At 43.9% G+C, this 140833-nt stretch overlaps 7 protein-coding genes and 1 pseudogene across 7 annotated transcripts in view; 6 read left to right on the forward strand and 2 right to left on the reverse strand.

Moving 5' to 3' along the window:
* Window positions 1–10450: 10450 nt before the first annotated feature.
* On the reverse strand, window positions 10451–14156 carry LOC146758071 (uncharacterized). The gene is made up of 7 exons (XM_085518314.1): window positions 13006–14156; window positions 12705–12824; window positions 12055–12178; window positions 11641–11727; window positions 11453–11557; window positions 11002–11141; window positions 10451–10824 (listed from the first exon to the last, which is right to left on the reverse strand). The coding sequence occupies exons 1-7, from the start codon at window positions 13057–13059 to the stop codon at window positions 10753–10755; spliced, it is 702 nt and encodes a 233-aa protein (XP_085374440.1). The 5' UTR covers window positions 13060–14156; the 3' UTR covers window positions 10451–10752.
* Window positions 14157–16616: 2460 nt separating this feature from the next.
* Window positions 16617–37521, forward strand: LOC146758072 (C-Jun-amino-terminal kinase-interacting protein 3-like). Its single transcript, XM_085518315.1, has 5 exons — window positions 16617–16934; window positions 24174–24294; window positions 24570–24640; window positions 25054–25145; window positions 36676–37521. Exons 1-5 carry the CDS (start codon window positions 16617–16619, stop codon window positions 36962–36964), a joined length of 891 nt encoding a protein of 296 aa, XP_085374441.1. The 3' UTR covers window positions 36965–37521.
* A 3863-nt stretch (window positions 37522–41384) lies between these two features.
* LOC146758073 (myosin-binding protein C, cardiac-type-like) lies at window positions 41385–68464 on the forward strand. Its single transcript, XM_085518661.1, has 8 exons — window positions 41385–41789; window positions 42471–42573; window positions 43185–43303; window positions 44695–44706; window positions 57346–57648; window positions 58806–59072; window positions 67143–67407; window positions 68381–68464. Exons 1-8 carry the CDS (start codon window positions 41558–41560, stop codon window positions 68412–68414), a joined length of 1335 nt encoding a protein of 444 aa, XP_085374787.1. The 5' UTR covers window positions 41385–41557; the 3' UTR covers window positions 68415–68464.
* A 4659-nt stretch (window positions 68465–73123) lies between these two features.
* On the forward strand, window positions 73124–79323 carry LOC146758074 (kinesin-like protein KIF20B). Its single transcript, XM_085518662.1, has 5 exons — window positions 73124–73385; window positions 73880–73941; window positions 74145–74264; window positions 75481–75676; window positions 78116–79323. The coding sequence occupies exons 1-5, from the start codon at window positions 73193–73195 to the stop codon at window positions 79321–79323; spliced, it is 1779 nt and encodes a 592-aa protein (XP_085374788.1). The 5' UTR covers window positions 73124–73192.
* A 27602-nt stretch (window positions 79324–106925) lies between these two features.
* Window positions 106926–108326, reverse strand: LOC146758075 (uncharacterized). The gene is made up of 3 exons (XM_085518317.1): window positions 108045–108326; window positions 107639–107709; window positions 106926–107186 (listed from the first exon to the last, which is right to left on the reverse strand). The coding sequence occupies exons 1-3, from the start codon at window positions 108316–108318 to the stop codon at window positions 107127–107129; spliced, it is 405 nt and encodes a 134-aa protein (XP_085374443.1). The 5' UTR covers window positions 108319–108326; the 3' UTR covers window positions 106926–107126.
* Window positions 108327–109851: 1525 nt separating this feature from the next.
* On the forward strand, window positions 109852–126756 carry LOC146758076 (kinesin-like protein KIF20B; annotated as a pseudogene).
* Window positions 126757–127024: 268 nt separating this feature from the next.
* LOC146758077 (kinesin-like protein KIF20B) lies at window positions 127025–133644 on the forward strand. The gene is made up of 6 exons (XM_085518664.1): window positions 127025–127117; window positions 127664–127931; window positions 128426–128487; window positions 128714–128785; window positions 130002–130197; window positions 132437–133644. Exons 1-6 carry the CDS (start codon window positions 127025–127027, stop codon window positions 133642–133644), a joined length of 1899 nt encoding a protein of 632 aa, XP_085374790.1.
* Window positions 133645–134951: 1307 nt separating this feature from the next.
* Window positions 134952–140833, forward strand: part of LOC146758078 (kinesin-like protein KIF20B) — a 6301-nt gene continuing 419 nt past the window's right edge. The window contains exons 1-6 of the mRNA XM_085518316.1: window positions 134952–135070; window positions 135463–135624; window positions 137374–137493; window positions 139003–139203; window positions 139642–139722; window positions 140451–140577. Of these exons, the coding sequence (XP_085374442.1) occupies window positions 134957–135070; window positions 135463–135624; window positions 137374–137493; window positions 139003–139203; window positions 139642–139722; window positions 140451–140483 (711 nt within the window). The 5' untranslated portion in view covers window positions 134952–134956 and the 3' untranslated portion in view covers window positions 140484–140577. The remainder of the gene's footprint in view (window positions 135071–135462; window positions 135625–137373; window positions 137494–139002; window positions 139204–139641; window positions 139723–140450; window positions 140578–140833) is intronic.

Here is a 140833-nt window from a genome sequence, read left to right on the forward strand (position 1 = left end):
CTTTCTCTGATTCCTTTTGTGATTCTATTTCTCAGCTGCTGGTGTGAGATCTCCAACCTGTCCCCGTTGTCTTTCAGTGGTGCAGATGAAGCTGGTGAAAGGTCTGCAGCCCCTGGAATTCCCTGAGAAGGGAACTGTCACCTTTTCGGTGGAGGTGTCCCATGAGGATGTGGAAGGGACTTGGCAGAAGGACGGCGTGCGGCTGAAGCCTGCACCAAATATCACGATGGGTGTCCAGGGGAAGAAACATTCCTTGACACTTTCTTCTGTGACCCTTGAAGATGCAGGACTCATTTCCTTGAAAGCAGAAGGCATGAATTCATCGGGGAGGCTCACTGTGACAGGTATTGGTTGGTGCAAGGTGTCATTATCTGCTCCTGTCCCAGATTACTTGAACAGCAGAACCAGCTTTCCTTCCAGCTGCAAAGAATGTTATGCACTGGGCCATTGCCACCAGAATATCCCTCCAATATGAAGAGGATTGTTGTAACATGATTGTCCCTAGCACAAGTAATGATAATGGGCTCAAAACAGCAGGTTTTATTGTTGTTAATTTCAAGCTCTAGTAAGCATGGAGAGTAGGCACTGCCTTTCATTATTCTTTATGCCAGATGCTCCTAGAGACCTCATTCCCAACTAAATACACATCCTTCTTTCTACTTCTCAGAATTGCCTGTGAAAATCAGCAAACCATTGGCAGACATTAGCATCACTCAGAAGGACAAGGTCACATTTGAGTGTGAGCTGTCCAGGCCCAAGGTGGACATCGAGTGGTTCAAGGTATGGCATGTAATGGAATTTTCCTTTCTGACTTCTCTGGAAATGAATGAGAGCCTTTAATTTCACTTCCAAGGGATGCGAGTCTGAGCTTTTGCCTGATAGCTTTTGCACTGCTCTCTTTTCTTTGTGCTCTTTTACTTGCCCAGATCAGCACTCTTTGTTATTATGTCCTGAGCTCATTATCAAGTTGAAATTGAAGTTTGTTTTGGGTTTCTTGTGAACTCCTGAGGTCTTGCTGTACAAAATATTGTTGGTTGGAGTAGAGTCTTGAGCTTCAACTCTAACACAGAAATTGTCAGCCAGGACATTGTAGCCTTGTTGTGAACTGGGTTTTAGGGTGAAATTTCAGTTTTCTTTGCACCTGACAGTGTGAGAATTTGCTCTGGCACTTTGTGTACCTCCCCGGTGCTCAGCTGTTCCTTCCCTTACTTGGGGATAACGTCATTTATTCAAGGTGATGTCCAAACGAGTTTGTTAACAGTCCTCCGCAGTGCTTTTAGCTGTCATAGGTCAGCCAGAATTTCTGAATTTTCTATAGCCATTCCTACATGTTGAAAACACTGCACTGTGCTTAAGCTTCAGCATATGTTCCAGTAAGCACAGTTCCATTAATTCTAGGGGAGTGGGTGAATTAAGCATAGATCTGAAGGCTGCCTTTGCTCAGTGCAGAGATGGAAGGACTCATGGAGATCTGACTTGATATTTTCCCTTCTAGGATAGGAAAGAGCTCCATCAAAGTAAAAAAGTGAGCATTACTTCCCAGGGAAATAAGAGAAGTCTCATTATTCACAAGTGGTGAACTCTCATTTTCTCTCTCAGTCTGCAACCAGGTTGAGTTGCTGTTTCAGTACTGGCTGTTTTATGCAGGAACTCTGCTCCTGAGGTTAATCCAAGTTGTATCCGAGCCCTTCAGAATGAAAGGGAAATAGCAGCACAGAAATATGGTCTGATTCTGACATAAATAAGTGCAGACCTAGAGAGTTAAAAGGGATTGTGTGATGTTCAAGGGACTTTGAAGCAAAGATGTCCCCTAGGTAAGATTTGTGGCTGACATTCCCCATACATTGTGGGCACACAAGCTAAGGAGAGACTAATGATGAGCATGCAGAGAAGCCAATGGTTCAGACAGGTTTGTTGTTTGGAAAATAAAGATGAGGTGATTGGTGATAAGCAATATGGCTTCCTCAAGGTCAAGCCATGCCTGACAAACTTGGTGGCCTTTCATGATGGAGTAACAGCATCAGTGGATAATGGGAGAGCAACTGACATCATCTACTTGGACTTGTGCAGAGCATTTGATCCTGTCCTGCATGACATCCTGGTCACCAAACTGGAGAAAAATGGTTTTGATGGATGGACCAGTTGCAGGATAGGGAACTGTCTGGATGGTCACACTCAGAGAGCTGCAGTCAATAGCTCAGTGTCCAGGTGGAGGGTGGTGTTGGGACCAGTGTTATTGAACATTTTTGTAGGCAACATGGCCAGTGGAATCAAATGCAGCCTCAGCAAGTTTGCAGATGACACCAAGCTGAGCGGTGCTGTTGATGTGCTAGAGGGAAGGAATGCTACCCAGAGGGACCTGGACAGGCTGGAGAGGTGGGCCCTTGGCAGCCTCATGAACTTGAGTGTGGCCAAGTACAAGGCCCTGCACCTGGGTCAGGGCAATCCCAAGCACAGGCACAGGCTTAGAGGAGAATGATTTGAGAGAAGCCTTGACCCTGAGGAGAAGAGTTGGTCTGGAGGGAGGTGTCCCTGCCTATAGCAGGGGCATTGGAACTAAATGACCTTAAAGATTCATTCCATCCTATTGTTTTTCTAACCTTAATTTTGCTTGAAGAGTTTTAGAATAAATGAGATTCTGGTTTCCGTGAAAAGTGTTTGCAGGGAGCTCCATTGTAGCTAGTAAGTCTATCTTTAAGTTCAAAGGCAATAATGCATTTACCGTGTTGAAGAGAGAAATGACTCATGAATGGATGATGGTTTAGAATAAAACTTAATCCTACTTATTTTCCAAGCAAATATGTGTAAGGAAAAGATGATGCTCTCAGTTCTGGAAATACCCTGACAAATATGTCTCTACTGTTTCACAGCTGGAGATATCAAGATTGTTAAAGCACTGGAAGATGTGGAAGTGAATGAATATGGGAGTGCATCTTTTGTCTGTGAGATTTCACACGATGAGGTTCAGACCCAGTGATACAAAGATGACAACAAGCTGAAGGCTGATGACAACATCAGAATGCGGCAAGATGGTAGGGTGTAAGAGGGAGATCTTTCTCCTGGGTGGGTTGTGGGTTGGAGATCAAGCAGAAAGGACATCTGAAATGAAGTGAAGAAAGTTCAGAAGGGAGTTCCCCTTTTGTTTTGGGACTGAGGTTATGGTGGAACAAGTGACATGGTGGGAAGCTTAGTGTGGGAAGTGTGATGCTATCCCACCATCCCACACTGCCAGGAGCAGGTAGGAAATGAGTGCAGTTCTTTCCAAAGTGGGGGTGACCAGGGCAGTCAGTTCACCTCTCCAAAGAGGTTTTCTCTGACAGTGAGTGTGATCCTTCTGTATCAGGTACTTTGAAGGTGACGACAGCCACATTCGGTCAGTCCTTGTAGAAGCCATGTTTAGATTCCACTTTGGTGGGGATGTGGATGTGGGGGAATGGGTGGTTTCATTGACATGAGAGAACAGGCAGTGATGCTGTGAAACCAGATGGGTGATGCTCAGCCTGGCCATGTGCCTCAGAACTCTTTGCTCAAGGAAGCCAAGTGTAGTTGTGGGTTTGCTCTCAAGAGCACAGTTTGGTAGGGATGAGTTGGAGGTTGGACTAGATGACCTTAGTGGTCTTTTCCAGCCTTAGTGACTCTGTGGTTCTCTGCTTCAGTAAAGACCTACTTGCTGACTTACACACGTGTCCAAGTCAATGATGCAGCAGAAATCAAATTTGTAGCATAAAGGGCAGAATCTCGTGCCCATCTTACAGTTAAAGGTAACTATGCTTCTGATGATGATTTCGCTTAAATTATGTTATAAACCAGCTAACATCCTTTGCTTTAATGTCAAGGAAGTTAAACACCACCAGGACCTTTGACAGAAATAAAAACTCCTACCTACCAACCTTTGTGCCCACAAAATATCCAGCTTGTCTTTTGGGATTTACTTTTGCTAAGTAAAACAGATTATTTTCTTAGGAGGTTGATTTTCTACCTTTAGTCTTCAGATTTGTGTTTGAATGTTGAGGGATAAAAAACATAGCTTGACTTTTTCTTCATTTTTTCTGTCTGATGTAAAAGAGCACAGGGTTTTTTTTTTAATATATACAATGTTAGGGTATATATATGATGTTAAGTGCGATAAAGAAAAGGGAGACATTTGAGTTAGCACACTACTCAAGAGTTCAGTCCCCAGCTTTGCCACTGTTACAATTATAAGGGCAAGAACTTCCTGGAAAATGAATTTCTCTTAAGTAGAGTCATTACGTTTGAGCTACAGAGATCTTTACTAGGAGAAAACTTGTTGTTCAGAGCTAAGTTGCTGTATTTAACCAAAGTAATTATCAATGTCCGTGTTTCATTGAACCTCTTTTCCATTTTGTAATGCGAGGAGTTTGATATCGGGATGGGAAGGTCATGGTTTGATTTGGATGTTGGAGTAAGAATCAAAAGATCTGGGCTCTCTTCAGGTTGGCAGTCTTATTGTCTGACTTCTTAACAACATTCCTTTCTTTCTATTATTTTTTAATGATGTTTTAAGGCATTTTGAGCTGATAGGTGTAGTGTTCATGTGCAGTAATGCTGACATGAGTAAGTAGGGTGATAATGTAAGGGTTTTTTACATTCCTTCTAAATCTCTGCTTTCTCTTGTTCCATCTTTCTTAAAGAGCAATCCATTAATCTAGTAAAGGAGCTGTGTGATGAGGATGTGACTGAGCCTGAAGAAGCCAAATTTGAATGCGAGGTATCCATTCCTTCTGTGAAACCTCGCAGGTGGTATCTACGTGGGAAGTCTTACAGGCTGGCGGAAACTTGATTATGCAGTAAGAAGGCACCATCCACCGGCTGACCATACTGAAAACCACCACTGATATGACAGGCACCATTCAGTTCTCAATTGGCAGATCCAAATCCACAGCCAATCTGCTTGTTAGAGGTAACATATCCTGGCTTGGTTTACATCATGAAGATGAAGAATTAATTAATGTCCACTCTTCCTTCACTGGGGTCTTTGAAATATTGTGTGTGTGTCTGGAGGTTCTGCTCCATTTCCAGTTCAAAGTCATTGGACACTAAATGAGACCGCTGCGTCTCAGTAAAAGATCTGTATGAATAGTTTTGATGTGCTTACTATTCAGATCTACAGAGCTGAGGTTTTGTCCTTGGCTATACCAAAGAAGTCAAATCAGGTGAAATTAATTGTATTTCTGAAGTAGACAAGTTTAAGTTTGGTAGCACCTAAATTTGATGCAGTTTGTCATTGATTTTATCTGAAAGAAATTTGCAGGCTTTTTATCTCCTGTTGTCCCCAGCGTAAGAGTCTCCATTCACATCCTAAAGTACTTATTATATTTTCAACTCACTCTTATTTGAATAAAAGCCTCAACTGGGAGCAATTTAATAAGCACAAAACAAGAGCTGGAGCTTGCATTTGGTAGATACTATACAGTATTACTTTATAGAAATGTAATCAATGGCCTTCCCTATAGACAATCATTTGTTTTATCTTTAGAGTTGTTCAAAGAACCATTGTGAACATGAAATTAATTGGAATGGAATAGATGCAAGAGACTTTCCTCTTCTTCCAATTGTCCTCATCCTTTCTTCTCTTCCACCTTTGCTTTTCAGATTACCATATACAAATCACCAGGAAGTTGGAGGACAAGACAGCTTTGGAATGTCATTCTGTCATCCTGTCCTGTGACTTCAGGCCTTCTCCAAAGGTTGTGAAATGTTTCAAGGGCCACACACCCATCGTGCCCTCTGAGAAGTACAAGATCAAGAGGGATAAGCATTCAGCAGAGCTCCAGATTCTGAAGCTGAAGCCCAATGATGCTGGTGTGTACAAGTGCAAGGCGGGAATTGCAGAGACTGAGGCCACGCTGACAGCTGAAGGTATGAGCAGGGAGGGTGGCCTCTTCCATGTCCTATTTCACCTCAGATTTCTCTTCTTGAGGTTGATTTCTGCCGTTCTCTCCTGCTAACTTTGCAAATGTATAAACTTCACTGAGAAGATTACACAAAGATTATCTAGTCCAGCCATTCTACCACATCCCAGTATGCTTTATAGTAACAGTGGTAACAGTTCACCTTGTTTCCCTACAGCCCACGATGTAGAAGTAAGGAAGCACCTGCAGGATGTGGAAATTGAAGAAGAGAGCTCTGCTGTCTTCTCCTGCGAGCTGTCCCATGATGACGAGGATGTGGAATGCTTTCTGAATGGCAACCTCCTTTACACCAATAATTACAATGACATCAAGAACGTTGGCAACTGCTGCACACTGACAGTGAAGCAGGTTAAGCCTGAGGATGCTGGCCCAGTGACAGTGAAGTCAGACAAGGTGTCAGAAAGCGCGCGCCTGAAGGTGAGAGGTGGGTCTGATCACAGCCCTCCTGGATGTAAGAGATGCTAAGGAGCTCCAGTTCATTCTATTGTGCAGCAGTCCTGCTTCTAAAGCTCACCTCTCTGGGGTGACAAGTCATCAGGGGCTTTCTTCCAGTGGAAGGTTCCATTGCAGCAGATGTCAACGAAGGAAGATGGTTTTGGTGTCCTGCCAAAGCATTCCATTGCTTTTTATCATCATTTTACTTAACACAAGGAGAGTTACAGGAGCAAATTTTTTTACTGCTTCAGTGCCATGCAGTGTCAATGCTGTTGTCTCCAAGGATTTATGACTGCAGGGAGAGATCATTCAGTGTGTGTTTTGCCTCTGGAATGACTAATGACCAGGCTGTGAGTAACCTGATCTAGCTGTGAATGTCCCTGTTTATTGCAGGGGAGCTGGGCTAGATGGCCTTTAAGGGTCTCTTCCAATTCTAAGGATACTGTGATTCTAATCTGATCTCCCCAGCAATTAAGCTCTTTTACTCTATGCACTCCAGAGTTTGAAGGATTTCATTTTTCTCCTTTCTTTTGCATTTGGTGGGTGTTTTTTCCCCATTATAAACATCTGATGTGTGAAATAGAAGATAGATAAAAGGAGTCAATAAAACAGGAAAATCAAAATTGTTCAGCAGCTTATCCTCTTAATCCTGAGGCCTGCTGTATGAGCTCTGCTGTATGTGAGGGCAATGCCGGCTCTCCAGCTTTAGAAGAGCTGCATCCCAATTACTTCATATGATATCAGTCCCACCCACCGGCAATGCAGGCTGTCCCTCCTGTTCCCTGTATTCTCCTCCTGATTAGTTCAGAATACCATAAAGCGCATTCAGTCAACGGACATGAAACCACTTTAGGTTCTATATTGGTGTCGTCAGTAATGGTAAAGATTTATTGATACCTCTTTAAAAATCTAAACACAACTGGAAATGTCTCAACTTCTGTATCACGTTGTTCTGTTTTGCCTGTTTAATTGCAGAGAAGCCTGCTGTCTTCATGAAGTCCTTGGATGATGCTTTTGTTGAGGAGTGGGGTGTGATTAAATTGGAATGCGAAGTCTCTAAAGAGAAGGTCAAACCAGTGTGGAAAAAGGACGGTGTTGTGCTCACTTCTGGCAACAAGTTTGAGCTGCTACAGTCTGGGAAGACTCTATGTCCCCTTATCCATGACCACGAGAAGTCAGATGCAGGTTTATATACCTGTGATATTGGCACTGATGTTGCCAAGTCAAATGTCGGCGTTCAGGGTAAGTACTGTGGAAAGTGAAGGAGTGCTAAAAGCACATTCAGTGTGGTCACTATGTCTTACACCTATTCCCCCACGAGCCTTAATAGTTTCTACAATAGAACTGTATTTCTGCAATTTAGCGCAGTGATGTCTGGAAAATTCCCATTGCTTTTGAAGTAAATGTATCTCCTTTTGCCATGAAAATCACAAAACACGTCAAGAATGTCCTGGAAATGTTTCCTTTCTAAACATCCCTAAAATGGAGAAATGGTTTGAACACCAGTAGGGGTAGGATGGTAACAAATTAACTGATAGAAACATTTAATGTCTTGTCGTAGGCAAAACCCTTTTTCTCACGCAGCATCCTAGAGTTGTCCTCTCTGTTAGGTTTTTCCCTCTGTAGCTCATTGAATCTTCATTGTGCTCCATGGACTGAGCTGCTCTCCTTGTAGTTCTTCCAGAGCAAAGCCAAGAGATTCATGTCTCTTTTTTTTTATAGCTTTCTGGTAATTCTGAGAGGAGAATGTCTTAGAGAATACATCAGTGAGGAACGCAGCCATGATCTGCAAATCCTGAGTTCAAACACCAGTACTGCTACTCATGTCAGTCACAAATGCCTTTTCTCCATCTAAACCTCATACTAACCTATCTCTTATCTTCCAGAGCTGAATATTGGCATTAGCAAACGGCTGAAAAACAATGAAATCCAGGAGGTAGAAGATTGCACTTTTGAATGCATTCTGTCCCATGAAAGCATTGATGAGTTCAAGTGGACACTGAATGGAAGCAGAGTGGAAAGTGGTGGGCGATTTAAAGCTACTAACGTGGGTTGGTAAGAGACTCTCCTTATCAAAAGTGTGACTCCTACTGACTCTGGGGAAGTCGTTTTTATTGCCCGTGGTCTAACCTCCAAAGCCTCTCTGTCTGTGAAAGGTAATGAGATGGGAGAGATTCTGGGGTCTGATTCCTTCAACTGTCTTCTGATAAGATTGTCATGAGAGCTAACTCATAATATGGTTAAAGTGAATAGCAACCTTCTACTTGAACCTTGAAGCACTGAGAATTTCTCTTAAAAATAAGTAAAAGGAGGAACCATTTGACACAAATGTGAGAGTTTTTTACATTCTTTCTAAATATCTGCTTTCTCTTGTTCCATCCTTCTTAAAGAGCAATCCATTAATCTAGTAAAGGAGCTGTGTGATGAGGATGTGACTGAGCCTGAAGAAGCCAAATTTGAATGCGAGATATCCATTCCTTCTGTGAAACCTCCCAAGTGGTATCTACGTGGGGAAGTCTAACAGGCTGGCAGAAACTTGATTATGCAGCAAGAAGGACAGCCCTCCCGCCCACGTGACCGCTACTATCCAATCACCGTCTCTGCCGCCCCCGCCCCTCGTGGTGCTGTGCTGTCCCGTGGTGCATTGCGCGGTGTCGGTAGATGGCGACCGTGAGTCTGAGGCTCGGAGACCTGGTGTGGTGAGTTCAGTGCGCTGCGCTGCGGGCGGAGCGCGGTCCGATCCGATCCGATGGAGTAGAAGGACGCTAAAGCCAAACATGGGGCAAAGCAATGGCAATGGCACCTGCAGCACGGACACCCCGCAGCCCTGCCCGACCCCGCACCTTCATAGATGATCCCGCATCCTCCCCGCTGGGTGGGCGGGGAGGAACGAAAAGGGACGGGATGGGGATGGGATGGGATGGGGTGGGATGGGATGGGATGGGATGGGATGGGATGGGATGGGGTGGGGTGGGATGGGATGGATGGGGTGGGATGGGATGGGGATGGGGATGGGATGGGATGGGATAGAGATGGGATGGGGATGGGATGGGGAACGGGAGGGAATGGAAAGGAACGTAAGGGCTGTGCCAGCAATGCCGCCTCCAGAGGCCGCCCAGGCCCCGACCACCGGGGTACCACGAAGCCACGGCGGCTGCTGGGGCCGCTCCCTGCACAGCGGCTTTGCCCCCAGCTCCTGAATCCCCCGTCGTTGTGTTCCCCCATGAGCCCCTGCCCTGAGTGCTGTGCTTCAGCCTCAGTTATTGAGCCCACTGTTACTGCCTTCTCAAAGGGTTGCCCAAGGAATCAGAACAGCAGAGCTCCCATTGGGCCCAAGGCAGAGTTTTGCTGAGGGTGAAGGAAGGAGGAAGTTTCAGCCCTGGATGGACGCCGTTCTGTGCCCACAGAGGAGCTTTGTGCCCTCGATGCTGAAGCAGCACCCAGAGCTGGCGGCGGGTGCAGGACCTGAACTCAGAGCCACAAGGAAATCAGAACAGGATGCAGTCAGTGCTGATTGTCACTGCTTTGACTCGGCTTTAAGACTCTGTGCAGAGTCTCAGAAATACCCACAGAGTAACAACAAAAAGGAGCAGGGCTGGAAAGGAACAGGGCTGGTTTTAATTGTTGTTGTTTTAAACTGTCCAATCAGGCGATGGTGTTAAGCCGTCATGTCGGACAGGTCCAGAAGGAGCTCATCCACATCCTCAACGTCACATCAGTTTCTCCTTCCAGTTCTTCTGTGAGCTCCATCAGAAGCTCCTCAAGGTTGTTGTCTTCAGTGATGGCTGCTTCCCCCGCCCCTGTGCAGCTCAGCTGCTAATTTTCTGCCCCTTGTGAGGAACATGATGTAGTGTTGGATTCCTCTGGCTGTGCCATGGGGTCTGCGTGGCTTCCTGGGAGCAGCTCCAGACTTGTGGGAAGGAAAAGAACAATCTACGTGACATTTCTGAGATGTGCTTTCAGCTCTGAGGTCTGTAGTTGACCCTCCCGCCCCTCACACCCACATAGGGATGGTGATTCGATTAACCTGCGGCTGCCTTTGGAGTTAAGGAAACCAGCAGGTGCCTTTTTCATCTGTTCAAGTAGAGCAGTTTGAGTCTGGCAATCAGGGGCTGGGCTTTGTAGCAGAAACACATTGCCACCCTCAATGCTTTGTCTGTAAACATGTCAAGAAATCTTCCTCTGCAAAATCGTGCTTGCTGGCTGAGGTACTTTTCCCCATGAACTCAGCAGAGGTTTTGACAAAGCAGTTTCAATGATCTCAGATGACCTCTTCCTTTGTTGCATTATGCCATGACACATCTCAAACACCCCATTTTCCCCCAGAGAGAAAGAACTTCTGTCTGATGGGAAAAGGGCATTAAGGAAGAACAAGTTGTGGTCATCACCTGCTTGGAAGCTTTATGACTTCGGTGCTGAGCACGGTGTATTCGGGCGGGACTGAAGCAAGAGTCTCCTAGGAAGAAACAAGACAGAGTATGAAGCACAGGTCAGAGTTTCCACAAGTACCTTATGAGACATCTGCTGCCTTCAAGGGAAACAGAAGAGCTGTAGAACACTTGGAATTTCTTCCTTTTCTTCAAGGGCAATGTAAACCTTTCATATCCACTACTGCTTTTGCCACTGCTCTTACCATTGGTAGTTTTTTAGCTGGGGGCTCATCCGCGTCCTCAGCAGCAGATGGATGAATTTCTGCTGCTTTTCGTTTCTGTCTCCGCGTTGGGGGGAAGGTGTTTTTCCAATCAATGGGCCTCACAGAGACCCTGCGCCCACCTAAAGTAAAAGGAAGAGAGAGCTGGTACTGTCTTGCTGCGCCTCAAGAGAGATCAAGTTCTCTTATCAGTCCCACCACCCTTCCACAAAGTTAAATACATTTGGCCAGTGGAATTGCATTGCCCTGTCCGGGATTCTCAGCCATGTTTTGCACACGGTCATCTCTGTGTACCAACAACGCATACAAAGGAACAAAGAAACCCAATAGCTGCACTCAGTAATAATCCAGGGCAAGGAAAAGTCTGACAGAGAGCAATGCAAAATGACAGCACTGCTTTTCTGAGGCACCGTAACGAGCTCCTCGTGCTCACCTTTAACTCTTTTCTTGCAGGGTGATTCCCCTGCTTTTCCCTTCTCCTCCTCCGACCGTTTGCGTTTTAGTCCAGCTGGGCCATGGGAGGAAACTGGGATGTCAACTGCAAAGAGTCCCGGGAAAGAACAGTCAGATCTCAGTAGAAAAACAGTGCATCAAACCCAGGAGCCTGTTGAGTATCTGTACCTCTCTCTGGTGCCTTGTCAACCTCTGTCTGGTTCCCCAGACTTTTTGCAAGGCCGCTCTTTGGAGGAAGGCCACTGGTGTCAACTTCTGGCAGAAAAGAAACAAGGAATGATTGATGAGCGTCTCTTTGGGGGCAGGTTTGAGCACAGTCAACCACAAGCTTCACATTTTCAAGCTCTGTTTGTTACATTTGCCTTCCGCTGCCCAAATGCTGTGCAGTCAGCACAGACCTGCAGTGCATCTTCCTCACTCCAGAAAAAGCCCAGCGCTGCTCTGACAGCCAAAGCACAGACGGATATTTCACTATCACGACTCTCCCCTGCCTCCCCAATGAATGGTGACATGCATCCTGCACCCGCTCAGAACTGACATTCAGAATTGAGCCTTTCATGCTTCACGCCATCGGACACTCACTGTGGCTCAGCAGCGCAGTCGGTCTGTTCCCACCGCGTTCCTTCAGGTGGCGAAAGGCGCAGTGTGGTTTCTGGCAGCCTCCGGGCTGGTTCTCCCAGAAGCAGGGAATCAAACTGCGCTGCTTCTGCAGAGAGAAGGAAAGGAAGGGCCATGGAAACAGGCACATCAGGTCTGCAGGGAGATGCCGCGCTCCAACAGCCATCAGAAACCATTGTGTGGAGCCTTAGCTCTGTACCCTCATTTTCTGCCCCTCCTTTCACTACTCCAAGCAGCCAGAATGAACTGCTCTGGAGAAATCCAGGATGGAGAAGGCCCGATAGGGCACAACCGAGCCCTGCTGGCAGGAGGGCAGTGCCACTCTCTCCTACCACCCAGCTCCAGCAGCTTTAGGAGGCTGAGCAATGCGAGCTTTTTGCATCTGGGGAGAAAATGCTTTTGGCTCCTAATGCAAACATCTCCCGCTGTGATATACCTAAGGCACTGAATTCTCTGCCTTCTTTACCTCCTCCCAGTCCCCTCTAGAAACAGAAACCAGTAAGATTTTCACAGCAAACATATCCAGCCTGCAGAAGTGCATTCAGCCCAACCACAGCCATGAAAAGTGGTGTTGTAGACTAAGCTGGAAAGCACATCTTTAGGCAAACACTCACATCAATCCTCATGTGACGGAACTTGCAGTTACTCCTCGAGCAGCCGCCCTCCATCCACAGTCTGCAGACTCGTTCGCTCCCCAGAGCCGCTTCACAGTGGCGGAAGGGGCAGCTGTCTCCCTGCAAGCACAAGGAAACCACAGGAAAATAAGAGCACAGCCTGAAACGTGTCCATGCCATTAGCCCAGGCTGTTAGCAGCGCTATGAGGGTAACATCACCAGCAGGTCTCCCCTGCTCCACCCCTTTCTCTTCAACATGAGGAAATGGAAGAAAACCCAAGCAGAAGAAAGTCAACCGTACCTTAGTGCAGGTGGAGTAGAAGTAGAAGTAGCAGTCGCCTCTTTGCTGAGACATGGTGAAATTCTCAGAGCCCGTCTGGGTTATCTCCAGAGGAATTCCCTGCTCTTGCAAAGAGACGGTTGTGCTCGAACTGCTTGGATCCCCAAAGAGTCCTCTCGGACCGGAACCCTACAGGAAGTGCCTACAAGGGAAGAATCATGAGGAATAAGCATTTTCCCAGCTTTCTTTTGATGCAGTTTGGGCTCTCGAGGAGGGCAATGCCTTGGAAGCAGCTGGTTGCAAGAACTGTGCCAGCTCTGGAACCAATATGTGTCTAAGTGTCATGACTTCCCCAGCAAGTGCTGTTCTCCATCCCACCAGCAGTTATATACCTTGCAGCATACATTTTGTGTTCCTGCCATGAGAAGGACTCCATCATCTACCCTTGCTGCAGCTGCAGTGGATGCAGTGCTACCACTCACACGTTTGAGAAACCTCCAGTTCTGGCTTAACCGGGCACAGCTGCAGTTCTCCTCCCTTCCAGCTAACACACCAGTGCAATGGCTGGGCAACACCGTCAGTGAGAGCAGGTAGCACCAGCAGCCACCACCACCGTCACTGCCAGCCGGGACAAGGGCTGACACAGCGTGTCCACACTCTGCGCAGCACTCACGGCTCTGGCACTCACTGGTGGCAGCCGCGGCCCCAGGCAGCGCTTGTGAGCTCACTGTGCTTGTGATGTCACTGCACAGCCCACGGCCCAGCTCAGCACCTGGATCTCACCAGGACTTCAGGGGGTTCTGTTAAAAATGTGCTGGATCCGGGGGTCAATAAAGCACAAGTTGCACTCCATGAAGTCTGTGCTCTCCTTCCCTTCTAATGTCTAAAACAAAGGCTGGGGACCAGCAGCAGTTCTGCAGGGCTGTAGCAGCGATGCTCAGTCACGGCTTGAAGCAGAGATTGAGCACCTGGTGGGATGGCAGGGCCAACCCAGGGCAGCTCAGGCACATGCAAACCCCTCCCAGACATCACTGAAAGGTTGGCAGTGCAGGTGAGGGTGTCTGACTGGAGATCACTGCCTGCCTGAGCCCTTCCAATGGTCAGCAGTTTTTTCCTTCCTTTCTGTGCCCACAGCTGCTGCACTCGGGCTTATCCTCACCTGCTGCAGCCCAGGACTTTGATACCCCATTATCACTGCTGTGCTTTCCATTGCACTGCAGCATCACACAGGGCAGTAATGGCAGTTCATCATCCTCACCAAAACGTGTGACAGAATCTCACAAGGAATCAATTTCCCCTGCAAACAGCCACTCGGAAGGGCCTCCATTGAGCTGGGAGCTCCTCCCCAGCCCAGCTGTTCTGCTCAGACTCCTTCCAGCAGCCGCCCAGCACCAAACCCAGCTCACCTTATTGGCCTGGTCAGTCCGGGCTGTGCCCAGCTCACACACACGCCGCAGCGGTGCCTGCAGTGGGCTCCCAAAGGATGATCTCCAACAAGGAACGCTCACAGCTCAGTGTCTGTGTGCAGCACGCTCACCAGAGCACCAGCTCTGCTCGACAGCTGGGGGCCAAACCCTCCCAACCCAGCAATGACTGTGACCTCACACAGACCCACATCACTGCTGCTCTTTCATCATAAACACAGGCAGCCAGCACCTCCTAGATCCAATTGTAAGAGACCAACACAAGGGTCACCCAGTGGGGTTATCTGAAGTAAAGTAACAGAGAACTGAGGTGACTCTTCTCACAACACTGGGAATGGGGACCAAACCTTCAGGCCAGGTTTCTTGCAGTTAAGATTCCTCAGAGGGAGGTTTGCAGTCCCAGAGAAGCCCATGAGCTCCTCTGCACGATGCTCGGAGCAGAGCTGCCTCGTGATTCATCAGTGCTCCATTCCATAACTAAGTACATCTCAGATGAAATAATAATATTTCATGGTCACTTCTTCCTTTCTGTGAGACAAGCCTTAAATGTGTCTTTTTAAAGTCGTCGTGCACCGAATCTACAGCATGCTAGCAATATAGCTAGGTATAATGACATCACATAGAATGGAGTGTTTGCAGGGCTTAAGGCCGTGAATCACGGGTGAGATGTGATATTCCCACTGCAATGATGCTTTTAGGGCAGGTTTAAGTGCCTTCCGCTTTGTGTAACGTGGAGTCTGTAGGATGACAATAATGATTGTGGAATCACACTCATCTTTGAGCTCTAACTCACATCCACGTCAGGAGCCTTCCCAAAGATCAGGCCCTGGTTTGCCTGCCCTGCTGGGCCCAGCTCAGTGCAGGACAGGAGATGGATTTCTGCTGTCCCTGTGCTCAGACTCCACAGCCCAAGATAAGCTGCAGCTGAGATCTCACAGAGCACTCTGAGGTTTCTCTGCAGCTGTTTTCTGCTGCTGTTACACAGCACGGAATAGCTGGGATCCCCCAGGCACTGCCCTCGCACCAATAACTCCATTGTGCTCAGGATGTGCCAATGTGCTGAAGTCAAACTGTGCCATGTGGGTTTCACACAGATCGAACGCAGGCTGCAGATCTGCTGGCAGCCCTCAGGAGCTCCCCTGCCCTAATCCCACTCTTGCACTCCTTCCCTTCGTGCTCTTGTGGCCTTTAATAACACCGTGACACCTGACAGCCTCCTCCTGTCTGTAAGCTGTCATTTTATGCAGCCGTTTCTCTTCCGTTTACCCCCCAAACTGAAGATGTTTCCCTGCAGTGAATAAGCGATGAGGTTCTTTTCACCTCTCCTTGGACAACTTCCTTTATTGTTTTTTCAGAGCATTAGGGACTCTGAGACCCTGGAGTGTGTCCAGAGAGGAGCAATGGAGCTGAGAAGGGCCTGGAGCTCAGTGGGGTCCTATGGGGGTGACCAAGGGGACGGCAGGCAGCCAGTTTTCCCTGTTTTTCTCTCTGGATCCATCCCCGCCTCAATGGGGCCATCAAACCCTTTTGCTGCAGAACCCGCAGGCACTTCACCTTGAAGGATCATTACCTACATTGAAACTACTGTTACATGCAGGCGCACAGGAGTGCCCTGGTTTTCACAGGCTCTGGGCAGAGACGTTCAGGTCTGGAGGCGTTTGGGGCATCACTAATTGAGCTGCAAAATGAGCTTATAGCTCCTGACTCCTCCCATCCAGAAATATCGCTCCTATATCGGCCCGCGCTGCCGGACCTCACGGGACTCGGCTCCCCGCCGCCGGGATCGGGTGGTGCGTGCGGGGCTGGGGGTCGGGCTGTATTGTGCTGTTGTGTTGTGTTGTTGTGTTGTGTTATGTTGTGTGTTCCCGGTGTTCCCCTGCCGCTCTCCAGCTCGGCTCGTTCCGGCCCCGCATCGTTCTGTGACTCCCCCCCCCCCCCGCCCCTTGGCGGCTCCATATATGCACACGGCGGCAGCGCGGCCCGCGCGGCGCACACGGGGATGCCGCAGCTCCGCCCCACCCCACCCGGCTGCAGCTCCGTCTGCTCAGCGCCGCGTCTCGGTGTCGGGGTGGCGCCGCGCGGCTCATTGGGTCCCGTTGGCGGGCGGAGCGCGGTGGGTCTCGGCAGTGGCGGATTGGAACGGAGCGGATCGGAATGGAACGGAGCGGATCGACGCGGGGCGCAGCGCATTGCTGTGGGGCTGGCACGATGCTGGAGATCCAGCTGGATGATGGCGGCGTGGGGGGGTACCCGGGCAACGACTATTGCTCGGGGTCGGTGATGTCGGAGCGGGTGTCGGGCCTGGCCAACAGCATCTACCGTGAGTTCGAGCGGCTCATCCACTGCTACAACGAGGAGGTGGTGAAGGAGCTGATGCCGCTGGTGGTGACGGTGCTGGAGAACCTGGACTCGGTGCTGACCGATAACCAGGAGCACGAGGTGGAGCTGGAGCTGCTGCAGGAGGACAATGAGCAGCTGCTCACACAGTACGAGTGGGAGAAGGTGCTGCGCAAACAGGCCGAGGAGGTGAGTGAGAGCGGCCCAGCGCCAACGGGGCCCGGCATCCATCTTGTGCGCGGCGCCAAGGGTCAGGGATGTGATGCAATGTGATGCGATGATATGATGCGATGCGATGTGATGATGTGATACGATGTGATGTGATGTGCTGCGGCGGTACCCGCATCGCAGGCCGCGCTCCCGGCCCCGCTCCATCCGCTCCGCGCAGCCCGTGCAGAGGGGAAGGGGAATGGCTGGGAATGGCTGGGAATAGCTGGGAATGGCTGGGAATAGCTGGGAATGGCTCCGCGTTGCTGCGCTGCCCCGAGCTCGAACACCAGCTGCACGGGGATGACTGGAGGATTCCTGCCAGTTTCGGGTTTAAACGCGGCCCTCAGATGGTTGATGTCTTCCCTGTACTTCCCCTGCCCTGGAGATGGTTCCCTGTCTGATCTCAGCGGCCTTTCCCCGGGTGCTGCGGGTCCCGGATCCCCGGGGCTGTGGCAGGTGCTGGGAGCGGGCGGCATCGGGGCACAGCGCCTCATGCGGGGACAAAGGAGCCGAGCTGAGCGCGCTGCTCCGCACTGAGCGCTCGAGTCCGCCGACACCACCGGCATCTTTCTGGCCATAGGTGCGGCCGGGCGGCTCCGGCCTCCAGCAGGGCCGGTCTGCGACGTGCCGGACACCTTGGTACCGCTAGAAGTGTAATGCTGCCGTGTCATCAGCATGTCTTTGCAAAGCTGCTGGGAAAGGAATGTATGCGTCTGTATTGGCTGTGTTTTAACACTGGGAGAGTAGAGGGTTTTTTCCGTCCCAGGAGTCTTGCTCAGAGTCGGGTTTTGATTTGCTTAGATGTGGTAAATGAAATCCCTTCATGACTCCAGAGTAAAGCGCCGTGCAGTATTTCAATGGAGGTGCTCTGGGTGCTGGATGGTGAGGACGTGAGCCCAGGACATTTATCGCCCTGTACTAATGCTGGTCAATTTGGGTTGTAGCCTTAAGTTTTAAGTATGTGTTAATAAAACTTACAGCTGATCTTTTCAAATTCATATGAAGGCAGGGAAGGATTGAAAAGCAATTCCAAGTGTGGGACTTCATTCCACAAGCCGGTATTTTGTAGCTTCTGAGAATTAAATACTTGGAAATGTGCTGCTGCTGGGGAGGAGTGGGGCTCGGGGCGTGGGGTGGAACAGCCCCATGGATGGATCCTGCATCTTTGGACTCGTATCTTTCTGCTCTCAGTTTACCGGTACAGGGGGTGCTGCTTCCTGCTGTGCCTGCTCCTGGAAGCAGATGTGGTGACAACATTTACGTCCTGCAGGGACGCTCGGACCCACAGCACGGTGCTGTTGGCAGATGTAAAAGCACTCTGTCATCCTCAGGCGCATCTGAGCTGAATGGGCAAAAAAGTATCTGCATAGGGCCTTGTTAGCAGAAAGGAATAGATAATGTGCTTCTATGAGAACAAATGGGTTTTGCCCCCTGTGTAGCCTCTGCTATCAGCTCACGTGTGTGAGATACAGCTGTCATTCCCTTTGTGTGTGACCAAAGCACACCATTACCTGCAGCAGTTTCCTGTGTGCCTCTTCCTGTGCAGTGGATTACGTGTTATGGAAGTGAAAATCTCTTATGCTACAGAGAATTCTGCTGTTCGTCAGCTCATTGTAAGCAGAGAAATGCACCCCCCACCAGAGCACGCCTTGCACTTCTGTAGCAGGGGAAGCCCATCTCCGTCCCTGAGCAGCACTCGGCGCTGTGTGCTTTGCCTGTCCTGGGTCTGCAGCTTCCAGCCCCACCTTCAGTGGGGGTTCCACCTCCAGGAGCGATGTTCAATCCCTTGCTGTTGAGTTCTTTGCGTGTATCAATGATCATTTCAACAGCTGCAGCAATGCTGGGGAGCTGGGAGTCGGTGATCACAAAGTAATTTGTTCCTGTATTGCAATATCATGTCATGGGCGTCTGATTACATCGTTAGTTTATTGATGTTAAGTGAACTGAAACCAGCAGTGGATGTTATTCTCTGGCATAAAAGTTGTGTCGTATCCTCCTGTTCCCGCTACTGCAGAACCACCAGATCTTGTTTTACATAAGCGTGCACCCAGCCATGTCCTGCTCCATTGGGGCAGCTTGCACAGCCTTCATTTCCCTTCCTCTGAAGCAGAGGTTTCTGTCTCCATGTTCTGCCACTCATTTCCCCAGGATGGTTGCATTCAGTATCTTTCAAAATACTCTCAGCCAAAAGCGAAGCTTTTCTGGACACTTTGACTGCAGAGTGACTCAATATTTTCCACTTGCTCTAAAATAGGGCAGCAGAAGCACCCGGACAAGAGCACTGAAGTCAGAAGTCCCTTGAAATGAAGCAGTGCAGTCAGTCTGTGATTGCAGGGCTCAGAATGTCACATTTCTTTTCCTTGACCTCCAAAACACTGAAGCTGTGGAACAGCGTCAGCTTTTCAGTATTGCCGTGTTCTTCCACCTGCTTTGCATTGTGTGAGCGCAGGGTAATGGCTGCACCTCTCCTAGAGCCCATTTAGGGGCTGACTGCTGCTGGCAAGGGTCTCTTTCTGGAGATCCCCCCTTGGTGCAGCTTTCCCATGTGAATCCGAGATCTTCTGCTCCAGGTGAGCGATCTTCTTCCCTTCCTTTATAGCACCTCTGTTGTGCCGCTCCTGTCATTGCACAGAGCTGGGGCTGCCCTGTCCCAGTGCAGAGTACAGCACTTCCCTTGTTAATCCTCATGTGGAGCCTAATGCACATCCCACTAACTCATCAAGCTCTCACTGCAAGGCCTCCCTACACTCCAGGGAGCCAGCAGCTCCCACTATTTAGTGACATCTGCAGCTTATGCATAGGACCTTGCATAGGAATTTTCTTCCTGCTCTGTAGCGGGTGTTAGGATGGCACCCACTTGTAGGAGCACAGAACTGGGAGGGACCTGCTGACTCAGCAGCCCATTCCTCAGCACTGCAGGCAGTTGCATTACAGAAGCTGCTTCATAAATGTATCAGGCTTTGTCTTAAAGCCATTACTTAAACCTCTTGCGTCTGCTCTTCTAAAAGTGACCTCCTCCTGAATTCCACTTTCTTTTTTTTTTTAACTTGCAGCCTGTTTTTACTGGTTTGTTCTTGTGCCAGCATTGACTTTTACTCCAAGTAACTTCTGCCTCCATGAGATATCTGTGCCTTTGAAGTATTAATAGAAACCAGTCCTGCCTTTGGTCTCCATTGTGTTGGTGGCATGAGCCGAGCTCTGCTCGCTGCCTGCTGGAGGAGGGTCAGGTTGGAGTGCCCCATGGAGGGATCTGTGTGCAGCTGGTTTGGGTGACACTTGGCTGTGCCTGGTTTGATCCCTGGGCGTGTGGGGCTGCAATAGCAGGTGGCTTTCCTGGAAGGCTTCAGCATGAATTGGAGTGTTGCACTGTTCAAAATGACAGTGGTAGGATTTATCTGGTGTGATCACCCTGCGTGTTCACCTGTGTGACATCCTGTTGGCTGGAGATGGCAGCACGTCTGTCTGTCTCCTCACACTGTGTTGCAGCTGACCTGGGGCTCATCTTTGCTTTGTGCTCAGCTCCCTTCTCTCAAGTCTTCTCATTGCAGTCACGATGTTTGCATGCCCTTGCCCAGTCCCAGCTCCTCTCTGACCATCAGCATCGCTTCGTTCCTCCTGTGTGATGTTTTGATTCTCTTCATGAGTGGCATTTCCCAGTCCGGTCTCATCTGCTGCACTTGAGTAGCACCTCCTGCCCTGTCAGCCCCACTTACCACAAGGCTGCCTTGAAGAGCTCTGTTAGCTGCCCGTGCTCCCTTTGTGCTCCTCTACAGTGATCCATGGTGTGCGGGGGCAGAGCTGTGTCAGGGCTGGGAAGAGCCCATCTGCCTGCCCTGGCTCTGCCATAGCACCAGGCCTGCTTCATGGAGAGCATTTAAAGGGCAGAGCATCTCATTCTTCAAAAAAAGGCTCAGATCCCTTGGAATAGGAATCCAGGAGATGGTTTTATTGATATATGCCAAAATAACAGCATTTGATTTCACAGAAGCATTTGAAGACCAATCTACAACTATAAAGTAGCTAACACATAAAAGATGTGCTTGTGAATCCTTGAAATTAGCAAGAGAAGCAAAAGCCCTTAAGGGCTGCAGTTGTCAAGGGGATGTTATTTCACTGAGGCTGTGTGCTCCTGTGCAGGTGGAGGTGTTCCTTCAGAGGAGTGTTTCTCTTTGGGGAGGATAGCAAAGATTTGAGCGTGGGGTGTAGCTCAAAGCATCTGCCCACCAGGCAGCACTGCGTCCTGCCACCAGTGGGTTCTGCCCTATTTCTTTGTCTTGGCCTCCTAAGACAGAATACTGTCAACGTAACTTCCCGAATTGCCAGTTAATTACTGCCCCAAATTGTGAGTTGGAGGCTGCACAGCCTGCATTGGCTCCCTGGCTGACAGCCTTCCTGCAGGTGGGGAGTGGAATGCGGTGTGAGTCCTTCCTGCCCTGCAGACAGCCCCCTCCTCACAGGCAGCTGTGCGTCCAGCTGTGCATCCAGCTGTGCGTCCAGCTGTGCATCCAGCTGTGTGTCCAGCTGTGCGTCCAGCTGTGCGTCCAGCTGTGCATCCAGCTGTGCATCCAGCTGTGCGTCCAGCTGTGCATCCAGCTGTGCATCTAGCTGTGTATCCAGCTGTGCATCCAGCTGTGCATCCTCCCTGTTCTCCCGGGCAGTGCATCCCAGCTCTGCTCTCTGCCCAGCTGCAGGGTAAGGTGACGGCTGAGCTGCTGCTGTTCCCATCAGCATGTAATACGTGCTGCCAGCCAGCCCAGATTAAGACCTTATAATATGATTTCTGCATATATGCACATCTAGCTCACTCTGTCTGATTTATTGTTAATATGATATGATGGTTTCTGACCGCATGCTACTATTTTTAGTCATTTTCTTCCTCTGAAAGCCAGTAATGCAGGAAGCTCAGCCATCTCCAGTGTACCGCTGCTTTGCAGAGGAATACTCGTTCTTTCACTTAAGATGATTTTGTGCTCGTTGTTTTCCATTTAACGATGAGCGTGTGAACCATGGTGCTGGTTGTAACCTTATCCTGAGATGTTAGAGACCAGCGATCCTGCTTGAAATCCAGGGAGAGGCTCCAGCAAGACTAATTTGTATGTGTACAGCAGCGTCATGTTCCATCATTACTAACTGTTTAAAATATATCTGGCTCCTATAACTGCTGGAAAATTATCCTTTGAAAGCAAGTATGAAGGGATTGGAAAAAATAGTAATGCTGTGCTCGGCTTTGCTCTCCCAGGACAAGTGGGAGTGGGCTCTTTGTTCTTCCAGTTCACCCATTGATTTCATTGTAGTGGGGTAGAAAAGAAAGGAAGATTTTCCCTTCAACATCATTTGAATTACCCGTTCCTGAGACCTCACTTCTTGAGCCTGTCCAGGCTCCATGGCATCCCTTCCTTCTGTTCTGGTGCAGTTTGTAAACATATGTGTGGAAAATAGATAGCTGTGTGTTACTGTCAGTTAACATCTGCAATGTTGAAGTCACCCATAAGGACCAGGGCAGCTGGATTTCAGGTCTCTCTCAGTTCCTTAGAGAACAGTGCCTCCATGTCCCCATGCTTGCTGGGTGGCCACTCCCAACGGCACCCACTTTATTTGCTTGTCTTGACTTTCTGATGCAGGGGGAGACACTGGCTGGGAGATTCTGATGGAGGAACAGCCAAGAAGCGTTTTGGAGCCAGACAGAGTGAGGAGCCGTTGGGTCCCTGTGCCCAGAGCTGGTGTTCGATCTCCGTAGGAGATGGAGCAGGATATTGCTGCAGTGCACTCACCTGAGATGCTCTTCTTCCCTGAGAACACTTAGAGTGGCATTAATTTTTAATGCTGCTGTCTCTGTTTCTTCTCCACGTGGTCGGCTCATTGCTAGTTTGCAGTTTGTTTGAGTACTTTGAGGCTGCAAGACAGACAGGACTAAGAAGAGCCTTAGTGTGGAATGTTTAATCTTCCAATCGATTTCACTAAACTAAACCAAAGCAACGGTAGCAAATCCAGGAATCCTATTAAAGTTGACCTACATAGTGGGAATAAAATTGGTCTCCTGCTTTCTTTTGCTTCCTGTTTTACTGTTGAGAGTTCTGTGAATGTTTTCCTTAGAGTCAGTTAAAGTTTATTGCTACTCCAAGCACAATTCCTGCCTGGCTGGGTGGCACACGCCTGGGTGGGGAGCTGGGAAGAGATGGGCACCTTGTGCCAGGAGAGCTGCACAAGAGTGAAAGCCAAGCAAGTGAGAAGGGAGAGGGATTTAGCGCTGGGCTGTAATTGGAAGTTTGTCAACAGAGCATTAGCATGGAGTGCTTCCAGCAAACCCTGAGAGGGGGCAGAGGGAAATACTGCTTTTCTTAGCATAGCTTCAACCAGTCCAAACCAAGTGAAATGGCTTCTTTAGGCCTGTTGCTCAGTGTGGCTGTCTTGGTTAGAACTTTTTCTTTTTTACTGATGCCCAGAGAAGACTGGCCGGGATTTTCTTGCTGTGAGGTCTCATCACTCACTGCTTCCATTCTGCACCAATTGAGGCATAACTCAACTTACAGAACTGAAAAAGTAAGACTCAAGTTTTTCTTAGCAGCTCTGGAGCTGAATGTGCCATCCTTATAGAATCACCTGTCAAAGTTGCTCTGGTTTTTACCATGTAACTCTCTACCCCTTCTCTGATGTGTGCCTGAAAAAACCTCTGGTCTGAGATCTGGGAAGTGGATTGCAAAGGAGACTGTGAGGTGTGACGGTTGTGGGTTGGTTTTCCACAAGGCTTGTATGCTTCCTGCAAAATTTAGATGCAACATCATTAATAGTGGGAACTTTCTGATGTCTGAAGGAGATTTCTGACGTAGGCACTTCTAAATGCGTGACCGTAGACACAGAATTTGGCTTTTCTGACATAAAACTAACAGGAATCCAAATTCAGCCTAGCATGATAAAGGTGTTGTTGAAGATGATGGAACCGTGTTGGTTTACATAACTTGCATTGGCCAGCAGATTATATCTTAATGATACACAAAGTACATCTTTTACTTTATTTTAGAAGATAAGTATTTCTAGCTTGAGTAAATGCTGTTTTAACTTAAAGCACATAGAAATTCTTATCTCTTGCTTTTTTTCTGTGTGTACATATATATATGTATATATACGCACACATAGTATAGGAGGAGAGAAGAGGAAAAGTCAAATACGTTTAGGTCTGTTCCTCATCCTTGCTTCCTTCTCTGGTTTTTCCCTGTACAGAAGTTCATAGAGTTTGAAGATGCACTGGAACAGCAGAAGAAAGAGCTACAAATCCAAGTGGAACACCTTGAATTTCAGACTCGACAGTTGGAGCTGAAGACCAAAAACTATGCAGATCAGAGTAAGCAAAGCTGTGCAACAGATACGATTATGTAGTTTGCTTTCCATGAGCATATACTTGCAGATATTCTTCATGTGCTGTTTTTTCTTGTTTGTTTTAATGTAGTTTGTGGAAAGCCTGAAATCTGTGGCTGTCCCTTTCTTTGGTATAAAAATCAGAGCAATCTACAGGGTGCGACATATCCACACTAGTGTAGTGCAGGTTTCATTGCTTCTCTTGCATGGAGCATGTCTAGATCTGTATGTTAGCTGATGGGTGGAATCTTTTCTTGGCAGTTTCACGGCTGGAGGAGCGTGAATCAGAAATGAAGAAAGAGTATAATGCTTTACATCAGCGTCACACAGAGGTAAGCTGTTGCCTGATTCCTTCCAAATAAACAAACTCTTAGCTTACCCATAAAACCACATCAGAGAATTGGGTTTTTCATCCTGACAGTGACTAGAGCTTCAGAAACTTGAGAGCATCAACATTATCTGAAGGGAGGGTGCAAGGAGGATGAAGCCAGGCTCTTTTCAGTGGTGCCCAGTGCCAGAACAAGAATCAGAGGGTGCAAACCGGAACACGGGAGGTTCTGTCTGAACATCAGATAGCACTTTTTAAAAGAAATTTTAAGTAATTGGAAGTAAATGCTGGAAAACAATATTCAAAAAACAGAAATAACAGAATATCCCAAGTTGGAAGGGACCCATAATGATCATGGAGTCCAATGGAGTCTTTTGTTTTATTCTGTTTGCCTCACGTATTTTTTCCTCTTCTCAGATGATCCAGACCTATGTGGAACACATCGAACGATCCAAGATGCAGCAGGTTGTGGGAAATAATCAAACTGAGGGCAGTGTACCTGGGAGAAGGTAGGGCCATAACCTCTCCATATAATGTTTGCCATCCAGGAACTTATCAAATGAGTGCATATTTGCAAGAGAAAGAAACCAAAGGATCTTTCCCTGTGGGCATGGATTGTACCTGAAGCTTTTTGTAATGGGTTGAGGGTGAGTTGTGGATAAGTTCTCTAAGGTTTGACAGAGAGGAGTTTTTTGTGTTCTGTTACAAAGCTTAGACTTCATTGTGCTGCTGCAGATGGACGTCTTCTGGAAAGCAACGTTTGTGTTCTCAGGTATCATGTATAAGACTGATCCATAAAATGGATGGGGATGGAAGAGAGTGTTCATTTGTGTGTGTCTGTGTGCATGTGTGATAGCCAGCGAAACTGGAGTAGTTAAACGCATTAGCCTTTATGTAACTTCTTCCCCAGTTTCTTAAGGGAAGATTTATCTGAGTCAGTCACTCAATAGATCTACTTATGCCCATGAAAGTGCTTTGTTTTTTTCCCCTCTGTTTTCATAGCACCAAAGTGATCAGAGCCAGCCTCTGTTTAAAGGAATGGCAGTAGCAGGAAATGAAGTGCAGTATATAAAACCACTCTATTAAAACCACATATAAAAAGATAATTTCAAATGAAGAAAAGAAGAAATATTCTTCCTATTTTATAAAAATAAGGTTATTTTAGTACCTTTTGTTTAGATCCGTAACATTTAAATACTAGTGTGTCCATTAGGTTTGGGATAAAGAAAGTGGAAGGAAGTGTCAGGTCTTGAAATAAACAATATAAGCTCTCTGGAAGCTGTGGCTTCCTTTTGCTGGGTTGGAGTGCCTGGGAAGGAATTCAGATCATCAAGGTTTTGGTTGTGTATTGTAAAACAGCAGAGGAGAGAGCAAGAGAGACACAAACTGCTCCCCAATTCCTTGCAGACGTGATGTTCCTTCCCCAGCCAGTGCTTGGCCTCCTGCCCGAGCATCGTGCTGTGAGGGGAAGGTTTGGGGGTCAGCCTCTGGTTCTGTGCTGGTGCCTTACTGGTGTGAACACAGGGCTGCTGGGGGGAACGGGAGTTTTGTTCACAGCTGTTGGTAACGTAACATTGTGTTAGAAGGAAGGGAGGATGCTGAAGGAAAATGGGCTCTGTAACTGCAGAACATCCATGTTTGAGACTTCTGCTGGGCTGTGTGCCTCTGCTGTCAGATGTCTCTGTACAAGCTCTTAGGCACACCCATGGTGAAGGAGAAACAGGGTGGATTAGGTCTTTGTTCAGTCCAACTCACCTCTCCCACCTACCTGAAAGGTATGAATGTTTGTAGGAAGAACAGCTGTGCTGATGTGTGCGTTTCTGTCTTGTTGCCATCTCCATGTCTCAGCTGGGAACAGGGGGAGCTGGGAATTGCTGAGCTGGCAGGGTGCAGCATTGCAGGAAGCCAAGTGTCAGTGTGTGGTCCTGTTTCTTTTGTTCTGCAGAGAGCAGCTCAGCTCTCCTGCCATGGAGAATATCCAGCAGTGTTTCAGGGGCAGCAATATAGCAGTTTGAAGCAGTTATACCCTAAACTCCAGAGGCAGAGAGACTTATTGTCACGGGTTACTTAGATTTACCTATGCCCGTGACAGGGGAAGCCACCCCACGCCCCCCCCCCGGGGCCTGGAAAGGAGGGGGAAAAGGGGAGTGGGATAAAACAGCGACAATCTAAGGAGGAAAAACTTATTTTACTAAATATGATATCGAAATACAAGATAACACAATATAATATAATTAAGGCTAACAAAATCGAACGAAACAGAGAGAGAGAGAGAGTCTCCGAAAACCGAGAGGCCTACTGTGAACTCTAGGCGACACGGCTGGAACGCTTCCCACTCTCCGAGAAGTTCGAGAGAAGAAGGAGGGCACTCCAGCCTGGGAACGAGATTATATAGAGTCCTGGTCCCGTGACTTATTGTTACTCCTGTTGTTCTCTGGGATATGTAGTCTTCTTCTGTGGACTGCACATTCAACAGAAGTATCCATACTTGACATGATGTTATGATGTGGAATACTGATAGCAAAATTACAAAATTACAAAACCATGACATTCCACCCCTTATTCTACATTATTACATCATGGTTAATATATACATATATATACATATATATACACGTATGTAAAATTGTGATAGCTAAATAGTAGAATTGCATGTAACATAACTAAATGTACAACTATAATAACTAAAATACACTACACATGCAAACATATATATATATATATAGATACATAAAATTATTGACTGCACTCCCCCAGCATCAAATTCCCTTGTGGCACACATTGAACATCCCCATCCTTCTGCATTACCCACCAAGTGCACCCAGGTCCCTGGGCAAAGACAGTTCCACGGATAGGTTTGCCCTTTCCAGAAGCTGGAAGGACCCAAACAGCTTTTCCCAACATGTTCTTTACATGTATAACAGGGACCTTATCTCCTTCTACAGTGTGTAGGGGGCTAGATTGACTAGGACCATCACGATTGACAGATCCTCTAGTATTGACCAGCCAAGTGGCTTCTGCCAGATTCTTCTCCCAGTGCTTAAATGTTCCACCACCCATTGCTTTCAACATAGTTTTCAACAACCCATTATATCGTTCAATTTTACCAGAAGCTGGTGCATGGTAGGGAATATGATAAATCCACTCAATGCCATGATCTTTGGCCCAAGTATTTATAAGAGAATTTTTGAAATGTGTCCCATTATCAGATTCAATTCTTTCTGGGGTGCCATGTCGCCACAGGACTTGTTTCTCAAGACCTAATATGGTGTTTCGAGCAGTTGCATGGGATACTGCGTATGTTTCAAGCCACCCAGTGGTTGCCTCTACCATAGTGAGTACATAACACTTACCACTGCGAGATCGTGGCAAGGTGATATAATCAACCTGCCACGCCTCCCCATATTTATACTTTTGCCATCGCCCTTCCTCCCAGAGAGGTTTCATCCTTCTGGCTTGTTTAATTATGGCACATGTTTCACAATCATGAATAACCTGCGCAATAGCGTCCATGGTTAAGTCCACCCCTCGGTCTCTGGCCCACTTATATGTTGCGTCTCTTCCTTGATGGCCTGAGGTCTCATGAGCCCATCGAGCTAGAAATAATTTGCCCTTATTCTGCCAATCCAAGTCGATTTGAGCCACCTCAATTCTAGCAGCTTTATCTACCTGATGGTTGTTTTGTTGTTCTTCAGTAGCCCGACTTTTGGGCACATGTGCATCCACATGACGCACCTTTACAACCATATTCTTTGTTCGGGAAGCAATGTCCTTCCATAGTTCAGCGGCCCAAACAGATTTTCCCCTCCGTTGCCAGTTATTTTGTTCCCACCGCTGTAACCACCCCCATAAGGCATTTGCCACCATCCATGAGTCAGTATAAAGATACAGCATTGGCCACCTCTCCCGTTCAGCAACATCTAAGGCCAGCTGGACAGCTTTTACCTCTGCAAACTGACTTGATTCTCCCTTACCTTCAGTGGCCTCTGCAACCTGTCGTGTGGGGCTCCACACAGCAGCTTTCCATTTGCGATGCTTCCCTACAATGCGACATGATCCGTCTGTGAATAGGGCATATTTCTTTTCATTTTCTGGTAATTCGTTGTATGGTGGGGCCTCTTTAGCACGTGACACCTCTTCTGCTGGTGATGTTCCAAACTTTTTATCTTCAGGCCAGTCCATGATTACCTCTAGGATTCCTGGACGATTGAGGTTTCCCATTCGCGCTCGCTGTGTAATCAGCGTAATCCACTTGCTCCAGGTGACATCAGTAGCATGATGGGTGGAGGGAACCTGTCCTTTGAACATCCAGTTCAGCACTGGCAGTCGAGGTGCCAAAAGGAGCTGTGTTTCAGTCCCGACTACTTCGGAAGCAGCCCGAACCCCCTCATACGCGGCTAAGATCTCCTTCTCAGTTGGAGTGTAGCACTCTTCAGACCCCTTATATGATCGACTCCAGAATCCCAGGGGTCGGCCTCGGGTCTCTCCTGAGGCTCTTTGCCACAAACTCCAAGTAGGGCCTTTCTCTCCAGCAGCAGTGTAGAGGATGTTCTTTACATCCTGTCCAGTCCGTACTGGCCCCAGGGCTACAGCACGGGCTATCTCTTGTTTAATCTGTTCAAAAGCCTGCTGCTGCTCAGGGCCCCATGCAAAATCATTCTTCTTCCGCGTTACCTGATAAAGGGGGCTTACAATGAGGCTGTAGTTTGGAATGTGCATCCTCCAAAAGCCTACTGCACCCAGGAAAGATTGTGTCTCTTTCTTGCTAGTTGGTGGAGACATGGCAGTGATTTTGTCGATCACATCTGCTGGGATGTGACGACGTCCATCCTGCCACTTTATACCTAAGAACTGAATTTCCTGGGCAGGTCCTTTTACTTTGCTTCGCTTAATAGCAAAGCCAGCTTGTAGAAGAATCCGGATTATCTTATCTCCTTTTGTGAAAACTTCTTCTGCTGTATCGCACCACACAACAATATCATCAATGTACTGCAGGTGTTCAGGAGCACCACCCTGTTCCAATACAGTTTGGACCAACCCATGGCAAATGGTTGGGCTGTGTTTCCACCCCTGGGGCAAACGGTTCCAAGTATACTGAATGCCCCTCCAGGTGAAGGCAAACTGTGGCTTGCATTCTGCGGCCAAAGGAATAGAAAAGAAGGCATTGGCAATGTCAATGGTGGCATACCATTTGGCTGCTTTTGACTCCAGCTCGTACTGGAGTTCCAACATGTCCGGCACAGCAGCGCTCAATGGGGGTGTGACCTCATTCAGGCCACGGTAGTCTACTGTCAGCCTCCATTCTCCACTGGCTTTACGCACTGGCCATATGGGACTGTTAAAAGGTGAGTGAGTTTTACTGATCACTCCCTGATTCTCCAACTGGCGAATCAAATCATGAATGGGGAGCAAGGAATCCCTGTTGGTGCGATACTGCCGTCTGTGCACTGTCTTTGTAGCAACCGGTACCTGCTGCTCTTTTACTCGTAGCAGCCCCACAACAGACGGGTCCTCTGACAGGCCAGGCAAAACAGACAGCTGCTTAATGTTGTCCATGTCTACAGCAGCTATCCCAAAGGCCCATCGATACCCCTTAGGATCCTTGAAATGCCCCCTTCTGAGGTAATCAATACCCAGTATACATGGAGCCCCTGGGCCAGTCACAATAGGATGTTTTTGCCAGTCTTTGCCAGTGAGGCTTATTTCAGCCTCCAGCACAGTCAATTCTTGAGAGCCCCCAGTCACTCCAGAAATATGGATTGATTCTGTCCCTTCATGACTGGAGGGCATTAGGGTGCACTGTGCACCGGTATCCACCAGCGCCTTATATTCCTGTGGTTCTGATGTGCCAGGCCATCGAATCCACACAGTCCAATAAACTCTATTATCCCTTTCCCTCCCCTGACTGAGGGCAGGGCCCCTCTATTGGTTACCTGTGATGACTGGAGCAACTCCACTGGTGGTTGGTATGTCTAGCAGTTCTTTCACCCGTGCTCGTAGTGCAGAAGTGGGCTGATCATGCCACTTCCTCATGTCTTCTCCACGGTCACGTAGGTAGCGCCACATGGAAACACGCGGTGCAATCGTACTGTTGTTCTTTGCTCGAGCTGGGAAGCGTGTGCGTTTAACAGCTGAGACTTTTGATGATGCAGGTGGGGAGTAGGACTGGACTAGTTTGATCAGATCCTTCATTAGACCTGGTGGCCCGTACGAGGATTGACCTTCATCAGTTGTTTCTGATACTATTACAGGATCATTACAATTAGTTGATGGAAACAATTTCTTGCACATTTCATCTACTCGGTTTTCTAGCCGTGAGATGGCAGAAACTGCGGCATGCAGTTGGGGGAGCTGCTGATCGGTGGTTTGAAGCATTATAATCAGCTCAACAACTCGGGGCCATCTGTCCACGAACCCTTTAGAACCTGTTACCAATGACTGTGCAATTCTCTCTGGTGCTGTACTTGTGATTTTCTGCCACATGTCAGGATCGGCCCTCACTCTCTCAGGGTCAAGTTCGCTTGGATCAGGGCTGTACAACATTTTCGCCATGGCCAATTCCCTCAGGCGCTGAATACCTTTTTGGACGGTATTCCAACTATCAAATTTAGGCTTCAAAGCATCCTTATAGGGGTACCTTTCTCTCACGGCTTCTAACAGCCGCAACCAGAGAGTGGCAGCTCCATCCGAACATCTGCTAATCCCTCTGTCGATACCTGCATCTTGGGCAATGCTTCCTAGTTGGCGAGCTTCATTACCATCTAGAGACAAGCTGTTGGCCCCGTTGTCCCAGCAGCGAAGCAACCAAGCAAGGATACCTTCATCTTGACGCCGTGTGAACTCCTTTCTTGAGCCTTGGATTTCAGTCAGCTTCAGAGGTCGACAATAGGTGATTTCCTCCTCATCATCAGTCTCTTCTTCATGCCTCTTGGTTTTTGCCTTTGCTTTTTTCGGTACTGCTCCATGCCCGGCACCTGGGTCTTCTGCAGCCCCTCCCTGTGCTTCTCCTTCTTTTCGTTCTAGACGCATGGACACCCGTTTCCATTTCTTGCCTTCCACAGGGGCAACTGATATTGCTACTGATGCCTCCTGTGACTGATCAGAATTAACTTGGGCTTGAATCTCAGATCGGAAACTCTCTCTCTCCAGAATAGTATGATACAAAGCACGGTATGCATAAGCCAAACCCCACATAAGGTTTACCTCCTTAGATCTCTGACCCAAATACTCACTTAATTTCTTAAGGTCCCTTAGGTGTTCAAGAGTGAAATCCCATGACACTGCGGGTCCCCATGCTTCTAAGACTTTTCCTAAACCTTTCCATATTCCCTGCCAGTCATCATTCTCTGGTTCTGGAGGGGACTTCCGCATAGAACGAATGCATAGGAACATATATGCATGCATTGATAGTGATAACATGAGTGCAAGTATGAACCCTATCTCAGTTATTGAAAAGCGTGTGGAAATCTGAGAGTACAACCCAAATAAAAAGGGTTTTTTTAGCCTGTACAATGAATTAAACATGGTGGCGTTTGTAAAATTGCCTGTTCCATCTGGGATGCAAGTATTTGTAAAATTGCCTGTTCCATCTGGGATGCAAGTGTTTGTAAGATTCACAATTCCATCTGAGGTGTAGATGCCAAAATTCTGACCATACCACATCTTGTAAAAATACCAGGCAGGTGTCTCCATCAGTATCCACCTTATTAGGCTATATATCTGCACAATTCCACAACACCAAATTATGGTGTTAATAGTTGACCAATACTTTAAGAAGATCATAATTGCCTTCAATCCCTTAAACAGAGCAACTGGGATGAAGAGTGGATTCATAGCTGGCAGGCTCTGTAAAAGTCAGAGCTAGCTAGCTTTGCTCTAAGGGAGAAAGAAATCCCTTTGTTTTCTACACAAAAGTTAGATAGCAATGCTGAGAATGTGCAGCAGCCCTTAATGTTGACAATTTGTCTGGTATTTCAAGGTCACGTTCTCTGTGAGCAGCTACGGAAAGATAACACTCCCAACACTCCCGTAACGAAGCTCTTTAAGAGCAAAGAGAGAGTCGTTCTAAAAGCTAAAAAGCTCTATGCCCGCATTCTCCACCAAAAAATCTGTCACGGGTTACTTAGATTTACCTATGCCCGTGACAGGGGAAGCCACCCCACGCCCCCCCCCCGGGGCCTGGAAAGGAGGGGGAAAAGGGGAGTGGGATAAAACAGCGACAATCTAAGGAGGAAAAACTTATTTTACTAAATATGATATCGAAATACAAGATAACACAATATAATATAATTAAGGCTAACAAAATCGAACGAAACAGAGAGAGAGAGAGAGTCTCCGAAAACCGAGAGGCCTACTGTGAACTCTAGGCGACACGGCTGGAATGCTTCCCACTCTCCAAGAAGTTCGAGAGAAGAAGGAGGGCACTCCAGCCTGGGAACGAGATTATATAGAGTCCTGGTCCCGTGACTTATTGTTACTCCTGTTGTTCTCTGGGATATGTAGTCTTCTTCTGTGGACTGCACATTCAACAGAAGTATCCATACTTGACATGATGTTATGATGTGGAATACTGATAGCAAAATTACAAAATTACAAAACCATGACACTTATCTAGGCTTTCTCCTGCACAAACTCTGAAGGACAGCACAAATCTGTAGCGGATCTAAAAGGAACTGGAATAGGAACATTCTGATCTGGCTGAGTTCTTTCCATATAGTAAGTTCTCAGTGCTGTGTTTTCTGCAGAGCAGTAAATTGGTGTCATGTCAGAGAGTGGCTTAGAAAAATAAAACTGATCACAGAATACAGTGTAACCCTTTCCCATCTGAAGGTAATGCTTTTCTAGCAGACCAGTGGAAAAATATAGAAATCTATACAAGGAAAGAAGAGCAGAAGCTGGATGGTGGCCTCTGTAGGTGAATGGAGGCAGGCATGATGGGTATGGAAAGAGAAGATATGGGGTGAAAAGAACCAGTAGGTTGTTAGGATTGTGAGAGTGTGTGTTCCTGACAGCTCCCTCAATAGGTTGTTTCTGTTTTCCTCTGCCCCAAACCAATCCTGATCACAGCTGTAATGGTTGGAGTGTGTTAGGCTGGTTGCCCCCCCACACCCTGTTCTCTGGTATGAAGGACAAACCTTGCACTGAGGATTGTCTCTATGTTGGAGGGATGCTATTCCATGTAACGTGTTGCTAGTTCCTGGAAGAATGGGAAGAAAGAGCAGCTCGCTGTGTCTGTCACAGCCCTTGCCAGGCCTCCATCTGAATCTGTAGGAACAGCAGCTGGGAAGTGGGTCGTTTTCCTTCATTTCAAGCTTTGGGCTGTTCATGTGTGCTGTATTTGTGTATGTTTGTGCCTTTGAGGGTTGTGTGGTCCTGTGTCTGCACAGCTGCGTGTGGGTGAACACCAGCACTTGTGAGTTGGTACACTGATGTGTTTTGGGGGGGATATGGGTGTAATCTCTCAATGTCTTCCTACATGTTTGTGAGTGCATTTGGTTACCTTCACCTGTGGATGTGCTTGGGTGTGTTTTATATGGTAGACTGTGTAAATACATATTTGCATAAGGCTGTAAATGCACCAAGGGTGCTTCCTTGTCACTTGAGAGAAGATGGTGCAAGAACTGCTGGGGGGTGTGTGTGTCTGCTGCCATCTGAGGAGGGGAATGGGTACAGTGCACACCTCCAAGTAGTATGAATAAAAGTGCATGCATTCGCTGTCTCTGATAGGGCTGCATGTTTGCATGACCTTCATTCTCTAATAGTTGTTGTTGTGTTTTTTTGTTGTTTTTTTTTTTGTCTTGCTTTTTGTGCAATTGCTGCTCTGTTTTGGCTGTTACGTTTGTCGCTGCAGTCATCGCCAGTCATGGAGGAAAAGGTAAATCCTACTGCTATTTGTTAATCATAGTTCTGGAGGTTGCTGTTGGGTGGTCGTGGTGTGATGCTGAAAGGTTCTGTGCTGGCCTATTTGCCCTCTTTGTGTACTGACATCTGCATTAGATTCACTCACATGGCACACTTCCCTTGGCTGGTGCAGAGGGAGCCAGCAAGCTGCTACATCAGGAAGGAGCTCATGCACCCAAAGCAGAAGGGGCAGAGGCTGGATTCCAAACCGGGATCATCCATGTGTGATTGGACATTTGAACTTCACCTTCCAGATTACTTTAAAAAGTTGTCTTTTCTCCTTTAAATTAGAATCATCAAATCACCAAGGTTGGAAAAGATCCCCAATGATCCAAGTGTCCACCTACCACCAATATTTCCCTTCTAAACCATGCCCTGCCTACCGCATCTACACGTTTCTTGAGCACTTCCTATATGAGCACAAAATACACCTCTTTTCTAAGCAGGGCAGGAAATGCGTGTCACCAGTAACTGTCAGAATGCACATCTGACTTTGGCTGAGGCAGTGAGTTCTGCACCCTCAGCCTACAAAGAGGGCTGTTGCCACCTTGCAATGATGGCAAACCTAGTAGTTCTGTTACATTTTCTAAGCTTTAAGGTCTTACAGGAGGAGCATTCTGATCCAGGTTTTGGCTACTGCAAGCCCTTATAGAGGCTTTTGCTGTTTTCCTCACAACATGAGGTGGAACTAACCAAGTGCTCAGAGTCCCCCTGGACCAGAAGGACGTGGGTGTATGAAAGTCACTCCAAAGGGCTGTAGTCAGCACTGAAAATTTATAGCAACCCTGAGGATATTCTGAACTACTCTGGGGACTGGTAACACCAACATCAGGACTGTGAAACTGAAGTTATCTTTCCTGCAGTTTTTCCTTGATGGGGCACAGTAAGCAGCCATTCCAAGCAGGAGCCATGCTGGCACAGCGGTGCAGTGCGCCGTGTCAGCTGGACAGTGCTCAGAATGGAAAGGCTGAGCATTGGTCTCTTCCGTTAGACATTTTGCTTTCACTTTGTAAATGAACTCTTTTCTGCCCCTGCCATGTCAGTGTGTTTGAGTCAGTCCTGGGGCAGCCTCAGATGCAGCTGCAGTTGTTTTTCACCCGTGGTCACAGATCACAGGATCACAGAACAGGTTGGGTTGAAGGGACTGCTGGAGGCTGCCGGTCCCACTGTGTGATGGTGGTAGCTGAGCTGAGTCTTGGTGAAATGATTGCTGTGTCCAGGAGCAGTGCTGTACTGGGCTGGCATGGAGCCTGATGGAGCAGGGAAGCAGATCGGTGTCTTGCAAGGAGGTGTTGACTGCTGCCCTGTTTCTGGAGTGTTCATGCTGACAAGCTACTTTCTTTTTTGAGTTTCCACCTCCACTGCTTGCTCTACATTTTCTCCCACTGGAACTTGGTCCCCAAATCTGTGCCAGCTTCCATATTGAGAATCAAATCCACAGCTTTCTGGTCACCTGCACTTGCCAGAAAGGAGAGTGATAAAGAAAAAGTAATACAGACATCTGGCTTTATGAGTGATGCATTTATTTATAAGTTTGTATAAATTCTGAATTTTGAGAAGACTGTAGTTGGATATGGAGGAGGAATCACAGAATGCAAGTATTACTTCTCTTGCTTAGTATTACAAGTGATCCAAAACCCACTGATTTCTGCTGTTGGTGCAAACCAGGTTTGGGGTGGAATGTGCAGAAGTGGCGTGTAGGTGACTCACTTCAGCCTCTTTCTTCGTTCAATGATGCCCATTTTGTTGTGGGATTGTCTGCTGTGGCGTTTTCCCACGGTGCACCCATTTCTCAAAGGACACATTGGTTTGAATTTGCTCGGTTTCTTTGCACTTTTGCTTTTCCTTCAAACACTGCATGGGGGTGCTGATGTCAGTTGTGCCTGTCCTGGTCACTTGACCCCCTTTGACTTTCTAGGCAGATGGTTGGCTCTACCTGTAGACACTCTGGGTCTGAACAAACAGCACCATGGAGCTGTGGGTTTGGGAATCCACACAACTGCTAAGCTGGGGCAAGGAGTGCGGTTCAGTTTCTAATGACTAACATTTTGCATGAGCTAGTGTGCTGTTTCTTTTGTGTATGAAGCTCGTAAACAGCTAACAGATTGGTTTTCCCTCTCTCTCTGTTTCTCTGTTTAGCAGGAAGGAACGTCCTAACTCTCTGAATGTCTTCCCCCTCGCGGATGGCATGGTACGTGGGCAGATAGGGGCCAAGATCGTCCCAACACTGGACCACTGGCACCTGAGTGGCCTCGGGCAGCTGCAGTCCAACTCCAGCTACAAGGTTTTACAGACCATCACAGAGCAAGGGTTTCCCACTCTGCCACTGTCAATAGCATCCATGTTTTCATTAAGGTGGAGGTTAACCTGTGTCCATAACCCTTTGCAGCCTCTTTCTGCTGTGAGTTTACTCTTGTGGTGGCTGTGATGAGGTGGGAGGATGTCCCATCGCAGATCTGGTGTACAGTGTGGGATGGATTTATAAGGCTCCTCATGCTTGTTACCCCCTTGTCTCAGTGTTAATCTCTTGGCTGGCCCTAAGTTGAAAAGAGTATATGTGAGGACAGTTAGAAATATAGTGAAGATAAAATCCTTACCTTTTTTAGCTTATTTGTGAGAGGAAATGATGGAACCTGCCTCCTCTCTTTCCCTCTCTAAGAGCAAAGCTTTTGCTCCTCAGATGGGGCTAGAAGTAGAGTTACTCTTGCTCTTCAGCAGTTGTTCTTTTTGTCTTACCACTCTTCTGGCCTTCCTATTTTCAGCTAAAAGGGGTACTAAACATCTGACTGCCCAAGTCCTGCACTGTGCTTTTAAAGCTCTTCACTTCCTCACACATCTGGTCTGCAGCTCTAGTCTTGTGCTGTGTATATCCAGTACGCCTGTCACATTCAGTGCACTGCCTTCTGCACTGGGGCTTGCCAAAAGCCTCACAGCATGGCAGCCACACCAGAGCAGCTGGATCGTTGTGCCTTTTGCTTCAGGTGCTGTGCCATTTGAAGACTGGTCTGAGTTCAAAGACCCAGAGATTGTGCTCTTAGTTGACAGATCTGTGCATTTATTAACAGCTGAGGCCGCTCATGATGAGCCATCTTTCCCACATTCTGTGCCTGCAAACTTCTCAGTCTTTACTCAGAATCCTACCAGATTCTTAAACGATGTTTCCCAGGTGCCTGGTGTCAGCCCTGACAGCCAGTGATGCATCCACCCAGCATGGCTTGCAGTGTGTCCTCCCTGCAGAGCTTCTGGTCTGCTTTAAAGGTGTCTTAAAAGGCACTAATCAGATCCTACACTAATTTCTGGAGAGCTTTACTGCAGTTAGGGAATAGCAAAACCACAGTGCAGTGGGATGTGGATGTGAAGGTGTAGCTTCAGATAGTCTGACGTGTGCCAGCACATTGCTGCACACAATCACACGGCAGCCAAAATGTACAGAGAGCGTATTTGTACTTCTGGAAAAAATTTATTCCTTTGGATCTCTGAACAGCACTGCACACTGTGGTATGGGTGTGCTCTTGAGCTCTCTGTTGGTCAGGCATGTGTGGCAGGTGTAAGCCTTTAGAGGAGCTGGAACAAAGTTGAGGTGAGATCCACCTTCCAGACTACTGAAGGCATCATTCTTTCAGAGATATCATTGCGGGGCTTCTGAGAGGTTTTCAGTGAGAGCTGAGGGGAACTCAGCAGTAATTCAGGATCTGCATTGCAGGAGAATACAGCGGGAATCCACATAGATTGTAAGCTTTGGTTTCCAAGCTCAAGTAATGGAGAGTTACTGACTTGATGACTTTGTCATTTATTATTGGTGATGTCAGGCAAAAAGTCCATTTCTGGTAAAAAGAAAACATGCAGAAATAGTACCGTGCTGCTCTACATGTATTTGATGGGTGGGTCTGGGGCTTGTGTTGATGCTTGCTAGGAAAATTCAGAAGTGGGAAACACAATAAGGAGGTCAGCTGATAGTGTGCAGATAGAGCTCGGGCTATGGAAGACTTGGATAGCTGGGGTGTTAGGGAGGATTTCCTAAGGCTGTTGAAGAAACATATGAATAATTAAAAGGACTGATTATCTGACTCTGGATTTGCAGTTTGGAATGGAAAATTTTCCTCCTGCGAGCTACTTGTGTGCACTCTGACTAAAAATGCTGTTTTTCAGCTCTTCTGCATGGCTGAAATCTCAGCAGTGGTGCTCGTGCACTTCTTGCTTTTTCTTCATCTGCTCTGATATTTCACTGACATCGACTGCAGACACGTAACTGACTTTATTTTCCCAATATGTGTATCTTGACTTTTCTGGCTAGTTTTCCTTCTTACGGGGCCATACATTAGTTATGTTTTAATTGTACTTGTGTACTTATTATGACTATTTTCTGTTTAAGTTGCTGTCCTTTGTTATTTTCTTTTTATATTCAGTTGCACATTTATTTTACATAATGATTTGGAGATGAAAGTCCTTAACGTTTTTGTTTTTATGTACTATGCTTTCAGTGTTATAACCATACAAGTGTGACTACTCATGGTGACATATGACTGCTATGAATGTTGAGCCTTTGCAATGCATTTTGGAGGTCACTACTGCACATTTGATGTTTAGGAGGTTGACAGGTATGGCTGTAGGTAAGTGGTGGCTGTGGAGTTTTCTTTGGGTGAGCAATGCAGTGTGCCTCCTGGACTGCAGAGGAGAGCTATACAGTCGGTAAAATATCTGGAACAGTAATAGTGGAACAATCAGAAGGACAGTAGAAGGAAGATACCAGCGAAGTTTAATAGATGTTCTGGACTGCGAAGAAAAGTGCCTTGGTAGTGTTAACATTTGAGAGGAATTTCTCCAGGGCAGGTTGGTAGTCTTAATAAAGGACACTCTCTAGATGACTACAAACTACAAGTGTATAATCATAGAGTGTAATTACATTTGTAATAACTCCCTGATGTGTTCTGGGTGAGAGAAGGATAATGTCAACAAGCAGGAAGCTTGTATTCTCGATACAAGTATCACTCTATAGATGCTGTAGAACTTCTAAATGACATCTAGATCCCAAGTCCAAGAATTGACATCTGCACATCCCTTTTGCAGGGCTGAAATTCTCACAGACTTCAGTTATGCTTAAAGGTTGTGGGTACAAGAAGGAGCTCTGAATCTGTTCATCCAACAGAAGTGTTTTTTTGGGTGGGGGAAGAGGTTTTATGATTGCACTTTATGCTTGGAACTCTTTGTTGTCCCTCTGTATGACAGAAAGCACAGCAGGTAAATTGCAGCTGAAGTGTTACAAGGTTTATTGGATCACGTTCCCAAAAAATGAACTAAACTATTAGAAAAGTAACTCACAAAACAGGAATCTGGAGTGGAGGTGAGAAGTGTGGTTTCCACATGTAGCCACAGTGAAGTGTTTCCATCTCAGTTTTGCTTGTAAAATCAGCAAATGTGCAGGGAAGCCATTGGAACTTCCATGTGGGAGCGTGGGGGCTGCTTGGACTGAATGTGCAGAAACCAAACAAGACATCAATTTTTCTGAATGGTCAAATATTAAAAATAAACCTTTCTATATAAATGCACAGATGTAATATAGAACCTTTTGACTTGTGCCATGCAATGCACTGCAGGGTGTTTTAAGATAAGCATAGTGGCCGGTCTAATTAAGGGAAGGTGTTAATAAGATTCCAGATTAAAAAAAAAAAAAAAAAAGGCTGCAAAGGGTTAATATATTTCAGTATTTCTCTCATCCCATTTTGAATTGCTTTGTTATGTTGTGCAGTTAATGTTAGAACAGTAGAGCAAGACTTAGAAATTAGTGAACCAGCATCACAGCTCCGAGGATGGGAGGCCTGAAGCAGCTGCTGAGCAGTCTGAGCCTCTGCAGCAGTTGCACAGGAGGGGAGAGGCAAGCAGTAACAATTATAGCTGAGTCTGGGTGTGCGGCTGCTGAGCGTCACTGCACCCAATTGCAAGTCATCAGCACATAGAACTCTCCAAATTCATTTTGCCATCTCCCTGCTGGCAGCAATTAGAGTGGGCTGCCGTGAAGAAAGGAGAGATCTCATTTGGTACTGGGGATGATTACTGCATCGGTCAAGACATTAATTGGCTGACTTTGAAGCAGCGCTGCTTTAATTGACAAACAAGGGCTGCAGTGTAAAATCCTCACAAAGCCTTACAAGTCTCCCATGTTTTTCAAGAGGTGTTAATACAAGAAATGGGGCTGTAATGTCTGTAAAGCTGAGACTCACTCATGCACATTTCACAATGGAAGTCTGTTGCCTTCGTTAATTTGTCAGCTTCTTATTTTTGAGTTTCTGGGTCTTGCCTTATCAATTTGGGGAGACCACACCTGTTTCTTCTGTGCTGTCAAGCCAGACCCATGCTTGGCAAGCTTCTGTGTAACATCATGCGGGGACATAGGGCTTCCCCCACTAGCAAAATCGGACCATCAGTTTGTTATCTGCTTTGCTTCTGCAGCTTGGTGTAAGAAATACGCTGCTGTTCTCTCAACGCAGGGGATTCTCATTCTTGTTATGTCAGTGGCTTACTGTAATGGCAGCTTCTGGATCCTCTAAGAGCTCGCATCTTTCCCAAGCAATGTCCGTGTTACCTTCCAGTCTTGGGAAATGCTGTCCTGGCTTACTGCGAGTGCCAAAGCCCTTCAGCTTCTGCTGTAGTCAGTGGCAATTGGAGGTGCTTTTCACTTATGAAAAGACCTTCTTCCTTGAGGTGCATGATGAAGAGGTCGCATAATGATGTGGCTTGTGAAGATAACTCTTCATAGTAAGAGAAGAAGAATGTCAATCCTTTCACAGGTAGGATTTGCTTACTGAGTTCAGCATGGGAACTCACTGCTGCATTCTGGTTGCAGTGCCATGTGTCTCCAGTGAACGCTGGGCATTTAGTCAGTGCAGTGAGCAAGGCTCATTTTGCTTAATGCTTTAAGGCAGCCATATACCAACAAACCGGAGATTAACTGAAATATATAGCTCTGCTTTTCCCTTTTTATTCTTTCCCTACCCTGGAATTGCCATAATGTCCCCAAGATGAAATGTCTGAATCTGGGCAGTCCTCAGCAGCTACCACACTGAGCACCACTGGAACCAAGTCCAACACTCCCACATCATCTGTGCCCTCTGCTGCTGTCACACCCCTGAATGAGAGCATCCAACCCATCAGCGAATACAATGGCACAACCAAGAGCAACAAGAGGACACGAGAAAAGCGGAACAGCCGGAACATGGAAGTCCAGGTCACGCAGGAGATGAGGAATGTCAGCATAGGTATGGGAGCTGGAGCATGTTTATGAATACAGGTTTCTGAGGTTAGCATCAGAACCAGAACCTTTTCTGTGTAATACAGAGGAAATTCCTGTGCTAACGTTCACCAGCTGTTTCCTAACAGGTTGAGACTATAAAACAACGTGCAACATCCTCTAGTGTAGCATTTGAATAAAAAGACTCACAGCTGAGTCCAGTTCTGTATTTTATTATTGCTTGCCCACAGTGCCAGCCTCAACCAAGCAATGAACGCTCTTGTTCTCATGGGCTTTGTAGATTTTACTTCTGGGGCAGCTTGGAAAGGACAAAAATGTCACCTCTAACACATTAAAGGGGCTAATATAGTACACAGGTGACATCCTTAATCCTTCGGGAATTCTCTATGCAAACAGACATTGTGTTTATGTTGCTTGCCTCAGCTTTCAAATGTTTTGGTTTCTAAGTATGTTGGTTTCTATGTAAGTTGGCAAAAGGGGGAGTCCCTTATCTTCTTCCTCAAATATTGGTCTTAGGCTACAGATTATACAGAAACCAGGTTAGATTTCATGCACTGAACTGTGCAGTTTCAAAGTGAAATTTTAACTATATGCAGCACCATGACATTGTCAAGCTGTGCTATTTGCAGCTGCAGAAATGCCTTTAAGGAGCACTGTTGCTCCTTAAATCATGTGTTGTCTTACGTAGGTATGGGAAGCAGTGACGAGTGGTCCGATGTTCAGGACATCATAGACTCTACTCCTGAGCTGGATATGTGTCAGGATCCCCGCCTGGAGCGCCCTGGTAACAGGTATTGGTTGTGTTTTCTGCTCTTGGCCCTCTGTCTTGTTTTTGTGAAGGGTGGATATTGTGGTCCAGAGCTCAAGATGCAGCTGTTTCAGAAAATGCATAAATTCTGCCTAATGCAAAAATGAGGTGCTGGCAGCCTTTGAGATCTCCAGGGAAGGCACATATCAGTAATATGGAAGGATCTGTGTGAGTGGCCCAGGCTGCTCTGAGACAGGAAAAAAGAAATCCAGGGCTGTTCACAGCATTTGAGTCCTTATCTGATCTTACTGCTGTGAGGGTTGCTGTTGAAGTTGGTGGGAGTGTAGGCATCACTGCACAGCCTTAGGACTGCCAGTGGAAGGTTTTCTATGAATTTTTGAGTAGTTATCAGCTATTTGAAAAGGCATCAGCGAGGCAAGGCTGAGGTCATGCAAGGTAGGTATTGGTACATGGTATGGGGAATAAAACATTCTTTTTCCTTTACTTACTGAATTCCCTCAGTCAACCCGTGGCAGAATCCACTCTCAGAGTTTTGACTGTACTGGTCTGTGATGCTCAGTATTTCAGAGTTATGTTCTGGCTTAAACATCACCAAGTAAGAAGAATCCTTGCCTTTCTTTCTTCCAACCACAGCCCAACCCAGGGGATTGTGAACAAAGCGTTTGGCATCAACACAGACTCCCTCTATCATGAACTTTCCACAGCAGGATCCGAGGTGATCGGAGATGTTGATGAAGGAGCAGATCTGCTAGGTAAAATTTGTTGGGACTGTTCTGTTTTCTCTGAAGCAAAGACAGCTCCGTTAGGCTTCTAGAAGCGTTTAGATTCACTCTTTTTTCCGAACTTGGATGTTTGACCTTTAGAAAATGGCATGGAATTTGGGATACACTGTGACTGAAATATGCACCTACAGCAGTAATTCTTACCCAACAGCTTGAGTTAATGGCTGTGTATTTGGGCTGTCTTTGTGTCTGTAAGTTATTTTCCTTTGTTTGAAGATTGCTTCTTCCCCTCCTCCCACAAATCTTCACGCCAGTAATTCTGCATTCTGGCAGCTTCACTTGGAATAGAGCTTTTCTTGGAAGTTTGCAAGAAAAAAAAACCCTTTTGTTAAGATTTCTTTAAGTTTAAGGGGAACAATTGTCGTTCTCGTATGGAAACATCATAGATTTCACTGCAGTTTTTACCTTCTTAGTCAATCCAAGAGAGTTTTGCATTCTCCTTTTAGGCTGATATTGAAGGAGCTTCTTGTATCTGAAGTCTGATTATGTTCTGTGTTCCCAATGAGGACTTTGAAGCAGTCAGAGAAGCAGCTTTGTGTCAGGTAGCAGTCTGATAAAGCTGTGAAAGTGTAGCAGTCCCAGCTGCTTGTGGGTTGTTCCCCCTTTCTCTCATATCTCCTTTCCTGGTCTTCATTATCCCTTTACTCTGGACATAGGGTAGGACTAACAGTTGGGTAATGGGCCCTGCGAAGTCCTTTTTCTCAGTGTTAGGGTGGCCTCCTGTGTTTGCTTTGGAGATTAAAATCTTACTTCATTTAATGGGTGTTTTATGGTGAAAACAGCAGTTGTTACGTTAGTGGTAAGTTCATGTATATAAATGATGTTTTTCTATACAGAAGTTTAAATAAATTATCAGACTGAGCCCTGGCGCTGCTGTTGGAAAAAAAAAATGTTGTAAAATGCAGCTGTCCTTTGCATGCTGAAATGTGGCTGAAGTGCACGTTTAATTTCAGCAGATCTGTCTGCTAACAGGAGAATGATCACAAAGGGAGGGGAACAAGAAGGCAGTGGAAACTGGCCGTTCTGCGCTTAGTGCTGTGTGACTGAGAAAAGAAAGGTTTATCCAGGCTGAGATGCGACTGTCTGAAACTCGTGTCTGGAAGGCTGGGGGTGGCTGAGGTGTGTGGCTGCAGTTCTAACAGGGGTTCCCTCTCCTTGGTTTTTTTGTCCTGTATGTAGAGTCGTGGCAGTTCCCGTCCTTACTATTTCATGCCTTTTGACACTGAAATGGCTGAATCATTGTTAATTCTTTTTTTTTTGAAACAAAATTTTAGTTTTGTTGGTTTCAGTCACTGATCGATCCTTTTTTTCACTTCCTTTTTTCCCTTGTCTCTCTGTGCTTCGCTGGACATGGCCCATAGGGGAGTTCTCAGGTGTGTATCTCTGCTCTGCTTAGTTTCCTTTCTTGTTTGTTTTTACCTCGTTGAGACTCAATGATATGGTATACACGTGTGATACTCCCCTGCTCTTGTCCAATCACGGTTGGCTTTGCTGACTTTCTCCCACCTTTGCCTTGCTTGGTTCCTTGCACTGGCGGGTTCCTGGGCAGGAGGCTATTCCTGCTTGGTGTTCACGTGTCTGCTGTGTTTTGATCCGCTTTTTGTGTAGCTTTCTGCAGGTTTTGACACTGGCCCGTCTCAAGGTCTTGAGAAAACCACGCTGTGCCTTTCCTTTGCTTCGGGGTGCAAAGTGCCTCGTTTTAGGGCAGGCGCTGTGCTCTGCGCTGAGCTCAGCTGAGCACAGGATTTACATAGTTCACTCCTGTTCTTCAAGTAAACAAGACTGTGAGGAGTCCCTCTGCTTGCATGATGCTCACTATGAGTTTCTTAATGCATCCTGACCCACAGCTGCAGTGAAAAGAAAGACTTTTCTGTAGGGAAGAGAGTGGCAGAACCACAGGCCTTTTTTTGTTTGTTTTGTCTTTTCAGTAGGAGTTCGAAGTGCCGCCTCTGTTGCCTTTTGTCCCATACGAAGGTCAGCAGGCCAAAATTGCAGAATTTTCACCTCTCTGTAAAATGCATTTGGGTACTGATAAAAAAAATAATTAGATGAAATCAAGGAAATCGCTGTTGATTTCAGTGCAAACTGGATGAAGTTTCACCTGTAATAAGGACAGGCAACTTGGGCTGATACGGTACAAAATCTGTGCCATAATTGTGCAGTGCTGAGCTCTGTCACATTCCTCTGCACGGAACCTCCTGATGTTGGGTCTGTAAGGTCACAAAAGGGAGGAAGGAACGGCATCATCTTCTCTCTTAGTTCAGATTGTTTGGGCTGTCACTGTAGGCCATTTTTGGGTGGTCTTTTCTCAGAGACTCCCCCTCTGAAGTGGCACTGAAATTTATCTCAGTAGCAAAGTGGATTTGGATCTGTGCAGGAAGGCCAGATAACAGCTCTGATATCCCTCCCGTTTTGTTTTTTCTCCTGCCCTTCCTTCACCCTGTTCATCATGTCTGTTGACTTGCCATTGTGGTGGGGTTGGAATGCACAGAGATATTTAGTCCAGGGTAAGTGACCTAAACATGATAGCACTGAGTGTAGGGTAAGCCAATCTACCCAGCTGCTTGGTATCTGAAACAGATTGCTTCATGCCCATGCCAGCTGATGAATGTCTGCAGTTCACAGCTATTGGCCAGTGCATTCAGTCAGCAGGTTTACCACTGCATCACCATAGAGCAGTACTTTCAGCTCCAGGTTCAGACAGCCTTTCTGATTGCGCTGGAATAGTTTAGAAGTAGGGGAGCAATCATTCCAATAATATCTTTATCAATCAGCTTTGCATGACAAAATAGAACAAATAAACATTCATTATGGGAGGACTTGTTTGTCATTGGGTGGAAACCTCTGCAGAAGCATGTTTAGAGCATTATTAATCAGTAGAAGGAGATGTTTGGTTGATTTTTACTTAGTAAATCCGGCAAGAAGAGCAAATGAAATATCTTGAATTGCTCAGCAGTGACACAATGATGAGTGCAGGAACAGAAGGTGATACTTTTTCAGAGATGTTGCAGCAAACATTGACCACGTTAGCCTGATATCAATTGAAATAGCGAGGCCTTTGCTCCTGACAGGTGCTGCAGTGAGATTTACCAATAAGAGTAAAGATGTAGAAAAGATCTGCGCTTGGCTGCGTGAGGAAGCCAAACTGCAGGCTGAGCTTTCAGACACAGGCGCTACTGTGGAGTGGATGAAGGATGAGAAGGAGCTCAAGGCCAGTGAAAAATATGAACTGCACATTGTGGGGAAGAAACACACCCTGAAAATTCACAGCGTCTCAATAGATGATGCTGTAAGTTGTCAGTGCATCTGTGAGGGGAATAAAATGCTCTATCAGCTTTCAGTGAAAGGTATGTGACAGTCTGGGCTGTGCTCCTCCTGCCCAGGGCCAGCAGACTGCATTCACCTGACTCCCCGATAGTCCAGCTGTTGTCAGACAGCATCTGGGGTGTTTTCAGTGGCTGTTTTGACTTGAACTGGCCAATCTGCTTTGTAGAGCCATTTGATTTCTGTGTTGTGTCCTGTGATTCGTCCCTAAGATATAGAGGAAATCAAGGGAAAGATAGGAAAAAGAGCATCCCAGCCTTCCTGCTCTTCTCTCAGGGTGGCCACGAGAGATGATGTCAACATCTCTTTTTGTAGCAGTGATCCCAAATGTAGAAGAGACCTGTGAAGAGTCACAGGGATGTTTACTTAGCTGTCATTCCATGGTGGGCTTTTTCTGACACAGATGGAGAGAGAAACTGAACTTTCCCACGCAGGTCTCTGTTTTGCTGCAGGGTGTAGGTCTGATCTCTGAGATCCACACGCTGGGCCTTGATTGCAATAAATGAGAGCCCTTTGTTTGCTCCAGTGGAAGACTTTCCATTTCTGCAGTACCCTCTGCAGATGACACAAATGTAAATGCACCTTCTTCCCAGCAACAATTGCCTTTTTTTTTTTTACACTGAGTTTGCATGAGGCTCTTCATCATATTCTGCTGGCTTGTCACCCTTGTTGGTCCGTGGAGAAACAACAAAGCCCTAGAGTAGTGTATGCACATGAATCTTTTAAGTTAATTATTCCACTGTGTGTTAATAGGGGCCAGTTTTATCATCTAACTTTTGCGCTCCAATTAATTTCCATAAAGGAATTCTGTTTTTCTTTTCAGTCCTAAGTGATATCTCCATCTTTTAGGCTCGATTTGTTTGCCAGGGGGTTAAGTGCAGTAATAGATACCCCCTCCATTGATTTCCTTCTAGTTTGCTTGTTCCAATTCTTTCCTCAGTCTTCCTATTTTAGACATTTTCTTGAAGCCTTGGGCTTCTTCCTTTGGCTCTGTCCCCTGTCCAGTGTATGTCCTTCAACTTCTGGAGATAAGGTAATCTGGTACGTGGTTTATAAAAGCTGCCAATTTGCCAGCATCTGAATTAGAATCCAGGAATTAGAACTAGGACTAAACGTGCACGTTTGATCTTACGATAAATGAATGCCTCATGGTCACAAATGTCCCTGCAGTTCTTTACCATCATACATATTTTGTGTGTCCATATTTTGTTTCAGCACTGGCAAACTTCGTAATCAAAGAGACAACTGGAGGAGTAATCAGGGCCGTTGCTGGAAAGCAAGCGGAATTTGTTTCTGAGACCTCTGAAGCCAATGTCATGGTGAAGTGGTACAAAAATGGCAAAGAAATCACGACCAGTAAGAAATTCACAATGGAAGATAAAGGGAAACTGCATAAGCTTGTGGCTTCAGTTGTAACGAAAGTAGACGAGGGAACATACATCTACACAATTGGAGACGACACTCTGATTTTTGATTGGAAAGTCTCAGGTAAGTTTGTGAGGCAAACATAGGATCACAATCCATGTAAAGCACTTCAGACTTAATTCATTTGATTTGTCCAGCCCTGTGGGTTTCCAGTATTTAGGACAAAGATTGCATAGCTCTGTTGAAGCAATTCTGACCTTACTGTTGTCCCTATGCAAATCCACAGTATGAGCAAATCATGTAACTGTGTTGTGATGAATTCAGGACAGCCTTAGCTCCAGCTCGGGCTGGAGTCACGACTTGAGCCCTGACATCTGGGCTTCATTCTTCTAGTTCATGAATTGCCTCAGCACTTACATCATCTTTAAACCTATGACTGAAATGTTCCTAAGTTCTTAGCATGGGAATCCTGTCTCCTCTTTTGACAAATTAAACTCCACATTTGGAGAGTTGAGTGTCTCCTGCTGTACCCGAAGGACGTTGTGATCTCTGAGGTGTCTCCCTGAGGTGCTGTAAGCACAGCCATTAGCTCATAGTGCAAGTAAAACACTGTCAGGTCAAGCCTGGAGGAGTAATGCTTGTCACTGACATGTTCCTGTTCAGGGTGGAGCTGGAGGGTAAAATAACACAAGAAATTGTCATTGAAATTCAATATCTGTGAAATTCAGCTGGCTGCATTCACAGAACCTGGCGTTCAGGTCTGTTTTTTGGTGTATATCTTGAGCCTATTTTCCATAACCCAGTTTTCATTTATGAACTGAAGCTCTACTGAAAGCCTTTCGCTGTAATCTATCTATGTGATATTGATTGATGCTATTAGTTCTTAACAGCTTGACTCTAGAGGGACTGTTCTTCTTTGGTCACCTAGTTTTAAAAGAATAGATGGCTTCTGTCTATTACAATTTTTAATGCATTATTTGTTCACTGATGCCATAAATGTGCCTGGCATAGCAATTGGCCTTGGTATATTCAGTGACTGAAAGCAACAGTTGTTGCTCTAAGAAATGCAATACTAAGCTCGGTCTGCCTGTAGCTGACAGCCATCAGCTTGCTCCTCAGGCAGGTTCTGTCTGGATGGAATGAAGGGCATGAAATACTGATGTGCTCATCAAACGCTGCTTGTTAGCTTAGAGACAAGGTGTTGAATAGGTTTGTTCATGTATTGCAAACACGTTACGTAGCTGCCTTCATTTTAGCTTCAGAAGAACATGTGCAGAATACAGAATTGATTAAAAGAAATAAGAACTGTCTGCATAGAACTTACTCTTTCCTTACACAGGAGAATCAAGCACATGTTTGTATGTGAGTACCTCCAGAGGTGAAACTCGATCACCCAAATGTAATGAGCAGAGACATTACAATCAGTTCTAACTGTATCTTCATGCTGTGCTGAATAAGCCTGAGTCAGGATGTAAACCACTTTCTCTTTTTTTCTTCAGATGAAGCCATTAATTTTGTCAACAAGCCCAAAACGACTCCAGAAATATCAGTCAGTCCTTCTGAAGACCTGGAGCTGGTGTGTGAGGTGTCAGCTGCAAGCGGAGCTGTCGTATGGAAGAAAGATCAAACAGAGGTGAAGCAGGACCAGAGGACAACCATCATCTCCCAGGGGACGCACCGCAAGCTCATGGTCAAAAATGTGACCCTGAAAGACCAAGGGAGCTACAGCTGTGAAACAAAAGATGACAAAGCAACATTCCAAGTGAAAGTCAGAGGTGAGAAAATGCTTGGAATCCCAGAGATAAAGGAACGCTTCATTTGGTGTGTCTTGCATTTGGAGGATCAACTGACAGCCTCTCTGGTGCAAAACATTTTGGCTATAGGACTTTCTTTGTCATCTAGTGTCATAGCAACACTTTTCTACATGTGCTTTTCCATCCAGGAATGAATTACTGCAACAAACCATAGGCAAGGAGGGTAACTTGTGCAGCTCTTGTAGTCAGCTGGTGTCTGCAGGGTTACAGTGCAAGAGCGCACCAGGCATGCAAGGAGTGAGAAAAGGGGAGGTGTTTGAAGAGATCTGGTTACAAAATTTGAGTGACACAATTAGGTGGAAAATGCCACTAATCAGACTCATAAATGGCCTGGGTTGCAAAGCCCCACAGTGCTCATCCAGTTCCAACCCCCTTCTTCCTATGTGCAGGGTTGCCAAGCAGCAGCCCAGGCTGCCCAGAACCACATCCAGCCTGGCCTTGAATGCCTGCAGGGATGGAGCATCCACAGTCTCCTTGGGCAACCTGTTCTAGAGGGCCATTCCCTTCTGATTTACTGGAAATGTAGAGAGACATGAGAAGAAAAAAAGAGAAGGGAGGAGGTTCAGCAGTGCATGCAGGTGTTCTAAATCTCATGTCCAAATCTGCTATCAGACTGCGAAATGTTTAGCTTTCTGATATGATATGATGTGATATGATATGATATGAAGTGATATGCCTATCATTTTCCAAAGTAAAATAGAGGGGAAAGTATTTTCCTGTCTTAATGAGGCATCACAATGCTCAATGTGAAGGGCAAGTATAGTGAAAACGGGGAACTGGTGTTAGCTCTGCAGCAGACTACAGCAAAACGGTGTGACTGTTGTGATGTACCTGCAGAGAAAGAAGACGTGTTTACAAACAAGGACAAGGTACAAAAGGAGGTGAAGGCTGTACTGACTCAAAATGCCACGCTGAGCTGCGAGGTGGCCCAGGAGAAGACGGAGGTGAAGTGGTACAAGGAGGGGAAACTGATCACCTCGAGCAAGAAGTTCAAGGTGGAGTCAGAGGGCAAACAGCGTCGGCTGGTGGTGAGCCAGGTGGAGAAGAAAGATGCAGGGGAACACAGCTGCGAGGCTGCTGGCCAGAAACTCACCTTCAAGATTCATGTAACTGGTAGGAAACACATTTTGGTTGATATTCTTTGATTAATCCATAGTCTGGCTGTGGAAACGTCTGTGTGAATGTGTCCTCTTTATTCTGACATTAAACTGTTTTGGGGAGGATGAAAAGAAATGCTTACAAACATGCAGCTAAAATGATTATTTGTTTTTAACAGTGTTTCATCCAGCTCTTCCCCTAGGACTACTTTTATCATCAGCTGTCCATAGATGTCCAACTGTGATTTGTACAATGTGCAACACTGCTCTACCAGTTGATATTTCAACAGTAGTAGTTACAGATCTCTACTGTGGCTGCACTGAGAAGGTTTGGTTGTTGGTGTCCTAAGAACTTTTAGTCAGAGGCATTGCACTTGCCTTTGGCTTGTTGAATCCCACGTTGACGACCATTCGTTCCATGTTCTGTAAATGTAATGATCAGTCGTGAATCCATTTATACCTTTCTAATTGTACGTTTCTCATTAGTCTGAGAGTTTAGCACGGAGGCAGATCTCTCACTCCAGCTGCAGTAGAGATTGCTCTGGTGTCAATATATTTTGCACAAGATCCGGTAAATTTTAACTTAGACTCCAGATAGCCATGGGCACATCAGCTGCATTCTGAGTGACCATTAGTGAGCTGGCTGATGACGAGGGTTTGTCTTCTGTTTTATTTGTAGCTGCACTCTGCTGGTTTTTGCTCATAAATCAGCTTGTTCTCTGTTAACTTTACAGTTCTCGTCTTGTATTCTGAGCTGATCAGGACAGGGAATCTGTTTTCTCCTCTTCTTTCTTATGGCAGTGAACACATTGGAGCTTAATCCTGGTCAAGGTTTGGCATTTGGTCAGCTATGTGGAGGAGCAACTGTACTGGGAGTCTACTGCCTTTCTGCTCACACAGACCTGGTGTCCTTGCAGGGCATAGCTTGCGTTCTGTTCCCTTGTAAAGGTTGCAGTCTTTGCTCTCTCCATCTTGGGGCATTCTGCTCCTTCAGTCCCTGGTATGCAATACATCTCTGCTCCTGTAGTAGACAGTTTTGCTGTTTTCTGTGGTGTAGACTCTAAACCATCAGCTCTTACTGTTCCCACACCACGTGGATGTGATTCTGGGGCCTTTGGATCTGTTCCGTGAGTTGTGTAGCTCATGCTTTTGGCTCAGGAAACTGGCAGTTTCAGCAAAGAGTGGATTACAGAAAGGGTAGATTTGGGAGGTATCTGTCAGAGAAAATGAAATATGAACAATGACAGAAAGACTGTGGCAACAGCTGGAATCTACCAAGTTAATCCTCAGCAGCCAAAGCCAGCCCACGTCTTATTGCAGAGGTGTAGGGAGAAAACACAGCAATGTAGTGCTTTTACACTTGAATTTTGCTAGCTGAGGGCTATTATTAGCTGTTTGCCTCAGAAACCAAAGGTTTTCTGTTCTCTTTCAGACCGGATGAGCTCATGGCTGCACAGGGTAATGTAATACCTCCTCCTCTGCCATACGTGGAGAGTGCTTGCCTAGCTACCGTTGCTGTATTTCTCATGTGTACCACTGTAACATGACGTGCAAGTCCAGCACTCACTGCAGAATGATGTGGTGTGAAAGTCAGGAGGGATTATGAGTACTCTTGGAGTGATTGGCTCTTTCACTACAGAAATCCTCATCTTACTAGCTTCTCCCAAAGTGCAATGGCTTTCTGAGTCTTAATTGATCCTCTTACCATTGCACTCAGAGAGCTTTTCAGGGTTCCTCTACCCCAGGGTTCCACTGGTAGCACAGAACAATCCTATTTTAAGGACATCTTGAATGTTAGGTGCTCAGTGTTGAGCGTTACGGGATGCAGATTAGACCTTGCTTAAAAGAAACAAGTGCTGCACACCTTGGAAACCTATAGAAAACTAGAGTAAAAAGGGCTGATTCTGCCATCTCATTATCTCAGTATTTGTGGTGCACGCTGAAATCCTTATTTGAAGTGGGCCAAAGCTCCATTGCATTTGTGACAAGTTTTGTATCACCTGGTTGGTCTAGGCCATGTTTGTTGTCTTGCTAATAAGCAACCCTTCTGATCTTCATCAAATCATTGCGGTTGGAAAAGACCACAAAGATCCCCACATCCAGCCTCACCCCATCCCACCATGCACACTGCCCACGTCCCTCAGTGCCACATCTCCATGGTTATTGAACACTCCCAGGGATGGTGACCCCACCAGCTCCCTGCAAAGCTGTGCCACCACATCACCATTCCTCTTCAGAAGAAGTTTTTCTTAACATCCAACTTGAACCTCCCCTGAAAACCATCAGTCAAAACAGGGGCTGTTGAAGATGGGCGGAGAGAATGATGCTTCTGCAGTCAATACAAGCAGGGAGATCAAATGTAGAGTGTATCAACTGCATTCTTGCATTGGCTTGCTGCCCTGCTCCCTCGCCTTCAGTGGACTGCAGGGCTGGTGGTAGAGCTGTGGTGTGAATCCTGGGATTGCACGTACTGCAACGGTCAGCAGCACAGGAACTTGAGCTGAACTTACCCTCCTGGGCAGCTGCTGCCACTCAGAATTCAGACAGCATGCAGAGGAGAAAGTCATGAAGGAAGGGAAAGGGATGGCAGCAGAAGGCTTCACAGAGTGACAGCGGGGAGGAAGGAGATAGGGGACAGGTCCTGGAAGGGTTTGCCATGACTGCTGGGGAGCAGGAGCCTTCCCGGTCACCTGAGCTGGGTATGCCTGAATATGCTTGCATGAATGATCTGAATGAGTGGTCTTCCATGTCTCCACTGCAAATAAAAGGCAATGTCAATCCCCCTCACAACTGCTAGTCCTGCATTCATGCTTGGAGCCTCTGTCTTGGTATCAACATCAGGACCCTGGGATCTTTCCTGGGACCCAAACAAGCATAGGAAGCTTATTCAAAATTGCTCTGCTGTTAGAAGCTGGCTAGCACTAGAGAAGTCCATGATGTAAGTGCGTCAGAAATATTCTGCACTTCTACAGCCTTTTGTAGGGCAAACCATGGAATAGAAATGGAAGCCCATTTATTTAGGGTTTATCTGTTCTCCCACGCCTCAAATAGGAACTAGCATGAACGCTCTCAGCAACCAGTTGTTGGTAAAAGGAGAACCAGATAAAACAGTCATTAAAGTAATCCATAAAAGATTCAACATATCAATCGATCCCACTTAGCAAGGTGATTAACTGAATCACCTTAACTGATATGTGTATGCCTTAACTGATATGTGTATACCTAACTAATTACACTTGCTATCTTTCTGATGCTAACTCCATTTGTTGACACAAATGGTAAGGTGGGCTTTAAACACTTTCTTCTATATGTGTTAGGTATTAAGAGGAGATGACCTCAGCCAGTTCTCTGAAGAATCAGGGGTTGCTGAGAGTAGAAAACCATGCTTTATGCATAAAACCGAGCTACAAAATCTAATGTAGGCCAAGTATTCACCATATTAAGGGCTATATCATTGCCATAGGGTAGAGTCAAAAGATGGTTTTCTGCTCTTAAATTTCTATGGTTTCCTGATTTTGAGGTCTTCACTTAATAATTGAGCTGTATTTGGCTGATCTCCAGTGTAGAGTGGAGCAATATCAAAAAGACAGACAGATGAAGATCTGTCATTGTCTTCATTAGAAGAAATCTGAAAATTAGGAGTCCCAGCTGATAGTAAAGACTACCCAGAGGGATGGGATGACCACAGGGACTGTGCTGAGGATGCATTATAATGTGTGATAAACACTGTGAAGCAGTGTTGCTCCGGGAAATGGCCCAATACAACATAGAAGCAACTTTTAATGTCTTCCAGTCACAAGCTGTTCATATCTAATGTCTATTTTACTCAATGTTTTCCAGTTCCAGAAGCAGAGGATGCCTTTATCAACAAGCAGAAGGTATAAAAGGAGGCGAAGGCTGTACTGACTCAAAATGCCACGCTGAGCTGCGAGGTGGCCCAGAAGAAGACTGAAGTGAAGTGGTACAAGGAGGGGAAACTGATCACCTGGAGCAAGAAGTTCAGGGTGGAGTCAGAGGGCAAACAGCGTCGGCTGGTGGTGAGCCAGGTGGAGAAGAAAGATGCAGGGGAGTACAGCTGCGAGGCTGCTGGCCAGAAACTCACCTTCAAGATTCATGTCACAGGTGAGAGAGATGTTTCTCATCACAGAATGGCCCATGAGTCACACTTGGTTTCCAGTTATACCTGAAGTTCTCTACAGATCCCTGCTGGCGTCCAGCTGCTGTGTTATAAAAGGCTCTCCTGAGAGTGATGTGTAGATTTTCCAGCCTCGTGAAGACATCTTGGATGCACAGAGCATGTGGAATTGCCCAAGATGCCTGACTGTGGGCAACTGGATTATGGTCAGTTGTAGTCAGTATAGTCTGAGGAGTGAGCTGCCACCATCTGCTGTAGGGTGAGGTGAGTCACCCACTGCCTTCCACTGAAGGTCACCACTCAGTACAGCACAGATTCAAATCCCTCAGTCTCATTGGGAAACTGAAGCTTGAATGTTTTACTGTGGGAACCAAGATCAACCCTAACTCTCAGGTGGCTGAAGTTAAGTGCAGTTAACTTGTTTCATGATGTCATATTCTTTACTACTGAGAATTAGCAGTGGCCTCTGAGTTTCAGTATCTCAACCTTATTTACAATATTGAGGATTTGGTAAAAAATGAGATTGGTTTGTAGGTATTCAGTGCAAGAAGTACTCCTGTTGACAAGGACAGAAACGAACACCTTATCAGGAGTCATATCAATACTGCACATTGTTCTGTGTAAATGGCATTTCAGTTTTGAATAAGAAATATGTAAATCAGCACTGCTTTTCTAGAGTGTAATTCCTGACACCTGTATATGACTGAGCACGACATGCTTATATTTGGTGTTTGCTTTGGCTTCCAATTTTTGATGAATGAAATCATATTGCCCCCCTCTAAAAATAGTTTTTTTAGGGACAATTTAATCAAAGCTCTAAGAACCACAGAGAAATTGTTAAAATTGATCTCAAGAGATCCATGTAATGCATCCTTCTCTGCTACATTAGTATATTCCCATCTGCTTATGGGGGGAGATTGCAAGGAGCTATTTTAGAAACCGCCCTGGGATTAAATAAGGAAAATAATTGCTCAGAAACCTTAATTATTTCAAAATATTGAAGGTATGAAAAATATTTGATGATATGAATGTGAAGGATATTTAAAGATATGAAGAATATATATAGCATAGTAATGGGCGATGAAGTGTTGGGTCATTGGTAGACAGAACGTATTTAATCTGATTCATGTTTAGTATGAATGAGACCATTCCAATGGGAAACTGATCACCTGGAGCAAGAAGTTCAGGGTGGAGTCAGAGGGCAAACAGCGTCGGCTGGTGGTGAGCCAGGTGGAGAAGAAAGATGCAGGGGAGTACAGCTGCGAGGCTGCTGGCCAGAAACTCACCTTCAAGATTCATGTCACAGGAAAGACAGGTGTTGTCTGAAATTCAGCAGAGAACAGTAAAGTAAAATCTAGTTTCCATTATACAGTGATCCAGGTGCAGTAGTCTGTGCTGAGGTTTTTTCCCTATACTTGATTGCCTGGGTTTGTAGCAAGTATTTGGTTTTAGTATGGCACAAAGACCTGTTTCAGTCTGTCTGTAGAATAATAATTACTGATATATGTACAATGGAAGCAATATTCAAGATATTATTCAAATCTCTCCTGTGCCTGAGATCCCAAACTGTAATTCTTGTTCACCTAAACATTTGACTAAGATAAGTATGTGCAGTGAGGCTGGAGTGCATGTTGTACGTGCAGCCTTTCATGGCAGGAGAAGCAGGAACTTCTCCTAGTAGTACACTGCCTTTTTACTATGCCTTTATGTTGGAGGCTGCATCTGGATAGGTGAGTCTGCTACTCACAGTAAGAGACCTGGTAGAGCTGACTATTGCCAGAGCTCAAAGTAAGATAGATATCTGCAAATCACACACAAAGAACAAAGGACTGCGTTGGTGAGCATATTTCCTTTGTGCCTTTGACAGTCACAGTTGTGGCAATGGTAGAGGCCATGAGGAGTCTGTTCAGGAAGCCAGGAGTACTGTTCTGGGTCATGAAAAGGCAGCCAGTGGTTTGACTATCACACGTTTATGTGTTTTGATGTTTCACAGTGGGTCTGAAGTAAAAGGAACTCAGGTTTTGGTTGCCTGCAGGACAGATGTTCTTTTGGGTTCAATATGTTTGCATAGTGACTTGCAACCATGGGACTGGTGTTCAAGGACCCTCTTGGTTCCTTCAGTTCCTAGGTTCTTTCTTGCCTAGATTTGACACTTTGTTTCAACAGAAGAGCTGATATTCTCTAGTGAAGGCTATTAGTTTGGGCACAAGTGGTAACCTAAACCTGTTCCAACCTGTACATACAAACCTGCAAGATGGTCTCATTTCAGTCCCTCAGTCAATACTTTTTCTTTTCTTCCCTCAGAGCCAAAACCTGTGTTTATAAACCAGGAGAAGGTGCAGAAAGAGGTGAGTGCTGCCCTGACAGCAAGTGCCTCCCTCAGCTGTGAAGTAGCACAGGATCCAACCGAAGTAAAATGGTACAAGGATGGAAGACTGCTTGCCTCCTCCAGAAAGTTCAGAATGGAATCTGTGGGCAAAACACGGCGTCTGGTTGTGGAGCAGCTGGAGAAGAAAGATGCTGGAGAATACATCTGCGAGGCTGCTGGCCAGAAGATGACCTTCAAATTGGAAACAACTGGTGAGCATTCCCTTTGGGAGCACTAAGCAGCTGTTTATGTGGCTGAGAGGAAGACTGGCTGTCTTCTACTCTGTGGGCATGGAACAGCCACAATTCCCCCTGAGGGAATATTTGAATATATTAATTCCTTTGGCTATGTTAGAGCTCATCATGAGGTCAGCTGATGTTCTTTAAATGCTCGGAGTCTAGCAATGTGGGGAAGTGGACTGCTATTTGCTGTTGAGCTTTAGGCTAAGAAGCCTGATTTTAGAGGACCGTGGACTTCCCCTTTCCCTTCCCCTCTCCTCCCCTTCTCTCTGGATCGATCTCGCATGGTTTGAGAATGATTTCAGATCAAGGTAAATGAGGAATCGCCGTGTGAAAACCTGTTGTTTTACTGCACTATAAGAGACACTTAGTCAAAAGACAAGTGTGTGTTCCAAGCTTGAGATTGCAGGAGATCCTAGAAACAACTCAGCTGCTCAAACCTGTAGTCTGGCTGAATATTTTATTGTCAGTTATGGTCAGGAGGAGATGCTTGAGTAAGACAAATAAAAGGTCATGGGTAAGTTGGTCCTTCTTGTGATATACTTCTAGGCTTTCATCAGGGAAAAGCTTAATTAGTCCAAATAATCATAGCAGAAACACCACACCAAGAGCATGAGAGTGAAATTTATACTTTCTTGACGTGAAGGAAAATTTTACCTGGTTCTGCCATTCCCCAAATGTTTGTTTCCTTATGACAAGAAGAACTTTGCAAAAGTAATTTTTTTTTTTCAGTCTTGCATGCAACACAAAAAGGGGTAGAATCTAGGAGGCCACCTGAAATGTTTTTTCCATCTGGAAGGATCCATTTAAGAGCACACATGGACCTGGTTATGAACAAGTTTTCTTCTTTGCAAAGGCTGTTGCTTAATTAGCAGATACTGTACCTGGGAGAGGAAGAGGGAAGTAACTTGTTTTGGAAGTCCTGATGCTATTCAAGCATTCAAGGCCAGGCTGGATGGGGCTTTGTGCAATCTGGTGTAGAGGGAAGCATCCCTGCCTACAGCAGAGGGGGGTTGGATCTGGATGATCTCAAAGGTCCCTTCCAACCTAAACCTTTCTCTGATTCCTTTGATGATTCTATTTCTCAGCTGCTGGTGTGAGATCTCCAACCTGTCCCCGTTGTCTTTCAGTGCGGCAGATGAAGCTGGTGAAAGGTCTGCAGCCCCTGGAATTCCCTGAGAAGGGAACTGTCACCTTTTCGGTGGAGGTGTCCCATGAGGATGTGGAAGGGACTTGGCAGAAGGACGGCGTGCGGCTGAAGCCTGCACCAAATATCACGATGGGTGTCCAGGGGAAGAAACATTCCTTGACACTTTCTTCTGTGACCCTTGAAGATGCAGGACTCATTTCCTTGAAAGCAGAAGGCATGAATTCATCGGGGAGGCTCACTGTGACAGGTATTGGTTGGTGCAAGGTGTCATTATCTGCTCCTGTCCCAGATTACTTGAACAGCAGAACCAGCTTCCCTTCCAGCTGCAAAGAATGTTTTGCACTGGGCCATTACCACTAGAGTATCCCTCAAATATCAAGAGGATTGTTGGAACGTTATTGTCCCTAGCACAAGTAATGATAATGTGCTCAAAACAATAGGTTTTTTTGTTGCTAATTACAAGTTCTAGTAAGCATGGAGAGCAGGCCCTGCCTTTCATTATTCCTTATGCCAGATGCTCCTAGAGACCTCATTCCCAACTAAATACACATCCTTCTTTCTCCTTCTCAGAATTGCTTGTGAAAATCAGCAAACCATTGGCAGACATTAGCGTCACTCAGAAGGACAAGGTCACATTTGAGTGTGAGCTGTCCAGGCCCAAGGTGGACGTCAAGTAATTCAAGGTATGGCATGTAATGGTATTTTCCTTTCTGACTTCTCTGGAAATGAATGAGAGCCTTTAATTTCACTTCCAAGTGATGCGAGTCTGAGCTTTTGCTTGATAGCTTTTTCACTGCTCTCTTTTCTTTGTGCTCTTTTACTTGCCCAGATCAGCACTCTTTGTTATTATGTCCTGAGTTCATTTATCAAGTTGAAATTGAAGTTTGTTTTGGTTTTATTGTGAACTTTTTAGGTCATGCTGCACAAAATATTGTTGGTTGGAGCACAGTCTTGAGCTTCAAGTCTAACACAGAAATTCTCAGCCGGGATTTTGTAGCCTTGTTGTGAACTGGGTTTTTGGGGTGAAATCTGAGTTTTCTTTGCACCTGACAGTGTGAGAATTTGCTCTGGCACTTTGTGTACCTCCCCGGTGCTCAGCTGTTCCTTCCCTTACTTGGGGATAACATCATTTATTCAAGGTGATGTCCAAACAGGCTTGTTAACAGTCCTCCGCAGTGCATTAAGCTGTCATAGGTCAGCCAGAATTTATGCATGTTCTATAGCCATTCCTACATGTTGAAAACACTGCACTGTGCTTAAGCTTCAGCATATGTTCCAGTAAGTACAGTTCCATTAATTCTAGGGGAGTGGGTGAATTAAGCATAGATCTGAAGGCTCCCTTTGCTCAGTGCAGAGATGGAAGGACTCATGGAGATCTGACTTGATATTTTCCCTTCTAGGATGGGAAGGAGCTCTGTCAAAGTAAAAAAGTGGGCATTACTTCCCAGGGAAATAAGAGAAGTCTCATTATTCACAAGTGTGAATATGAAGATCAGGGAACATCCACATGCTGAGCAGCCTAAGACAAGACATCAGCTACCCTCAAGGTTCATTTTATGTTTAACTGAAAGAGCAAATAAATCCTATTGTGGTATTTTGCACCACAGGAAGAAATGCTTCATGGGCAGTTTGGGCATTTCTTGGTTAGTCATTTTGGATACCTTTCTCTTTCTTCTTTATGCTCAAGACAGATTTTCCCTCCATGTGTTGCTTTGGTTAAACCCCAGTTTGTAGCTCATCACCAGGCTCTGAAGCATCAGACTGGTTACTGAACACACAGGTCTGCTGTGCCCTGGTAGATGCCACCTGCCAAAGGGACTTCTGAAAGGATGCTTTTTTCTGATTTCCTACTAGCTGCTGTCCTCATGTGGCCACTTGGGTTCAGTGTTAGCATGAACATGAACATGTGTCCTGTCCCATGACTTTGGTGAACTCTCATTTTCTCTCTCATTCTGCAACCAGGTTGGGTTGCTGTTTCAGTACTGGCTGTTTTATGCAGCCATTCCATTTGTTCTGGTTTAGGTTCTTTTTTTTTTTTTTTTTTCTTTTTTTCAGGCATCATTTCTATACAGTAGACAAAGCCAGCCTATTACATTTGATTTACAGTTTTTAGCTTTTGCTGGTAAGCATTTCAGCTCTCAGGCAGTTTTACCAACAGCTTTGAAGAGCTGAAATGAACCAGCCTGGACACGATGGTCTGTTTTTGTTGGTGTAATGAATTTATGAAGTTAAACTGATTGACCCCATAAGGTTTTACAGTGTATGACTCACGTCTGGCAGAGCTATCACTGCAAGGAGTGTTTATATATTTAGCATTTGGGGAGGCAAATGGTTGGGGATACTCTTTCATTTGCTTGCGTCTCAGAGTGAATCACTAGTATGTGAACCATCCTTCATCTCCTTTGTATTGCTTTTGTGTGTGTCTGTGTGTGGTTTCCCCTGTGAATTTCATTCTTTCCAGTTATATGTAAGTTCTCTTTTGAGCAGTGAAATTAGATGTTCCATCATCAGTCATAATGGTAAAGCTGAGTTGCCACGTTATCTGTGTCCTTTCTGTCTGGCATCTCAATAACTGCTGCCCCACCACAATATCTGCCTAATACTTCAGCTCCATGGATGCCTCCTTGTGCAAACTGAGAGCCTGTATTTGGTGTGCATAGATCTGGGCTTACATCTGTGCTGGCAAATGCACTAGTGCATGGGCTAAGCAGTCCTGCCTCCTGTGCTGTGGGCATTGAGATGGGGCTCCTACAAGCTGCCCATTGCAAGATATTTAGAAACTAATTGCTGCGGAGGTTTCCATCCTCTTTTCAGACTAACTAAAATTTGGTTAGTGGGATCAAAACAGAAGGGGCAGGGAGGGAGAGCTGACCAAGGACTACTGATGGAACAACTATGAATCCTTGGTTCCTCAGGATTCCCTGCATCAGCAGTTGGCAACAGGAGTAAGGGGGCTCAGGAGGACACTGTAGAGTAGTGTGAAAAATGAGCGAAGAGAGTTACTAATTGATGCCTCTTGGAAAGTAGTCCAAGAGTAGTCCTCTTCATAAACTCTCCTCTTGTGTGTGGTTTTATCTTTATGAGGTGTTCATAACAAGTGATGTGTAGATCTCCCTTATCTCATAATGTCTTTGCCTGCCTGCAGTGAATATGCAGGATACTGGATCATATACCAGCTTCTTTGAATTACTGCTCATGTCAGGAGATAAAATCTGCCTATTCTTTGAACTAACACTGGCGAGGGTTAGTTATTCTGGCTACCGAGAGAATGACACAGCAGATTAAACTCTTTCATTTCCTTCTTTGTCAAATGCCTTTTCATCTAACTGTGTGTCCCATAGAAATTCAGAGCAGTGTTGGCTGAGGGAAGTGGAAATATTTATCTCCTGTGTGTATCTGCCACCCTATTTAGACATGCTGGCAGAGCGCAGAGATTGGAGGAGTTGGATTAGGCAGTAGTTTCCCTATTGCTCACAGAACCACTTTTTCTGTGGCCTCCCAGCTACCCTGTGCCCAGTGGCCTATGCAAGATGGAGCGGAAAAGGCTCATTTTATGAACAAACAGGAACCTTTCTGGTCAGATTAATACCTGTGCTCTTTTAGAGAGATTTAGGTACTAGAGATTTTAGGTACTGGAATAGGCTCCCCAGAAAGGTGGTTGAATCGCCATCCCTGGTTGTGTTTAAGAGCCTTTTGGATGTGGTACTCAGGGATATGATTTAGTGTAGGGTTTTTAGAGTTAGGGTACTGGTTAGGCTGCGGTTGGACTTGATGATCTTCAATGTCTTTTCCAACCTGGGTAAATCTATGATTCTATACAGGAACTCTTCCCCTGAGGTTAATCCAAGTTGTATCCAGGCCCTTCAGAAGAAAAGGGAAATAGCAGCACAGAAATATGGCCTGATTCTGACATAAATAAATGCAGACCTGGAGAGTTAAAAGGGATTGTGTGATGTTCAAAGGATTTTGAAGCAAAGATGTCCCTTAGGTAAGATTTGTGGCTGACATTCCCCATACATTGTTTGTGGGCACACAAGCTAAGGAGAGACTAGTGATGAGCATGCAGAGAAGCCAATGGTTCAGACAGGTTTGTAGTGACACGACATTGTAGAGTTCTGTCTAGTTCTCCTTGGCATAGTTTGGAAAATAAAGATGTGAGGTAATTGGTGGTAACCAATATGGCTTCCTCAAATTCAAGCCATGCCTGACAAACTTGGTGGCCTTTCATGATGGAGTAACAGCATCAGTGGATAATGGGAGAGCAACTGACATCATCTACATGGACCTGTGCAGAGCATTTGATCCCGTCCTGCATGACATCCTGGTCACTGAACTGGAGAAAAATGGTTTTGATGGATGGACCAGTTGCAGGATAGGGAACTGTCTGGATGGTCACACTCAGAGAGCAGCAGTCAATAGCTCAGTGTCCAGGTGGAGGGTGGTGTTGGGACCAGTGTTATTTAACATTTTTGTAGGCAACATGGCCAGTGGAATCAAATGCAGCCTCAGCAAGTTTGCAGATGACACCAAGCTGAGCGGTGCTGTTGATGTGCTAGAGGGAAGGGATGCTACCCAGAGGGACCTGGACAGGCTGGAGAGGTGGGCCCTTGGCAGCCTCATGAACTTGAGTGTGGCCAAGTACAAGGCCCTGCACCTGGGTCAGGGCAATCCCAAGCACAGGCACAGGCTTAGAGGAGAATGATTTGAGAGAAGCCTTGACCCTGAGGAGAAGAGTTGGTCTGGAGGGAGGTGTCCCTGCCTATAGCAGAGGGACTGGAACTAAATGACCTTAAAGATTCAGTCAGTTCTATTGTTTTTCTACCCTTAATTTTGCTTGAAAGGTTTTAGAATAAATGAGATTCTGGTTTCCATGAAAACTGTTTGCAGGGAGCTCCATTGTAGCTAGTAAGTCTATCTTTAAGTTCAAGGGCAATAATGCATTGACTGTGTTGAAGAGAGAAATGACTCAGGAATGGATGATGGTTTAGAATAAAACATAATCCTACTTATTTTCTATGCAAATATGTGTAAAGAAAAGATGCTGCACTCAGTTAAAGAAATACCCTGACAAATATGTCTCTACTGTTTCACAGCTGGAGATATCAAGATTGTTAAAGCACTGGAAGATGTGGAAGTGAATGAATATGGGAGTGCATCTTTTGTCTGAGATTTCACACGATGAGGTTCAGACCCAGTGGTACAAAGATGACAACAAGCTGAAGGCTGATGACAACATCTGATTGCGGCAAGATGGTAGGGTGTAAGAGGGGGATCTTTCTCCTGAGTGGGGGGTGGGTTGGAGATCAAGCATATAAGACATCTGAAATGAAGAAGGTTCAGAAGCGAGTTCCCCTTTTGTTTTGGGACTGAGGTTAGGGTGGAACAAGTGACATGGTGGGATGCTTAGTGTGGGAAGTGTGATGCTATCCCACCATCCCACACTGCCGGGAGCAGGTAGGAAATGAGTGCAGTTATTTCCAAAGTGGGGGTGAACAGGGCAGTCAGTTCACCTCTCCAAAGAGGTTTTGTCTGACAGTGAGTGTGATCCTTCTGTATCAGGTACTTTGAAGGTGACGGCGGCCACATTTGGTCAGTCCTTGTAGAAGCCATGTTTAGATTCCGCTTTGGTGGGGATGTGGACATGGGGGAATGGGTGGTTTCATTGACATGAGAGAACAGGCAGTGATGCTGTGAAACCAGATGGATGATGCTCAGCCTGGCCATGTGCCTCAGAGCTCTTTGCTCAAGGAAGCCAAGTGTAGTTGTGGGTTTGCTCTCAAGAGCACAGTTTGGTAGGGATGAGCTGGCGGTTGGACTAGATGACCTTAGTGGTCTTTTCCAGCCTTAGTGACTCTGTGGTTCTCTGCTTCAGGAAAGAGCTACTCGCTGACTTACACACGTGTCCAAGTCAAGGATGCAGCAGAAATAAAATCTGTAGCAGAAAAGGCAGAATCTCGTGCCCATCTTACAGTTAAAGGTAATTATGCTTCTCATGACGATTTTGATTAAATTATCTTATGTTATAAATGAGCTAACATCCTTTGCTTTAATGTCAAGGAAGTTAAAGACCACCAAGACCTTTCACAGAAATAAAAACTCCTACCTACCTACCTTTCTGCCCACAAAATATCCAGCTTCTCTTTTGGAATTTACTTTTGCTAAGTAAAACAGATTATTTTCTTAGGAGGTTGATTTTCTACGTTTAGACTTCAGATTTGTGTTTGAACGTTGAGGGATAAAAAACATAGCTTGACTTTTTCTTCATTTTCTCTTGCTGTTTGAAAAGAACACAGGGTTTTGTTTTTTTTTTTTAATATATACAATGTTAGGGTATATATATGATGTTAAGTGTGATAAAGAAAAGGGAGACATTTGAGTTAGCACACTACTGAAGAGTTCAGTCCCCAGCTTTGCCACTGTTACAATTATAAGGGCAAGAACTTCCTGGAAAATGAATTTCTCCTAAGTAGAGTCATTACATTTGAGCTACAGAGACCTTTACTAGGTGAAAACTTGTTGTTAAGAGCTAAGTTGCTGTATTTAACCAAAGTAATTATCAATGTCTGTGTTTCATTGAACCTCTTTTCCATTTCGTAATGCGAGGAGTTTGATATTGGGATGGGAAGGTCATGGTTTGATTTAGATGTTGTACTGGGAATCAGAAGATCTGGGCACTTTTCAGACTGTCAATCTTATTGTCTGACTTCCTAACAACATTCTTTTCTTTCTATTATTTTTAATGATGTTTCAAGGCATTCTGAGCTGATAGGTGTAGTGTTCATGTGCAGTAATGCTGGTGTGAGTAAGTGGGGTGATAATGTAAGGGTTTTTTACATTCCTTCTAAATCTCTGCTTTCTCTTGTTCCATCCTTCTTAAAGAGCAATCCATTAATCTAGTAAAGGAGCTGTGTGATGACTATGTGACTGAGCCTGAAGAAGCCAAATTTGAATGCGAGATATCCATTCCTTCTGTGAAACCTCCCAAGTGGTATCTACGTGGGGAAGTCTTACAGGCTGGCAGAAACTTGATTATGCAGCAAGAAGGCACCATCCACCAGCTGACCATACTGAAAACCACCACTGATATGACAAGCACCATTCAGTTCTCAATTGGCAAATCAAAATCCACAGCCAATCTGCTTGTCAGAGGTAACATATCCTGGCTTGGTTTACATCATTAAGATGAAGAATTAATTAACGTACAGCCTTCCTTCACTGGGGTCTTTGAAATATTTTGTGTGTGTCTGGAGGGTCTGCTCCATTTCCAGTTCAAAGTCGTTGGACACTAAATGAGACAGCTGCATCTCAGTAAAAGATCTGTTTGAATAGCTGTGATGTGCTTACTATTCAGATCTACAGAGCTGAGGTTTTGTCCTTGGCTATACCAAAGAAGTCAAATCAGGTGAAATTAATTGTATTTCTGAACTAGACAAGTTTGTTTGGTAGCACCTAAATTTGATGCAGTTTGTCATTGATTTCATCTGAAAGAAACTTGCAGGCTTTTTATCTGCTGTTGTCCCCAGCATAAGAGTCTCCATTCACATCCTGAAGTATTTGTTATATTTTCAACTCACTCTTATTTGAATAAAAGCCTCAACATTTGGGAGCAATTTAATAAGCACAGAACAAGAGCTGGACCTTGCATTTGGTAGATAATATACAGTATTACTTTATAGAAATGTAGTCAATGGCATTCCCTATAGACAACCGTTTGTTTTATCTTTAGAGTCGTTCAAAGAACCACTGTGAACTTGACATTAATTGGAATGGAATACACGGAAGAGACTTTCCTCTTCTTCCAATTGTCCTCATCCTTTCTTCTCTTCCACCCCTGCTTTGCAGATTACCATATACAAATCACCAGGAAGTTGGAGGACAAGACAGCTTTGGAACGTCATTCTGTCATCCTGTCCTGTGACTTCAGGCCTTTTCCAAAGGTTGTGAAATGGTTCAAAGTCCACACACTCATCAAGCCCTCTGAGAAGTACAAGATCAAGAGGGATAAGCATTCAGCAGAGCTCCAGATTCTGAAGCTGAAGCCCGATGATGCTGGTGTGTACAAGTGCAAGGCAGGAATTGCAGACTGAGGCCACGCTGACAGCTGAAGGTATGAGCAGGGAGGGTGGCCTCTTCCATGTCCTATTTCACCTCAGATTTCTCTTCTTGAGGTTGATTTCTGCCGTTCTCTCCTGCTAACTTTATAAATGTATTATCTTCACATAGATGATTACACAAAGATCATCTAGTCCAACCATTCTACCACATCCCAGTATGATTTATAGTAACAGTGGTAACAGTTCAACTTGTTTCCCCACAGCCCGCAATGTAGAAGTAACGAAGCACCTGCAGGATGTAGAAATTGAAGAAGAAAGCTCTGCTGTCTTCTCCTGCGAGCTGTCCCATAATGACGAGGACGTGGAATGGTTCCTGAATGGCAACCTCCTTTACACCAACAATTACAATGACATCAAGAACGTTGGCAATTGCTGCACACTGACAATGAAGCAGGTTAAGCCTGAGGATGCTGGCCCAGTGACAGTGAAGTCAGACAAGGTGTCAGAAAGCGCACCTGAAGGTGATAGGTGGGTCTGATCACAGCCCTCCTGGATGTAAGAGATGCTAAGGAGCTCCAGTTCATTCTATTGTGCAGCAATCCTGCTTCTAAAGCTGACCTCTCTGGGGTGACAAGTCATCAGAGGCTTTCTTCCAGTGGAAGGTTCCATTGCAGCAGATATCAACGAAGGAGGATGGTTTTGGTGTCCTGCCAAAGCATTCCATTGCTTTTTATCATCATTTTATTTAGCACAAGGAGAGTTACAAGAACAATTTCTTTTACTGCTTCAGTAACATGCAGTGTCAATGCTGTTGTCTCCAAGGATTTATGACTGCAGGTAGAGATCATTCAGTGTGTGTTTTGCCTCTGGGATGACTAATGACCAGGCTGTGAGCAACCTGATCTAGCTGTGAATGTCCCTTTTTATTGCAGGGGAGCTGGGCTAGATGGCCTTTAAGGGTCTCTTCCAATTCTAAGGGTACTGTGATTCTAATCTGCTCTCCTCAGCAATTAAGCTCTTTTACTCTATGCGCTCAGAGTTTGAAGGATTTCCTCTTTCTCCTTTCTTTTGCATTTGGTGGAAGTTTTTTCCCCAGTATAAACATCTGATGTGTGAAATAGAAGACAGATAAGAGGAGTCAATAATACAGGAAAATCAAAAGTGTTCCTCTTAATCCTGTGGCCTGCTGTATGAGCTCTGCTCCATGTGAGGGCAATGCCAGCTCTCCAGCTTTAGAAGAGCTGCATCCCAATTACTTCATATGATATCAGTCCCACCCAAGGCAATGCAGGCTGTCCCTCCTGTTCCCTGTATTCTCCTACTGATTAGTTCAGAATTCCATAAAGTGCATTCAGTCAACAGACATGAAACCGCTTTAGGTTCTATCTTGGTGTCGTCAGTAGTGGTGAAGATTTATTTATCCCTCTTTAAAAATCTGAAAGCAACTGAAAATGTCTGATCTTCTGTATCATGTTGTTCTGTTTTGCCTGTTTAATTGCAGAGAAGCCTGCTGTCTTCATGAAGTCCTTGGATGATGATTTTGGTGAGGAGCGGGGTGTGATTAAATTGGAATGCGAAGTCTCTATAAAGAGAAGGTCAAACCAGTGTGGAAAAAGGACTGTGTTGTGCTCCCTTCTGGCAACAAGTATGAGCTGGTACAGTCTGGGAAGACCCTATGTCCCCTTATCCATGAACTCGAGATGTCAGATGCAGGTTTCTATACCTGTGATATTGGCACTGATGTTGCCAAGTCAAAGGTCGGCATTCAGGGTAAGTACTGTGGAAAGTAAAGGAGTGCTGAAAGCACATTCAGTGTGGTCACTATGTCTTACACCTATTCCCCCATGAGCCTTAATAGTTTCTACAATAGAAGTGTATTACTGCAATTTAGCGCAGTGATGTCTGGAAAATTCCCATTGCTTTTGATGTAAATGTATCTCCTTTTGCCATGAAAATCACCAAACACATCAAGAATGTCCTGGAAATGTTTCCTTTCAAACCATCCCTAAAATGGAGAAATGGTTTGAACACCAGTAGGGGTAGGATGGTAACAAATTAGCTAATAGAAACAGTTAATTTCTTGTCATAGGCAAAACCCTTTTTCTCACGCAGCATCCTAGAGTTGTCCTCTCTGTTAGGTTGTTCCCTCTGTTGCTCACTGAATCTTCATTCTGCTCCATGGACTGAGCTGCTCGCCTTGTAGTTCTTCCAGAGCAAAGACAAGAGATTCACGTCTCTTTTTTTTTATAGCTTTCTGGTAATTCTGAGTGGAGAATGTCTTAGAGAATACATCAGTAAGGAATGCAGCCATGTTCTGCAAATCCTGAGTTAAAACACCAGTACTGCTACTCATGTCAGTCACAAATGCCTTTTCTCCATATAAACCTCATACTAACCTATCTCTTATCTTCCAGAGCTGAATAGTGGCATTACCAAACGGCTGAAAACCACAGAAATCCAGGAGGGAGAAGATTGTACTTTTGAATGCATTCCGTCCCATGAAAGCATTGATGAGTTCAAGTGGACACTGACTGGAAGCAGAGTGGAAAGTGGTGGGCGATTTAAAGCTTCTAACGTGAGTCGGAAATATACTCTCCTTATCAAAAGTGTGACTCCTACTGACGCTGGGGAAGTCATTTTTACTGCCCGTGGTCTAACCTCCAAAGCCTCTCTGTCTGTGAAAGGTAATGAGATGGGAGAGATTCTGGGGTCTGATTCCTTCAACTGTCTTCTGATAAGATTGTCATGAGAGCTAACTCATAATATGGTTAAAGTGAATAGCAACCTTCTACTTGAACCTCGAAGCACTGAGAATTTCTCTTAAAAATAAGTAAAAGGAGGAAACATTTTACACAAATGTGAGAACTACCCAAAGCACTGGGGTAGTGTTGGAAATGGGCATCTCACTACAGCTTGTTCCATTAACAGTAAATCAGGAATGCTCTGTTGAGGGAACTGTGGGAGCAAATATCCTCTAAGTATAAGCTGAAGGGATGGCCTTCACATCATCTAGCTGTACAACAAATTCCTATCTAGAACATGTGCATCTGAGAGCATCATCCGAGGCTCCCAGTGTGATGAGTGGAGAGAAGAAAGAGGCAGTTTTCAGACATGGTTCATCATCCTCAATGGGGTAGATTTAAGAGAGAATAAATGCTGCCTGGAATTCTATTGTCTGTACTTTGCAGATTACTGCTGGCTGTAGGATGGCGTCTGTTGCAAGTGCCTCTCTAACTTATCTCCAGCATGTAGATGCATGTATTTTGAGAGAGGCATCCTACCCTAAGTGTATGTTACTCAAAAAGCAATGTTTTCTTCCAGGAAAACCTACTGAGGTTTCAAAACAGCTGGAGGATAAGACAGCAGCAGCAGGGCAGGACATCAGCCTGAGCTGTGAGCTGTCAAAACCGGATTTGAACATCAGGTGGTACAAGGATGGCAAAGCAATCAGAAAAAGCCAGAAGTACGACTTGCAGCAGGAGGGAACTGGGGCCATTCTGATCATCCATGACTCTACTGCCAAGGACAGTGGGGAGTACCCCTGTGAGACAGAGGACTCCATAACAAAAGCCAGGGTCACTGTGCAAGGTGAGTTGAAAAGCACACTGGGGATGGCATGTAGAGAAGTCGAGGTAAATATCTGCAGCCTGTGGGTGATGTTTTTCTCTTCTGTTTCCTTGAGCAGGATCAATTCTTAGTTTTCAGAAAATATGATGGATTAAAATCTTTTCCTTAAAATAATCTGGAAACTGAATGATTCTCCAGTGTGATGTGGATCTGGGCAGCCTGGTCTGGTGGTTGGTGACCCCTTGGAGGGGGTTTGAAACTAGATGATCTTTGAGGTCCTTTTCTACTCAGGCCACTCTATGATTCTGTGATCATTCTATGATTCTATGATCTTGGGTGTTAGTGAGCCAAGAAAAGATGGCAATCTGAATTAGTCTATATTGAATATGTGTAATCAAAACTATATGCAGTTGATCAGATGAGATCCTACCAGCGCATGTATAATGGTATTGAACTTTCCAGATATCTACTGGAATTATCAAACCGATGTAAATGGGTGGACTCTGTGGTCTTCTTAGACTCTTTGCATCTCTATGTGATATTCTGAAATGAGGGCAAAGGAGATTCAGGACACCTCTGTATGCTTGGGACTTGTTGGGGTAACAAATCCCTTTGTCCTACACCCTCATCCTTTTTTTTTTCCTTCCAGAAAAACCTAATTACTTTATCAAGGAACTTTCAGATGTGAAAATTGAAGAAAGTGGAAGTGCACTTTTTACATGTCAGAGCGAGAAAGCCGCATCCTTCGTCATATGGAGGAAAGGCATTGCTGAGCTCAGGCCTGGCAGGAAATACAAGAGGGCACAGAAAGGATGAGACCTGAAGCTGTGCATAAAAAATCTGGAGAAAAGTGACAGTGACGTGTACACCTGTGACATTGGTGATGCCCAGTCCAGAGCCAAGCTGGTTGTACAAGGTATGTGTGAGAGCCATATGACTGCGCATCCTGTTTCTCCACTACCAAGACATTATCCTGGTAGAATTTGTACATTTATGGCAGGTCTTTGGGGCTGCAGCTGTCTGGCCTGAATAGCGGTTCACAAGCCATGCACAGAGCAAGCTGCACAGAAAGGGAAAGAACTACCGACTAGAGCAGTGCCATTGAGAACTTTATGTATCATTTAAAAACCAAAAATGCTGATGTACGGTGAGGCTGGTGACCCAGAAATCAGTGTGAACTTTCTATCTCTGACCTTTCTGAGTTAAAAATAGTCCTCCAGAGTTCTAGGCAAAAATTCCCTTATGCTGCATTCTGGGTAGTTGTCACGGTTTAAACAAAAATCTACCTGTGTCCGTGACAGGGGGGCCACAGGCAAGCGAGGTGCTAGAAGGAGCTGAACCTCTGTCCCAACTACTTCACAAGCAGCCCAAACCCCCTCGTACATGGCTAAGATCTCCTTCTCAGTTGGAGTGTAGCACTCCTCAGACCCTTTATATGCTCGACTCCAAAGTCCCGGGGGTTGGCCTTGGGTTTCTCCTAAAGCTCTTTGCCACAAACTCCAAGTGGGACCTTTCTCTCCAGCAGCAGTGTAGAGGATGTTCTTTACATCCTGTCCCGTCCGTACTGGCCCCAAGGCCACGGCACAGGCTATCTCTTGTTTTCTCTGCTCAAAAGCCTGCTGCTGCTCAGGACCCCATGAGAAATTATTCTTCTTCCGTGTTACCTGATAGAGGGGGCTCACTATGTGGCTGTAGTTTGGGACATGCATTCTCCAAAAGCCCACTACTCCCAGAAAAGATTGGGTCTCTGTCTTGTTTGTGGGAGGAGACATAGCAGTGATTTTTTCAATCACATCTGCTGGGATGTGTCGATGCCCATCTTGCCATTTTACACCTAAGAACTGGATTTCCTGGGCAGACCCCTTCACCTTGCTGTGCTTAATGGCAAAACCAGCTTGCAAAAGAATTTGGATTATCTGTTTTCTTTTCTTGAAAATCTCTGCTGCTGTATGGCCCCACACGACAATATCAACAATATACTGCAAGTGTTCGGGAGCAGTAAAATTATTCATGCTTTATATGATGTTATGATGTGGAATACTGATAGCAAAATTACAAAATTATTAAACCATGACACCCTGGTATTTTTCTTTTTTTTTTCTTAAATATTTTCCTTTTTTTTTTCTTAAATATTTTCCTTTTTACTATTTAAATGTTATGGGCACATCTTATAGAAACACAAGGCTGTTTACAAAGAAGTGCATGCTGTGTTTCTGTATGATGAGCAAGATACATCTATTCTTCATCTAGCAGGAATAGTTGCTGAGCCTTAAGAACAGTTTCAGAAAGCTTTGGGAATTTGGGCGTTTTCCTTGTTTCTGCAACACAAAATGAAAATTTACGCTGTATACAAAGAAAAGGGGAGTCCGAACTTGTACGTTAAATTTGAAGGAGATCAATCTGGGGTAATATTTAAAAAAAAAAAAAAAAAAGGGAGCGTGGTCATCAAATACTATAAAATATATTAGCTGTTACTAGAATGCCACTTATCTTCCCCCCATACGAATCACTGTCATGTTGTATGTGAATTTGTGAGGTGGGTTTTGAAGCTGAAATTAAAAACTTCTTGTATGGCTGTCTTCATAGTGGCTATCCAGACTATCTGTAGAAATAACAGCTATTATGTAGTCAGCTATTCACCAGTTTTAACTGATTATAAATTACGTTTCAGGGTGGAGAACATAGCATAGTGCCTGACACCTGTGTTGATCCTGAGGGCATTCTTGATTCTGTGCATTATGATGTCATGGATATTAAAGAGCAAGCTGAGGCAGCACATAGTTCCATTGTATCCGTGGAGGACCCGAAGGAAGATACTGGCTGGTTTGAAAAGCAGCTGGAGAAAACTAACTTTGAACTGATGGAGACCAAAGAAGAGCTAACAGAGAAAAACACCAAACTACTTAAAACTGAAGAAGAGCTGATGCAGAAGAACAAAGGTGAGTTATGCGATGTGAAAGGTAGAAGACAGAAATAGTTCATTAATCTAAAAGAGAAATAACCAGTTTGAGTAGGAATTAGAGGAGATGTTCTACCTTTGGAACCATAGCCTGTAGATAAGTGATAGTTTGTTCCTTGTGTATATTCAGGTTCAGCAATTCCACGGTTTTTGGTTATTTCTTTTCTTTTTTCCCCCTCTCCTTTAAACTGCAACTAGCAGCTTTACGCTTTCGTAAGTATGGGGTTAAATGTCTATATCTTGATTTTTACTTTTATATTGTAATCTCTACTCTTCTTTTTGTCTTGTTGATGCAATGTTTTTGTTCCAAGAAATTTAGAAAACTTTTGAATCACTCCCAATAAGTGAAGACCACATGCAAATTAATTAATCTGTTCAAAAGCTACCTAAACATTAGAATATCTGGAAAAATTGATTACTTAATAAACTATCTATTGGCTACTTATGTAATACAACCTTTTCTGTGTGTTACAGACTTTGAAATGCAGATGATTAAATTGGATGAGTCTGTTGAGCAACTTAAAGAAGCAACTGAGGTAACTTTATCAAGAAGATGTTGTGTAAAATTGTTTTAATACCAACTTGTGGTAGCTTAAAATGCTATTCCAGTAGGCTCCATTAATAGATTTCTTACCGAGCTTAGCTTAACTGAATTTGCCTTTAATGCATTGTGTAATTCAGCTACTTACCACTCCATTAGAAACTGATGACTGAATTTTTTTTATTTTTTATTTCCAAGAAAATGAATGCACAAAATGAAAGGATTCAAGAGCTAATGGACATCGTGGTGTGGAAAGATGACATTATTACAGAGCTACAAGACTTAAAATCTCATTTAGAAGAAAAAATAAAAGATTATGTGAGTTTTACACATCTCCGTATCCTTATACAAAAAAAGAAAAACACTAATTCTATGCTTGTAATCAACACATTTTTGGAAAACTGATCTTCTGTATGTAGCTGGTACTCGCTTGAAATTGTAAAAAATTCAAATTTATCTGAAGGTAGTTGTTGTTAACACAAACAACAAAAATATCAGTGTGTTCCACTAACTCCTGCCTCACACTCCTACATCAGAGGAAGAGCAACAGTAAAAGTATGTTGAGTAGAGTTTGAAGTACGAGTATGACTGGTCAGGATATCTCCACGTTCTATGCAGTCCATAAAACTTTATCCTGACTAATGTACCGCGAGCTACTGAATATGTGAAGACTAGCTTGATTAAGTTTGTGTGCATACCACTTCTGGTGGTTTTTGTTCATTTTTTGATGTTTGGTAGCCTGAAGTAGCTCTGAAAACATTTATAGTTAATTCTGTCACTCAGATCTCTAACCTTGTAAGCTTAGCAACTTGACCCTTCTTAGTCTTTGACTGTCTGCATCACTGCAACTTAGTATTTCCATGGTATTAAAGCTGACTGTGATGAGTAGTCATGTCCTCACCTATTACTTCTTCCAAGAACAAGGCTCCAACTCTATCTGTGAAATTGTGTGGACTGAACACTTCTGAAGCTTTTCTTTTCATAAGTTACTAAAGATGAATAATCAGTCCTTGGCAGTGCCAGCATGGCTTAACAATCGTCATCTTGTAAGTAAGGAAGCTTCGCTTGTGGTCAAGGACACAATCTAAAATATGCGTGACAGAGCTGACTAAGCTTTAAGGTTGGATTATATCTGTCACGATGAAAGTGATTTTAGCAGCTTAGCAGAAGTGTGATGTGATGAACTTGTATGAGAGCTGACCATTTGCTCTTTGACCATGTTTGTAATTTTGACTTCTTGGAAACAGGAAATTCTTTGATAAACTGGTAAACTCTTGATTGTGTGCAAGTCTTTTACTTTGTAACCTGCTAGGCTCTTGCTTTCCCTTGTATACTCTACCGAGTATTACACTTGTCATTATCTGAAGGTGTACTTGTTCTGTCTGCTATTGAGATTTGTAACTGATGTCTATAGAGTCACCGGGTAAATATTTTAGCTGTATGGTTTTGTGTAAATATTTGCCTACAGAAGATTACTGAGACTTAAGTGCTCCTTTTGTTAAGCTTCAATGTAACTGATCTTATATCAATACAGGAAAAGACTACCTACCATTTAACTACCATTAAAGCAGAACCGGCAGAAGAGAACACTAATAAAGGAACTGAAAGCAGCCAATTTTCAGTGCTTTCAGTTAAAGCACTGAAACAAGAGAAAACTGAGTTGGAAGTGGGAAGAAAGCGCAGTACTGATGAAGATAAGCCTACTGTGAAAGAGCCACCTCCAAAGAAAGGTACAGTTTCTTCCATCCTTGAACAGGGTGTCTTCCAAAACAATAAATTGCTTCCTATTCCGGATAGGAAGCAAAAGGCTGTGAAGCGCGTACCTTATGGTATAAGGAGAAAAGCCACTGTGTTAAACTGTAAATAGAAGTTACTGTTATGTAAATATCCCTTTTTCAGAAGGTCCTATGCTGTTCATTTTTGAATGCTTAAGAATAAAAGTTTTTTGCACTATTTTTTTCCTTTTTGCTGCTTTTTCCTCATCTGTTGATGCACTTTCAGATTTGGTAATAGTTTTAAAGCAGTTTCTTTAGGATTGTTTCAACTGCTGTTGCTGATCTTCTGAGTAGCATCAGCTGTTCAAGTGCTTTTTTTTGTTTACTTGTTTTGTTTTTCCTGAAGCAACTATCAAAATTGTTGACGACCTGCTAATTGCTCGCTCATGGGCAATATTTGAGCAAACTGGTTTGGATAAGCTCTGATGCATTTAACTTCACTTCTGGGCACAGCTGAGCATCAGTGTTTTAGAATTACGGAAGGCATATACAATGTAGAAGGGAAAATCTAAAACTTAGCTGTAGTCCCTTCCTTTCTTGTATTCCTCTTGCAAAATATGTGCAAGGGAGAAAGTCAAGGCCTTCTTTGGATGAGATGCTGTTCTCGGATGATTTGTCCCTGCTGCCTTTATTTGGCATAAATATTGAATCCTAATGTGACCACTGAATGGCATCACATATAAGCATCTTACCAGAGACTGAGGAGGGATGTGGACTCCTCCATACTCCAAATAGTAGTGGGTTTGTTCTAATCATATGACCAAAGCTCTCATTTAAAAATTGACAGCAATGCTCCACATAGGAATTAAAATGGGTAGCTGATAGTCACAATGTCAGCGTGAAGTTTTCTGTTAAGAAGTACTGAGTATTCAATCATGTTAAAATTTTCTTCTATTTGTGAGTATTAATAGCATCCAATTTCAAAAACCGCTTAATATATATTCTTTAGCTATGTTAAATATACACAGTATAACAATGAGCACAGGTATGTTGTGCTGGTTCTTTTGTAGAATTAGTTATATAAGTAGCACGAGCAAAAGTGTTTTAGGAGATTCTAGGTTATCTCAGCTTCAAGTTCAGGGTATTTACACCATTCTCTGAGCTTTTAGGTCTTGTTTCCTATGCTCTGTAATAATGCTTTTTCCCTACTTCCTGTGTAAGGAGCTTCTAGACTGAACATTACACATCTTCTCCCTAGTCTTATTTATCTTGCTTTAGTGCTTGCTTGTTGTTTTCAGCATAAAGTGTTTAGATTACTTATAAATCATATTCCCCTCACTAGTGTTGCTGGGAGCAGCAGTCAAAACCCAAAACCTGGTTTGGGGTGGAATACGCCACTGCTGTTTCTTCAGTATGACTTTTAAATCAGTTGAGGGCTGTATATAAAACTCCTTAGATGAGTTAAGAGGCTGTTTCCATGCAGTACATGTGAATCTGTATGTAATGCAGGCTGCACGTGGGCGCTATAAAATTCTGCATTTCTGTAGTTGTAGTAATAAAAGGACTGTACAAGAATCACCATGGAATATATTGTTGTGGTGACACAATCCCTAGTAAGTCTTGACTTATATTTATTTTTTCTAATACTTAAAGTATGCAAATTATGGAATGGACGTAACTGGATTCTAAAGCAATGATGAAATACAGCAGAAGTTGCTTTTGATAGAAAGAAAATGCATGTGATTTTAACTAATTGCTCACCAGTTAAAGAAAAGAACAGCCCCAAGCTAATGGAATATTTATGGAAACTTGAATCTGCAAATTTGTACAACTTTATGCGTGAACTTTATATGCAAAAGAGTAAGTGTGGACAGAAGTAGGAATCCTCATATTTTGTTTAGAGATCAACTGAATAAGAGAGACAGATATCAACACTTAAGTGATCAAATTGTCCAGGGTTTTATCTTTCTTTTGAAAGTAAGAGGACTGTGAGTTGGAATGAAATTTCTTAGAGAACTATTTATCTACCATTCAGATGTAGATGGAGTGATTCCTGGCTGCCTTATAGGGATTGCTGAAGCACGGAAGATAGAAAGAATATAGCTGTGAATTATCTATCTCGTTCCCATGTTTCTTAAATCTAATTAGATTTTCTACTGGTGTGTAGTGGAAGGTTTGAGTAGTGCCATGGTAAAAGTGTTCTTCCAGACTGAAAACCTTTTGCTGTGAATTCTGTATAGAAATCTGAGGCACCTGATTACGTGTTCAGAGGACTTTAATTCCTTCACTAGTATCAAATACTATGTGATGTGCGGGTGTGGCTTGCATATTTGTGACAGTTTTTCACTTAGAAGTTGCTACTTGTTGTTGTGAACTGCTATGTAATAATGATTTTAATCAATCTGAGCTACATTCCTTTTCCTTTTTTTTTTGGTTTGTTTGTTTGTTTTACAGTAGTTGTAAATGAGAGAAAGAAAAAGAACACTGTAGAGCAAAAGACAATTGAACACATGAAACAAAAGTGCTCCGCGTACCGAAAGGAAGTACTAGCACTGAGGGAAAGAACTGAAATCTTGGAACATCATTTAACTGTGCTTGAAGAACAATGCAGAGGAGAAAAAAATAAAAAAGAAGATTTCAGTAAGCAGGTAACAAGCCTGCGTATTGAGCTTTCTTTTTCTGAAGAAACAGCTGATGTCCCCCGTGAACAAATTCTGCAGGGTCAAGCTGACTATCGGGAAATTGCTTCTGAACTGGATGAACAGAAATCTATAAATATGACACTTGAAAACAAAAATGCCCAACTAACTAACAACATAGAAGTTGCCAAAGAATATATAATTGATAAAGTGTCACAAGTAAAAAAAATGCGGACCAAATTAGATGAATTATACAAATGTCACTTAGAGTTTCACGCCATCGGTACTGACTTTGTCAGTGTAAAGGATTCCTCAGACTCAGAAAAAGATGAGCCAGGGACATCTCAAATTAGTTCTGCATGCATTCAGTCACAGACTTCTTCCATCTCAGATCTTGTGCAGGACCTCTCCTTTAACTATAGTCTTGAAAGGATTTGGGAAGTATGCAGAAGTATTGTTGATGTTTCCTCACAAAAAAGTCAGCACATCAAAGCACTGCTTCAAGACAATGAAAACCTAAAGGCGGGACTGAATAATGCTGAAAATCATAATCGTCAACTTGTAATGAAGCTATGTGAGATTACAACTCACACTAGTCAGGAAGATGATCTTGTGAATCAGTTACATGAGCAAATAGAAAAGAAAACTCAGGACTTTGAAGAAAAGACTGCAGAAGATCAGAGAGTGATTGCACAATTTCAGGAGGAAGTTGCCAACTGTGAGGTAAAAATAAGAGAGCTTGAATATCTCCTGGAGGTTTCCAAGACAATGGAAGACAATGTGTCAAAACTCAATGAATTACTTAAAGAAAAAGAATCTATTATTGTTAATCTAGAGACAGTTACAGCAACTCTGCAGGAGATGTCTGCTAATGCAGACAAAAAGGTTGAAGAGTTAAGTATCAATGAAGCAAATCTGATTCAAGAAGTTATGCAGCTGAAAAACAGCTTGGAGCAGATGAAACATTCTCTTCGGGAAAAGGAAAAGAGTGAAATGGAGAAAGTGCAACGTATAGAATCGTAAGTAACCACTGAGTTAACTTAGAGCCCTTTGAGAATGAACTAGAGTTAAAAATAGTTAATGGGAACATCCCTTCGACTTAATGCATTTGCATGCTTATCAATGGCCAAACTACTACTTTAGGATGCTTTGGTATGCTACTTGAGTTCCAAGGGAAAACAGGAGTGTGCAAGGAAATAAAGAATAATATGGGGATTTCTGGTGGTTTTGTTGTACATCCCTCAGAATAGCATCTGAATAATCTATTGCTTCAGCATCTGATTATGAGAAGCAAGCTGAAATTCAAAAGTAATTGTTTAAATCTTGTCACTGGTCTAGATAGATTTAAGAGTCTATTTACAAATAGAAACCAACAGGCAGGGCATGGATTAAGCTGTAATTGCTGTTTCCATGAGATGTGTAACAGTAATGTTCTTTGTCTCTTTATTTTTAACATAAGGCTAGAAAATATTCTTTCTGAGAGTTCTGCCCTTGTACTGAATTTGAAAAAAGATTTGCAGAGGAAAGAAGAAGAGTATGCAGATCTAAAAGACAAACATTCTGATGCCGAGAAACAAATTCAGCAAGTACAAAGCGAGGTTTGTAGTCAACTGAGCTATTTTTTTCTGTAAGATTATGCTTGGTTTTCTGCTGTTAAAACTTCTCAAACTTTAACTATGAAGCTGGAAATTTCACACTAGTGTGACTAGCAGCAAATCTTAGGTAAAGTTGCCATTGAAGCTCTAGAGGGGACCACAAGTTAAAACATGGTTTCGCATAGATAATGAACAGAGGAAAGTAAAGTTGGTTAGTAGTCTGGAATAAGGTTTGTGAAGAGAATAGCTAATCTGCCTCTGGAGGGGACTTGTTATTATCTCTAAGTTACTGGTGACTTGCCATTGGTATCCGTGGTAACTCCAAAGCCTAAAACCTAAGTCTTGTGAAAAAACGCTGATAACTGGGAAGAAGAATGCTATTTACTTGAAGAGAAATAGACTAATTTCCAGAGGCTCTTTAATATAAGCATGTATATTTTTTTCTTCAATTTCAGCTTCAGTGATGCTAATAGTTAAAATTTAATTATTAAACAAGAAGATATCTTAAAACCCATTTTGCAGGATCTTAGTCTGAAAGTTTATTGGGTGTGCTTGGGGTGGAAAATTGAAGCTTAAAAATGAATTCATGTCTTCCTTGGTAACCTTGCACTTGCTGTCGTTTTCCTACTCAGCACTTGTTTGTGAATTCCTCTTTATTTAACAAAGAAGTATTTGGCCAGGTTGGATTACAGAAGTCTTTTAATGAACCGTGAGCTGTGCTTACATTACAGGTGTCCACGATGCGTTCTGTGGAGGAATCCCTCAGGAACAGGATGGATGAACTTGAAAGGATTAATAACCAGTTTAAGGATGAGCTGGATTATAAAGACTATACTATCCAACAACTTAAACAGGTATTTTTCTTGCTCTTATTTTTTATTAAATGAATGATGCAGGTTTTCCAAGCAACAGGAAAAAGGTGAAAAAAAAAATTGGAGCAAAATGAAAGTGGCCAACTGAAATTAGTGGTAGACCATGAAAGATATTCAAATAATTAGTCACTACAGAGCACTGGCAGATTGCTTTAAATACAATAATCTGCATAGTAAATACATATGTAATACATGCATGTAACCTGATCTTGTTGAGTGACATCACGATATGTTAATTGAAATGTCTTACCATAAACTCTTTTTATCAGCTTGAGTCCTTATTTATGCTATATGAAAAACTTATTAATTCTAGGCTGTCTTAAAAATTCTGCTTGTTTCTACTGTGTATGCTTTTCTATCATCATGAAATATAGGAGCTGGAGGAAAAGGACCATAATCTTCAAAAGTGGCGTGAGGAGAGAGATCAGTTTGTTGAAGCTTTGGAAGAACAGCTCAAAACTTTGGCTTCTAATGTCATACAAAAAGAGACAGAAATAGCAGAACTGAGACAATCTGCCTTAAAGGATTCAAGCAAGGTCAGCTCTCCTTTCCTCCTACCTGATTAGCTACCCATAAATTCTGTAAAACTCCTGTACCTGCTCTTTGTATTCTGGGTGTGCTTCTGTTCTTGAACACTGTCGTATTGACATCATGTGCAACTAACCAAAAAAAGCACCAGCTTTTATTTTTGTTCTTCAGAAACAGAATTTCTGTTAATTACTAAAATTTCAATTTTTTCAGTAGTTCAGATAAGCAGATGTCAGTTTGATGCTTATGATCCTACAGTCAGACTGGACATCTGTAGCTTTTTCTGATAATTCACAGCATTTCCGGATCCCAAGCTAGGCTCAATACTCAGACAGTAGTTCTGTCTCAGGTTTCTTACTTTCTTTGCTTTCTCTGAGGTAGTATCTACAATGGCATGAAAAGACAGAAGGGGACGTGGAGAGAGATTAAGGGAAGCATCAAAAAGCAGAGGGGGGATGATCTCTGGAAGTTGCATTTCTTATTTCAACATCCAGCTTTTAATCAGGATAGCCAATCTAAGCCGTAGCATAGAATTTCAGAAGCTAAACAGAAGACTAAATGAGTTGTGCTCTTTTGAGAATGTTTGGATTCACTTTCTCTGAGAAGAAAGATGTTCTCATAGCAAAACTTCCCCTACAACTGCCGACTTTCTCACAGTACCGAGGATTTGGGAACAAATAAAAGCTCGGGTTATTATATCTTAAGGGAGATGAAGGCTGAAGCACATAAGTAAAATAGAAGAATCAAAATATATTGTATTACAACTTCCCAGGCAATTCTGTGACTACTGCACTTGTAACAGTGACCGTACAAATCCGTGAAATGTTACTGTTCTTGAATAGTTAAGTGTTGTAGCCTGCAATTCTAAAACTGATGCTACTAAGTAATTGCAATACTGCTTGTGTGTGTTAATTCCTTTTGCCAGTCCCACAACTCAGCAGTTTTTACTGTTTATTAGGATAATGCAACTGTGATAGAAGAGTTAAGAAAAGAACTGGCTGACAAAGATGACTTTATAAAGGAATTAAAACAACGCATTAACCACAGTAGCCCTCAGTGTTTGCCAGAAATACCTTTACTTGAAGAAAGACAAAGTAGAAGGAATGACTCTGTAAATGAAAAGGTATGATTATATTTATAGAAAGTCAGTACTTAACATCTTGTTAACCCCTTTTTGTTCTTCTGTTTTCCTAGGAGATACTGGAGCTGGAATCATTTTTCTTAGCATATAGTCCTTTAACTACATATTCAGTGATGAGTACTTGTTGGTTCTTTTTGTCTTCCACTCAAACATGAGCTCTCATCTTCTCAAAAATATTTTATTTACTAGAACACCATCTCTGTGTGTACATTATGGAACTTTTCCATGCAGTTTTCCATGTATTCGTATGTGGATGCTGAAGATTAGGCAGAGGTTTAGCCTTTGGTGTTCTAACATAGCAGCTGTGAGCGTGCAGAGTATGGGGGGAATGGATGACAAAACGACCAGCGTTACAGATTTTGTCCCTAAATAATGTCTCGCTTTCTCTCTTTTGGAGGCAGAATACTGCCTGAGACTGTTAGTGAGACCCAGTAGGGTGTATCTGAAGATCACACAATGAATAGATGTTACTACCTTCCCACACTTGTGCTGTGTTTCAGCTTACGTGTTCATGTGGCGTCTGAGCTTGAGGTTTTACACTGTAACTTTAGAAAACTCGAGATATTTTGGAGGTCTAATGCATAGCCTAACCTTTACTCCTTTTAAATATTTACAGCCTAGGAAACAACAAAGCAAAACTAAAACTGGAGAAAGTATTCCATTAAGATGCAAAGCTGAAGACAATTATTTGTCACGTCGATGTACTAGGAGCCTCACTTCATTAAATGAATCTGAGGTTAGTATGAAACTTCAGATCTGAAAATGTTGTGATTGTATTGCTTTTGATAAGGAATGAGTAGGAAAAGATCTCATGTTCTCTAAACAATTCCCAAGTTTTAATTTATTTATCCCTTTCAAGCTGATCAGATCACCTGTTTTTATAGCCTTTGATAGGAATAAAAGCTGTTGAAACAATTGTGTGATGAATTTTTGTCAGGTGCTGTTGAAAACTCTCCTCATGTTAATGCTTATGAAGTGGCTCATGATTAGATAAGTTACTTGGAAAAAATCCATGGAGCCACTGAAACGGGCACAGCAAACTGAACTTATTTTCTTCCTCTGCGGGATTTCTGGATATTGTTTTGTTAGCAGATGATATTAATCATTCCTATATAAGTTTTTAATTGCTAACTTTCAAAAAATAGCAGTTACATATATTTTAAAAACAAAGTATTTATTAACCAGCTTAATTCTTGGAAATACAGTGGGTGGTGATACTCCATTCAGATTCTTAGCAGAGCCTGATAAAGTGGCTCTGACTACTTTTTGTCTTTCTACAATTAAAAAAAGCATTAGAAACAAGCATTAAAAATGCTATTTCTACCTCAGTAAAGTAGTTGAAGAATTTAATTAATGAACTGCTTTAATGAACAAAACTAATAGCCAAGCTCAGTGATAATGGTTTAAGAGAAGGGAATTTCTCTTAACTTCATTGTGTATTTTCTTTGAAACCTGTAGACATAAATCAGCTTTTTAGACATCATGAGATGTCTAATACTGATATCTTAATGTCCTGTTTTTATAATTGAATGCTTCTTTATTATTTGATTTACAGTGGAATAGTTACCACTAGCAAATACTTCCCTACTATTAGCAAAAGTGTTTAAAGTGTTCACTTTTGTGACATCAATTGTTCTTTCCAAAAGAATCATGGCTGAAACTTGTCTTATTTTCCCAGGATTCTGTGAAAAGTGAGAACACGAAAAATACAAAATCTGTCATGGCTTTTAATTCACCCTCTGCAAGTGACGAGAAAATGGTTGTTTTTTGTTCAAGTTTTGAAGCTAGCTTGGGACTTCCTGTAATTGTGTGGTCACACGAAAGAAGCAGTGTCTTATACTTATGTGTATACCTGAATGGGAATCTTACATGCTTATGAGCTCTTCCTATTAAATTCCATAAGCTAACCAAAGGGCAAGTCAGTCTGTCCCCAGAGCGTGTAATGGCTGTACTGTGTAATGATTTGGAGGGAAGGATATTGCACACTGAATAGTTGGGAAGAGAAGCTTTAGTGTATTATCGTGTGCTTTTGTAAGTGAAGCCCTTGTATTAAACTAAGGTTCATATCATTAATATGCATGGCAGTTATTAAAAACAGACGTTCACATGTGATAGCAGTATCCTTGGCATGGTCAGAGTATGAGTAGTAGATTTTTCCCATCTGTTGTCTTCTGTTTTGTATGTTTGTTTGTTTTATGTAATTAGAACAGCTTATGTAAGAAACAACTCCACAGCTTGGGAGCTACTTTTAAAGAAACTACTGCCTTATTAAGAAACTTTAAGAAACGTATGCCTTGAAATAGCTGAGATTTTGACAACTCCCTAAAGGGTATAAAATTGTCTACATTACTTGCCGTTGTGGTATCATCAGCATAATGAACAGAGGTGTCAGTAGTAAAGCTCAAAATGTCAACTTAAAATAACGTTGAACTAAAATGAAGTTTAAACAATGCTCTTGTTTTACATGTTCACATCTCTGTTGAACAGAAATCCGGAAAAGACTACTTCCTGAGAAAGCGAGTACATGCTTCAAGACTGACTAAAAAGAAGGATGAAACACTGCAAAAAGTTGGAGATTTTATTCAAAGCTCTCCTTCTATTATACACTCTAAAGGTTGGTGTAGAATAAGTTTTATTCCATGTTTTCTAGACATTGTAGAATGGCTTGTTTCTGCTGTAGGCTATTAATGTATGTGTTCTTAGACTTGTCTGCCATGTTAAGTTGTCCTTTGATTTATGAAGTAAATGCATTCATTCGTCTCTTCAGAGATTCATTATTACATTTGTGAAAACCTACAAGTATACAGAGAAAGTTGGTTCTGTCTTGTGCTTCTGTCAGCACGAAAGTTAGGCCTGTTGTTTAACTCCTGCTGAAGTTTCTGACTTCCAACGACTTCTGAGCCATGATTGTCTTTCATACTCCATTTTAATGCGTGCTTTAAGCTGCCATACCTGAAGCTTTAAACAGTTTCAGCTATAGAAGCAATAAAGAACCTCGATGAACAAATACAATTTCTGAGTATTTTCACTTAAATTTTATGTGTCATTTATAAACCAAGTTTGTTACGAAGCTTTTTTTGCATTCAGTGATTTAAAGACTCACAAAACCAGTAAGTTGATTGGTTTATGTATCAAAACAAATTTCTTCTAGCCAAGAAGCTGATGTCAGCAGTAAGTTCTCCTAAATCAAACGAACCTGAAAGTCTCGAAGAAGGAGAGACCAAGCCAAAACGATCCAAAAGGAAGCTGTATTCCACTGTCGTTTCTGGCCCTCTAGATATACCTGCTTCTTCGGTAAGCGATTATACTGTAGTCTTGGCTTAAAATAAACTACTAAGGAGTCCAAACAGACTGGAGGTTTCATCTATTTGCAGGAGGAGGTTGAAAGTACTGAGGTATTTCTTTATTCTACCAAGTCATTCTTGTTGGTCTTCCTGCTGTTCTGTTTTAGTTTGTCCTCAAAGATCTCTGTGTTTGGCTGGCTTACAGTTTACTAAGTAGGTGATGTAGCAATCACGGAGATGTCTTCTAATTTGGAATCATAGATAATTTCAGTGTGTCGAAGTGGGATTATTCTACTACACGCTTTTCTAGAGCACAACTTAGACAGCTTTTTAGGTATGCTTAAACTATGATCTCCTGTCTAAGCCAACTTGCAAGGATCTGATGTGCCAGTTTCATGACTCTGTCAGCAGCTATTGTGCTAAGAACATTCTTGCTCTGTTGGAACTGCATCTTTTAATTATATTAGAGTCCTTTTTCTGTTCAGCATAGTGATCATTTGCCCATACTGTAATATCCCTCTGAATTTTTTGATGATTTGACGAATGATAGGGGCAGAAAAAATGTTATTTTTTTTTGTTAGAGGATGAAGAAGATGAGACAATTTCTTCTCTCACTGTAGTTCTGAGAACATGGAACTGAACCGAGAACTGAAATTCTGGGCAAGTCATAGCTACAGGGATTGAGGCTAAAAATGTTTTCTGAACGCTTCATGTTTCACAAAACAAGTATTATAATACTCTTTTGAAAACAAGTATTTCAAAATGAAAGCTGCCTTCAGGCTTTCCTCAGATGTGTGTGCTTTTTTAAGATAAACAGGATTTTGTACATTCTCCATATTTGTTCCTTGTGATTAAGCCGCATTAAAATGATCTCGGTATCCCATAGTTTTCTGAATAAAATATAATAAGCAAATGCCATTCTGAAATCCATTTAGGGGAAGAAATATGTTTGCGTGGGTCAAGAAGAGCTTGTCAGTCTTGTGTGAAAAGATGAGTAACTTTTGAAATGTTTTCTTCAGGAATCTGAGGAACAAAAGAAGGAAAGTGATCATCTGATCATCAAGCGACGGCTGAGATCCAGAACAGCTAAAAAACCTTGAAGAAGCGTGTTTGTTCCCCTTTCTCAGGACATACTTTTATCGTAGTATTAAAACTGGTTGTTAATAAACAGTAACAGTTACTCCGTTGTGTTCTTAAATTTGTATATAGGTGTTTGTTGCAGAACGGCGGGAGAAAAGCAGACGACCACACCTGTCATTGACATATGATCAGCGAATCTCATTTATTCCTTGGCTGCGTGTACCTTTATAATACGGATAATTAGCTCATACATATTGCAACATATCTCTGTTTCGTTCGATTTGTTGGCCTCAATTATATTATATTGTGTTATCTTGTATTTCGATATCATATTTAGTAAAGTAAGTTTTTCCTCCTTAGATTGCCGCTGTTTTATCCCATTCCCCTTTTCCCCCTCCTTTCCGGGCCCCGGGGGGGGGGGGGCCCACGGGGTGGCTTCCCCTGTCACAGGCATAGGTAAATCTAAGTAACCCGTGACACCATCCAAAGCCAATCTTCCCTCTTTCTGCCTGAAACTGTTTCCCCTCCTCCTATCCCAAGTGACCCTGCTAACAGCTTTAGAAAGCCTTCATGCAGCATGAAAACGTGCCTGTGAGCAAACAAGCAGAGAGAGCAGCAAGGATTGCTGTTGCACTGCGTCACGCCGCTCACTGCCCTCTCCTCCCTTACAGGTTTCAAATGGAATTGGTCCCCAAACTGCCGCCCCTGATACACCGCAAGTCCTCCGGGAGCTTCTCTGGGGCACGGAAGCCAAAAAAAGATGAGACTTTGCCACCTCTTTCCAAGGGCAGGAAAGGTAAAGTGGCTTCCAGCTCCTTTCCACGGCACAGGCAACCAACTGGAGGTGGGCAGTCTCTTGCTGACCATCATCCCAGGGCTCTCACTTGTTTCAAACCTTCCTGCCGGCTCAGCATGGCTTCTTCCCCTTAGATAATGGTTGGCCTGTCCAAAAGGGAAGTGCTGGGTGTGACGTACCCCCATCCCTGGCTATGGCAGGAGGATGTGGGGATCTCAGGCCCTGCCCTCCCCCAGTGGAAGGGCAGGGACCCCAAAAGTCATTCTGCTGCCTTCTTGTCACCAGCCAGGTCCTCTTTCCCATAGCCAACGTCCCTCCTGCAGCCCCAAAACAGAGCTGAGCTGCAGAAAGGAGGCCCTCCTGTTCATATGCTCCCTTCAAATACTACAAGGCCGCAGTGAGGTCTCCCTGAAGCCTTCTTTTCTCCAAGCAAAACAAGCCCAGTTCCCTCAACCTGTCCTCGTAGGAAAGGTGCTCCAGCCCTCTGATCATCTTCGTTGCCGCCCTTAGCATTATTTGCATTTCTCTTTTGCCTTCCTAAAAAACACACCTGCTTCCGGGCACATTTCATCCCACTGTTAGGCCTTGTAAGAAGCACTATGGCAAGTCCACATGCAGAAAACACTGTCATTCCATTCAGTAACAGAGAAACCATTCTGCCCTTGCTCATGACTCTCGTCCCTGTTTCCTCCTGAACTGGGCAGTGTTTGTGGGCAATGAAAGAAATCCCCATATTCCAGAAAATAAAGACAAATAAGAAATAGGCAGAAAAGCGGCACTAATACTTTGTCACTGGTGGGAATCTCCACAGAATGTGTTGTGCTGAAGGTGTGAGGTTAAGGGATCATCACTCTCAAGATAAAAGTCATAGCATGGAAGATTTAGGGATGGCGTGCTGACTAGAAGGAATAAACAACACTTACCTTGTATCTTATTCATTTTCTCTCTCTTATCATCGGATATCTTATCCTCATCTACAAAGCTCTGAGGTTGTCCAAAGCCTGTTGCCATGAGCTTTGCTAAACGCAGCAGTGCTGTGGCTCAGAGGTATTACACTGGCACATCGCAAAGGAGAACTCCATAACCCAAGTGTAGAGGGAAGAAGAAAGGGGAACTGTTACAATTAATTACCTCCTCTAAATTGGTAACTGTAGGCTTCTTGTCACACACTCGTGCCTTAAAGCAGAACACCACAGATGTTGACAACCATGACAGGGATTTCTGCATACAAGCAACCACACGAGGCTGGGCACACTCTCCTGTCTCTTTGCCATTCCTAGAAAGACCCAAAAGAGCTCAGTGTTCTCTTGCTGTTAGTTTACATCCTCCAAGCACTTCCAAAGGCACGCTGCTCTGTAGAAAAAGCTGAGCTGTCCAGAAAGTTTGTTCAGGAAGAATGCAGCAGTATCAGTGCCTGTCATCCTGGGGGACCTGAATGCATTTGTGAAGAGAACAGGGAAAGTAGAGCTAAGAGAGCAAAACCAACAGGCACTAGCAGTGCTGCCCACAGGGGGCGGGGCTTGAGGCAGGGCCTGTGCCAGAGGGGGGCCTGGCACAGTTAGGGCCAGCTCAGGGCCCAGAGCAGAGGGGGAGCAGGCAGAGGCAGGGCCTTGGGGCCCAGGATGGAGGAGGACCAGGCACAGCTGGGGCCAGCTCAGGGCCCAGACTGGAGAGGGACCCAGCACAGTTGAGGCCACTGCAGGGCCCAGGTGAGAGGGGAACCCAGCACAGTCGGGGCTGCTTTGGGGCCCAGGCTGGAAAGGGGCCTGGCACAGCCAGGGCCTTGTGGCAGCACTCAGACTCTCCAGTTCAACCGTTAACCATAACCTCAAATGGTAACTGTAGTGGAAGGCAGGAGCTGATACAGCTGCTTTACTCTGTTTTAATTTTCCAAAGAATGGTGAAGGACTCGAGCTAGTATCCAAAAAAAGGAATTTCTGAAAAAAAAACCCAACACAAATCTAAACAAAAAATCCCAAATACACTTTTCTGAAGAACAGGATTCACAAAATGTTGCTATGGAGCAGATCTCCAAATAGAGACTCTTTCTCTTAGACAGCCAGCTCTAACATGAGATTAGGGAGGGCAGCAACCAGGCTCTCCCCCTTTTTTGCACATATGAAGTGCTTCCAGCTGTGCTCCACAGCAGAACATCTTTCAATGAAGATTAAAGCCTGTGAAATGAAAGAATCCATTCCTATTTCTTTCACATTTGTGTTCATTGACTTCAGTTCCAACCAGGTGGACTCGCAGTGTCTTGCAAGTGACACCTGGAAGCAGGTACAGAGTGGAGACCCAGCACCCTCAATCTCCAGGTGAGTAACAGCAGCCAAGGAGGCCTTTGGGCTCTGCAGGGTCCAAGTGTGGAGCATTACACACAGGAACACCTGAGTATAAAGACAGTGGCAGAGCTGTAGAGCTAGCCATAACAGAGAGGCACAGTGGCTCAGTTAATTTCCTGCAGTAACACAGAAAAAAAGAGCCATGAGGGAAATGCAGATGCTTTCTGCCTTCCTCTTTTGTCTCATGCCTTCTGCCCCCATCAGAGGGGAGGAATGAGCTGCACTTCCACAGAGACATTCCCCTCACAGCCACTCACACCTCAGGTGTGGAGGAGCTAGCTGGGGCTGCTGGTGGCAGCTGTGGAACACTGCCATCTGTGGTGCCCCATCCTACCTTTGACACTGTGCAAATGACTGCAAGCAGAGATGTAGCAGAGGGAACACAAAGCATTTAATAGCTTATCAAACAAAGCAATGAGTAATAGAAATGACAGTATTTCCAAAGAAGTGGCAGGGAACTGGGGTTCTGTAGCAGGCTTTAGAGGCTCTGCATGGAACACAGCCCCAGGACACAACCCATCAGCTGCTGGGGCAGCAGCATCCTTGTCAGTGGGGGATGTCGCCAGTGGTGGACAGGGGCAGAGTGAAGCCACACCTTGATGTAGCTCTGCATCTGCTCCTTTCCTGCTCATGTCCAGTCCTTTCATCTATTGCACTTTCGATCTTCTGTCCTTCTTTCTTACCTTTATCCTTTCTTCTTTTCTGCTCTTTTCCTCTTCTTAAGTTGTTTTACCTGTATCTGCTTTTCCCCTCTTCTGTTGTTTTACTGCTCTGGTCTGCATCCGGTGTCTGCACCACAGCTCTAGGTTGGACTTTGTGTTGGGATGGAGAAAGGTTCACAGGGCATAGATTTGTACAAGAAGAGCTCTCGTGCTGTGCCCAACAGGTGATGAAAAGGAGCCCTCAGGACCCAGGACCACAAAGGCAGCTTTTTTTCCCAAAGGCCACAGCGTAAGCTCGTGTAACTGGGAAGGATTCTGTTGTATATCTCCTGGAAGTGCCTTTGAATGAATAATTTTCTGATTTGTTCCCAATTGTTGCTCAGAGGAAATGAGGCTTTTATCCTTGTATCTTTGCAGGAAGACAGAGAGGAGGGAACCTGTCTGGTGAAATGCTCAGGTGCCATTTCCTTCCTTGCACCAACAGCCTGTTTGTGTCCACGCGATGCCAGTTGTCCTCCTGACAGTTTCTACTGATGTTTCCCTGAGACCTTCTGCTAAGCTCTACTGTTTCTGTTTTCTCAAAGCTTTGTTAGGACTAAAAGAGGAGTGGATAACAGATGGAAGGATCTGGCCTTCTGCTGGATGATAGCCACCTGCATGTCATGTTCCTGCTTTCTCTTTTCCACAGGTGGCATTGTGCTTCCCAAGGAGCATATGGACCTTTTAGATGGGAGTGCACAGCAATGATCCAACAGGGTCTCAGCTTCCTTCCTGCTCTGCACCTGAGTGAGGGACACCGTGACCTGCTTAGGAGGCAAGATGTCATGTCAGGGAGGTGCGTTTTCCTTGTTTTTTTTTTGTCATCTGTGCTTTGCTGTGCTGTGATATTTTTTTGCGTTGCAGTGCTATGGTTTTCTTTCCTATTTGGTGTTTTCTATGTCTTATTCATTTATTTATTTTTATAATTTTTTTCTTGTCTTTCCTTCTTTTGACTTGAAGGGGTGGAGCCTGGCTGCACCTCTCTTACAGCTCATTTCAGGGGGCTGACTGCCCTTGGGTGGGATTTTTTTCTGTTGATTTCTCCTCTGTGGAGTTTGTTCTGTGCACTTCCATCCTCAGAGGTGGGTGAGCCATTCTTTCCTTGCCTTTGTAATATTGTGCTAGTCTTTCTGCTGCTACAGATAGTATGTGGTTGTTTTTTCTGGGTTTTTTTTTTTTTTCTGGGTTTTTTTATACTTAGATTCCCTGGTCTTTGGCTTGCTTTTTTCTTTATTTTTCTTTGTATTGCTTTTTTTTTTTTTTTTTTTTTTTCCTTAATTTGCTGTGTCATGTTCTCCTTTATGGTGACATTTGCAAGAGACTGTGAATTCTCCTGGTTCAAACTGCAGTCGGCTTCATCAAATGTGTAAGAAATATATAAGGGCTGCTGAGGCCAGGCTAGATTTCCATTTCTTTATGAACTGGGGTGTTGCTGCGGATGCGTTTATCTCCTGTTTTGTCTCTTGTGCTTGTTCAAGAATTTTAGAACATACTATGTCAGTGTTTGTTTCTATCCTGCTTTCTCTTCTCTCTGGCAGGTCAGCTCATGCTAGAAGTTGATGGCATCACTGTATGAATCGAGGTCAGTTTAGGAGCAGCTGCTGGTGGAAGGAATCAAGTCCAGGCTAATAAATGGAAGCATCTCCTGGTAAGGTGTCAGAGGCGGCAGTAATGATGTCTGTCATCGTAAAAACCAGAGGGCAGGCTCATCCAAGTTCTTGCTGGCTGATGTTTGGGAGTATCTTGTTTTCCAGCTGAAAGATAAGAAAGCTAAACATGCTGAGCCGTTACAGCTTGAGCTGAAGTTGTGAATGTGCTCCCGGATGTTTCCTTTAGTGGTAAATCATGTTCTGGCACTGTGGTAGTCCTATCTCTGTCATGATTTGGAGCACAGTGTCTGGTTGCGAGCCTTGTGTGCCTGTTTCCATGAACCTTGCTTTCTTTCTGTCTTCAGAGTAAGTGCAGGGTGCTTCCTTGCTTTTGGTGGATTCATCCAGGAGGCTTTCAGAAGGCCAATTGCAGTATTCATAACACAGAGGGACACAATGGGAATGGACTGTTGTTACCACCAGGCAAAAGTTTCTTATGTCATGAACAATATAAACAAAATTCTTACTTCTGGCCTGGCCCTGAGCTGCTGCAGCTTAAAGGCTGTTTGCTTTTGGGTGGCCCTTCGTGGAATTACCTGATGAATTTTCCCCCAATTTTTTAATGGCATTTTTAATGGCACTCATAGCTACTAAATTTGGGAGAGGAGTTAGATAAGGTTAGGGTAAGCTGCTTCTTTTTTTTTCTATTCTCCTAGGTGACTGTATTTTCTGCCAGTGCTGTGCTAGCTCTGTAACCGGGGATGGTCCTAATGCTCATGAAAAGGCTCTACTGGCAGCACAGAATTTGACCATTGGGCTGCCTGCTGGATTAATTTCTGTAGATTGAACAAACCATCTCAAAAAGCATACAATCAGTTTATTTTTTGAAAGGCTGTCAGCTTTTGAGGTCGCTGAGAAGTCTTGGTTTATCAGTCACTAGCAGCTTGCTGGAGCTTGAAGTAGTTGAATCGTCCCTTACAGAGCTGTTAAATAAAACCTTCTAATTACTTTGGCATTGTAGCTCTGAGCTAGGCTATACCGCTGGTGTGTGTGCCTGTGCTGCAGATGCCATCCTTCCTCATCCTTCTCCTCCTCCTTGGCAGAAGGTATCACCATCAGCTTTCTACCTCACCCAGCAGTTGTTCTCTGAGCAGAGACTTGGTCGCTTCCCAGTTTCTCTGTGGCACCCCCCTAGGCTGTTAGTTCTCTCTTTTTCTATTGGTGTTCTGTGTAGTCTTCAGTTTGCCCTTAGATGCCAGGCCACTTGAAAAGAGTTTTCAAATCATATCCATCCTGATTTCTTTACGTGTTGTCCTTTTTAAAAACAAACAAACAAACAAAAAATCAGCAACAACAACAACAAAAACCAAGAGGAATACTCTGGAATTTTCTATAGCAATCACCATTTCAGATTTGTCCATTATTCCTTTTGAGGCTGTTCTCTAATTTATTTAGTTCAAGATCAGTCCCCGTCCTTTGTTCTCCCTGCTTTTCTGTCCTGTCTGTATTTATTTGTTTTTCTCTTCAGCCTGCTTTCCTTCCAGTGCTGACAGTCATGGGGAACTCCTAGTTGTGTCAAGGAAAATGAATGCCACAGCACACATTCCTTCTTGATGTATAGCGGGTGCTGGTGATAGCAGAGCCCCTGTTCTCTGTGAGCAACTTGTGCTTAGCCTGCATTCATTGATCTCTGATCTGCTAACCTTGTGAGAAGATGAAACAGAGCATCCAGCTACTTCACTGGGATTGTGGTTTGCACTGCTTTGACTTTAGTCCTGCAGGCCAGTGATGGACAAGGCAGAGGTGTTGGGATACTGAGAGAAGTGTTTGTGTTTGGAACTCTGCATTTTTTTATTTTTATTTTTTTCTTAACCATCACTGGGGACTGCTTCAGTTTAGCAGAGGAGCCTTAGTGGCGTGGTTGCCTCAGGTGTACCTGATCTCATGATGGTATGTGGCCTTTTGGCAGAGTTTGGGAACTGACCCCTCAAAACAGTGTTTAGAACTAGTTGCAGGTGATAGCAAGGCTAATCCAGTAAGGTTTTGATGAATCTGTCACAGAAGAGTTACCTGTCCTTATGAGCATGGCTGGTGTGTGGTGTATGTTGCTGCGACCTTCCTCCTTCTGTGTTTGATGAAGTAGATGCTTTTTGGTAGGGACGTTAAGGCTTTGGATGTGATAAGTTGGAATCCTATTGTGAGCCCAAATTCAGCAAACAGTTACTGCTTAACAGGGGCCTCAGGCATATGTTTTAAGTTTCTCTGTTTCCTGTAGGACTTAAAAACATGTTTATAGCTTTGCGGAGTATATATGGCACAAGGTGTGCTTGAGTATCTTGTGTTCTCTTTGGCAAGGACGTAATAAAAACCAGTCCTGGATGTTTGGTGAGGGAGCAGTGTTGAGAGGGGCGAGCCAAGTGGTGATAGGAGTCCTGAGCCACCTAGTTTCTGTGCCTCTGTGTGGAGCTTTGTGCTTTGGAAATGCCCAGATTAGCTTTGGCTAAGCCTCTGAGCTTCTGGATGCTTCTCATAACCAGCTCAAACCTCTCAAAAGCTTGAGGATTGTCCATCGCTAATTTTCAAATGAATTGCATGGGGAAATGAAGATAAAAACCAAAACCCTCAAGTAGAAGTACTTGTTATTTTAAGAATAGAAAGGATAATGAATATGCCAGTAGTGTTTGATTGTTATGGAGGAGCACAAAGTAGTGGCCAGGAGATAGGAGAAATAAGGAGGAATGTCTCTTGGTTCTTTTCTCTAGGATCTTCAGGAACTGTTGATAAACGTAAAGATGGGTAATACACACATAAAGAATGATAGTGGTTTTAAGGGTTGGAAAAATATTGTGAAGCACCCGTGTTTCGCCCCAGATTAAAAGATTTGGAACTCTCCCAGAGTAGAGAACAGTTTGTCTGATTTCCATTTTGCTGAGCAGTTCAGGCCATCAGAGAGGACTTGCTGGCCTCTGGACAAAGGGAGAGTGTGAAGGAGAGGAGGAAATAAAGATGTTAAGATCTGTGAAGAAGGATGAATGGCAATGGTTGTTTGTCACCTTACTGCCCTTCTTGTCTCCCTAGAGCCCAGCTGACTTCCTGGGATTGCTGAATAGCTGCCTCTTGCTGCCTTTTGCTGCCTCCTACCTATCAGACTAAAAACCAGTGGTGTAAAACTGAGTGTGAATTTAGTGGGGTAAGTCCTTGAGTAATCGTTATTTCCGTAAAAGGCATTGGATGTCTCAGGATGGAAGTCCAGGTACCTGCCCAAGTGTATTACAGCAGTCATGGAATTTCTATTTCAGAGACTTTTTCAAAGCCCTTCAGATGGAAAGGCAAAGGGATGTGCAACTTTGGAGTAGTAAATGGTGCATATCAAAATGTAAAGAGGGCTAATTAATGTAAACAGACTCCAGTCATGTCAGTGTATAGCTTTCTTTAGGAGGGTACTCAGGAATTCTTTTCTGACAATGAGTGATAGTGTCCCAACTCCAGGTGCGTGCTCAGCTTGGAAATGCATGCACATAGCTTTTGCTTGGCCAGCTGCTTTGAATGCATCGCACTACATCATCTTGTCTTGACCTCTTTGCTCCCTCCATCAAAAGTTTTGCTCGGTCTAGACTCGTTGCAGGTGCTCACTGTGTTATCTTGACCCACGTGAGATCAATACAGAGATGAATACAGAAAATTAAGTAGGGTTGTGCAGCACTAATTTGAACGTCTTAGGGGAATGATCGTGCTTAGGATAGGGTATCTTCCACACTGCTGATTGTCATCGTCGCCCACCCTTTGTGGGACTCAGACTTGTAGAACTAGCTCTTTGAAGAGAGGGCTCCCAAGGTATTAACCCATGTAAACTTCAGAGTACCAGGTTGTGTGATGGCATTTATGGGGCAGAGCCCACAGGGAATATGCCTCTGTGTCACTCAGTCTTGTGATGACACAGCGCCCGCTGCAGCCTGGGGTCAGTGGGACTGCAGGCACAGCGGCATGGAAGCTGAGCCAGCCACAGCCTGGTGCGTGCTGTGCAAGTTGCCCTGCCTGGTGCTGGGCTTAGTGCTGCCCTGTGCTGATGAAGGCAGCCTCGGAGTGGTGTGGGGCAGCACTTTTTGCAGCTCCCTGCCAATCAGGACCCCGACCAGCAGCAGGTTACTTGTGTGAGCAGGGGCGTGGGGGGGAGCCCATTTCACTTGCTGTTACAGCCTCAGAGAAATGTGGTTATTTTTAAAATGAAGCTTCTGACTGCCGGAGGACTCGTGTCATTCTCGCATCCCACTTTAGTGGATCCTGTCATGTGACTTGAAAGCACAGGCTGAGAGTGCAGGCTTATTGGATTTCATTTGATCTTTCCTGACGACAGGAACCAATGGGTGGCTTCCAGAATAGTTCAAGATGTCTCTGTTAAGAGCGAGTTTTACTACACGTAACTGGAACACCAAGCTCTTGATATTGTGCTGGTGATTAAAGCATTCTTTCCAATCAGCTGAAGAAATAGGCTTAGGAACACAGAGCATAATTCCTAGCTGCAGTAGATGATAGTGTAGCTTGAAGAAGTGTTCCCGTGGCGGCTCAGGTAGTTTAGATCTTAGTAGCATCTGGTAGTCTAAAGTGTGACTAATTCAGCTGATGTACTTCTCTTTGTATTTTTGGCTCTTCATTGTTGGTGGGTAATTTCAGCAACCAGCCCAGCAAAGACTACTGGTTGGCAGATAGGCTTCTGTACTTAGCCTTGGAAGGCAGAAGGATGCAGAGAGTAACATTTTGCAGAGTGCAGAGTGATTATAGAAACTGCAGAAGGTCAGCTTTGATAGGGATCATAGAGTCATAGAATTGCTCAGGTTGGAAAAGACCTTAAAGATGGTCAAGTCCAACCATAACCTGACCAAACGTACCCTAAACCTGACAACCTGCTGCCAAATCATGTCCCTGAGCACCACATCCAAATGGTTCTTAAACACATGCAGGGGTGGTGACTCAACCACCTGCTTGGTTTTTCCTTTGAGGAGCAAGCTGTCAGAGATGTCACTGCAGGAGCTGGTGCGGAAGCTGGACAGAGGTGTGTACTTGGTTTTCAAGAAGTTGCAGGGCCTAAGAATCTGCCTGGAGAAAGTGATTGTGGGGAAGCCAGAGACACTGCAAGTTCCATCACAGCTGCCACAAGGACTGTGGTGTTAAATCTCATAGAATCATAGAATTGCTCAGGTTGGAAAAGGCATTAAGGATCATCAAGTCCACCCACAACCTAACCGTACTAGCCTAACTCTAACAGCCCTCCACTACACTTTGTCTCTGAGCACCCCATCAAAATGATTTTGATGATACCTTTTGCATACCCCTTTTACCTTTGCCTTTTCTTCTATGTCACTTACCTTTTGCCTTTCCTCTGTTGAATTTGCCCTCAGGTTTTTGCTTTTCGCACTGCCATTTGCTTTTGCCCTTTGCCTTTGAATTTTGCATTTTGCTTTTGGTGTTTTCCTTTTGTCCTATGTCATTTGCTGTTTTCCTTTACCTTTGGCATTAGCTTTTTCACTTTACCTTTTGCATTTCCCTTTTGCCTTTGTCTTTTGTCCTCTGCAATTTTCCTTTTGCCTTTGCCTTTTGCTTTTTCTTTTGCCTTTGTTGTTATGCACTGTCTTTAGCCATAGCCATTTGCATTGACAAGTTGCCTTTGCATTTTCAGTTTTCCTTTTGGCTTTTGCCTTTGCCTTCTCTCCTGTGCCATTTGCCTTTTTCCTTTGCTTTGTCATTTTGCCATTTTCAGTTCCCTTTTGCCTTTGCCTTTTGTACTAACTGTCCCACTTAGCTTTTGCCTTTGCCTTTTGGAATCTGCCACTTACCTTTTGTCTGTGCATTTTTCTTTTGCCTTTCGCCTTTTCCTTTATGCTTTGTCTTTTGCTCTTTCCATTAGCTTTTACCCGTTGTCTTTGCATTTTCAGTTTTTATTTTGTCATTTCCCGTTGCCTTCTGTCGTATGCAATTTGCCTTTTCCTTTACTCTTTCAATTTTCCTTTTTCATTTCCCTATTGCCTTGGCCTTTTGATCTATGCCACGTACCATTTTCCTTTTGTTTATTGCCTTTTACCTATTGCATTTTACATTTGTCTTTGCCTTTTGCATACATATTACATTTTCCCGTTGGCCTTGGTGGGTGCATCTGCCCTTGTGTTTTGTATTTTCCCTTTGCCTTTTGCCTCAGCCCTTGGCTTTTGACCTTCCGTTTGCCCGTTGCCTTTTTCTTTTGCCCTTGCCTTATAGCTTTGCCGTTGCATTTTGTCTTTTCCCTCTGCCATTTGCTTTGGCCTGTTGCATTTGCCTGTTGCCTTTGCCTTTGGCAGTTTGCTTTTGCTTTTGCCTTTGCCTTTGCCTTGTGTCCTATGCCATTTTGTTTTGCCATTGCCTTTACCGTTGCCTTTTGCCCTTTTTATTTTTCATGTCTTGCTTTGCTGCTCCGTCTATGTTGCCATGGATTGCTTTTGAGTTTTGGTTTTTTTTTTTCATATCTGTGGATTCCTTTATTTTTTTTTCCTTTTCCAGTCTTGGCATTCTTTTATCCTTCACTATGCGGTATTCCTTTTTGTTACTCAGTATTTCAAGCCATTTTGCTTTCTTTACCTTGGCTTCTTAGTTCTTCAGCTTTCATTTCTCTTTTTTGTTTTATCTTTGCTCTTTAGTTTTTCTTTTGAATCTTTACCTGCCCTTGTTTTTGAGTGTTCTTTGTTTCTTTCCAGTGCTCAGCACTGGTGAGCTTTTTTATTGTTTCTTTGATACGGACTCTTTGCTTTGACATGATCTTGTGTTCAGGTGATTTGCTTTACTCTTGCATTTCTAGACCTTTTTTTGCTTTGCTCTGTTTTCCTTCCATGTTTCGTTTTCCCCTGTTTGATTTTTTATAGTGCTCCTTTTACTTTACTTTCCATGGTCCTTGTTTCATTATTGTTGCCTCTTTGTCTTTCCTGTTCCTTTATTTTCCTTAGTGATTTTTGATATTGTTTTTCTTTCGTTTCCTCTTTGTGTGTCCTGCCATTCTGTCTCCTGCCAGTATGTGTTTCCTGCTATTGCGTGTTTGTCTCCTGCCAGTGTGTTTTTTCTTTCTGTCTTATAATACTTCTCTGTTTACTCTCATGGCTGCTTAAATCCATCCCTTACCTCCTTCTTGGCATGACTGCAGATGCTTTGCATTCCTACAAAGATATGTTTTGTTCTAAATGTCATCCGGAGACCCAATCTGGGCTTGTCACCCTGATGTAGCATCTCTGGTTGAGGCAGCAGCATGCCCTGTAGCTACCCATTCCTCCTCCCTGGCATGGATGTATTACTTTTTGTGTCCTCGAGACTCTGTTTGCATGTCTGCATTCTGTCTTTGATACTACTTTTCCCTAGTGCTTTCCCTTCGTACATTTCCTCAGAGTTTTTCCTCATTGATTTTTCTTAGTGTTGTTGCTTATTGTTTTTCCGTACTGTTGTGTTTTTTTTATTTTATTTTTTCTTTTTTTTTTTGTTTGTGTTTGTTACCTGCCAGTGTATGCCTCCGGTCAGTTCGTGTCTCCTGCCAGTGCTTGTGTCCTGCTACTTTATGTTTCCTGCCTGTGTTCCTCTCCTTCCAGTCTGTTTTTTTTTTTTTCTTTCTTTCTTTCTCTCTTTTCTTTTTCTTTTCCTCTTGTCACTTCTGAGATTCATTTCCCAGTATCTAGCCTTACCTTCTCTGGTGGAGGTAGCAGCATGCCCTGTAGCTACCTATTCCTCTTCCCTTGTATTGTTGGTGATATCTTAGCCTTTTTCTGGCTCTTTTCTGGCTCCCATCACCATGGGAGTGCATTCTTTTCCTTATCCTTTGTTTGATCTGTATTCCTTTGTTTGTTTCAGTTGTTGTTGAATTGTTATTTTGTTGTTGTTGTTTTTTACTTATGCTGTTTTTTTCATTTCTCTTAATCTCTGAATTTTATCTCGTTATCACTTAGCCTAATTTATAGCCTGCAGTTCTTTTCCCCGTGTCACGTTCAGGTTTGGAACCAGTCAGCCTGGGGTTACACCTCCCCATGTTGCATCTTTGTTGTTGCTAGGGAAAAGGAGTGGTTCCTTTTCTACAAGATACTCTGAAAACATCTGTACTAAATGCACGGGGTTTGATTTTGGTTGGGGAAAACAAACTGCTTCCCGTCTTCCTCCCCCGTCACTTCCTTGGAGCCTTTCCTACTGCTTGCATTTGCAGTTCGTCTTGTAGACATGTAGTTAGATAAGAGCATCTCTGCTTTCCTCGTCCCTTTCCAGCTTGCCCTGATTCTTCTGCTGCTGTCCTGCCTCTTCTGCTTCTTTCTCTGGTTCTCCTTGTTAAATAAATTGCAGCCCAACCTTCAAAAAGGAAAGAAGAATTTAACTGCAGTGACCCATGTCCTTATCCTACTGTGGTCTGTGCTGAAATGGCTATTGACTGAATTGGGAACAAGGCTGCCTTCCCCCTGCTTTCACATAGCCTCTCTATGGCATACAATAAGTGGGGTTTCACAGGTTGCGTGAGGAGCAGCCAGGTCCAAACCTTCCCTCCTTGTCAATGCAGTGGCTGGGGAGGTTTCAAAGCTCCTTGGAGCCAGGGAGCTCTTTGGTGGAGCTGACGGAGGAAGGTCCCACCTCCATCAGGGGAAATAAGAAGGAACTCTGCCATGCAAAATAAGGAATAACATACCAAGTGGGGATTGTACAGTGAAGCAGGAAACTGATGCTCTGTTGGAATATGGAATAAAGGGGGACTAAAAGAGGGAAACTTAAAGCTAGTTTATAGAAACAAGTAAAGGATAGTTAAATTTTACAAGTAAAAGAAACAAGGGGCATAGGAGAGCAAAGAGGATGCAGCTAAGGAGTGAGACCTCACGGACGACATCAGGCAAGGAGGAGAATAACTACTTGTAAACTACCAGAAGAGGAGTTTCATCCCCCTGATAAGAACAAGAGGGGGTCTTTCATGCTAAAGACCTACTGAATATGTTTCAGAATTCCGAGAACTACTGACTATGTATTAGAATTCTGAGAAATCATTGACTATGTATTAGATGTACCTATATCTGTGTCACGATTTTACAAGTTGGTGTGCAAGTTTGGTGGAGCTATCCCCCTTGCACCCGGCACTGGAATAAACATACCTGCTTTATAACCCATCTCTGGATTATAGAGTTTTATTCCGCAAGTCAGGATGAAATGCATTCATTTGGCTATGGCTTTTTGGATGCAGCACTGCTCAGTAGCCCTGGGCTGTGGGAGCACTGACATGATGCAGCGGGATGCCACTGGGATGCAGGGACAATTCCTGCTTTTCCGCAACCCAAACTCAGGTCTTGTGGAGGCCCCGGAAGGAAGAGTGCAGTGCTGTGCAGTGTTACTGGGCTGGGGATGAAGGCTGAGGATGACTCATCCCCACTCAAGGGAAGTGCTGTGTGTGGCTGGTCTCATGCGTGTGCCATGGACTCTTTCCTTACCGGAACACACAGGAGTTTTGAGGCACAGCACTGAATGACTGTGCTGGGTTTTCCAGAGCCCCCAGGGCTTTGGGGACATTACTGCCACCATGTTGCTGTGCCCTGGCTGCTGGTGGGTCTCAGTTCATTGCTGTCCCTTTACCCCCCACCGCTGCCATCCCTAGAATTGATCCCTAGCTTGATGCCTTGTTCCATCCTCTTCCTGGTGACTCTTTAGGACAAATAGGGACAGAGCCACTGGTGTCTCCCCGCCTTGTAGGCCTGGGGATTGTCCTGAGTACCCAGCATCACTCTGCTGATGAGAACCAGTTTCTAGGGTCTGTCCCCTGTCCTCAGCTTGGCTGGGGTCCACCCGTATGGAATCACCTGTAAATAAGGGATAATAGGGACAGCAGCAGGACTGGGGGCTGCTGCAGCACCCATGTGCATCCAACCCCTCAGCATCATATAGGAGACCCCCTCTACTTGCTCAGTGAAGAAATAGCCCCCCCCCCCCCCCCCAAAAAAAAAATCCCCGAGTGACTCATTTGGGGCTAAAAAGGCAGCAAAAAGCAGAAGCTTGGGAAGTGTGGGAGGGGCATGGGAGGCCTTTGCTCCTGTCCCCATTTGGGGTAAGAAAAGGGGCTAAAGGGTTGCAGAGTGGGACTTCTCAGCTGTCTGCCCCCAGAAGCTGGAGGGGGAGGAAAGGAGAGGGAGAAGTGGAAGATGAGGGGGGAAATGAGGACACTTTGAGTTTGACAAAAAGCCTTTCATTCCAGGAAAGAAACGCTTGGCTTTGACTCAGCAGCACTCAGAGCAAAAGCCATCCCCGTGCCCGCTGTGACATCCTGCCAAACTTCTGCCCTGCAGCGCTTGGCTCACCTTGTTGCCTCTGTTTCCCCTCGTGCGACGTGCAGTGGTGCCACCCTCAGCCATCCTCAGGACCCACAGTGAGTCTGTTGGTGGCCAGTGTGTCACTGAGTGACAGCATCAGGTGGGAATGCATCAACATAGAGCCAGGGGAGAGCAGAGCAGCGCTGGGGTGGGGGGAAGTCAGCCCCAAGGGGAAAGTCTCCCCCGTGAAAAAAGTGGGTCATTTAATACCTTGCGTGAGATGCTGGAGAACAGGAAATGAATGAGCTTAATATGTGCCACCTGGGTACTTCCTGAACGTCCTCCAACACCACAAGTGCTGTCCAGAGCTCTCCAGTGTCCGCTCGTGCTCCTTGCAGTTCCCCAGTAAGCTCCCATTGCTTCCCAGTATTGTCTAGACTCTCTTTGTGCAAACTCTGTATCCCCCAGTACTGCCTGGAGCCACCACAGTGCTGTCTGCGTCCTTCAATAGCCTCCCAGTGGCACCAGTACTGCCCAGTGCCCCCAGTTAACACAGCCATTGTACAGTACATGACCATCTCCTTCCACGAGAACAACACAAGGCCACAGAGACGTTGACAGCAACGATGGTGCTGGAGACATTCAGTCTGGAGGAGCTGCAGCTCTTGGTTCACTGCAACCACTCCAGCATCCCCAGAGGTGGGCATGGAGGTCTGGGTGGCCTTTGGTGCTGCAGGAATGACTGCAGGCAGAGATGTACCCAAGTGAGCACCAAACATTTAACACATTAACAGTCTAAACAGTAAAGAAATGACAATATTCCCAACCATTTCCAGGTAAAGGCAGAAATCTTCCTTTTACACTTTGTACCTATTAAACAAAGAAACAAACACGTGCTGAAATCACAAGTGATAACCTTGCTGCCAGTACTGGTTGACCTGAGTGATCTCTCCAGAGGTGCTTTGAAGTGGTTGTTCCCTTGGCAGAGGAGAGAAGTAAGCTTCGTGCTTGGGTACTTAAAATAAAGTTCAGTGTTCTGGGTCTTCCAGTGCGCCTGCCTGGGGAAGCAAGCAATTCTTTGGGAGAAACCATCACATTTCTCTTTCATTTGACAGAACTCGGTGCAGTATCAGCTTAATGTGAACACTGAGGTCCATCTGCAATTATTTTAGAGAGTTTTGTGCCACACAACCCGACTGTTTGTTTCATCTTGCTTCAGATGGAATGGCTGACTTCCTGACTGGCATCCTCACTCGAGCAGAGAGCCACTTGGGCTCCTGTCCCCGTGACCTGGATGCTGAAAAGAAGCTGTGGGACTCAGCCAGGAGGGATCTGTCATTTCATTTGCTGGGAGGAACCAGCAGGCCTACCTTGCCAGTGTCCAGAGTGCCTGCCTCATTTTTGGCCAAAGTCAGCAGTAGATGGACTCAGAGCTCTGTGCATGTGCCTCTTCACTGTCCTGCTTGGCTGGTGGCACTCAGGGGGGATTTTGTGAGGTGAGGTCTCTGCTGGGCGATTCAAGCCCAACACATTTGAAGTTGAGTGGCAGACAGTATGTATTTTGATTTCCAGGCTTGTGACTTGGTCACAGGGACTGGCAAGTAGGATGGAGAGGGCTCTCTGGAGATTTTGCCCTGTTGCTGCACATTGCTGCCAGCACCACAGCAGGAGGCAGATGGCCATACATCAGTGGTGGGATGCACAGAGAATGAACACCTGCCTGCCCATCAATAATTCCCCAGAGACCACAGTCTGCAACTAAGGAGACAGAGTGACAGAAAGCATGCTGTAGGTTTGCAGTCCACTTTATGTCTAGCACTTAGAGGTATGTTTTGTCTGAACTGTCTGATACTTTGGTCAGTTAGTGCTACAGAACAGAAGCAGACAGTGACTTCTGTATGGGCAATTGATTCTAACAAAGAGAAAAGCACTGCAGGAAGCCTTACCTCCACCTGCAGAGAAATCAGTTCCCAGCCCTATGTCAGTTCAGTTAAGCATCACTGCTCCTTCCCCAAGGAGGATCCTCTATGAAATGCAACAGGACAAAATGTGAACCTTTCACAATGTATCAATCCTTTCAAACCAAGGCATCTAGCATCTCAAAATGACTACTGCTCGACTACCAGGTCGTTTCAGATCACATAGGCTTCAACATCTGGGAAGCCTCTGTTATTAAAGGAGAAAAGGGCTCATGCACTTGAATAAGGGCCACAACTTTGGGGACAGCAGCTACTCCCATTCTTTTCCATCTAAAGCTGTAATTTAGCTTTCACTGCATCTACTTCATGCAGCCATTCATTAGTTCTGCAGTGCACTGAATGGTGCAAAGACTGTGGATCAAGGGAACCAATCTAACCAGTCCTTAATTTCCTGATGAGAAATCTCTCTCAGTCTCTTGGAATAGCACTGATCACTTGGAGCACATTAAAGTAAAGCACCCAGGAAAAAGGTGGCAAAAGTTGAATCACAGCGCCGCCTGCTGGAGACCGACATCTCGAGGGAAGCAGGATGGATGTTGCAGCCAAATGTGCTCCTCCACCACTGGTTTTCTGAGACGTACCCGTGAGCACCACACATTTGTACGGTCTGTCTGTCCGTAGAGCTACAAAGGCAGAAGCAGAACATCTATATGGTTTGTTGCAGCTGTGGGTTGTGACTGATATCAGTCCTTGGATCTGTTACACTTCACAATTGCGTTCAGAGTTTTTTCAGGTCATCCTGGCTTTCTGGTGCTCCCTGCACAGTGACACCATCTCTTCTGTCACCCCATTTAGTCAAACTGACTGTGATTTGCATGTAGCTCCTCCACGGTGCTTCCAAATTCCTAACAAAGTGGGAAATGAGCCAAGGGACCCATCTGATATCTGATAGATGCTGACACAAAAGCAATCTGTCATAAAGCCCTTTGCACTGATGCGATTCAGTGTAATACCTAGCATGGGTTTGTTTACCTTTCCTTGAGACTGCAGGTCATTTCTAGCAGTAACAATGCTTACTGCAGGTCACTCAACACCACGTTATGACTATGAGTCTTACTTGAAATCCATTCCTAGCCATGAGAGCTGGGCAGTATTTAAATAGCGCTTCTTTGGAGCTCAGGATTGGTTCATCCCTAAAGGTAGGAAATAGGGAAGGGGGGTGTCCTGGAAATGGGTGATGCTGAGATGGTGGAGATGCTGAACGCCTTCTTTACTTTGGTTTTCACTTCAAAGACTGCCCCTTGGGACTCCTGGACCCTGGAGGGAAGAGAGAAAGCCTGGGAAATGGAGAGCTTTCCTCTGGGTGAGGACGGGGTGATCTGGGAGCATCTGGGTGGGATCAGTGTGCACAAATCCATAGACTCTGATGGGATGCATCCACATGTGCGGAGGGAGCTGGCAGAGGTAATTGCCAAACTCTGTCATCTTTGACAGGTCTTGGAGAAGAGAAGTGCCTGAAAGCTGGAGGAGAGCCTGTGACTCTGCAGCCTTCAGAAAGGAGCAGGAAGAGGATCTGGTAAACTGCACGGCAGTCAGTTTCACCTCTGTCCCTGGAAAGGTGCTGGAACAGTTTGGTCTGGATGCCTTCTGCGAGCAATTGGAAAGGAAGAAGTTTATCAGCAGTATGCAGCTTGGATTCACCGAGGAAAAGTCATGCTCAACCAACCCTGCAGCCTTCTATAATGGCATCACAGCACAGAGTCCATTTGGAGACCTGTGGCCTGCAGTGTTCCCCAGGGCTTGGTGCTGTGTCTGATCTTGTTCAGTATCTTCACTGATGACCTTGAGGAGGGGATAGTGTCCATGCTCTGTAAGTACGCCTATGATACAAAGCTGGGAAGAATGGCTGGCACACCTGAAGTCTGTGCTGCCATTCAGCAAGACCTGGACAGACTGGAGAGCTGGGCACCAATAAACGTGAAGAGGTTTAACAAAAGCAAGTGCAGAATCTTCAGCCTGGGAAGGAGTAGCAGCAAGTATCAGTACAAGGGCATGGAATGTTGTGTGGGCACCTGGGTGTGCAAAGGAGGCATGGTGGCACACATAGATGCCCATGCACATGGGTAGACAGAAGGACAGGGTTGCACATCAATGTGTGTGCACAGTGTTATTCAAATGGCTGGGGTCATACAAGTATGAGCAGGCATGTGGCTGTGTGCAAGAGAGGAGCTGCCCATGTTTGTGTGCAGGGCTGTGCAATGGAGTGGGGTTGTACAGCTGTGTGCGGGGGCCAGGTCCTGTGTGCCATGGAGCTCCATGGGAAACCTCTATGAGTGCTAGCAACAGCAGGAGCACTTGGAGCACTGCCTGGAAGAACGGTGCTGGGATGGGCTGTGGTGGGCGCCGAAGATGCATAGTGGACCGAAGATGCGTAGATGCTACTCTGGACCAAATGTCGGGCAGCTGCTCATGGAATGCCACTGGACAAATCAGGCTGTGCAGTCTTTGTGAATATGTAATTATGATAGTTTATTGATTGAATGCATTAAAGAAAAAAAAAAAGGAAAAAAAAATAAAAAAATAAAAATAAATAAATAAATAAATAAATAAAAGAAATCCCAGAATGTAGTAAAACATGGAATGCTGAGTTGGGCTGCAACTGAAATGCTGTGCACTGCAGCCGCTGCCTTGTGACGCTTTTCCTCTCAGTCCTTCATGTGCACCTTCTGCATCATCTCTGCAAGGCTGTTCATCTCTGCGAAGAACTGGAAAGAAACAAAGCAAGCGTAGAAGTAGGACAGAAACAATCTAGGGAGATCTCATGAAGAAAGCCTGACCAGTAAACATCCAGAATGGCCCCGTGTGGAACAGCATGTTCCTTTCATTCAGGTCACTGACACTACTTCCCATGACACGTTGTCTATGGTAAGATTCATGCTCTGTCATGGGAAGGTCGTTTCAAAGGTTGCAGTGCCCAACATGGCAAGCTTCTTTATCACAGCAAAACCTTCTGGCTGTTACCAACCACATTGTTCTCAAGCCAGAGGAAGGCGTCCAAGCTCCCCATGGCAGCTCTCACTGACAGTGTCATTTCCTCAAACACACAATTTTTCTATTCCATCGCTTCTCTCAGGATTTTGCCATCTCTTTTATGTCTGACAGATGTAGGCACTGAGACCAACAAGAGAATGCGTGTCTGTGTTCACCAAGGACTCACCTCTGCACGTGCAGCTCTCAAAGAAGCCTTTCTCATTTCCCTTTTCCTTTCTTTTTGTTGTTGTCTTCTTGCTGGAAAGCAAGAATACCAATGAATTCATTTTGTCTACAGCAAAGCTGCAGAAATATGGGTGCCGAGAAAACAAATGGCAGTCCAAAGACAAAGCAAATGGGACTAGGAAGCCTCTCAGTGAGTAACATTTCCAGGGGGAAATACGGAAGAGCATAATGATGTTAATGGAAAGAGATGCGTTTAGGTATTCTGGCACCTCGCTGCCTTTGGACTTTGTAGCCTTCAACTCCTTTCCCCTCCACAGAGAAGGAAAAGGTAAAGCAAGCCCTAAGCAAACTCAATGTGTTTGATAAGGACAGCACTTCACCGGGACGGTGCCACAGCACCTTCTTACCTCTTTGCTTGGAGCTCCGTGGTGGGGTTGGGGCCGGCACACTGCCGGTGCTCTGGCCCCTGGCTCTTTTGTTAGCAGGCAACTGCGCTGCTGCCTGTTGCTCTTCGTCCAAGCCCTTGCGTTTCCCTCCAGCCAGGGTCTTGGAGACAGAGCGGGGGCACACAGCCAGGGAAGGTCTTCTCCCTGAGCTGGGACCTGCTGTTACTGGAAGCCCTCCAGCCTGGAGATGATCTCTCCCAGAAAGCACTTCCTGCACTGCTTTCACGTAGATCATTCCATTTGGCTCACGTTGTACATCTGTTATAATCAAGAAAGGAGAAGCAGTTAGACTTCAAGGGAGCCCAAGGCTACTTTCAGTCTGCAGAATGGGCCACAATACTAGGAAATCTCATCTTGAGTGTTCACAGCAGCAGATCTTGGGTGAAGTGTGGGTTTGCATTTCAAATCTGGACAGGGAAGGTACTTGTAAATCCCAGGGACAAAGACCTCAAGCAACATGCAGCAACAACACTCCCAGGAAAGAACAGACAGAAAGCCTGACTAGAACGACATTGAATCAAACCCCGATGCCTGTTGTGCCTCTGTACCTCTCTTGGGTGCCACGTCACAGGCTGCAGTCCTACCCAGACCTGCCGCAAGGCTGCGCTTTGCTGGAAGGCCGCTTGCGTCATCTTCTGGCAGAAAGAAACAAGAAATACTTGAAGAGCATCTCTTGGGAGGAAGATTTGAGCACAGCCAACCACCAACTTCAACTCTCCAAGTGTAGTTCCTACCATTTTCCTTTTTGCTGCTACAGCATGGTGCCATTTCTGCAGTCAGCACAGATCTGCAGTGGGCTTTCTTCACTCTTCCATCACACATGCACCCCTTCATGCAGCCCTATTTAGTGGCAGGTACCCACACCACAGCTCTTACCTGCATGGGCTTTCCGTTTCCCACCTTGCCCAGCACCATTGCATGGACGCACGGGCTCTGTCCCTAAAAGAAGAGATCGTGTGTTGATTTCACAGATGACAGTAGCAGTATTGTCCTGTTAGCCCGTGTCCACCCCCCACTAAAGAAAGACCCTGTTTTACAGACAGAAGAGAAACTCACTTTTGCGTGGCAGTAAAGACAGTCCATCCCCATTGTGTCCCTCTGCGCGCTGAAAGGTGCAGCTGGATGTCTGGCAGCTGCGCCGCCTCTGAAGAGAGAAAGGAAGAAACTCAGGTCGGAACGGGCAGCTGAGAGCTTCCAGATCGTGCCAGAGATGGGATATCAGAGTGCTGAGACATCATTGATCTCTAAGGGAAAATACAGCCTGAGCCCTGCCCGTGCCATTAGCCCAGGCTGTCAGCAGTGAGCTCAGGATCCAACCGCTTACTGAGGTCCCAAAGGACCAGCAGGGCTCCCCCTGCTCCACTCCTTCCCTTTACAAATGGGAACAAAGAAGAAAAGTCAAGCCAAAGGAACCCAGCCATACCTTTCCGCTCACAGAGCAGGCATTGGATCCGCACTTGTCTCCTTGCTGAGACATGATCGCTCAAGTGTCAGAGGAAGCACAAGTTCTCTCACAAGCTCTCTCCACAGGAACTTTCCCTGCTCTTGGAAAGAGCTGGCTTCACTCTTCCTAAGACTGCCTCGATCCTCCAAATCTCCCTGCAAACAGGAACCCTGCAGAAATCATCCACAAGAGAAAAGTCAATGGGAGAAGTATATTCCCAGCTTTGTTCTGCCATGCAATTGAGTCTCTTGTGGAGGAAAAGGTCTGGGAATCAGCTGGCTGCAAGAACGTCCCAACGCTAGCTGCAGCTTGTGTCTGACTGCCATGGCTTGTGTCAGCAAGTGCTCTTCTCCATCTCCTCAGGAGCTCTGCACCCAGCCATCCGTGTGGTAGTGAGGCACAAGTTGCGCTCTGTTTCCTTATGAATGGTGTTTCATCATCCTCACCAAAACACGGGTTGGAATCTCCACAAGAACCTCTTTCCCCTGGGAACAGCCATGTGGAGGGGCACTGCTGGAGCTGGGGACTTCTCCCCGGCCTAGCATTTCATGTCTGTAGAGACACCTCCCAGCAGCCAGCCAGCACCAAACCCAGCTCACCTGTTGGGCCTGTTCAGCCTAAGCTGCGCTCAGCTCACCAACACAGCACAGCAGTCCTTCGGACAGGCTCTGCCAGGGTGATCTGTTCCACGAAATGCACAGAGCTCAGTCTCCGCGTGCAGCACGCTCGCCAGAGCACCAGCTCTGCTCACCACCTGTGGGACACGTGCTCCTCCCACCGTGCCAACCATTGAGACCTCAGCAATGCTCGCATGACTTCTGCGCTTTCATCATAATGGAAGTGGACGCCTCCTAGATCCGAATTTAAGGAAACCAACGCCAGGGTCAGCCCATGGGGTGATCTGAAGTCAAACAACAGGGAAGTGAAGGTGACTCTTGCGCAGCTGTCATGGTTTTGTAATTTTCATTAAAAACCAGTCAAGACTAATGTGGCCTCATAGTGCTCAATGGAGTCCCAGGGGAGATCGTGGGAAGGAATAGGGGTGCACATCTGTATGCCCCGAGGCTGGTGCTCACCTCTCTGATTGTGGCTTTAGGCTCCAGAGCCGATGTTGACTTCCCTTACTGTGGCTTTATGGCCCAGGGCCAGTGCCGGCTTCATGGGCTGGGGTTTGAGGCCCTTGGACCATTGCTGGCCTCACTGAGTGGGGCTTCTGCCAGTTGGATACAGCTGCTGGCTGAACTGGCCAGGATGGAGCCTTCCCTGTGCAGCCTCCCATGTGCATATCCACCCCAAGAATGGAAGTCCTCCTTCTATATGTACTCCTTTCAACCACAATGTGGAAAGCAAACCATTTAGGCACCTGAAATGCTTCTGCTCCTGCAGTCTGGCAGAAAGCAATGCCCTCTGTTTCATGCCACCTCTGCACAAACTGGAAGGGAATGGGGAGACGTATGTCAGAACCAATGGGACAGGACTTCACTGGATGCAGTTTAAAAGCAAATCACCCCAGCTCTTGGTTGGGCTGTTGCCCTCTATTGCTGGGGATCCCTGACCCCTGGCCACTGGCTTTCCACCCATGCATCCTTCCTTGGAGCCAAGTGTGCCTTTCCCAGCAGCAAGCACCAGGCTGGAGTCAGCACCAAAACCAAAACCTCCTTGCACCTTTCCCGTCCTTCTTTCACACATCGTCTTTTAGTTTCAGAAAATAGGGCCAGACCCCAGTGAAACAAGAGCTCTAAGACAAAGCAGCTGCTTTATTTTCCTCTTTCCCTTTCCTCATCTACACCCCACAGAAAGACCATTTGCCAAGTAAGGGATGCAGTGATCAGGTGTATGAGGGGCAAAGTGAATCAAGCTTAATTTCAAAGGCTTGCCTCTTCCATGTGACTTCCCTGAGGTCTGATACAATCATAGACTCATCTGATACAGTCATAGATTCATAGAATAGCCTGGGTTGAAAAGGACCACAGCGTGCAGGGTCATAAACCACCAGACCAGGCTGCTCAGAGTCACATCCTCCCTGGCCTGGTCCTATCACTATCCACCCTCAGGAGTGGGGACAGAGATGGTTTCAGGGCTGGCTCTGGGAACAGGCCTGATTGCTGCTAGTGAGCGAGCCAAAGGCTTGATGGCGAATCTCCTCTTCCTTCCCAACTGCAGTGAGATTTGACATGACTCCAACCTACACCAGAAGCCTGAGCACTGCAAGTGTTGACAGCGGGCAGTTGCGAAGGAGACGGAGCTCTCTGCAGAGGGAGAGCATTGCCTACAGGTGAGGCTGGAGGCTGTGGGCTGGGATGTGCATGGGGGTGACCCAACGAGAGCCCATTCCCTAACGCCAAAGGGTCGCTGCTTGTTTGTGGCTGCCCGAGAGAGGGATGGGGAGGCCAGGAGCCCCCCAGTTCACAGGGCTGGTCCCTCTCCACGTCTCCAGAGAGCCATGGGACAGCCCATCAGCTGTCTGTGGGGAAGGCTGCATTACAGCCCAGGCTCCTGGCTCAGGCTGGCGGGATGCGGCCCCAAAGCCATCAGCCACTCAGGCAGACCCCTCCCGCTCTGTCCTTTCAGTCTTCTGCCACCCATCGGGGCTGTGCTTGAAGCCCCAAAGCAGCCGATGAGCTGCCAGCTGCAAGGCCAGGAGGGAACAGAGAGCCAAGAAGAGCTGGGCCCAACAGGATGGGTGGACGTATCCAATCTGTTCAATCTGTTCAGACGTGTCCAATCTGTTGATGTTGTTGCTGCAGCCCCTTTGCTGTGTCTGCGGCGGTCTGTAGGGAAAAGGGGGATCAGGTCAGATGAAAGCCCCTTTAGGGCTCATGGCGGGGGCAGTCCCGCTTTGGGTTGGGGGTTGTTGTTGATTATGGGATGGGGGTCTGCTCACATCCCCTGTGAGCCCCTCCCCCCCAACCCCATCCCATAACCCCTGTGACCCCCCCAACCCCATCCCATTCCAGCTCCCTGCAGGTCACACAATGGAGCTGCTGCTGCTGGTCCTGTAGGAGGATGGTCCTATGCCCACATCCCCAACATCCTCAGCTTCACCCCGTGAGGTTTTTGGGGTCCACATCCTCAGCTTCACCCCAAGGTTTTGGGGTCCACATCCCCACCGGGTGTCCCCAATGTGTCCACAAGGATTTGGGGTCTCATGTCCCCATAGAACCCCAAGTGTCCCCCCAAGGTTTTGGGGCTCACAACCCTGTTGGATATTGGGGAGGTGGTGCCTGCATGCAGCAGGGCTGGAGTCAGGGAGGTCACAAGTGTCTGACAGGGGTGGTCACCTGTAGCACAATATAGGGTTATACACCCCCCATAACCCCCCACCCTTCTTTTGTGTATATGTTGATGTTATTTAATGGGGGGGTGGGGGTCTTCACTCACCACTCCCCCCCCCCACCCCCCCGAGCAGCACTTCCTCCAGCTCCGCTTTGAATCGCACTTTGGCCGCCCGTTTCCCCACACGCTGCAGCCGTTTCCACACCGAAGCCATCGCAAACCCCCCAAAATAAAGCCCCCCCCCCCCTTCAATATATACTCATTAATAACACACACACACACACCCTTTATATAGAAACTCAGAACGCAGCGTTGGGTGCGGCACAGCCCCGGGGCAGGAAGCGCTGATGATGGGAGGGGGCTGGGCCATATACACTCATATGGGCCCACCCCTAAGCTCTGCCCCCCTGCACGGAAGGACACGAAGTTCCCCTGTCGTGGCTGTGGGTGACCACTAGGGGGAGCCGTAGGCATAAAGATTGCCCCCCACGCCCCTTCCCCTTCAACCCAATTTGGTTCCAAAGAGACCCCCCCGCCCCCCGCATTAAACTGGGGTCTTAGAGTGCCCCCACTGACTCCAAATACCTCCCCCAACCCACCCTATAGATCCCAAACCTACCCCACTGCACCCTAATCCCACCCCACAGCCCCCAAAAACCCCCCCAAGCCCACCTTAAAACCCCCAAAGGCCACCCCATAGCCCCCAGATACCCCCCAAACCCACCCTATGGACCCCAAATCCACCCCTCAGCCCCCAAATACACCCAAAACCCACCCTATGGACCCCAAATCCACCCCTTAGCCCCAAAATACCCCCTTAAACCATGCTGGGGCCTTGGGGGCGGCTGTTGGCGGCCCTCAGCCCACAAACCTCTTCCGCTCCCTCTGCCGTTCCCCCCCCTCCGCCCCACGCAACCAGGTCAGGCCTCTCCGGTCTCCACTCCCCCTTCCCCCCATTATCCCCAATGGGTCCGTGCCGTAACCCGCTCCCCCGGAGGGAACGCGTGCTCTGCGGAAATGAGTCCCCTGGGAAACGCGATCTGCTTCACTGGCGTTCCGCCCTCGCTTTGGTTCCTACGGTCTACAGAGCCGGAGGAAGGCGATCCCGGGGAGGGGGGGGGGGTGTCCTCAGAGGGGTGGGGACGTGTCAGCTGTGTCTCCACGGAGGGCTGTGTGTCCCCCCCCTACAGGTGGAGCTGCTGCTGCTGCTGCTCGTGTACCCCCGTGGGCGCCCCCACCACCACCACCCAAAACGAAGGGGGGCTGCGGGGATACCTGAGAGTATTGTCTCAGGCGCCCGGCCCCCCCCGGCCCAAAGCGTGCAGCCGCTACCTGCGGCGTTTGGCCGCCCGGAGCCTGGGGGGGTTACGGGAGGGCTTTGGCACGATGGGGAGCCCCGGAGGGGGGTTACGGCTTTGCCTCCGTTTGGAGCCCGACGACGCGACCCCCCCTCATCGCCTCCACATCCTGGCGCTGCTGCTGCAGGTGGGGGGGGGGGGCTCAGGGCTGATCGGTGCGGTTGGAGTCGGGGGGAGCAGAATTAAGGCTCACCCTGCGCCCCTCCCGCTTCCCCCCCCCCCCCCCCCCCCCCCCACTCACCATGTGGGAAACGCTGGGGGTGGGACCTGAAAGCCGGTTGGTGTGGGAAGGGGCTCGGCCCCCCACCGCCATCACCCCCTTCGTGTTGGATGAAGGGGAAGGAGATGGGGGGTGGGTGGCGGCCGCCTCGTTGCCCCCCCGCGGTCTGGCCATAGGAAATAATTCATCTCAATTGTTTTCTTATGGATTCATTTGCTTCCTCGAGGTTGTCCTGACATTCGGCAATTTCCTTCAGTAGCGTTTCGAGCCTTTTCACTTCTGCATCCTTCTGCTGTAGAAATATCACATTCAAAACAGGACGAACCAGATCATTTTAGAAACAATTACAAGCCAAGTTGCATTTTGGTGTTAAAAACAGCCATAGACTCATAGAATAGCCTGGGTTGAAAAGGACCACAGTGTGCAGGGTCTCCAACCAGCAGACCAGGCTGCCCAGAGCCACATCCAGCCTGGCCTGAAATGCCTCCAGGGATGGAGCATCCACAACCTCCCTGGGCAACCTGTTCCAGTGCGTCACCACCCTCTGTGTGAAAAACATCAACCTAATATCCAACCTAAACTTCCCCGTATCACTTTAAAACCATTCCCCTTGTCCTATCACTGTCCACCCTTGTAAACAGCCATTCCCCTGCCTGTTTATATGCTCCTTTCAAATACTAGAAGCCAACAGTGAGGTTTCCCTGGAACCTTCTCTTCTCCAAGCACAAGCCCAGTTCCCTCAACCTGTCCTCATAGGAAAGGTGCTCCAGCCCTCTGATCATCTTACTGGCCCCCCTTAGCAATATTTGCAATTCTCTTTTGCCTTCCTGCAAGCACACCTGCTTCAGGGCACATTTCATCCCACTGTTAGGCCTTGTAAGAAGCACTATGGCAAGTCCATATGCAGAAAACACTGGCATTCCATTCACTAACAGAGAAACTATTCTGCCCTTGCTCCTGACTCTTGTCCCTGCCTCCTCCTGCACTGGGCAGTGTTTGTGGGCAATGAAAGAAATACCCACATTCTGGAAAATACAGACAAAAAAGAAACAGGCAGAAAAGCGGCACTAATACTTTGTCATTGGTGGGAATCTCCACAGAAAGTGCTGCGCTAAAGGTGTGAGGTTAAGGGATCATCACTGTCACGATAAAAGTCACAGCATGGAAGATTTAGCGATGGCGTGCTGACTAGAAGGAAAAAACAACACTTACCTTGGAGCTTGTTCATTTTCTCTCCTATCATCGGATATCTTATCATCATCTACGTAGCTCTGAGGTTGGCCAAAGCCTGTTGCCATGAGCTTTGCTAAACGCAACAGTGCTGTGGCTCAGAGGTATTACACCGGCACATAGCATAGGAGAACTCCATAACCCAAGTGTCGAGGGAAGAAGAAAGGGGAACTGTTACAATTAATTATGTTCACTAAATTGGTAATTGTAGGCTTCTTGTCACACACTACTGCCTACAGCAAAACAGCACAGATGTTGACAACTGTGATTTCTGCATACAAGCAACCACTCAAGGCTGAGCACTCTCTCCTGTCTCTTTGCCATTCCTAGAAAGACCCAGAAGAGCTCAGTGTTCTCTTGCTGTTAGTTTACATCCTCCAAGCACTTCCAAAGGCACGCTGCTCTGTAGAAAAAGCTGAGCTGCCCAGAAAGTTTGTGCAGGAAGAAGGCAGCAGTATCAGTGCACGTCATCCTGGGGGATCTGAAAGCATTTGTGAAGAGAACAGGGAAAGGAGAGGGAAGAGAGCAAAACCAACAGGCACTAGCACTGCTGCCCACAGGGGGCGGGGCTTGAGGCAGGGCCTGTGCCAGAGGGGGGCCTGGCACAGTTAGGGCCAGCTCAGGGCCCAGAGCAGAGGGGGAGCAGGCAGAGGCAGGGCCTTGGGGCCCAGGATGGAGGAGGACCAGGCACAGCTGGGGCCAGCTCAGGGCCCAGAGCAGAGGGGGACCAGGCACAGCTGAGGCCACTGCAGGGCCCAGGTGAGAGGGGAACCCAGCACAGTCGGGGCTGCTTTGGGGCCTGGGCTGGAAGGGGGCCGGGCACAGCCAGGGCCTATCCCCCTTTTTTGCACATATGAAATGCTTCCAGCTGTGCTGCACAGCAGAACATCTTTCAATGGAGATGAAAGCCTGTGAAATGAGAGAATCCTTTCTTATTTCTTTCACATTTGTGTTTGTTGACTGCAGTTCCAACCAGGTGGAATCGCAGTGTCTTGCAAGTGACACCTGGAAGCAGGTACAGACTGGAGACACAGCACCCTCAATGTCCAGGTGAGTAACAGCAGCCAAGGAGGCCTTTGGGCTCTGCAGGGTCCAAGTGTGGAGCTTTACACACAGGAACAGCTGAGTCTAAAGACAGTGGCAGAGCTGCAGAGCTTGCCATAGTAGGGAGGCACAGTGGCTCAGCTCATTTCCCACAGTAACACAGGAAATAAGAGCCATGAGGGAAATGCAGATGCCTTCTGCCCCCATCAGAGGGGAGGAATGAGCTGCACTTCCACAGAGACATTCCTCTCACAGCCACTCACACCTCAGGTGTGGAGGGATGAGCTGGGGCTGCTGGTGGCAGCTGTGGAACACTGCCATCTGTGGTGCTCCATCCTACCTTGGAGGTGGGCATGTAGAGCTGAGGACCTTTGTCACTGCACAAATGACTGCAAGCAGAGATGTAGCAGAGGGAACATAAAGCATTTAATAACTTATACAAAGCAATGAGTAATAGAAATGACAATATTTCCAACCAAATATCCCCCATCCTAGCAGTCATATCTGATCTCTACAATCCCACCCAAACAATTTCCCAGCCCCCTCCAATTCCTCCTCACTATCCCACCCCTGAATTTCCTTCCCCCAATTCCCACACAGTAATTGCCCACACTAATTACCAGCATGCAGGGCATAGAGAACACCTGTTCCTTGTGTGCAGACACCTGAAAAAAAGAAGTGTCAGGGAACTGGAGGTCTGTAGCAGGTTCTGGAGGCTCTGCATAGAACGTAACCCCAGACCACAACCCCATCAGCTGCTGGGGCAGCATCATCCCTGTCATTGGGGGATGTTGCCAGTGGTGGACAGGGACACAGGGAGAAGCCACACCTTGGTGTAGCTCTGATCTGCTCATGTCCAGTCCAATCCTCTATAGCACTTTCCATCTTCTGTCCTTTGTTCTTAACCGTATCCTTCCTTCTCTTCTGCTCTTTTCCTTTCTTTTAGGTGTCTTACCTGTATCTGCTTTTCCCCTCTTCTGTTCTTTTACTGCTCTGGTCAGCATCCAGTGTCTGCACCACAACTCTAGGTTTTGGGATGGAGAAAGGTACACGGGGCATAGATTTGTACAAGAAAAGCTCTCTTGCTATGCCCAACAGGTGACAAAAAGGGGCCCTCAGGACCACAAAGGCAGCTTGTTTCTCCAAAAATAAATAAACTTAATTCTTTTCTTTATAAGAAGCATTAGAATCTTACAGAGGAGATGAAAATCATCTTCACTATGCTTTTAGACTGTACATAGACTAGACCAAGATGTGTGGTGTTGCTTTGATACCTTATGAGGAGCACCGGTATCAGTGGATGAAGCTAACATTGTCTCAGAAGCACAATAATGGAGTACTTTTGTTCATAGTTGGCCTGAATGCAGTACAGGAGTGTGTTGCAGTAGTACTTGTTCTGAAATTCTAGGCTCTGACAAAGAAGTTTAGCAGGGTCCAAAGCACTTGTGAAAACAGTAAAATATTATTACTTCCTGTGTTAACAAATGAGTCTGTTACAATAGGATGATGAAAATAATACTGCTTTAATGTGCTAATCATCAAACAGAGGATCTAGTCAGATTTCTAACTTCCAGCTCTTTAATTTTAGAGGTCTAGTTTGGAGCCTAGGGGACGCATACAAGTTTGCCTGCGTATTAAACCCTTTACGGCACGGGAGAGAGCAAATGGATCGCAGGTAAGGCATTTATTTAATCATAAACAAAAAAACAACCCTTAAAGTATATATGTTTTCTTTCCTGTAAGATGACCTTTTAAAACTTTTTTCATGCCTGCATTACTTGTGCTTCCTTGTAATAGGGATGTGTTTCACTTGAGGACTCAACAAGCATCATACTGAAGTCCCCTAAGAGCTCATTGGGAAGAATGAGCAATAAAACTTTAGGACAGACAACACAGAAGTTCACCTTTTCACGGGTAAATTAATTGTCTTTAAATGATATTAAGTTATTTGTGGAAAAAGTTGCTTGTCTTCTGTTACTTCATATAAAGCAAACAAGTTTTTCTTAACTGTCTTTAGAATTATCAACGTGTATCTGACTCCTTACAAGTACTTAAATATTGCTTAAACAAAATAAAGAGATTAACCAGCTTCTTGGTAACATTCAGGTGTTTGGACCTGAAGCAACTCAAGAAGAATTCTTTGAAGGTACTGTGAAGCAACCAGTGAAAGAGTTCTTAGAAGGATGTAATTGCCTTGTTTTTACGTATGGCGTTACAAATGCTGGGAAAACTTACACATTCCAAGGTATGAGCAGAAATGCTTTTTCCTTGAATTAATTTCTTAAAGTGAGAACTACTTCTAGAAGAGAGAGATGTTATGACTTCTTACCTAGTTACTCAACAGGCCTTGTACGTTGCCTTCTTTTGAATACTAGTAGCCTTGAAAAGTCGTCTTCTTCCATAACAAATATTACTAAATTTACAAGTGTGTAAGACAGCATACACTACAATAACTTTGGTTTTTGTTCCTACTATAAATGCGTGCATCTTAAATGCTGTTCTTTATTTGAAGGCAAAGTATGTCTGAGTTTGTTTGATTTATTGTAGGCAGAAATTAAACATTCTGAAACATTTGATCAAGGTATTTCAATCTTTTTTCAAATTTCTGATTTTAGTAATAACAGCAGCATAGAAGATTGTGTTCCCTGAGCTTTAGTAGTACAGAAATAATACATCAATCTCCTTTCTGGCTGGGAGCAGTTGTTTTTTATGTTTAATATTGTCATAACAAATGAAACGATTGGGTTCACAGGAAACAAATTCCCCTTATTTCTGTTATTTAGTGTTCTGTTACTATGTATTTCCAATAGTTTTATATGCGTGGAGCTGAAGACTTTCCCATAGTAATACCTTTTTAGGACTTAAATATTAAGAATCAACAGGGTAGTATGTTCAAAAATTATCTTTCTATGCACCTTCCATACAGCACTATAGAAATTCTTCTGCGTATTGTCCTCTCTTGTGTTCATGACTGACTTTAAAACACTGAAGCTTGCTTGGTATTTAGTGACAGTGGAAAAACTAAGGCGTGAAGTAGGCAAGATGTGGAGGTAGTTGTGTGCTCCAAGAAAAGGCAATGGGAAAGGAGCTGAGTTACTTTAACAGTTTTTATGAGACTTGTAGATATTTCTAAATAGGGTTTGTGGGACGAACGGGATGTTGTAGCAGAGACATCACTCTGGTTGTTATTTCAGGGTTGTTTCAGAGCGGGAAGGGAGCCTGGTAAACAGTTGAAAATCTGCACGTCTGTTAAATGTGGGAGTTTGCTGTGGGTTATTTTTTCTTCTTAAGGCTAAGCTTATGCAGAATATTCTGGCTGTTTTAAAGTGATGCCCTGTAATGTCTAAGGAATGGGATGTGAGCTGTTGCTTAAAGCCAGTATTTTTCAGGGAACAGTCTAGTAACACTGCAAACATTGCTTCAGACTGTAACTGGCCTCTAAATTCTTTGTGTATACTTTGAGATTAGAATCAGTTATCTTTGTCTTCATTTATGTTTATATGTTGCTTACAATAGTAACCTGGCCCTTCTTTTGTGTATTGCTTACAGGGACAGAAGATGATGTTGGTATTTTGCCAAGGACGATGGATATGTTGTTTAAAACTGTTGGAGGAAGGCTATACACAAAAATGGATCTGAAACCTATTCGGTGGAGAGATTACGTAAAACTGACTAATGACAAAGTGAGAGAAGAAATTGCTCTTAAAAATTTGTTGCTTCATCTGACTAAAGAGGTAGGAAACTACTTTATAAAGAAATGATGAGTACATGCATCTTGTGATAGTTCAGTGTTATCCTTTCCATTCTGTAATGAAAGAGGGTTCTGTATTTACACACAGTTTTCTATTTGTCTTTCTGTTCTTGCTGAAAAAGAATGAAGCATCTTATTAGTGGTGTGCTACACCACACTGGGGTATTTTAGTTGTGGAGTATGTTAACTTGATCTTACTGATGAGGTGGTTAAGTGTGGACTTCACAGTGTGAAAGGCAGGTGGCAGTAAAATTCCTTCTGAATTATTTCAAGAGCACAGCTGAGTATGAAGTCTGGCTCCAATGATCTTTAAGTATTTCGGGGAAAAACAACACCTGTCTTCTACATGAACCAAAGATGTGTAAAACTGTTCTAGGTTTAGTGAGTATGTGGAAAGAAAATGCAGTGAACAGCTATATGCTGATCTCATCCTACTCCATTAGAGAGTTAAGATGTGGTTGTGCGATATAGGTGCCTCCTCTAGTTTCAAGACCCGTGTTCCTAGGTAAAATACTTGACCTTATAAGCTAAGTAGGTACAAGCTTTGCTGACTATACAAAGCCAGATCTGGGTGAGTGTCATGTAGATGAAAACTTCTATGTTAAAAGTTTTACTTCTAAGCATACTGTATCTGGTAGGTGAGATTACTCCTCTTCAGTAGATGAGAATTTCTTTCTACTTTTGTGCTCTATAAAAAAGCAACACAACCTGAAGCCTGGGAACTGAGTATACATCTATGAACATCATGAGATCTACATGTTGGGAGCTATTGTGTATTTTCTATGACCAAACTACTTAAAAATATTATATTTACAAAATTTAGTCATAACTTCATTTGTGTAACACTTTGATAGCCTGAATTAAGAAATAATAAGCTGCTTATCTACATTAAGTGATCAAGTATTCTACCTTAACTTCCTTTTCTGAGAGTTGACCTAATAAGCCATAGGATATGGAAGTCCTGAATTAAGAAAATCCCAATAAGAAAAATATTTCAGGAGTCCAAGATTCATGAAGGGTAAAATGCAGATTATAAATGGGCTATTGAAAATCATCTTATTAAATAACTCCTTTTCCTGTTGCGGATTCTCTCCCTATTTGTTCTTTTTCTTTCTGAATCAGGAAGCTGAAATGCATCAGATCTTATAGTAAAGGAATTGTCAGAAATGAGTAGTAAGGTGAAACCAGTCAAAATGTGTAGCCAGGATTTTTGTGTTGGCACCTTGGAACTATACTGTATTGTTTTCTGGTAGAGCAATACAGCTGCTTTTAAAATAAATAAATAAATAAATAAATAAAAGCAACCAGTGGTGTATTGGTGCTGTACAACAATAATAAATCCTAAAGTCTCTGTTTTCTTTCGTAGGTAGACCATCACAACAGCACTAATGACAAATCCCCATCTGATTCTAAGGGTATGTTTTATATTAAACAGTAGCAATTAGAAAAGCTTCTGTAAGGTCAACGACTGGCTTTTTTGGCTAATGCTGATAATAAAAGGATTATTTAGCTTTTATTTGTAACAGAACGGAATAATGGGCAGGACATCTGGGCAGAAAACAGAAGGAATAAAATGGCTAGGAGACTACTGGGACATCTATCATAACCTGGTTTTATGAGGTGAAAGTAAAACAAAGAAAAAGAGTATGATTTGTGATAAGATCCCTAGTGGTTTTCCGACAGGCCTTTAGGGCACTTAAGAACTCACTAAATACTTTTTTTTCCCTAAAAAGTCAGAACGAAGTGTCCTTACTAGTTCAGTTCTCTATATTGTAAAGACTGAAGAGTTCTGAATATTTCTAACCCAACTATAGATGTTAGATTGGGTTTTGGAAGTGAAAAAGCAAGCTTTATAGCAGGCGTGTCTTTGCAAATGTGTAGGGCACGCGTCTTGACTTCCAGATACTTGGTGTTTGTATGAGAGGTGGGGATTCTCTGTGTTTATGTTCTGGGAAAAGTTTTAAGCTGTAAGCTTAACTATTACTTATTTTTAAATGCAGCTAGTTTTACTGTCTCTACATTGACTTGTAATATTTTCTACTTTGCAGGTGCAGAAAATCTCTCAGAAGGATCAGACCAACTTAGCAGATTATCTATAGATGATTTTGTGAAGTTCTCTGGGTTTCATTTTTTGAGATTTACAATGAATGTTTTTATGATTTACTGGCTCCTTTATCAAATGACAGAAAAAAAAGGACACTTCGCCTTGTTCAAGACATCAAGGGATATTCTTACGTAAAAGGTAACTAGAATACTTTGCAAACTGCCAAGCTTGTCATGGAATAGTGTAACATGTTTCTTCTGAGATAGAAAACTCTTAAATGTGTTCAGTGTAGCTCTAGAAGTGTCTGCTTGAATGTGAAGGCAACAAGCTACATGTACGTATCTGCATCTTCAACAGTATTCTCCTTATTCCTGTACTTTGCCCATAAAGCCTGTGTGAACTCCACTGCCTTCATCATCCTTGAAAATGAGAGCCATACAGTCGTTATAATGCAGACAGAATCCAGATAACCCATCCCCAATAAAAACTACAAGCTAAAACAAAAAACTTCTCAGATTGACTTCTGCACCAATGAATACAAACTTTCGGCTTCTGTAGTTTAAGAACTTAGCTTTTGTACTTTCAGTACTAAGGCTGCTTGCTTAATTTGGATGGAACATACTTTAGTATACTGGTAGGATAAACTGTTGTGCTATACTATACCTTGCCCTTTTCTGTGGGAGGAAGAATCTTAGTCTTATCTGCCATCAGCTTGTCGTATGTTTGAGGCAGAGTTAATGAAGTATTTTATTGTCTTAACTAAATGTTCTTAGTTTGTATACCTTATTTCTTGTTCACTTTCTCTTTTGCTAGCAAAGCTTGCAAAAATCACTTTTCCTTCTTTTGAAAGGTTTGCAGTGGGTTCAGATTTCTGATTCTAAAGAAGCTTTCAGACTTTTTAAACTGGGACAGAAACACCAGAGTTTTGCAAGCACAAAGCTAAATACTTGCTCCAGCTGAAGGTGGGAAACTTTCACTAACATTGGGTGTAACATAGTGTGGGGAAGAGGGATGAATGAAAATATTGTTTATGGCTTTTTTTCGGGGAAGAGGCTTTAAAAAGGCTTGATATCTAGTGTTCCATGTGATATTTTGTGACAGTTTGTGATTCTAGTGCTTTGAACTAGAAGGATTAGTCCTTCAAGCAGATAAGTGCATACAAAAGCTAAGTGTTTTATCAAAAACTCTCAACAAAACAACTAAGCCTTCTTCCATGTAAGTAATGGTGGTTCATGAGGGGGAAGAAAAGCAAAATAAACCAAGACGGAATGTCTCTTTAAAAGGTTTAATGCATCTAGTAGAATTATTGTTAATTGAATCTGGAATAAATCCAGCAGTGTTTTGAACAGATGTTATAGATTTTAGAAAATGTGTGTATTTCTGGCTATTGACCTTGCTTCATTTCTCCTTTTAGCCACAGTATATTTACAATTAAGGTACTAAGAATTGAAGACCTTGAAATGCCACGAGTGACACGAGTCAATGAGTAAGTTCAGAGCAGAGTTCCCTTCTTCTTTTAGGATGAAATTGTCAGTTACTTTCAGTATTGATGTATTGATATTGGGCTACGGACACTAGGTTCCCTGATACAGCCTCCTGTATGAGTGGTGGTTCCCCATTTCCTGTCATTATGCAGTACTAAACCATCAAGTTGTAATGCTGTTCTATATCTTGTGCCCACTGTTCCACACAGTGTTCCTTTATCCTTCTCACTCAACTTCTGAACTAAATCCTCAGAAGGAAGAATATGGCAGAAAAATGGAAGCTGTGTTGGAAAAGAGTTTGGCAGGAAGTAGTGTGCAACTTCACTAGGAAAGCAACATTAAAAAGCATGAAAGGGTTCAAGAAATTGTTCCTCTAGGAGGAGTGGTTGTGTTGGAAATGATAAATAATCAATGTACATTCAAAGGCAAGAAAACTTAATTTTCCTATCTGCCTTCAGATTATCACTGTGTGATCTTGCTAGTTCAGAAAGGAATACCAAGACGTGCAATGAAGGTGACAGACTGAAAGAGAGTGGAAATATCAATGCATCTCTCCTAACTCTAAGCAAGTGTATTAGTGCACTCAAGATCAGTCAGCAGTCAAAGTAAGTCCTTGTACAAACTGTAAACTAGTTGTAGATTTCAGATATCATGTACAATGTTTAAACTATTGTTTAAAATGCAGAGTACGAAACTATGTTATGAGTGAAAACTATCTGTAGGCTTCTGCAGATGTGTGAAGACTTAATGATCTAAGAAAGTGATCTATAAACTTGCCTTCTTTTTGTTGTTGTTTTTTGTTTGTTTGTTTGTTTTTTCAAATAAAACCATTCTAGTTCTAAATTTCTGAATGTGTTATCATAGACTTAAGCAAATTAGCGTTGTGTTTTTTTTGTTTTTTTTTTCTGGCCTTGCCTTCTCAAACAAGTCCTGGGGGAGATTATAAAATTTGTTTTCACTATTTTCACTTTAAATGTGTGAAGTGTTAGACCTTTTCCTCCTTTGTTAGTTAGTTGCATTTATCATTTAGTTCTGCTGTAACAGTTTTCCTCAGGGATATTGCTGTGCTTTGTCCTAGCCAAGAGACATGGTCAGAATATATATATTATATATATATAATTTGGAAAAGAAAAATTATATATAGATATATATAATTACATATATACATATAGATATATATAATTACATATATACATATATATATATTTTTTTCCAAACCTTGATGCAACTTCATCATTCTTTCTGATCTAGCTAACCAAATTCAGAGAGAAGAAAGCCTGCTTGCTACTTCTGTCTGAGGTTGTGCTCTAAATGAGTGCAGACAGAGCTTTCTGTATTTTAAACAATGTAGTATTTATTTACAGTCACAGCTGGATATAATTGCAGAATTCTCTGCTGATTCTCATTTGAAGGTGTCTTTCTGTCCCAAAGATTAGGTGAGCTCTGTGTTCATGAAATGCCACACTGTGCCTGGTAGCCTATTCAAATTCTGTTATGCTTAAAAGTAGATGAAAATAGGCCTTGCTACTGGATTAGTCTCTTATCTGTCTGTCCTTTCTAGGGAAGAAGGATTCCTTAAAATTAGCTGCTGCTTAAAGTGCTTTGATTTATTCAGAACTGTTTTATTTGTTGGTCCTGATCACTTGAAATTTTAACAATATGGGGGAAATGTAGTGATGACTTTGATAGTAATTTTCTTTAAAATAAGAACTCATTTACCACTCCTGCACTAAAGCTACTTATGGGTCACGTGTGTTGTGACAGGAGCGTAGCTATGTGAAGCTTTTAGCTCTGTTGGCAGAATTCAGTAGCTGTAAAGAGTCCAGCAGGTAACCTCACTAGAGAACAGTGTGTTTAGTCACGCTTTAGGAGTTCTCTCCTAATTTTCTGTACATCACCAGCTGTTTGATTCAGTGGCTTAACCTTGGTTTAGGAAACACCAGAGATGTTGTGATAAGTATATGCTTCTTTATTTCCAAAGTATTTACTATTGTCCTTTCCTAGAGACAATATCCTGAGAGAGTGGTTATCTCTGATTTTGTTGGGTACTGTTTTCTTAGAAGTAGATAGGTCAGTTTGCCAGATGTGGTAAGGGAAAGAGAAAGGTGAGAGAGAATTTAAGCTAACGTGAGGCTGTATGACCTATCTTAGGCTGGATGTTGAATGTACTTTTTGTTTTAAATGTTCTCGTGGGTTGTCTAAGAAGATAATGGCTGCATAGTAGCTGGAACAATCATAAAACCTGACTGCAAACTAGCAAAAAGATTAAATTCAAAACAACCCACAACTCAAAATGATTTAAAGACTAGTGCAGTTATTAATGTGTTGTCTTCCACTTGGATAGCTCTCACATTGAAATGAAGCTGTTAACTTCTGCTAATGGGATTTGTTGTGGTTTTTGTCTTCAAAGGGTGCAGCAGCACATACCGTTTAGTGAAAGTAAGTTAACACACTTTCTTCAGGGATTCTTCAGTGGAAAAGGGAAGATACACATGTTAGCAAACATCAGCCAGTGTGCTTCAACCTATGAAGAAACACTCAATGTGCTAAGATTCTCAGCTATTGCACAAAAAGTGAGTATGTTGTAGTCTATTTTGTTGATCAGTACTTATGATTTGCATTTAAAGAAAAAATTCTGTTCTTCTAAGAATATGAATCTATTTGTGTAGTATCTGTAGTGAATCTGGGTGTTTGTCTCCATACAGCAGTCAGGATTTTTAATTTAGTGTTTTAGTTGAGCTTAATTTTCCTACAGAGTTTTCTAAAAATCTCTACTGGGGTCTTTGTGTTTCTTTGGGGTGTGAGGGCATAAGCATCTTCTGAAAATCTCATTCCTAAAAAGTATTCAACCTAACAAGAAGCAACTTGTTACATCTGGAGGAGATTTTATGCTATTTACTTAATTTTTCTCTCTTCTCAAAATATGATCCCATGTAGGAAAGCAAATCCAGCTACCCCATATGTTGCTGCTGTTGTAATTTTGAATATTGTCCAGTTCAAGTGTTGACAAAAGAAGTGGAGCAGTAAAGAGTTTGAAAAGCTGTGTTATGGCCATCAGATGCTTCAGTGGGAAAGTGGGGGTTAAGCGGAATGGGTAGGAGTGAGTACTATGATATAACACTGAAGAAGTTAAGCTGTCAGATCAGTGCTACAGTCTTGATGGAAAACTTTGAAGTGCTGAGAGTTTGTGTTTGAAGCACAATTGATGGATGTGTGCCCTTGGATTGTGGCCTTATCTGAAAGAGGTTAAGTGTGAAAGTAGAGGGAGCAGCCTATGAGGGTGATGTGGCGCTGCAAGACAAAGAACTGAAAAGATGATGATCAGTTGCATTGAATGCAACTGGAAACTCAAAACATAAAAAAAGCAGAAATCTATGGCTGCATGAAGTGGCAGTTCTTGTACATTGTTTGCCTAGTGAAACTCTTGAGGTTAAAAGCAGGATTGGAGTCTGCAATAACTCTTTTGTACTTTCTTGAAAACTGGTTTAAGTAGTGACCAAACATCAAATACTATAAAATATATTAGCTGTTACTAGAATGCCACTTATCTTCCCCCCATATGAATCACTGTCATGTTGTATGTGAATTTGTGAGGTGGGTTTTGAAGCTGAAATTAAAAACTTCTTGTATGGCTGTCTTCATAGTGGCTATCCAGACTATCTGTAGAAATAACAGCTATTATGTAGTCAGCTATTCACCAGTTTTAACTGATTATAAATTACGTTTCAGGGTGGAGAACATAGCATAGTGCCTGACACCTGTGTTGATCCTGAGGGCATTCTTGATTCTGTGCATTATGATGTCATGGATATTAAAGAGCAAGCTGAGGCAGCACATAGTTCCATTGTATCCCTGGGGGACCCAAAGGAAGATATTGGCTGGTTTGAAAAGCAGCTGGAGAAAACTAACTTTGAACTGATGAAGACCAAAGAAGAGCTAACAGAGAAAAACACCAAACTACTTAAAACTGAAGAAGAGCTGATGCAGAAGAACAAAGGTGAGTTATGCGATGTGAAAGGTAGAAGACAGAAATAGTTCATTAATCTAAAATAGAAATAACCAGTTTGAGTAGGAATTAGAGGAGATGTTCTACCTTTGGAACCATAGCCTGTAGATAAATGATAGTTTGTTCCTTGTGTATATTCAGGTTCAGCAATTCCACGGTTTTTGGTTATTTCTTTTCTTTTTTCCCCCTCTCCTTTAAACTGCAACTAGCAGCTTTACGCTTTCGTAAGTATGGGGTTAAATGTCTAAATCTTGATTTTTACTTTTATATTGTAATCTCTACTCTTCTTTATGTCTTGTTGATGCAATGTTTTCATTCCAAGAAATATAGAAAACTTTTGAATCACTCCCAATAAGTGAAGACCACATGCAAATTAATTAATCTGTTCAAAAGCTACCTAAACGTTAGAATATCTGGAAAAATTGATTACTTAATAAACTATCTATTGGCTAATTATGTAATACAACCTTTTCTGTGTGTTACAGACTTTGAAATGCAGATGATTAAATTAGATGAGTCTGTTGAGCAACTTAAAGAAGCAACTGAGGTAACTTTATCAAGATGTTGTGTAAAATTGTTTTAATTAATTAATTAATTAATAGCAACTTGTGGTAGCTTAAAATGCTATTCCAGTAGGCTCAATTAATAGATTTCTTACCGAGCTTAGCTTAACTGAATTTGCCTTTAATGCATTGTGTAATTCAGCTACTTAACACTACATTAGAAACTGATGACTGAATTTTTTTTATTTTTTATTTCCAATCTCAATCAAGGTGCAGAAAGATGACATTATTACAGAGCTACAAGACTTAAAATCTCATTTAGAAGAAAAAGTAAAAGATTATGTGAGTTTTACACATCTCCGTATCCTTATACAAAAAAAGAAAAACACTAATTCTATGCTTGTAATCAACACATTTTTGGAAAACTGATTTTCTGTATGTAGCTGGTACTCGCTTGAAATTGTAAACAATTCAAATTTATCTGAAGGTAGTTGTTGTTAACACAAACAACAAAAATATCAGCGTGTTCCACTAACTCCTGCCTCACACTCCTACATCAGAGGAAGAGCAACAGTAAAAGTATGTTGAGTAGAGTTGGAAGTACAAGTATGAATGGTCAGGATATCTCCACGTTCTATGCAGTCCATAAAACTTTATCCTGACTAATGTACTGCGAGCTACTGAATATGTGAAGACTAGCTTGATTAAGTATGTGTGCATACCACTTCTGGTGGTTTTTGTTCATTTTTTGATGTTTGGTAGCCTGAAGTAGCTCTGAAAACATTTATAGTTAATTCTGTCACTCAGATCTCTAACCTTGTAAGCTTAGCAACTTGACCCTTCTAAATCTTTGACTGTCTGCATCACTGCAACTTAGTATTTCCATGGTATTAAAGCTGACTGTGATGAGTAGTCATGTCCTCACCTATTACTTCTTCCAAGAACAAGGCTCCAACTCTATCTGTGAGATTGTGTGGCCTGAACACTTCTGAGGCTTTTCTTTTCATAAGCTACTAAAGATGAATAATCAGTCCTTGGCAGTGCCAGCATGGCTTAACAATCGTCATCTTGTAAGTAAGGAAGCTTCACTTGTGGTCAAGGACACAATCTAAAATATGCGTGACAGAGCTGACTAAGCTTTAAGGTTGGATTATATCTGTCACGATGAAAGTGATTTTAGCAGCTTAGAAGTGTGATGTGATGAACTTGTATGAGAGCTGACCATTTGCTCTTTGACCATGTTTGTAATTTTGTTGACATCTTGGAAACAGGAAATTCTTTGATAAACTGGTAAACTCTTGATTGTGTGCAAGTCTTTTACTTTGTAACCTGCTAGGCTCTTGCTTTCCCTTGTATACTCTACCGAGTATTGCACTTGTCATTATCTGAAGGTGTACTTGTTCTGTCTGCTATTGAGATTTGTAACTGATGTCTATAGAGTCACCGGGTAAATATTTTAGCTGTATGGTTTTGTGTAAATATTTGCCTACAGAAGATTACTGAGACTTAAGTGCTCCTTTTGTTAAGCTTCAATGTAACTGATCTTATATCAATACAGGAAAAGACTACCTACCATTTAACTACCATTAAAGCAGAACCGGCAGAAGAGGACACTAATAAAGGAACTGAAAGCAGCCAATTTTCAGTGCTTTCAGTTAAAGCACTGAAACAAGAGAAAACTGAGTTGGAAGTGGGAAGAAAGCACAGTACTGATGAGGATAAGCCTACTGTGGAAGAGCCACCTCCAAAGAAAGGTACAGTTTCTTCCATCCTTGAACAGGGTGTCTTCCAAAACAATAAATTGCTTCCTATTCCGGATAGGAAGCAAAAGGCTGTGAAGCGCGTACCTTATGGTATAAGGAGAAAAGCCACTGTGTTAAACTGTAAATAGAAGTAACTGTTATGTAAATATCCCTTTTTCAGAAGGTCCTATGCTGTTCATTTTTGAATGCTTAGGAATAAAAGTTTTTTGCACTATTTTTTTCCTTTTTGCTGCTTTTTCCTCATCTGTTGATGCACTTGCAGATTTCATAGTTTCATAGTTTCGTGCGGGTTGGAAGGGACCTTAGAGATCATCGAGTCCAGCCCCCGGGATTCGAGCCTCTGTGTAGCAGAGCGGCACTTCTACCACTTGCGCCACAGGGGGGATTCGAACCCAGGGCCTCCAGTGTTGCAATGCGGCATTCCTACCACTTGCGCCACCGGGGAACACATTTGTCCCTGCTGCCTTTATTTGGCATAAATATTGAATCCTAATGTGACCACTGAATGGCATCACATATAAGCATCTTACCAGAGACTGAGGGAGGGATGTGGACTCCTCCATACTCCAAATAGTAGTGGGTTTGTTCTAATCATATGACCAAAGCTCTCATTTAAAAATTAATGACAGCAATGCTCCACATAGGAATTAAAATGGGTAGCTGATAGTCACAATGTCAGCATGAAGTTTTCTGTTAAGATGTACTGAGTATTCAATCATGTTAAAATTTTCTTCTATTTGTGAGTATTAATAGCGTCCAATTTCAAAAACCGCTTAATATATATTCTTTAGCTATGTTAAATATACACAGTAGAACAATGAGCACAGGTATGTTGTGCTGGTTCTTTTGTAGAATTAGTTATATAAGTAGCACGAGCAAAAGTGTTTTAGGAGATGCTAGGTTATCTCAGCTTCAAGTTCAGGGTATTTACACCATTCTCTGAGCTTTTAGGTCTTGTTTCCTATGCTCTGTAATAATGCTTTTTCCCTACTTCCTGTGTAAGGAGCTTCTAGACTGAACATTACACATCTTCTCCCTAGTCTTATTTATCTTGCTTTAGTGCTTGCTTGTTGTTTTCAGCATAAAGTGTTTAGACTACTTATAAATCATTTTCCCCTCACTAGTGTTGCTGGGAGCAGCAGTCAAAACCAAAACCTGGTTTGGGGTGGAATACGCCACTGCTGTTTCTTCAGTATGACTTTTAAATCAGTTGAGGGCTGTATATAAAACTCCTTAGATGAGTTAAGAGGCTGTTTCCATGCAGTACATGTGAATCTGTATGTAATGCAGGCTGCACGTGGGTGCTATAAAATTCTGCATTTCTGTAGTTATAGTAATAAAAGCACTGTACAAGAATCACCATGGAATATATTGTTGTGGTGACCCAATCCCTAGTAAGTCTTGACTTATATTTATTTTAATACTTAAAGTATGCATATTATGGAATGGACGTAACTGGATTCTAAAGCAATGATGAAATACAGCAGAAGTCGCTTTTGATAGAAAGAAAATGCATGTGATTTTAGCTAATTGCTCACCAGTTAAAGAAAAAAACAGCCCCAAGCTAATGGAATATTTATGGAAACTTGAATCTGCAAATTTGTACAACTTTATGAGTGAACTTTATATGCAAAAGAGTAAGTGTGGACAGAAGTAGGAATCCTCATATTTTGTTTAGAGATGAACTGAATAAGAGAGACAGATATCAACACTTAAGTGATCAACTTGTCCAGGGTTTTATCTTTCTTTTGAAAGTAAGAGGACTGTGAGTTGGAATGAAATTTCTTAGAGAACTGTTTATCTACCATTTAGATGTAGATGGAGTGATTCCTGGCTGCCTTATAGGGATTGCTGAAGCACGGAAGATAGAAAGAATATAGCTGTGAATTATCTATCTCGTTCCCATGTTTCTTAAATCTAATTAGATTTTCTACTGGTGTGGAGTGGAAGGTTTGACTAGTGCCATGGTAAAAGTGTTCTTCCAGACTGAAAACCTTTTGCTGTTAATTCTGTATAGAAATCTGAGGCACCTGATTACGTGTTCAGAGGACTTTAATTCCTTCACTAGTATCAAATACTATGTGATGTGAGGGCATGGCTTGCATATTACGACAGTTTTTCACTTAGAAGTTGCTACTTGGTGTTGTGAACTGCTATGTAATAATGATTTTAATCAATCTGAGCTACATTCCTTTTCCCTTTTTTGTTTGTTTGTTTGTTTGTTTTACAGTAGTTGTAAATGAGAGAAAGAAAAAGAACACTGTAGAGCAAAAGAAAATTGAACACATGAAACAAAAGTGCTCCACGTACCGAAAGGAACTACTAGCACTGAGGGAAAGAACTGAAATCTTGGAACATCATTTAACTGTGCTTGAAGAACAATGCAGCAGAGAACAAAATAAAAAAGAAGATTTCAGTAAGCAGGTAACAAGCCTGCGTATTGAGCTTTCTTTTTCTGAAGAAACAGCTGATGTCCTCCGTGAACAAATTCTGCAGGGTCAAGCTGACTATCGGGGAATTGCTTCTAAACTGGATGAACAGAAATCTATAAATATGACACTTGAAAACAAAAATGCCCAACTAACTAACAACATAGAAGTTGCCAAAGAATATATAATTGATAAAGTGTCACAAGTAAAAAAAATGCGGACCAAATTAGATGAATTATACAAATGTCACTTAGAGTTTCACGCCATCGGTACTGACTTTGTCAGTGTAAAGGATTCCTCAGACTCTGAAAAAGATGAGCCAGGGACATCTCAAATTAGTTCTGCATGCATTCAGTCACAGACTTCTTCCATCTCAGATCTTGTGCAGGACCTCTCCTTTAACTATAGTCTTGAAAGGATTTGGGAAGTATGCAAAAGTATTGTTGATGTTTCCTCACAAAAAAGTCAGCACATCAAAGCACTGCTTCAAGACAATGAAAACCTAAAGGCGGGACTGAATAATGCTGAAAATCATAATCGTCAACTTGTAATGAAGCTATGTGAGATTACAACTCACACTAGTCAGGAAGATGATCTTGTGAATCAGTTACATGAGCAAATAGAAAAGAAAACTCAGGACTTTGAAGAAAAGACTGCAGAAGATCAGAGAGTGATTGCACAATTTCAGGAGGAAGTTGCCAACTGTGAGGTAAAAATAAGAGAGCTTGAATATCTCCTGGAGGTTTCCAAGACAATGGAAGACAATGTGTCAAAACTCAATGAATTACTTAAAGAAAAAGAATCTATTATTGTTAATCTAGAGACAGTTACAGCAACTCAGCAGGAGAAGTCTGCTAATGCAGACAAAAAGGTTGAAGAGTTAAGTATCAATGAAGCAAATCTGATTCAAGAAGTTATGCAGCTGAAAAACAGCTTGGAGCAGATGAAACACTCTCTTCGGGAAAAGGAAAAGAGTGAAATGGAGAAAGTGCAACGTATAGAATCGTAAGTAACCACTGAGTTAACTTAGAGCCCTTTGAGAATGAACTAGAGTTAAAAATAGTTAATGGGAACATCCCTTCGACTTAATGCATTTGCATGCTTATCAATGGCCAAACTACTACTTTAGGATGCTTTGGTATGCTACTTGAGTTCCAAGGGAAAACAGGAGTGTGCAAGGAAATAAAGAATAATATGGGGATTTCTGGTGGTTTTGTTGTACATCCCTCAGAATAGCATCTGAATAATCTATTGCTTCAGCATCTGATTATGAGAAGCAAGCTGAAATTCAAAAGTAATTGTTTAAATCTTGTCACTGGTCTAGATAGATTTAAGAGTCTATTTACAAATAGAAACCAACAGGCAGGGCATGGATTAAGCTGTAATTGCTGTTTCCATGAGATGTGTAACAGTAATGTTCTTTGTCTCTTTATTTTTAACATAAGGCTAGAAAATATTCTTTCTGAGAGTTCTGCCCTTGTACTGAATTTGAAAAAAGATTTGCAGAGGAAAGAAGAAGAGTATGCAGATCTAAAAGACAAACATTCTGATGCCGAGAAACAAATTCAGCAAGTACAAAGCGAGGTTTGTAGTCAACTGAGCTATTTTTTTCTGTAAGATTATGCTTGGTTTTCTGCTGTTAAAACTTCTCAAACTTTAACTATGAAGCTGGAAATTTCACACTAGTGTGACTAGCAGCAAATCTTAGGTAAAGTTGCCATTGAAGCTCTAGAGGGGACCACAAGTTAAAACATGGTTTCGCATAGATAATGAACAGAGGAAAGTAAAGTTGGTTAGTAGTCTGGAATAAGGTTTGTGAAGAGAATAGCTAATCTGCCTCTGGAGGGGACTTGTTATTATCTCTAAGTTACTGGTGACTTGCCATTGGTATCCGTGGTAACTCCAAAGCCTAAAACCTAAGTCTTGTGAAAAAACGCTGATAACTGGGAAGAAGAATGCTATTTACTTGAAGAGAAATAGACTAATTTCCAGAGGCTCTTTAATATAAGCATGTATATTTTTTTCTTCAATTTCAGCTTCAGTGATGCTAATAGTTAAAATTTAATTATTAAACAAGAAGATATCTTAAAACCCATTTTGCAGGATCTTAGTCTGAAAGTTTATTGGGTGTGCTTGGGGTGGAAAATTGAAGCTTAAAAATGAATTCATGTCTTCCTTGGTAACCTTGCACTTGCTGTCGTTTTCCTACTCAGCACTTGTTTGTGAATTCCTCTTTATTTAACAAAGAAGTATTTGGCCAGGTTGGATTACAGAAGTCTTTTAATGAACCGTGAGCTGTGCTTACATTACAGGTGTCCACGATGCGTTCTGTGGAGGAATCCCTCAGGAACAGGATGGATGAACTTGAAAGGATTAATAACCAGTTTAAGGATGAGCTGGATTATAAAGACTATACTATCCAACAACTTAAACAGGTATTTTTCTTGCTCTTATTTTTTATTAAATGAATGATGCAGGTTTTCCAAGCAACAGGAAAAAGGTGAAAAAAAAAATTGGAGCAAAATGAAAGTGGCCAACTGAAATTAGTGGTAGACCATGAAAGATATTCAAATAATTAGTCACTACAGAGCACTGGCAGATTGCTTTAAATACAATAATCTGCATAGTAAATACATATGTAATACATGCATGTAACCTGATCTTGTTGAGTGACATCACGATATGTTAATTGAAATGTCTTACCATAAACTCTTTTTATCAGCTTGAGTCCTTATTTATGCTATATGAAAAACTTATTAATTCTAGGCTGTCTTAAAAATTCTGCTTGTTTCTACTGTGTATGCTTTTCTATCATCATGAAATATAGGAGCTGGAGGAAAAGGACCATAATCTTCAAAAGTGGCGTGAGGAGAGAGATCAGTTTGTTGAAGCTTTGGAAGAACAGCTCAAAACTTTGGCTTCTAATGTCATACAAAAAGAGACAGAAATAGCAGAACTGAGACAATCTGCCTTAAAGGATTCAAGCAAGGTCAGCTCTCCTTTCCTCCTACCTGATTAGCTACCCACAAATTCTGTAAAACTCCTGTACCTGCTCTTTGTATTCTGGGTGTGCTTCTGTTCTTGAACACTGTCGTATTGACATCATGTGGAACTAACCAAAAAAAGCACCAGCTTTTATTTTTGTTCTTCAGAAACAGAATTTCTGTTAATTACTAAAATTTCAATTTTTTCAGTAGTTCAGATAAGCAGATGTCAGTTTGATGCTTATGATCCTACAGTCAGACTGGACAACTGTAGCTTTTTCCGATAATTCGCAGCATTTCCGGATCCCAAGCTAGGCTCAATACTCAGACAGTAGTTCTGTCTCAGGTTTCTTACTTTCTTTGCTTTCTCTGAGGTAGTATCTACAATGGCATGAAAAGACAGAAGGGGATGTGGAGAGAGATTAAGGGAAGCATCAAAAAGCAGAGGGGGGATGATCTCTGGAAGTTGCATTTCTTATTTCAACATCCAGCTTTTAATCAGGATAGCCAATCTAAGCCGTAGCATAGAATTTCAGAAGCTAAACAGAAGACTAAATGAGTTGTGCTCTTTTGAGAATGTTTGGATTCACTTTCTCTGAGAAGAAAGATGTTCTCATAGCAAAACTTCCCCTACAACTGCCGACTTTCTCACAGTACCGAGGATTTGGGAACAAATAAAAGCTCGGGTTATTATATCTTAAGAGTGATGAAGGCTGAAGCACATAAGTAAAATAGAAGAATCAAAATATATTGTATTACAACTTCCCAGGCAATTCTGTGACTACTGCACTTGTAACAGTGACCGTACAAATCCGTGAAATGTTACTGTTCTTGAATAGTGAAGTGTTCTAGCCTGCAATTCTAAAACTGATGCTACTAAGTAATTGCAATACTGCTTGTGTGTGTTAATTCCTTTTGCCAATCCCACAACTCAGCAGTTTTTACTGTTTATTAGGATAATGCAACTGTGATAGAAGAGTTAAGAAAAGAACTGGCTGACAAAGATGACTTTATAAAGGAATTAAAACAACGCATTAACCACAGTAGCCCTCAGTGTTTGCCAGAAATACCTTTACTTGAAGAAAGACAAAGTAGAAGGAATGACTCTGTAAATGAAAAAGTATGATTATATTTATAGAAAGTAAGTACTTAACATCTTGTTAACCCCTTTTTGTTCTTCTGTTTTCCTAGGAGATACTGGAGCTGGAATCATTTTTCTTAGCATATAGTCCTTTAACTACATATTCAGTGATGAGTACTTGTTGGTTCTTTTTGTCTTCCACTCAAACATGAGCTCTCATCTTCTCAAAAATATTTTATTTACTAGAACACCATCTCTCTGTGTACATTATGGAACTTTTCTATGCAGTTTTCCATGTATTCATATGTGGATGCTGAAGATTAGGCAGAGGTTTAGCCTTTGGTGTTCTAACATAGCAGCTGTGAGCGTGCAGAGTATGGGGGGAATGGATGACAAAACGACCAGCGTTACAGATTTTGTCACTAAATAATGTCTCGCTTTCTCTCTTTTGGAGGCAGAATACTGCCTGAGACTGTTAGTGAGACCCAGTAGGGTGTATCTGAAGATCACACAATGAATAGATGTTACTACCTTCCCACACTTGTGCTGTGTTTCAGCTTACGTGTTCATGTGGCGTCTGAGCTTGAGGTTTTACACTGTAACTTTAGAAACCTCGAGATATTTTGGAGGTCTAATGCATAGCCTAATCTTTACTCCTTTTAAATATTTACAGCCTAGGAAACAACAAAGCAAAACTAAAACTGGAGAAAGTATTCCATTAAGATGCAAAGCTGAAGACAATTATTTGTCACCTCCATGTACTAGGAGCCTCACTTCATTAAATGAATCTGAGGTTAGTATGAAACTTCAGATCTGAAAATGTTGTGATTGTATTGCTTTTGATAAGGAATGAGTAGGAAAAGATCTCATGTTCTCTAAACAATTCCCAAGTTTTAATTTATTTATCCCTTTCAAGCTGATCAGATCACCTGTTTTTATAGCCTTTGATAGGAATAAAAGCTGTTGAAACAATTGTGTGATGAATTTTTGTCAGGTGCTGTTGAAAACTCTCCTCATGTTAATGCTTATGAAGTGGCTCATGATTAGATAAGTTACTTGGAAAAAATTCATGGAGCCACTGAAACGGGCACAGCAAATTGAACTTATTTTCTTCCTCTGCAGGATTTCTGGACATTGTTTTGTTAGCAGATGATGTTAATCATTCCTATATAAGTTTTTAATTGCTAACTTTCATAAAATAGCAGTTACATATATTTTAAAAACAAAGTATTTATTAACCAACTTAATTCTTGGAAATACAGTGGGTGGTGATACTCCATTCAGATTCTTAGCAGAGCCTGATAAAGTGGCTCTGACTACTTTTTGTCTTTCTACAATCTTTGGTAACTTTTTGAGAGGAAGAAGACTCCCCTCAGTGGGTCGGAACAGTGTAAGTAGTAAAAGCTGCTAGTCTGTGTTTGGGACACTGGAGTTTGCTAGTTACTAGCAGCAGTAGAAGCAGCCATCTACCATTTTCTGATGTCCCCAGCAGCCTGTCTTCTATGTGTTCAACCAGCATCTGAACTCATTTTTGATATGCTAGCTGAATTCCTGCCATAGAGAAGGAGGAGTCCAGGTGATCTCAGTTCTGACTTTGTTGTTCCTGTTGAGAAAAACAGGATTGGGTGGATTGTGGACAGTAAGTGCTGCTGGGGAAATGCATACTGACATTTCCCTGTCACTTAGCTGTGCATTTGCTGCCATTTGACCATGAGCAGGTACATGATAGCCTTCAGCTTAAGTACGGTGTCATTGCTTGAATGCCTGTATTCTCTCCAGGGAAAAGATAGCAATGGAGTTCTTTAATGACTTGTACTGGGCTTGCACCTTGCCAGCTGGACCTTACTTATGTAAATAACATCTCTAGTGTAGAAGAGGAAGGGCAAATTCCCTAAGATTAAGCTGGAAGTTAATTGAACACTTGAATCAAATGCTCCTTTTCCTGCCCAGTTCTGACACAGCAGAGTTGAGATGAAGAAAATCGTGTCAGTTCTACCACCATTCTCTATTAAAAAAAAAGTGTAGTTGTCTGTGCCCTTGAGAAAAAATGACTTGTAAAGTATCAGGCTTAGTTTAACATGGAGAACTTTTTTTGTGATCATAGATTGGAAATAATTTTAAATGTAACAAGTTCTAGGAAAGAAGGGTAAAACTCTGCTGTAACTGAAATAGACTCCTTCTGTTACAAGTGTTCTTACAGCAGGAAAATTGAATGCTTACATATCCTTTTCCAGATGCTTTATAGCTTTTTAATCTCATGGCTACCTTAACACTTGCACTTAAAATTCTTCTGTGCTATCAGGAGCATTTGGAAACTGTCCTCGACTCTTCTGGAGTGTCCGCAGAAAATGGCAAAACTAGTCGGTTCCCAAAACCGAAGCTGGAAATCCCACTGACACCTCTGCAACCTGATAAGATGGAGATAAAGCAGCACGGCAGCATGATACCTTTAGGAGTGAAAATGCCTAAGGCAAAAAAGAAAAGAAGTGATGACATGGATGAGGTATGACCTAGACCCAACAGAAAACAAAATATCTGATGCCTTTTTACCATTCTCATTTAAGCATTAAAAAAATGCTATTTCTACCTCAGTAAAGTAGTTGAAGAATTTAATCAATGAACTGCTTTAATGAACAAAACTAATAGCCAAGCTCAGTGATAATGGTTTAAGAGAAGGGAATTTCTCTTAACTCCATTGTGTATTTTCTTTGAAACCTGTAGACATAAATCAGCTTTTTAGACATTGTGAGATGTCTAATACTGATATCTTAATGTCCTGTTTTTATAATTGAATGCTTATTTATTATTTGATTTACAGTGGAATAGTTACCACTAGCAGATACTTCCCTACTATTAGCAAAAGTTTTTAAAGTGTTCACTTTTGTGACATCAATTGTTCTTTCCAAAAGAATCATGGCTGAAACTTGTCTTATTTTCCCAGGATTTTGTGAAAAATGAGAACACGAAAAATACAAAATCTGTCATGGCTTTTAATTCACCCTCTGCAAGTGACGAGAAAATGGTTGTTTTTTGTTCTAGTTTTGAAGCTAGCTTGGGACTTCCTGTAATTGTGTGGTCACACGAAAGAAGCAGTGTCTTATCCTTATGTGTATACCTGAATGGGAATCTTACATGCTTATGAGCTCTTCCTATTAAATTCCATAAGCTAACCAAAGGGCAAGTCAGTCTGTCCCCAGAGCGTGTAATGGCTGTACTGTGTAATGATTTGGAGGGAAGGATATTGCACACTGAATAGTTGGGAAGAGAAGCTTTAGTGTATTATCGTGTGCTTTTGTAAGTGAAGCCCTTGTATTAAACTAAGGTTCATATCATTAATATGCATGGCAGTTATTAAAAACAGATGTTCACATGTGATAGCAGTATCCTTGGCATGGTCAGAGTATGAGTAGTAGATTTTTCCCATCTGTTGTCTTCTGTTTTGTATGTTTGTTTATTTTATGTAATTAGAACAGCTTTTGTAAGAAACAACTCCACCGCTTGGGAGCTACTTTTAAAGAAACTACTGCCTTATTAAGAAACTGTAAGAAACGTATGCCTTGAAATAGCTGAGATTTTGACAACTCCCTAAAGGGTATAAAATTGTCTACATTACTTGCCGTTGTGGTATCATCAGCATAATGAACAGAGGTGTCAGTAGTAAAGCTCAAAATGTCAACTTAAAATAACGTTGAACTAAAATGAAGTTTAAACAATGCTCTTGTTTCACATGTTCACATCTCTGTTGAACAGAAATCCGGAAAAGACTACTTCCTGAGAAAGTGAGTACATGCTTCAAGACTGACTAAAAAGAAGGATGAAACACTGCAAAAAGTTGGAGATTTTATTCAAAGCTCTCCTTCTATTATACACTCTAAAGGTTGGTGTAGAATTAAGTTTTATTCCATGTTTTCTAGACATTGTAGAATGGCTTGTTTCTGCTGTAGGCTATTAATGTATGTGTTCTTAGACTTGTCTGCCATGTTAAGTTGTCCTTTGATTTATGAAGTAAATGCATTCATTCGTCTCTTCAGAGATTCATTATTACATTTGTGAAAACTTCAAGTATACAGAGAAAGTTGGTTCTGTCTTGTGCTTCTGTCAGCACGAAAGTTAGGCCTGTTGTTTAACTCCTG

Source organism: Coturnix japonica, chromosome 17 (assembly GCF_054131305.1).
Source record: "Coturnix japonica strain WE chromosome 17, WE-NBRP24, whole genome shotgun sequence".
NCBI classification, from domain to species: Eukaryota; Metazoa; Chordata; class Aves; order Galliformes; family Phasianidae; genus Coturnix; species Coturnix japonica.

Bases quoted from the DNA above. Each gene is read 5' to 3' on its own strand.
- LOC146758077 (XM_085518664.1), top strand. From the start codon at position 127,025: ATGGGTAGGAGTGAGTACTATGATATAACACTGAAGAAGTTAAGCTGT. The intron at 127,118-127,663 runs GTTTGTGTTTGA...ATTACGTTTCAG, and splicing joins AAAACTTTGAAGTGCTGAGA to GGTGGAGAACATAGCATAGT. The intron at 127,932-128,425 runs GTGAGTTATGCG...TGTGTGTTACAG, and splicing joins GCTGATGCAGAAGAACAAAG to ACTTTGAAATGCAGATGATT.
- LOC146758074 (XM_085518662.1), top strand. From the start codon at position 73,193: ATGGATATTAAAGAGCAAGCTGAGGCAGCACATAGTTCCATTGTATCC. The intron at 73,942-74,144 runs GTAACTTTATCA...TTTATTTCCAAG, and splicing joins AACTTAAAGAAGCAACTGAG to AAAATGAATGCACAAAATGA. The intron at 75,677-78,115 runs GTACAGTTTCTT...TTTGTTTTACAG, and splicing joins AGAGCCACCTCCAAAGAAAG to TAGTTGTAAATGAGAGAAAG.
- LOC146758075 (XM_085518317.1), bottom strand. From the start codon at position 108,318: ATGATCTACGTGAAAGCAGTGCAGGAAGTGCTTTCTGGGAGAGATCAT. The intron at 107,710-108,044 runs GTAAGAAGGTGC...CTTGCTTTCCAG, and splicing joins ACGGAGCTCCAAGCAAAGAG to CAAGAAGACAACAACAAAAA. The intron at 107,187-107,638 runs GTGAGTCCTTGG...GTTTCTTTCCAG, and splicing joins TGAGAGCTGCACGTGCAGAG to TTCTTCGCAGAGATGAACAG.
- LOC146758073 (XM_085518661.1), top strand. From the start codon at position 41,558: ATGTCTGAATCTGGGCAGTCCTCAGCAGCTACCACACTGAGCACCACT. The intron at 41,790-42,470 runs GTATGGGAGCTG...TGTCTTACGTAG, and splicing joins GATGAGGAATGTCAGCATAG to GTATGGGAAGCAGTGACGAG. The intron at 59,073-67,142 runs GTATTGGTTGGT...GTTTCCCCACAG, and splicing joins GGGGAGGCTCACTGTGACAG to CCCGCAATGTAGAAGTAACG.
- LOC146758072 (XM_085518315.1), top strand. From the start codon at position 16,617: ATGCTGGAGATCCAGCTGGATGATGGCGGCGTGGGGGGGTACCCGGGC. The intron at 16,935-24,173 runs GTGAGTGAGAGC...TTCCCTGTACAG, and splicing joins TGCGCAAACAGGCCGAGGAG to AAGTTCATAGAGTTTGAAGA. The intron at 24,641-25,053 runs GTAAGCTGTTGC...TCCTCTTCTCAG, and splicing joins TACATCAGCGTCACACAGAG to ATGATCCAGACCTATGTGGA.
- LOC146758071 (XM_085518314.1), bottom strand. From the start codon at position 13,059: ATGTCTCAGCAAAGAGGCGACTGCTACTTCTACTTCTACTCCACCTGC. The intron at 12,825-13,005 runs GTACGGTTGACT...TTGTGCTTGCAG, and splicing joins TCTACTCCACCTGCACTAAG to GGAGACAGCTGCCCCTTCCG. The intron at 11,142-11,452 runs GTGAGCACGAGG...CTTTTACTTTAG, and splicing joins CTGCAAGAAAAGAGTTAAAG to GTGGGCGCAGGGTCTCTGTG.